Here is a 113,479-nt window from a genome sequence, read left to right on the forward strand (position 1 = left end):
ACGATTTTAACCCAAAACTCATTCCTCTTAAGTCAAACAGCTACCTGGGTCAGTTTCTTCTCTCTTGAATACTGGTTAATGGTCAAGCAAATGTTAAAATTAAGATATAAATTTTAGTGGTGTCAATGGATAAAACTCTTACAAAGTGAAACATTACAGTGAAACAGCATCATCCTGTACTATCCAGGATTCTCCATTGACTCTGGAATGGCCCTCATCAGGAAGGGCGAGCTGACAATCGTATCAGGAGCACCCAGAGGAGGTTACAGCGGACAGGTGGCATTTCTGAAGGCAGACCCTATGGCACAGAGAAATCTGTCTGTGGAGCTGGTCCTCTCTGGACCAGGCCTGGCCTCCTCCTTTGGCTATGATTTGGCAGTGGTGGATCTCAACAGTGATGGGTAGGTTGAAGATTATGTCCATTAAACCACAGCCAGTGAAACAGGAAATATAACAGGTATGCACAGACACAAGCTTAACACCAAGACATCAGACATGGCAACAAGGAGGGAACACAAAGCTGTAGGACCAGGGCAGGCACAGAGATGCAGAACAGAAGGAACTCAAAATACTAAACCTGAGAACTAGAAATACTAGAACAGAAACCAAAATATTAATAGTGACAACCCTGAATAACAAATAATCAAGAAACACAAATAAAAAGGCTACAAAACACTGGGTCACCGACCCAGGACCATGACAATATTTTTATTGGTTGGTTCGTCCAACCCATCTATCTTCAAATTTCATGATGATAATCACCCATGTCCATGGTTCCTCTCATTGATTTATCACTAGAGTTCATTTCAGATTTAAAAATAAAGGGTTCCTGGGTGAGGTGTTCTGGGCATGTCCTACCGAGAGGAGGCCCCAGGGCAGACCCAGGACACGCTGGAGACATTATATCTCTCGGCTGGCCTGGGAACGCCTTGGTGTTCCCCCGGACAAGCTGGAGAAGGTGGCTGGGGAGAGGGAGGTCTGGGCTTCTCTGCTTGGGCTGCTGCCCCCGTGACCCGGCCCCAGATAAATGAAAGAAGATGGATGGCTGGATGGAAATAAAGGGTTCAGTCTGAGTATCTAATAGCAAAGATGCATTTCATGAAAAAGATTATAGATTTCTCTTTCTCTAAATTCAGAGAGCTGTCAAGCTAACATCGTGAATTTTACACTCAAACACACATTATTCATCACAGATTAGGAGGTACACAGTCAATATAACTTTCTGTTTCTATTGCTATTCAGTAGTATTCATAGTAATTGGTTTTATATTGTGTTCTTTTGCTGCATGCAGGTGGGATGACCTCGCTGTGGGAGCACCGCAGTTCTTTGTCAAAGATGGCGAGGTTGGAGGAGCAGTCTATATCTATATCAATAACAAAGGAAGAAACTGGGAGAATATTGTTCCAGTCAAACTTCTCGGACATAAAGACTCCATGTTTGGCCTCGCAGTAGAAAATATTGGAGACATCAATCAAGATCATTATGGAGGTTGTAACATTTTAACTATGTTTACAGAATATGAAAAAGTCACTAAATAACAATAGATAATATTACATACCCCAACCGCATTCACTACTGGGTAAACCACATCGAGTTATGTCATAAAATACACAAATGTAATAAACCACACTCATCCTCAGCACACAGCAGGAGTGTTTTATTGCTTATGAATTGGACTTTAAATTTGTAACAAATAGGACGTCTCATATCTTCTCAAAGTAACTATCAGGGTTTCAATTTAAGCCCTAAAAACAACAGGAATTAAAAGACACAAAAGACAAGTGATACATGGAGTATACTGTCATTTCTGAAGATTTGTTATGTTAATTTCCAGTTTGGACTCTTCTAACTTGCCTTTGCATGATTAACAAATACTACACAGTATCTTAGCCTTCCTAGATGCTATTTACCAACAAATTACTTAGGGATAGGCCCTCTCTTTGACATCATACAGACCCAAGAGTAGAAAAAAAAAGAAGCATGAAACAGAGTGGCTAAAGCAGTCTGACACTTCAGTCTTGGCTCACAGAGATGACTTTAGCCATGTTAAAAAGAGGATGTTAAAAAAAAAGAGGATCTACTATTGTAGGTGCTCTTTAAATGCATTTTTGGATAAACCCCCAACTTTGTTGTCTCTGTGTTGTCACCATGATTTGTATTAGTGTTTGCCTGTGTTGACAGATATTGCAGTGGGAGCACCGTATGAGGGCTCTGGACTTGTATACCTTTACTATGGCTCTCCAGATGGTGTCAACAGAGAGCCTGGACAGGTGAATTTGCTGAGCTTCCTCAACATCAGCGATTAAATTCAATAATATATGAATATTTACAATACAAAAAAACTTAATATCTTATCTTTATATCTTTTCTTGTTTAGATAATTTCATCACAATCAAAGAAAGTGAAACTGTTTGGATATTCTCTGACTGGTAACCTGGACGTGGATGATAATCAGTATCCTGACTTGGCTGTTGGATCTCTCTCTGATTCCATTTTTGTTTACAGGTGTGTATATATAGAGAGAGAGTTACTGCATAAGCACAAGATAAAAAGTAACCAATGATAAATGCATCCCAGCACTTAATTTTCTTTTTTTTATTTATACTTGAAGCTCAGTTTAATTTTATGTTAAAACAATTTCTCTATTCTGGATAGAAGCTAACCCCGAGCTCAGTTTTATTTTAATAGACACATTTTATCATTCTGATCATTTTATTCTAATCATATTGATTTACTTTTTTAAAACAAATATGCTGTATAAATACTTTTAAACATGCACAATAATTTATTAATGGTTCACTTTCTGACAGAACAACTTCAATTCCACAAACCACTACATGTAGTTTCAGTGTTTTAAATTCCTCTCTGGTTTTGATTCTATAAATATGAAGGTACAGAAAGTCTCATTAGTGATTTTCTTTCTCATATATGTTGCAGAGCAAGGCCAGTGGTCACCGTCAGCACCGCTCTTAAGATTGCACCAAATGAAATAGACATCGCAAAGAAACGATGTGATGAGCAAATATGGTAAGATGTTCAAAAACACTAATTATAACATGCTCTATCTGCAACGCTGTTGGGTTTTAATCGAACATGTCTGCACAAACTTCAAGTTTTTTTGCAGTCGAAGCATGTTTTACCTACACAGCACATCCTGAGTCGTTCAACCCTAAACTGAGTAAGTTTTCTTCGTTTAGTATTCCTTAAATCCATGGTTTGGAGGAATAGTAAAGGCTTATTATACGACCTTGATATGTGTACAATTTTGAGGACTAGAAAAATACATATATGTTCCCAGGCTATAAAAGGTACATATTTGTAGCATTTATTGTAGATTTTATGGTAAAATCTCAGGAGTTTGATCAAATACAAAACAATATCTTTGATGGTTTATTGTTCATTGACAATTTAAGTTAACTGAAAAAAGTAATGCATTCTGATACATTTGTTCTCTTTTTGACATGTTTATTGGTGCTAATGTGATGCAAAGGATAACAATGGTGCCAAGAAAGTTCTGGGATAAAACCTTCCTGTACCTGCTCTAGTTTGCATTTAGCATTTAAAGAATAATAGCTGGTCAATTTAAGTTGTACTGTGTAATTGTGTAACATTAGGTACATGTTGCTGTACATATATATGGGTGTGCTATAATCAGTTATTTACAGTAGTACTAATACTATGTTAACTGGAGTCAGTTGTTTCTAATCTGTTGAATGTACTTATCTATATTACAGTGCTCAACTTTACTTCTGATGCTGATTATGAGATGAAAAAATCAAGAGTCAGGGTCAACTTTATGGATTCATCTCAAGGAAAGCTGGAGCTGTCTGGTCAAGGGAGACAGGCCTGTCACAAAACTACGCTCCGGCTTTTGGTACTGTTTCATTTCGTTAGAAGACATACAGTCTCATAATGCTGCTTGATTTTCAACACTTTCACTTCACTTAGTCATATTGGACTTTGCAGAAAGTTACTTTAAAATGAAAATGTTTAAAATGTAGTACAATTTACAGAGACTAATAACATTTGTCATTAGGTGTTATACAAAACCTTGTGGGTAAAAAAACAAAATCACATTAAATCACAGCAAAGCTTTTTCGTTCCAGAGAAATATCAAGGACAAGCTGCAGAATATTCCTATCTCTGTCACTGTGTCTCTGAGCTCCAGTCAGACAACCAGTGCTAGTGCGGATCAGCTCAGTTTTACTCCTGTCCTCAACCGCTACCAGCAGAAGACCACTTCCTCAGAGGTAGAAATGAGTTTATATGCAGTTCTAGTCAAATTTATTCAAATTTTGCTGGGTGTATGAAGACTTGGAGAGTAAAGTTTTTTTGAATGAACTCACGTTTTTGCACACTACACCTGCATGTGCATTTAGTTAAAATATAATCAAAATCAAAGTTGCAGGATGTTTATGTAGCAACATCAGTATCATTAAGAATCAATCTAATACTAATGTGTTTTATTTACTAGTTGTACAGTGTGTAAACTGTACAGTTAACTGGCTTCAGCTGCAATGTCTTTGCAACTGTGGTCAGAAATATACACATATACTCAAGTTAAATTAAAAATGGTTGGTTTCCTGAAGACTGGTGGGTTAGCTTAAGACAAAAAAAATACTGTATTTATTTCAAAGACCCTCAGGGGGACCTGAGCATAGATGTATCAGACAGAAAATAATGAACACAACACAAAAAACAAAACTTAAATGAGCCTGTAGCATACTTGGTGTCAGTTTCACAAGAATAAAACTGTAACAATATCAACCCATAGATAAGGTAAATCTGGTGTATAAAGGGGCCTATATGACATCCCCAATGTTCATGCAAAGGTGGGTCGATTCAGTTGAAGAGATATATTTCCTCTCATCTTCCAAGTATCAACCGGTGATTTGTGTCACATTTATTTTAATCCCACTGACCATTTTCAGTGTTTGAACAAGTTGAATAACCGACTTAAATTCAGAAGGTATCAGAAGTGAAATACAGAATATTACAATTAAAACTAGAATGCTCTTGACTGTATCTTTCTGTTTACTGCAGTTATTGAAATTGTGTGAATTAAAGCCCTTAACTCTGTTGTTGTGACGGATATGAACAGAATCCTGGAACCTAGCTGAAGCTTTATTAGAGAAGAGTTTCTTCTCTTTTTTTAACAGATCGTTCTAATAAATAGAGGCTGTGGCAGTGACAAAATTTGTCAAAGTAACCTGGACTTACAGTACAAGTTCTGTTCCAAAAAAACTCAAGCCGGTCAAGATGTTTTCAAATCACTGGCCAGGTAAACCAAAAGTATCAAAGCTCAAAAATAAAGTCTTTTTTTTTTTTTTTTTTTTTTGGAAACCAAAACATGCGACCCCTCAGCCCAAGCTGCATTAACTTTTACTGTCACTCCTTTAGTGAGGATGGTGTTGCGGTCATCACTCCATCAGATGAAGACATAGCTTTGGAGATCACTGTGACTAACAAAAACGGGGACGATGCACACCAGAGTCGTTTGGCCATTACACTCCCAGACATAGTGCGCTACTCATCCTACTCGACCACTGCAGTGAGTACAGAAAAGCTGGTTTTCCCCTCGTTAGATCGTATGTTTTACTCCATGAATCCATATCCTGTTCCTTATGCTTCACTTTTAGATTCCAACTTTGATTTTCTACTTCCTACTTGTTGTGTTACTCTAAAATGTGATGGACAAAATATATTGTAATATTTTAATGATACTTTTGGTAATTTTGGTACTCCAAAATTTGATGTCATCTCCCAGGACTTTTTTATAATCACTGTATATTTATAGACAATGAGATTGCCTGCTTGTTTCCTCAGGAAAAACAAGTGAGTTGTACAGACAACAGGATGCCAATTGCCTGTGACCTGGGAAATCCACTCCAAAGAGATGCTGAAGTGAGTAGCGTTGCTCAGTTTCTTCCACATCTGCATCACTATTTGCATGTTTGATGGTTACTTTGTTCCTTTCAGGTAACGTTTTATGTCATACTCACAACTTCTGGCCTCACGTTGAGCACAAAATTGATTAACATCACTTTACAGCTGGAGACGTAAGTAGGCTGATCTGAAGGGATTATGTTACTAATCAGTGATCAGTGGAATGTAAATGACATTCAGTAAGCAAAACGAATAATTTACAAATAATCTTGGTTCTTCCTGCGATGTAGGACGAGTGAGCAGACCATAAAGCCAATACAGGCCTTTGCCAAAGTTGTTTTTGAGCTGCAGTTGCAAGTGAACGGGTGAGTTCTCCTTTAAATTAAAATTAACATTGCTTGTTCCATTTGTCATCTTAAAAATGACTGATTTGGCTTGAAGGATTTAAAAATGACTAATGTAATATCATAACGTGTTTCCTCATCAGGATCGCTAGACCTTCTCAGGTGTCAATTGGTGATATTGTAAAGGGCGAAAGTGCGATAAAATCTGTGGATCAAATAGGAAACTCAGTTCAGTATGAATTTAGGGTAAGGTGATATTTGGTACTAAACTTTAAATGAATCCTGCTGGTTATTTTTTCTCATGGGTCCAAGAAAACATGCACTGTTTCTCTAATAGATAACGAATTTGGGCAGACCTCTGAAGCATTTTGCAAATGCATCACTGAGCATCTACTGGCCAAAGGAGAACTCTGTAGGAAAGTGGCTTCTCTACTTGACTCACATCACCAATGATGGTGTGCATTCTGTCCCCTGCTCACCTGTAGATGAAGTCAGTCCACTTAAACATGTAAAGGTAAGGAAATCCTGTCATTGTTGAAATGTAAGCAATGCTTTAATGGCAAATTAACATCTAACCGGATCATGTCTGATACCAAGGGCTGGCATGACACAGCAAGAAAAAGACGTGAGGCTGAACATAAAGCCCTCTCAACTGATGGATTCACATTTCTTCCAACAAAAAGAAAATATAAAACACTGGTAGGAGAATAATATTTTAATTAAAATTAAACATTAATTATAATAAATTAAAATGTTGCAGCAGTTTCCTTTTACTACTGAACTGATACTTTATGCAAACTGAGACTGATGAACATGCACACCTGAGGCCTGCTGTCTTCCCTTTAGACCTGCTCAGATGGATTGAATTGTGTGGAGATACGCTGCCCTCTGCTGGGCCTGGACAGTACTGCACGGATTGTTCTGCATTCTCGCCTTTGGAATGCCACTTTGGCAGAGGTGCTCCATTTCTGAAAAGTGCTATTGTAGTGTGTATAGCCACAGCAGGTAGCTGTTCTCAGGGAACAAGCCACATCATTCTATATCCCCCCCTCTAATCGGAATACTATCAAAATTAGACACTAGCTGGTGTACATAGTAGCTCATATAGAAACCTCTATTTCCAGAGGTGACACAGTGTTGTAGTGTTTAGTGTAGTACTGGACTCATGGTAGAAAATTCTAGGCTCAGATTTCATGGTCTTTGGCGTTTCTGTGTGAAGTTTCCTCTGGGTTCTTTGTCTTCAGCTTACGTCTTAGTTTAATTGGTGATTCTAAATCTACCTGAGGTATAAAAGCAAAGTAGATACATTTTGCATGAATATATATGAAAAGGTAAAATGCTGATTGTAGTGTAAAAGCGCTTTGAGTGGTCATTAATGCTATAATGCCAGTTCATCCTGTAAATTACCATTAAACACTAAAAATCACCAACAAAGTGAGCAAGGACAGACAGGAATAAAGCCTACTTAAGAAATTTTTTTGAAAGCCTTTTACTATGAGGGAAGTGAATGCAACGCCTCTGATTATTTTACACAGTTGTGGTCCTGTGAATAGGGATGGGTACCGGTATCCGGTGCCATTGGTTCTGACATAAACGGTAGTAACCAGACCGAAAAGCAGCGCACATTTCGGTGCCTTTTTCCCTGAGATGTCACACACCTTGGATTCTAGTCAATCGTTTTACGTTTGCGAGCGTAGTAGGCGGGACCAGGTACGTACGTCCTTTTAGAGCAGAGCTACAGATTAAAAATGCCCAAGGCGAAGCGGTCAAAAGTCTGGCTGTACTTCACAGCAAAAGATGCAAACTCAGCAGCAACAAGTGCTTTAAGCGGATACTGTGCAAAGGAGGTAACACCTCGAATCTGATGAAACAACTGGCGACGTATAGCATTTTTTTTTTTTTTTTTTTTTTTTTTTTTTTTTGGACCTGGAGTTAGCAACATCCCCCAAAAACACGAAGAGGAGAGTCCTGGCCCCTAGCCCTGCCAGTGTAGCAGAAATGATGAGGATGATGATGCAGCAGCAGCCGTTCTTCTCTGCGTGAGGAGCTTAATGTTGTTCATGTGTAATTTACGTTGAGTAGGCTAACCACGTTATTACATTAATGCATGTAAGGCGAACTAGCAAACATCATCATAGCTACATGCAGCTGTCTTCTTGTTTGATGGCAGATACTCCCTTCACCCTGGCCAAAAAGGCTAAAATGACCAAAGAAAAAAATGTGTTTTTTTTCCATTATTTAAGCACTGCTTCCAGCCAAGAGTGATGCCATAAATCCCCTATAGCTGCAGAAAAGGCTAACATTGTTATCTTTTTACAAAAAACCAGCTGAACATGAGAGGTTTTTGGACAAAGTGTGTGTTCTCCATTCTTTAAGCACCGGTTCGAGCACCGTTTAAGCACCGGCACCGTTTCAAAAGTACCGGTTTGGCACCGGTATCGGATAAAACCTAAACGATACCCATCCCTACCTGTGAGTAGGCTAATACTTAGGAACAAATTAAAACCATTAGAAACCTTCATGGCAATTAAACAATAATTTAGTGTAGATTCTTATTTCTACAAAACACTCACATGGACTTGTTTCTCACTCTGTTACCCATTTCCAGCCTTACTTAGCAGCATGTCACCAGTATCTTATTCAGTTTTTCTCTTCCATTTAGGATTACAGCTCTTTAAACTATCTTCTCATTGTTGTTGATGCAACTCTGACTCTAACCAACGCTCCAGAGAACATTGGACTTAAACCAGAAAAACTCAGGACAAAGGTAAAAAAAAAAAAAAAAAAAAAAATAGGTTTGTTTGTTTGTTTGTTTGTTAAGACCAATTTTGTTAAATTACTCACATGAGCAGTTGCTCTTTAATAGAGCTACCTTTGAGTTCAGTGTACTATAACAATTACATTAAAATAATGTTTGTAACAGTCTAAGATGGACAGAAAGTCACAGCCTTCTAGGATTTGTGCATCTGAAGACATACTGTACTGTTGTTTTGGGTCTGATTATTATTATTATTATTAGGTGGCGCCAGTGTCCGGCAGCCTCGCCTCTGTCAGTGCGCCCCAGGGTGGCTGTGGTTACAATGTAGCTTGCCATCACCAGTGTGCGAATGTGTGTGTGAATGGGTGGATGACTGGATATGTAAAGCGCTTTGGGGTCCTTAGGGACTAGAAAAGCGCTATATAAATACAGGCCATTTACCAGGCCATTTATTATTATTATTATTATTATTATTATTATCTAAATGTCCACAGGCAAAACTGACAGTGTTCCTTGAGAGAAAGACTGAATTCCTGGTCAAAGTTGCGTGGTGGATAATCCTCCTGACAGTCATGTCTTTGCTGCTGCTGTTGGCCTTTTTAGGCTTCCTACTGTGGAAGGTAACAAGAAATACAGAATACCTGTAAAATGTTGTTTTAAAAGTTCACTGAGCTGATAGCTATACAGTTCATAGCATCAGTAGTGTCAAATCAGTCTCTCGGTAATCTTCCAACAAAGCAGTAAAAGCAGTTTGTTTTTTCCAGCAGTTGTAAGCATTACTCTTAGCATTCTTCCTAAATTGTGAATACTTTAAATAGAAAAAGCAAATTTCTGCAGTCTGAAAGCACTTAAATGTGGCATAGATGAGGATTTTTGAATGTACAATGAACAGTTGAAACAGTTAATATTTTTCATGAATTCTTTACTTTTTACAAACTTGTCTGTGAACTGTCATACTGACCCTTGTCCTTATTTCTTTTTGTAAGCGTGGGTGCATCCACTGCATTGATCATAAGAAGAAGTTCTCAGATAATGGAACTCCAAACACAGAGACAGCGCCCCTTAAAGGCTAAAGGGCAAACCTTAAGGACACCTTGAAGGTTTAAGAACAACACTGAGGCTTCCATGGCAAGCTGTTGTTTTATATTTTCTACTATCAGCACAGAATTATCTGATCATTTTATGATGTGTTAGGATTTATTTTTTTATTGTTTTGGTTTTTGTTTGTTTTGTCACCCAATTTATTTGCATGTTTACACTTTTCCAGCATTTTCCCCTTTTCATTTCTGTCTCCCTCTTTTTCCTTTGTTGTTTATTTCCCGACTTAACACTTTCTGTTGTATGTGTGCAAGTGCACTTACCAACATGGTGTGGAAAGTTGATTATGTCTCACCTCAAATGCTCAGCATCTTGCCTACATAACAAAAAAAGGAGAGACTACCAAACATTTTTTTATTTCTAGCCAGTAGAAGGAAGATACAATGTTTTGAATGCCCAGCTAATTAATTAAGAGTGGTCATTTTTCATGCATTTCAAGTAAATGCAAATTTACATATTTTGTGGCAGTGTTAATTTTTCATTCTGTTAAATTGTCATAATCAGCATGGAAGAGTTTTATATTACTGTAGTCATACGCACAGTAATTTGCAGATGTTCACTACATGCATAACAATCACAGTCAAACCTTATAAACATACTCCTTTTTTTTTAATCACACACAAAACAGTGAAAGGCAGAAAATCTGATCATCTTAAATAACTGAAAAAAATGGATAAAGAGGACAAGCCTGTTTGGATATTCAGCTCCCATAAATGACACACCTGTGCGCTCTCAATTGTAGCTCCTGCACTTCAGTGTTTTGCTTCTGTTTCATTTTGTCCTCTTTTAAATTAAATGGCAATTTCAGGCTCTAAATTAAACTTCACAGCATAAACTGTAAACCATCTCACTAGCTGCTAATCTTTGTTCATACTTAATCCAGTTTGTTTTCTTGTGTTTCACTGAGGTAAGTTTTACCCTCTCACACAGAAAGAAAAGATGCTACCTAATCTTTCAAAGAGGAGTGGTGAAGGTCACATGCAAAGGAAAAAAAGCTTTCTTCTCTTCCGTGCCCTCCAGATGCAGTTTAGGAAGTGAGATATCCTTTACTATGGTAAACTGATACTGATTTCCAGATCGCAGCAGGAGGATAGAGGAGACAATGAGGCACAAATCAGAGAAATAGGAAAGGTCTCTACCATGTATTTATAGGAGCTGAGACAGAAGTAAACATTTGCTTTAGTATTATTAAATGATGTAGTTCTCTTTCCATTTGTCAGTTGTCAGTCTGTCCTGTTCTACTTCTTGTTTGCCTTCCAGTTTACTGTCCTGTATCTGTTCTTGTCTTCATGTTTACCTCAGTGACTTTGTTTCTTGTTTTGGATTTGTTTTTTCGTAGTCCACTTTGGATCACTTGCTTGTTCTCTGCAGTCTTCTTATGTCTTCTTTGTTCTTTGTTCTTTTTGTTGAGCTGGTGACTTGTGCATATGATCTAAGCCTGAACATGGAAATATTCTGTAACTAAAGCATGTGTTGTTTAGTTTTTGTATTTTGGCTGTTATTAAATATAATTACCTTAAAAAAATTAAAGAATCAACATCTTTTTCTTCAGTTTTTTAATGAAGCAAAAAAAAATGTCACTTGTTTGATACCAAAAAACTGTCACAACAACATGAAGAAAAAAAAGTTGTGCTATACTTTCACCATGAAGGAATGTGAGTTGCAGGAATGGATGTGAGTTCGGACTCAAAAACAACTTTCCTAAAATTGAATGGAAATACTGCAGCCATCACAGACTTGTCTGACTGCTGAGCACTGAAAGCACATGATTAAAACACTGTTGCTTTTAAAATACTGTGAAACACTTTGTCATTTTTTTTTGTGCAATATAATGCTGTGTGTGGTGAAGTCTTAGCCGCGGTTCCTACTGTTGCTGAAGGCTTTCATTTCAAATTAACATATCCACCTTCACATGCTGGCATTTTGTTTGCGTTTTGTTCAACAAAGTGCTGGAAACAGTCCTCAGAGAATTTGGTCCATACTAATATGTTAGCATTACACAGTTCCTGTTATCCACTGAGCATTTTCAAAGCAGTTGGAAACAGTTGGTAATTGGTGTAAAATGGATATGTTATGAAAGGAAATCCTTCTCTAGATCATACTTCTATTTTACAGGCATATTTCCACCTCAGTAGATTTAATTCTGTTACAAGCAAATGGGATTTTACAATTTCTCTTCAATTTAAGTGTCCTTTTGCAGCATCTATACATTCTCTTATATTCTCTTGTCTCCCCAGCTGTTCTATTCAGTCACTTTCATCATCTCCTGGAAATAGTTGAGCATTTTGGAAACTGTGCTTATTTGCTTTTTTTTAAGGTGGACCTAAAGCAAGCAGCTTAGCATAAAAGCTAGAAAGTGAGAAACATTGTCAATGTTCACTTTACAAAACACATAATGTTTAAGAAAATGTTACTTTAAAGATGCTGAAAAGTAAAGTGTACAAATTGATACCGAGGTTATACACTCACTGGCCACTTCATAGGTTACAACTTCAGGGAACCTTGAGAACTACCTTAATTATTTGCAACATAGTTTAAGGAAGGTTTTGGATAAATTCTTAATACAGCATCACACCGTTGCTGCAGATTAGTCAGCTGCACACACATGATGCTAATCGCCTGTTCCACCACATCCCAAAGGTGCTCTATGTTCTTGTTTTCACCAAATTCTGACCAAACCATCTTCATCTGATCATCAAACCAGGCAATCTTTCTATTATCCAATTTTGGTCAGTCCACATGAATCATAGTTTCAGTTCCCCATTTTTAGCTGAGAGGAGTGGCACTCAGTGTGGTCTACTGCTACTATAGACCATCTGATTCAAGATTGAATGCATCTGGTCATTCTCCTCTGACCTCAGGCCATCAAAAACGTATTTTGTCCCAGGGAACTGCCACTCACTGCATATTTTCTCTTTGCCAAACCATTCTCTGTAAACCCTAGAGATGGTTGTGTGGGGAAAATCCCCAGTGAATCAGCAGTTTCTGAAATACTCAGACCAGCCCATCTAACATAAATAACCATGCCATGTTCAAAGTCACTTAAAACACTAATTCTTACCCAGTCTGCTGCAGGTGGAAATTAACCAGGTCATCTTTAACATGTCTACATGCCTGCCGTGACTAGCTAGGCAGATATTTCCATCAACAACTGAACTGATATACTTTATGAAGTGGCTGGTAAGTGTGTGTTGGTCTATTTCTTGGCAAAGATTGCATTTTTATTAGCAGATCTGTCAATTTCTTCATGCCAATAAACAATCAGTATGTAACCCGTGTAAAATGATCAATTATTTTTGCACAAGGGTGGCTGTAGCTCAGGTGGTAGAGCAGGTCATCTACTGATCGGGAGGTTGGTGGTTCGATTCCCGGCTTCCCCTAGTCTGCATGCCAAATATCCTTGGGCAAGATACTAACCCGAAATTGCTCTCCGATGCATTCATCGGAGTATGAATTTGTGTGAATGTCAGTTGTGCTCGTGCGAATGGGTGAATGCACAAGTTGTGTAAAGCGCTTTGAGTGCTCAGAAGAGTGGAAAAGCGCTATATAAGAACCAGTCCATTTACCATTTACCACAAATTAAAAAAGTTAAAATATGTTAGTTTGCAAATTCAACCATTCCTTGTATATAGATTTTCTCATCCAAGCTAGTTACTTTGTTTTAAACTAATCAGCTGCTGAATCCGTCTTTTTGTTGTTTTCTAAATCTTAAACTTATCATTTTACACTTTGCAAGCTAAGCACACTTCCCAGAATGTTAAACTAATCTTTTCTTCTCCTCTTTCCTGATGACAACTCCTCACAAGCTTTGTCTAGAAAACTCTTTGATTTTATCTTCATTAAAACAGCACATGAAAATTAAGAACCATCATCTAAGTTCTGACATCATTTTTCTCTCTGAAACCATTCAGTCCAACGTTACAATACGTAGCGTGCTCACCGACTGTTTTCAACAACTTTTGTTGCTTTTAGGAAAAATAAGTACAAAAGCATACTATTAAAAAAGGTCCCAGCATCCTCTCAACAAGACCGGCACATATAACAAACATTATAAAACGATCACGCAAACGCACACATACGCACACACTCACACATGATGCTCTTTACCCCTCTCTGTTTAGAAGTAAAGAAGCCAGAAAACTACAGCTGATAATAAGTGTTCTGATGTATAGGATAATATTTTAAAATGACTGGTTTACAAAAAAGTATTAATACAACTTGATTTTTCCCTTTTTTCACCACCAGAGAACTTGAAAGACAAACTTACATTAGAAGAAAACACACAGCCATTGTCTTGAAATAATAATAAAACAAAATATGATATTACAAATAAATTAAAAACAGCAATACATTACACTGATATAAGCAACCCAACTTGGTTTGAGCTTTTACATTCAAAATCAGCCCATTGTTTGGTTTCAAGAGTCACACTTTTGCCTTTTTCAAATGTTTCCAAGCCAAAGTATGGCGCTTTAATTTAAAAAACTTTATCTTACTGCTTTAAAAAGATGGAAAAATTAATTAAACGAACCACAGCTAAACTGAACTCCAATGTACTGAAACTTAATTTAAAGAGAGAAGCAGCAAACAAATGTACGTTAAATCAGCTGCTCACTGAAACTACATAGTAATTATGGGCACGGCTAATCTCTACCTCACAGACCACCAAGTGGTCACCGCCATCACCCACACATCCTGCCAATTCATTTGATGTTGAAAAGTTTATTCCTTTGTTCCCCTTAAGACTCCCAGCACTGCACACCGTTCAGCATCTAAAGCCAATCAGTCAAACATGACACTAAAAAAATAAAAGATGATATTTTTAAGTTGTGTTTTTAATTATCAGTGTGTTTTATTTCTCATTAGTTGCTTGGGGAGTAGGAAAAATATTCAGTGCTGTAAACAGGTTTTTGATTATTGCTGAATTAGTCTGTTTTTACTGTTGTTTAATGCTGGTGTAACCGAATGGAATGGCAATTATTTTCTTAATAATGTGCTTTAGACTCCAGCATGACAGAAATTTTCCCCTCACTTCCACACTTTAATAACCAGCTATCTCCACATGGTGGCAGCAGTGACCACAAAAGGCAGAGGCAACAAAGAAAACGGGGAGAAAGAGAGCAGACCAGCTGCAGATCGAACCCGTCCCTGCCCGTTGTTTCTGTTCCACTTGGACCCGTTTCTGTCTCGGCCTCGAGGCGGCTTTGCAGGGTTGGAGGCGGGGTTATTTGAGGGTTTGGTGTAGGGTGGAGAGTAAGGCCCATAACCTGGCCAGTCATGATTGTACCTTTCGCCATGATCTCCACCTCCTGAGCCACTGCCTTCCTCACCTGAAACAGGAAAAGCACATTTTCATCTGAAATATGGAGCAGATATAAGAATATCAAGTCAAAATTTTAGGAACACTCACTGTCCATGAAGTCCATGTCCTGTCCACTCATAGCATGCCTCAGTTTATTGGTCACCACCCTCAGCTCCATGATCAGCTGCCTGGTCCTCACATCTGGACGTGCAATATCCACTTCCACCTCAGGGTTATTGATCTGGCTCACCAAACCGTCACCTGTCACATCTGGCAGGTACCTGAGCATACGCACAAAGAGGCATTCACATACATAGTAGCTTATTCTCTGCTATTTAATTTCCTTAAGAACACTAAAGGTTTATGTGCAGTGATACCCGTTGTAATCAAATCTTTAATGGCTAGGCTCTAGAGATGGTTATGGCCAATCAGTCCCTTTGCTTTAGTCCAGACAGAAACATCTCAGCAGTCATCATCTGATGGATTGCTGTGACATTTTGTACAGACACTAACAGTCCCCAGAGGATTAATCCCACTGACTCTGGTTTCATGTGGCTGCCTGGACCACTGGGCTGACATTTTCGGTACAGAGCACAATGTTTCAGCAGCTATTGGTTTGTTTTATGTCAAGCTTTATTGAATTTTTAATAATGCATGTATCACTTTTTGCTTATAAGACAGTTAGCTGCACCATATATATTTTTAAAGTTACAATCTGGAATGCCCAAAGGACATTTCACAGTTATTATCACTTATTGTATATGTGATAATACAAGATAATTATAGCACAGCCAGCACATCTGGTTTGTGACTGAAGATGGATGTGCTTTTATATAAAATGCTGACTGATGACGGTGGACAATCAGTTCCCCTCTTTCTGTGTAACACACTCACTAGTGTTTCTTCTCAAATGAGCTTGATTCATTGGTATGTACACAGAACAAGCAGACCCAGGTAGAGAACATGTGGGTGAGTGGCGGTGGCATAATTAAATAAACTCAGTTCCATCTGTTGCATCCTTCCACCTCTGCACCATCACTCACTCACTCCTCCTCCTCCGCCTGTACAGACCCTCCCCTCAGCAGCCTTTTGCTCTGATCTCGCTCACCTCCCCCGGGTCTGCCCGTTCCAGCAGCGGTCCTCATTAGTGACGTCGGCAGCCATCTTCTCATCGTTGCAGATGGTGTGTGGGAGGGACACCCAGAAGCCCCGCATGGGCCGCAGTCGCTCTTTCAGCTCGGTAACCTGTGTGGAGGTGGAAGGAAACTGGCTATGACTCAGACATGGTTTTAAAGTATCTTTGTATGAAAGCTGCAGGGCTGATGCTGGGTAAAGGTAAAAACCTAATACAGCTTTGCTTCTGGGTCAGCTCTTAAACGACATTTCTTTTCAGTCTTATAAACAGATATAAATATCTAATACCCCCTTCGTCTGTGCTCTGATCTGAAGCTCTTTTTATTTAGGCATTTCTATCTTGCAAGACCACACTATTCACAGAAATTCTGTCTGGGTTCTAACCACAGGACTCTCTGTTATTAGTCGCTCTGACTTATTTTAGTGTTTTGGGGTTTTTTTTTCCCTTTTTTTCCCCCTCTTGATCTGAATCAGATTCATGTGCAGAGCAAACATGTGCGACATTCTTACAGTTTTTTCCTGATATATTTAAAGAATGCTCAACACAAAAGGGTAAATTGTGCACCATTAAAACAAGTAGTATCTATTTCTGTATCAACAATGTTCCAAATTGCTCACTGTAACATGTGAAAAGTGGCACTTATCATGAACCCACCAAAAACAGTCATTCATCAGCATCTCGAACCACTTCAAAGGGTTTTATCTGGTTTCAATGTAAGCACTTTGTCTCTCTTAGTGAAAAAGCACTAAATGGCCAATGGATGGTACTTAGCAAGCACCAAATGGCAAATACAGCAGAAATACAATAATTTTAGGCCTTAGCTGATTTCTTTTCTTTTTTTTTACCTTTATTGACAGGTAAGTGCAACCCAAGATTAAGAATTCCTACTGGTACCACGTCACCGTGCTGTTTGCTCCTTACCAATCGATCCAGGTTGGTGCCTGCAGCAGTGGTGGGTTTCTCTTCAGGAGTGTAGGTGCGGAAAGGCCTCCTGTTGCCCCCGGACTCTTTGGGCGAGCGTTTGGACCTTGCTGGAGCTGGCCTGGGGTTTCCACAGCCTTGGAACACCTGAGGTACACAGCAAGAGCAGTTTTAAGATTAAGATTAAGATGATTCTTCTATGTTGTGTCAAGAAAACTGTATATTCTCGAACTAATATGTGATTTCGTAGAATTTCTTCTAACAACACCTAAAGAATAAGTGCAAAAGGCTCAGTGCTTTCTTCTAAGAGAAAAAAGGTAGCTTTGATGTAAGTTTTGAATTAAAGCTTAAAAAAACACCAGGGACCTTTGATTTCTGGGGAAAAGAGTCAATGACGTCTACAGACAAAAATGTTGTAACTGAACAATGTTGAAAAAGCTCCCCCTAACCTCAACAGTCACGCTCTATTAGAGTGCAGTCGCACAAAGCTGGATTGTAAAGCAGAGAGCTGTCTGTTCCTTAAAGCACTACCAACACAAACCAGGAGCTTCTCTGTTTCTAACAAGACGTGGGTGTCTCTCTGGAGGATTCACTCCTGGGATGTCTGCCATGTTTTAATCATACTCCGAGGCTATCATGTTCTCATCTTTACTGCATGCTGTCTCATTAGAAAGATTAAAAATGAAATTAAACAATAATTAAGATTACAGCTTTTGCTTGAATATCGAAGAAGATCATTTGCATGTCCTCTCAAAGGTTCAGTTAACATTTCACTCGATTGATTCACAATTGCCAAACTCTCGGAAAGCAATAAAAAAATATAACAATGCTCATTTGGTTTTCATTTTTATGTACTGATCGTCTGCTGTGCTTTCTTACTTTGCTGGAGATGCTGACACTGTTTTCCTGCATGTGCATAATGGCCTCTGACACTTTTACAGAGATAGAGTCGGCTGCAAGCTCCATGTTGAAAGGCCCCTCCAGCTTCTCTGAAACCTGGTACAGAGCATCTGAAAAACATAGAGATGGTAGGGTGATAAAGTTTGCTTTGACTTTAGTTCTCACTTTCAGGTAATATACAGAAGAAGAAAAAAACTGTGTGTAGGTGGGCTTCTGTAGAGCCTGATGAATGTCAAGACAGTGGTGTGTCTGGAATCTCCCCCCTGGCCAACCAGCTAAAAGAGTGTGATTTACATCTCTTTAAGGGGTGTTCAGTAAAATAAAGAAGCAAGCTGTCACAATATAAAGCGTGAAAAAGAGAGGAGAATGGTGGTCAGACAAAAGGCTGCATGAGGGTAAAATGGTTTTGAGTTCAGCAGGCATGGATGGAGCGATGAAAGGTAAGAGGAAGCACTCCAGATGAAAAGAAAAAATAGAGGGAATGTATGGGTTTGATGAAAGGAGAAAGGAAACACAGGAAGACAGATCAATTGTGAAGGAGCAGAGAGGCATGAATGATTAATGGAGGAGGAACTCATTAGGGAAAAGGACGTGAAAGTAAATGAGTGACAGGGGCACAAGAAAGGATGCTACTTTTTGGGATGTCTGGTTTAATTATGATGAGAATAATTCAAAGTGCTTAGACGCTGACTCTCCTATGCTTAAAGATCTAAAAATGATGCTGAAAATCAGGTTCTTCAAAAGCTTTAGCTTTTTAAAATGTGCCATCCACTACCTATGAAATCACATATAAAGATACTCCATCACCCACCAATGAAATTGTTCCATTCGGTGTCCAAGTCAGCCTGATTGGCTAAGCAGCCCTTCATCACGTTAAGGCACAATGAGCGGCAGGGGCGCACGGAGGGCATACCTCGACACAGTGGGCAGTACCACTGACGCATCAGGCCACGCACACACTCTGAATCTGCAGTTAACTGAAAGCAAAGGACAGAATAAAATGGATTAAATACATAAACACACAATGACCATTACTTAACAAAGCGGTTTTATATATTTGCAGCTCCAAAAGTCAACCACAGCTGAAGAACTTCAAAGTTATGTTTAGAAAAACTAATTTACTCAGTTACCAGTTCACACTACAGGGCCAGCAGTTTAGTGTGGACTTGTCTGGATAATGATTCACTTCCTGCTGGTAACAAGATGATTTTGTTTTTGCTTCAAAGTTTAGATTAAATGTCTGATAATCTAATAAACAGGATTACTCTATAAAGTCTAGACTAACTATTGTGTTTTTGAGTGACTAGCCGTTTAAACAAGAACATAATGAAAGGATCGCAGGGGCGATCGTGGCTCAAGAGTTGGGAGTTCGCCTTGTAATCGGAAGGTTGCTGGTTTGAGCCCCGGCTCCGACGGTCTCAGTCGTTGTGTCCTTGGGCAAGACACTTCACCCGTTGCCTACTGGTGGTGGTCAGAGGGCCCGGTGGCGCCAGTGTCCGGCAGCCTCGCCTCTGTCGGTGCGCCCCAGGGTGGCTGTGGCTACAATGTAGCTGTCATCACCAGTGTGTGAATGTATGGGTGGATGACTGGATATGTAAAGGGCCTTGGGGTCCTTAGGGACTAGTAAAAGCGCTATATAAATACATCCATTTACCATATAATTGCTTGCCAGTATGCTTTAGACAGCAGAATATCATCAATGCCATCTTGGTATTAAATATTCCACTCAAGATAAGCATGAAGAGATGCTGAATAAGAGCCACTCACCTTTGTTGCTTTGTTGACAATGTCCCGACCAGTGGCAAGCCCTTGAGATAACGCTCTGGCTGCTATGAAAGCCCTCGACACCTGAATGTCAAACCAAAGATAACAGATTAGGGTCCCCCTTTGCCATCCTGCTATATAAGTACAGTATATATGAGCTCTGTAGATTTTACTATATACACACTTGTACACGAAGTTTGCGAGGGACATCCCCAAATGGTTGCAGCTGTTCGGCGTGCTTGCTGACACACTCTAGGTAGTCCTCACTGAACTGATACTGGGGGTTTACCAGAGAGAAGACCCGCTCCACAAGTCTGGACCAGAAATCTGACAGAACTTCTGCCAGACTCACACTTCCCCCTGTGAACAATAGAGTAACAGTTATACTATATAAGAATATGGTTTTTTTTCTTATCTGATAAATGCTTCGAAAAAGAGTCACTGCAGTTAGAATGGATCTCACCACGACAATGCTGTTGGAGAGTATTTAAAGACAGATTTCTCTCATCTTCTTCCAATAAAAGCTATGTTAAGCTATAAAAACCATCAGATAAATTAGTTTGGTAAGTGCGGCCATATTTGAACAGCTAGAAGGACAAAAAAACATTCTCAATATTTATATGCGCTGTTTATTTTGCATTCAGCATACAAATGACTAACTGCTGAAGTGTGTGCATTAAAATTCCAAGGTTTTTGAAGGAAAGTACAGAAAAATACTTTTATAAATACCTGATTGTTTTACTAAAGTGTTTTTCTCCTTGGCTAAACACACAGTACAAGCTATGGAGAAGTCTGATTGACATTGCTTTAAATATCTCACTTAATAATTTTTGATGCATTTGAGAAACAACAGTTTTGGGGGAAAGATGGAGATTTTAGAGCAAACTCTGTCCTTGCTTCTTTAAATAACACTCTAGCGAAGTCGCATGTCTCACTTTGGTTAAAAATATTGTAATCAAAAAAATTTATAAAACTACATAAAATTTATAAAATTTAATAAAACTTAATCCAGTTGATAAATGAACACTTTTTTTTTTAATGATAACATAAATCTGAACACTAAATGTTTTCTGCTTTAGAACATGATAGTATCCATAATGTTTTGTCTGCTTGAGTGTTTCTACAGAATGAGCATGTGAATCTCCAATCTGTAGTCTACTATACTGCCTTAAATTAGCCATACATGCTGTTTGGCAGAGAAGGACAGGCTGACTTAGCAGCCTGCAGATGGAGGAGTCAGTGAGCGGCTGTGAAGCCAAAAACAGAACGATCCGGAACAAAAATAGAAATGGTCTGGCATCTGTGGGAATCCAATTCTCGCTCTCCTTTTTTCCTCCAGTTTTTCCTGGCATGTCGGTTCCCCTCAAAAGACAATGATGCTTTTTTTATTGCTGTCTATAACTGCTGATTTACCACAACATGGACGTGGACTGTCTGAACTATACATAAATGTCAGTGTCGGAAGGAATTATTGTACCTCTTTAAACAGAGATCAGTCTTTTTAAACATTTCCCTGCAGTCATTCTTTCCTCGTGGTGGTACTGGAGCCCACTGTAGACTACATATGCCAGGCAGGTTACTTAAATTACTGTTTTAACACTGTGGAATAGAACGTGGATTTTTCCCTCTATGTTGTTTGGATTGGAAGCTAGTGATTGCCATTTGTGTTTTGGATCAGTAAACCATCATTATATCCCTAATCTCCTTCTTTTATATGGCAGAGCCAACCAAAGTCCACTCAGCAGCAAGCCTGACAACCCTGTGCACTTGGTCACTTACTGTGCACTTATTAGGGAAGTTATTTTCAAGGATTATCTGAATTTAATTTAAAACTGCATGTGTAGAACTTGCTAAAAACCATGTACAAAGTTGATTTGTGATATTCTCCTTCTCTCAGTTTGTTCTCTCTTTGATTATGTATCACTTCCTGTTCCTGTTGTTTTTCTGTCAATTTAATTAAAAACGTATACGTAACAACTTTTTTCATAGAGTAATCTTCACATGCTTTATCCAAAGCATACTCTCTGTTGATTCACTCACTAATTACATTCACAGTATTCACTGTCTCTTTAGGGATTTGCTAGCTCAACTTGTAGCCAGCTAGCTAGTAGCATGGCATTTTCACCTGTCCCTCCTGCACTTTCCTGCTCCCAGGGAAAGTGTTACTCCACAGACTCCTTTAGTAATAACGATACTTGTAATGAATGGCAGCAATCTTCCACTCCAGCTTGTTAATCAACCAAAGACTCAGACAGAGTTTTAATTCATTTCAAAGCCTGATGCTTCACCTTGCCCACCCGTGCTGGAAAACTCATAAACCAGTCATATTTGTTATCATTTATAATTTCTGTCTGAATTCTCAGACTTTTTATCTGATTTAGTGCTCAGCTCAGATAAAATAAATATTGTGGGTGATTTTAACATCCATATTAAATGTATTATTAGACTCAGTTGGCTTCTTTCACAATGTAAAAGATCCCACCCACCACCTTAATCCCACTCTAGAGCTTTTTCTGATATATAGCGTTATACTGAACATTTATCAGCATTTCCTTCAAACCCTCTTTTGTCTGATTATTTCCTAATAGCATTTAAATTTACAATGGATTACACAGCAGTAGTATATAGATTTTATCACAATAAATGTATTTATGAAAGTACTGTAACTAGGTTAAAGGATATAATTCATCCACTGTCATCTTCTCCTATGCCTTGTGCCAACACAGAGCAGAGCAGCTACCAGAACACTACTCCCACAGAGGTCGATTATCTTGTTAATTATTTTACTTCTTCACTGCATACGACTCTGGATAATGTAGCTCCTGTGAAAAAGACAGACACCTGCTATAACTCTCAAATGTGCACCTTAAAGCAGACAACTCATAAGCTGAAGAGGAAATGATGTCTCACTAATTTAGATAATCATTTATCCTGGAAACTTAGTTTGCTGCTTTATGAAAAACCCTCTTTCAAGCTAGAACATTTTATCACTGATTTATTAGGGATTAATTAGTGATTAGAGAAAATAAGAACAACTCTAGGTTTCTCTTTCAGCACTGAAAGAGTACTACAGAGCTCTGTTGTTGCAAGCATCACAAATAAAATTTTAACCATTAAAGAAAAAATTTGTCATAACCATCACACAGAAGTAGCATTATGTGCAGCTACTTTCAGTACCATTGATATTTATTTAGACTCTTTTTCTTTCTTTCCTACCATTAATCTTAAATGTGATCAACCTATTTCTATTAATCAGGTATTTACCACAGGCCTTTAATCTGGCAGTTCTTACACTGTTACTTAAAAAGCCACGATTTGACCATTTAAATTTATTCATGTAAATGGAGAGTCCTCTTCATTCACTGAGGTTAATTATGAAGTTCCACAGAGTTCTATGCCAGGACTAATTCTGTTTGCATTATACATGCTTCCCTTAGGAAGTATCATCAGAAGGCATAGCATACATTTACACTGCTATGCAGATGACACCCAACTTTATCTATTCATGAAACCAGATAATACACACTAATTAGTTAAACTGTAGGAATGTCTTAAAGAAATAAAGACCTGGATTACCTCTAATTTTCTACTTTTAAATTCAATAAAAACTGAGGCCATTGTACTCGGCCCTAAAAGCATTACAAATACGGTATCTAACCAGATAATCTGGATGGCATTAACTTGACCTCTAGTAAGACTGTGAGGGATCTTTGAGTAGTTCTTGACCAGGATATGCCCTTCAATGGGCATATTCATGCCTCTCTTCCTTGGAACCAGCTTTCAGTTTGGAGTCATGAGAGTAAACTTTTAAGATTAGGCTTAAAATTTTCATTTTTGATAGAGCATATAGTTAGGGTTGGATAAGGTGACCCTAAATTCTCCTTTAGTTATGTTCCAATAAGTATATGCTCCTGGGGGATTTACACGATGCATTAAGTGTTTCTTCTTCAGTTGCCTTTTTCACTCGCTTTTTTTTTGTTAGCATGTGTTTATACACCTCTCTGCGTTAAATTTTTAGTGATTCATAATGTTTCGGTCTCTTCCACAGCATGTCTCTGTCCTGTCTTCCTCCCCTTACCCCAACCGGTCGCAGCAGATGGCCCCGCCCCTCCCTGAGCCTGGTTCTGCTGAAGGTATCTTCCTGTTAAAAGGGAGTTTTTCCTTCCCACTGTCACCAAAGCATTTTCTCATAGGGGGTCATATGACTGCTGGGGCTTTCTCTTTTTTCTTTATTGTAGGATCTTTGCCTTACAGTATAAAGTAATTTAAAGCTACTGTTGTTGTGATTTAATGCTATATAAATAAAACTGAATTGAACTGAACTGAATTGAATTATTTTACAATGTCTCTGATCCAACCTAGCTGACATATCTTTGCCAAAATCATTAATTATCTCTATGACTGTCAAGGTGGACAAAGGAGTGTTAAAACCAACCAGAATAATATCTGCGAAGCTCCAGGAAAAGCTCTTGGAAGACGTGTGCGTTCTGGGTGAAGAGCAGGCCATAGGTCTTGGTAAACATCTGGTTCATAGACTTCTCTGAAAGGTCTATAAGTTCTTTGAAGAACTCTGTGCAGAGACAGAAAAAGCAGCGATTAGCTACAAACTGGTCACCCACCCTCTTTTTCTCTAATATCTCGGCCAGGTTTCTATGTAGGCGCTCCCTCACCCTCCTCCCTTCCCTGAAAGATTAACAGCTCAGATCCTGCACACTGGTAAATGGGTTTAACAAAATGTACTCTATTTAAAATCCATCTTTAAGACTCATATGCAGTCTCCCACTCCTTAAGCGTCTTTACATGACTCATCATTATATATTATATAAAAAAGTGTGAGGAAGGGTGATAGCAGTCTACTGCAGGTAGGAGGAGAAAGTGTAAATTCAGCTCTGTACTGTGGCTGCTACAAACCTGCAGCTGTAGACGCATTATTTGAAACAATGACTGATAAAATCTCCCAGATACAGAGCACTATAAAAATATTTGGGTTTTCCAAAAACTTTATACAAGTTTATAGATTATAAGTCATTATAAACTAGTCTTACAATTCCAGTGAAACCTTTTTTCATAAAGACTTCTATGTCTGTATAACCCTGGCAAAATCATAGCAGCATAATCATAGTTAATTCAGCTTAGACAAGCAGGTTATATATTTTTAATGGGAGGCCTCAACTGGGATTTTCTCCAGTTAAATATGGTGTTTAGCTGCATTATGGAAAATGTTATTTAGAGCAAAAAAAAAAAAAGTTACAGACTAAAATGCAGGATAGCTTGGCCCTGGTTGCTTGATTTGTATCTAGTTTTATAATCAGTCTCTTGTGAGTCGCCACTTGTATGAAAATGCCTCACAGTTGCTGAAATTACATAAGTAACAAGCATTTTAATATATTTGCTTTGCTGTGCTTCAAGCATTTAGCTGTAATTTTAATAGCGCAGAAGTATCATCTGAATTAAATTAGGAAGGTCATTTTATAATTAAAACTCACTGGTTTAATTTTGGGGAGGGTCATTTTTTCACAAACTATGGTATCAAAAGTAATAACTAGCTTTTAATCAGCTTCAAATCAAATAATGTTCCCATTACAAACACAAGAACTACTAAGGTGTCAGCCTCTCACCGTCAAACCTGCGGTGTCTCTGGGTAAAGGTGGTCAAGAGAAACTGGCTGTTGTCTGAAACTGCTTTGAGGAAGTCCCTTTCACTCTGCTGGGCCAGAGTCTCCTCCATCTGACTGGAGCAGCAAGTGTAGTCCTGAGGACAGAGCCGCAGGTGCTCACCTGGAACAAACATAAAAGAAAGGCCATAAGAGAAAGCAAGGTTTGATCCCACAGTTAAACCTATGGTGAGAAATCTGATTCCCTTGGGGGTTTTTTAACTATATGTAATTATATGCTTCTACTTTATATATGCACTTGGTTTTGTGAAGCACTTTGTGCTGTTTTTATGACTAAAATGTATTATTAAGTGCAAGGCCAATTTCCATTATGGAGGTCAAAGCTGATTTTTTTTTAGTTTGAAAGTCAATTCCTCTACTTGTCAGTCCATTCAGTGGGGAAATCTTATTAAAGATAACGCCGTGGTAGAAAAAATTTAATTTCCATGCATGAATTATTCAACTTCAATCTGTCTTTCTTTGTCAGCCCAGGTTGGGTCTTTGATATGTCTGAGGTAATGATATATGCAAACCACACACAGGAGGGGGAGATGGGGGGGGGGGGGGGGGGGGATAACACAGGAGTACTCAAAATATGCAAAAGCCTTGAATTCTTTGTTTCTATCATATTGCATCCGACATGAATATTGCGCCTGTTAATAGAGCCGAAAGTCTGATTCCTAACTCCACCCTGGCCGATGTTCCTCTCTGCCTCTTTTGTTCTCCCTGTGTCTCTCACTATTAGCCCTCTCTCATCCCTCTATTTCCATTGCTAAACTGCCTCCCTTCATCCTTCACTCTCCCAGCCATCTGCTCCCCTGGCCCACGGGACAGTGAGCCAAGACTCAGGCAGTGATAGCCCAACATACACACACACATGCACACACACACACCAAATAAAATCTATTCTGCAGTTGCCTCACACACTAAGCTAAATTGCTGTGAAAGAAAAGGAGGGGGGAAAAAACACTTCAAACATACATTTTATTCACAATCACTTTTAAAAGCAGCTCTATGTGTGTCTGAGAGGAGCAGACACATCCGCTCACTGATTTACATGCAAAGCTAAACCTCCAAGAAGTAAGCTACATCTTCACTCTGTCATTTGCACCCTCACATGATCAGACATTTTTATTTTGAACAATTTAACATCTAAAATCCACTTTCTTGTACCCCCCTCCTCTGTTCTACCCCATCACCAACTTCAAATTATTCAAAATCTAAGTGTTTGTAATCCGCATCCAATCTTCTCATTCTCAAAATAAGATTATCAGCGGTGAACAGAGCCTATGGGTGTATATGCAGGGATTTAACAGTGAGCCAGTAGGCAAAGACTAATTAGGGGCGAGGTTCTTTGTTGCACCGGTGTTGGCAATTTGCTCATCCCCTTAATCATCCAATTTAAACCGCACAGAGAGGAGGAGGGGGCGGGTGTAATTTGTTTTAAACCATACTGCATTGTTTCTCTTGGGGGGTAAAAACTCACCGTGGTGATCCTACAACGGCTCTCTGGGGCGTTTAGTGAGTTTGGAGCCACCTTGTACTTCTTTATCACTTTTCTACAGAGATTTGTTGCGTTTGTGTTTATAGGGCATTTCCTGCTACAATATTCCCTTAAAGATGCTTGCAGTGCGGAGCAGTGAGTTTACACTGACCTTAATGTGCATTATGTTATTTTTATCCCATGCTGATGCGCCTACATTTCTGCTGCGACATAACTGCACCCTACCCTGAAATTTACAATTAAACCTTCCCTATATATATATATATACATATAACATTTTTTTTTTTATATATATTTATATCATATCATTACAGACTGCCCTATGTGGGTCCCGAGAACTGTATGCTTTAATTTATTCCCGCTTTGCGGTATAGGAACCGTCTTACCAGAAATTTGAGTCAGCGGAGCGGTGCTTGTGCTGTACCCCTTCTCCAAGTACACCTGCCTGGTGTCCGAGCAGCTTCTCCCCGCTGCAGCCAAAGGGCTCCGGGTCCCTAAAAGGGCAGCAGCCGTGCAAAGAAGTACCAGCAGCCGACGACTGGGAAAAGACACCCTGGTATCCATCCTCACTGCAGGACTTGGTGGGGGGAAAAAAGCAGACTCCAGTAAAGGATAAAGCCAGACTGTGGTTGCAGCAGCTTATAAATGAATGAATGTCTGGCCGGTTTGGATGCACGCAAAAGTGTAAGGAGTAACGGGATCCCAAATCGTCAGTCGTTTGAAACAGTCATAGTTTTTCCCCAATAAGTGCAATAAACATCCGGGCCGGGCTTTTACATCACAGACCGGCCTGCGTCTCCATCGGCCGTGTTCATTTAATTTGTCCTTCCTGGGAGACCCGCTGTTGTACGTAAATACATGGGAGTGTGAAAGAGGCGCTCCCGGCCCACAGCATCATCTGACAGGCAAACTGCGTCAAACACTCGGGACGTAACCAGGGTGATACCGGAAGGAGGGCTGCTGTCAAAATAAAAGGGGATGCTTGTAGTTGATGGGACAGCCAGAAAGACTACGTAAGGACATAACAAAAACAACAACCGTATAATCATGTTTTTATTACAATTTTTGAGCATTTGAAAGAAAGAGTCCCAATTTTGATTCATACTTTCATTCATTTCACAAGGGAAACTGTTTTACAGCAGCAGCGAAAATAGTAGTCTACAATAGATAAAGAGTATAACTAAAGTAGAAGTGCCACAATAGTGCAAAAACTGATGTATGCATGAGTGATTTTTTAAAAAATTACCTCAAGTTAAACAAGAGTAAATGAATGAGCAGGAGACAGGTGTAACAGTGGAGCTGCAAGGAGCAGAGATGGTGGATGAGTTTAAATACCTGGGGCAAGCCATCCAAGCAACGGACAGTGAAAAGGGGGTGGAGTAGGTGGAGAGGAGTCAGGGATGATTTGCGACAGAAGGGCAGCACCAAGGGTCCAAGAAATTTTTTTATAAGACATTAGTGAGTCCTGCTATGATTTATGGTTTGGAAATGGTAATGCTGACAAAAAGATAGGAGGGAGCAGCTTTAAGATCCTAAGATTTTCAGTCGAAGTGATGAGAATGGACAAGGTTAAACTAAGTACATGAGAGGGACAGCTCAGGTTGGACAGTTTGAAGACAAAGTTAGAGAGGCAAGGCTACATGTGCAAAGGAGGGATATTGGACAAAGGATATTGAAGATTGAGCTGCCAGGCAGGAGGAAGGCCACAGAGAAGATTCATGGATTTAGTGGAAGAGGACATGAAGATGATTGATGTGATGGAGAAGGATCCTAGGAATAAGGTGAGACAGATGAAGGCAGATGATCCACTGTGGTGACCCCTAAAGGGAGCAGCTGAAAGAGGATTTATCAGCATACATGGAAGCTAAAGTTTGTCTTTATACTTTCCTGCTTTTACATTTTCTATTGCAATAACTGCTATTAACTAACTGTTATTTCACTGGCTGTTCTGTCGATCATCTTTGAATTCCACTATGAATGCATCTATAAGTCACCGTTCATGTGGGATATTGCCCTAATATGTTGGACAAGAGGATCCCTTTTCCCAGAGAAACAGTACACATGGTCTAATATTAGTTATATGACAGTCTGCATTATTGTTTTGTAATCATTGGCTGTGTCAGTTCAGCGAGAGAGTTATTTGTAAAGAAAACTAATGTGTACACTTGTCTCCATTTTTATTTTGTTAAATGCGAACAAAATATAGCAGTACATGTCTGGCCAGAAAGAGAGCACCAATTTGTTTATTTGGTAGTTCGATAAAAGGCTTCAGTTAGTTAAGAGTAAGAAAAAGAAAATTCCGTTCACATTTGCAGTTTTGTCTGGTTATACAATATTTGACATTTTAAAAAACAAACAAAACACAAGTTTTTGCAAATATTTGTAGGTGTTTTCTTGTTTTTCGGGTTTTTTGTACTACTTGTACACTAAAGTGGCCCTCCAATGAAATGACCGTACCAGCAGTGGCCCACAGCTCATTTAAGTTTGAGATCCCTGCTTTAGATTAATCTCATGTGATTTACATGAGAACATCAATATTTTATTTTGAAGGTGAAGACCAGAAGTTGTGTTTCACCCAGGCTGTTTTGACGCTGGTCACAGCCTTTCAAACACAGAACAATGGACCAACTGGGAACTGAGGGGTGAGGATCCTGCGGTGGCGGGGCAGGGACCAGTCAACCACCTCAGGGTGCTACAAGCTATGGATGCAACCATGAAACCTATGAACACAATATACATAATGAAAACTATCTATATGAACACAAGAGTAAATTAGCTGCAAGGTGAAAGGGTTGCGAGTCACGGAGATATGTTTAACTGGTACCATTTATTGCCAATACTACTAGACAACCATGCAGAAGAATTGACCAATGAACATCGAGTTATTTTCTGCCAGGACCAATCACCTTCTAGTAACAATCCACAGCGGCGCGCTTTCGGCAGTTCGCAGTTTAGGAGGAAGAAAAGTTAGCCAAGGCAGAAAATTACTCAACACTAACTATATTATCAAGTGGTAAACTGATATCCTTAATCTGCTAGTGGTGGTTATTGAGTAGTTTCATTTGAAATACTTTAAGTGCGTCTTAAGAGCTTCATAAGTTGAGTTTATCAAACAGGCTAATGAAGTTTAGCTTGTCATCTTGCTAATTTTATTTTATACTGTATCTTTCTTCACAGCCTCCACTCCTGAATATAGTGAGTCTGGTACATTCCTTCAGCCAAAATGGCAAGTGGGAGTTCAGCTTTGGACAGGTAATGCTGATACTTTGTGTTAAAATGTCAAAAGGTTAAGAGAAAATAAAATAATAATTCTAATTTGACAGCGTTCATATTAAAAAGCATTGTGAAAGTTGCTACTAATGCTCTGGGTGCTCTGGCTGAAGCTAATAGCTTAAGGGTTGTATAATAATTCTACTTTTTCATAATGATACCTGCCTGTTTTCTTATCACCCTTCATTTAAATTCATCACAGTAAAGCTGGTTTTTTTTTTTTGTCTAACTTGTCAATTATTTCCCTTGTCTTTTAGTCTTGAGGAGTTAGATTCCCCCACTGACTCAGGCAGTGACTATGAGGCCACCATGAAAGGAACAAAGCGAAGAAAACCAGCAGTATCTAAGCAGGTGGATTTTTGTTTTCTCTTTAAAATAACTTTCTGCTTTTTTATTAGTGATTGTAAAAGATAAATCTGCCATCACAATAGCTGCAAATGTTGTATTTATAGACCTTTCAGAAATTCCATTTGTGTCACTTGGTGACTGTCAGACGAATACAACTACAACAGAAAAGACATTACATGCACAGCTATTCGCTTTCTTCTCTTGGCTACTCCCCTCAGGGTTTGCCACAGCAGATCATCTGCCTCCATCTCACCTTGTCCCTAGCATCCTCCTCTGTCACACCTGCCCTCTGCATGTCCTCCTTCATTACATCCATGAACCTTCTCTGTGGTCTTCCTCTTTCCTCCTGTCTGGCAGGTCCATATTCAACATCCTTTGTCCAGTATATCCATTATCTCTCCTCTACACATGTCAAAACCATTTCAAGCTTGCCTCTCAAACTTTGTCTCCACATTCTTAATGATCCTCATTTGGTGGCCATATGCCCTACCTTGATGCAATCCTCCCCATTCATCCAGGCTTTGAACTGATGTTAAAAGTATACTAGTTTGTCATATTGTCACTGGGTTTTTCACCAAGATTAAAGACATTAGCAGAAGCATCAGCAAAAATCAAATGCAGCTATCTGCAAGTAACATCCACATCATATCATGTCACCTAGACTTGTTCATCAGAAATATGCGATTAGGTATAAAAGACCTCTGAGCTTTAGATGTCCATGCTGATGGTGTATTCACCATGAAGAGCCTGTAACTCATCACTGATGGTTTCTCACCCCTTTTACACCACTCTTCCCAAAGTTGCTGACTTGTTGACTGTATTGTTGCTGACGTGCCTCCCATGTAAGGGAGGTGAGATTGCAGTAAAACAAAAAGTTAGAGTGCTCTCAGCAAATTACCAATAAAAAAAAGAACAATATATATCTGCCCACATCAAACTGACTCCACTTTCTCATCAAGTATAAATGTTATAATCCTTTTTTTTTTAATGACACTTATGCTTGATTCCCATGATAGTTTTTCATCAATCACTATCCCTATGTATTTGTATTCATTTACAAATTCAGTACAGTTACCACTTACCACTACCTGTTGTTGTCCCTGCCTGATAGCAATAAAATAAAATAAAAAATATTTTGTTTTCTTGGTGTTTAACTGAAGTAAAACATCAAAGTCATCCAGATATCCACAATACTTTGCTCCAGGTTCTGTGGCCAAACTGGTAATCACTGTGTCATCAGCAAAAAGACAACAACACTATAATAGATGTCTAATATACTTTATTTTGGCATGTTGCTTGTTCAGATCACAAGCAAAATGCATTCTAAATCCTTAAATAAATCTCTTTCATCTCAAGCCACCCAAGAGAACCAGGCATAATGCTGCACTGAAGGGGATGTCCAGCCCCAGTGGCAGCTCAGTTCCCACCCCTCCAGGTCCTTCCCCACAATCCGTCTCCCAGGGGACATCCATGCAGCTCTCTGCTAGATCTGTTAGGAGCATGAACGAGGAGAGCCAGATTATCAGCGCAAAGGATATCTATGATGCTGTCTGCTCTGGAAAGAGTGCCATGGTGGTGAGCAAACCCCAAGCAGAGGAGTGTGGAAGGAAGGGGGAAGGTAGCTTAGAGATAAACACATGAAGGGAGGGGGTACTGAATGAAGCATGTGTAATTATAAGAGAAAGAAGCTGACAATGAGGGGTTATCATGTGCTGTCAGTGGCTGACTGATGTGATCCTACACAAGTGACTCTGATACATTAAGAGAGACGGGTGTTCTCACTGGACCATGTAGTCAATGATTGACAGCACTTGTCTATCCCAAGTATTGTTCTTGCTATAGCTGCTTTTGGGTAAAGACTACAAAAGAAAGGCAGCATAACAAAAGAAATACAGTAATAAATTGTCTGTCACTACAGTGTAGAACTGCAAGACAATGCAGACGGGGACTCTGGGGGGAGGCTCATTATGCACATTCAGAAATTCTGGCAAATGGAAGTTAAAGAAATCTCTTCTGAAAAGGTTTCACAGTTCTCAGCTAAAGTTGACTGCTTTACAATAGGTTACACTTCCAGTATCAAGAGAATGGCTTCTGTGAATGGGTGTCTGCCATACTGCAATTTAGATTTAACCAGGAAATAAAAAGCTCCCGCCTTATAGTGCAGAGCATATAAAAAGCCAGTTTTTAAGCTGAAATCAGTAATGTTGTTTGACTGATATATTCTTAACGTGTGTATCTGCTCTTTGATCTGAATGAAGCATTTTCACTGGCTGCTTTCTCCCTGTCAATCTTAAGACGGTGGTAGACGAGTGGCTGGACAGCTATAAGCGGAGCCAAGAGGCGGGACTGCTGGTGCTCATCAACTTCATTGTTCAGTCCTGCGGATGCAAAGGTCAGAGGTTAAAAGACAGGCCAGAAGATGGGTAGTAGAGGGGGTGGGGGTGAAAGTTTTAGAGATTGAAATTTTGACTCAGTCATCAATAGCGTTTCTGCTAGTAACCCAATGATGCAATGTTGAGACGAGAAAACTGATATTTTGCAAGAGTGGAATGAAAATGAGAGGAAATCGTGTAGATGAAATTATTACTAGGTGAAGTATTCTAATTATTGTAATATTAGGTTCATCTGAGGGGGGGTTACTTAATTTCCAAATCTGGAACGTTTCTTTATCCTTTAACTTTTTTCATGTCCAGGTGTTGTTACCAGAAAGATGTTTGACAGCATGCAAAATGCTGAGATCATCAGCACCCTAACCAAAGAGTTCAATGAGGTGAGGGAAAGGGGAAGAAAGCAGTTCAGCTGTAGTTTGGTTAAAATGTATTTAAAATATAAAGCTTGTTCCTACAGGAATGAAAGTTTGAATGTAGTTTGTAGTCTTTGTCTGTCTTCTGCCTACAAATCATCCTTCTGGAATTAGTTCAGAAACTTTAATAGCCTTCATGTCTCAAGAGATTGTGATCTGAAGGTTGGAGCACAGCATGATGGAAAACTCTCATTAAAATTTAATGCTGATAAATGGACACATTAATGAGTTAATCACTTTGGTTTTCCACTGATGTAATTGTCATTAGCGGAACAAACCAGAAGTTTGTGCTTCAGATAACTACATGAAGCATAGAATAGGAAGCTTAAAGCTCTTTGTCTCTCTGCTTCCCCCCCTTTTCTTCCAGGATTCAGTGAACTACCCTCTGTGCACTCCAGGGCCCCAGCTGAAGCGTTTCAAAGCAGGCCTGTGTGAGTTTGCTAGGGTTCTTGTGCGCTCCTGTCGGAATAGCCTTGTTTATGATGAATACCTCTTCCCTTCCCTGCTGGCTCTACTCACCGGCCTCTCAGACTCCCAGGTCCGAGCCTTCAGACACACCAGTACCCTGCTTGGTGAGCGATCTGATTCATGTGTATAAAAAAAGAAAGGCATACAAACACTTATAACAGCATAGTTTTTGATTAAGGTAGTTCAGTGCAATTTACTTTTGTACTTGATACATAGAGTGCCTTTAATCTGCTAATGCAGTGTGTTAATTAATAGGTTTTATTAATAATAGGTCAAATAAAGCTTAGCAGCATATCAAAAATTAGGTTAGTCTGGGCAGGTTTGATTTTTGGTAAGAATATACTTGCGCTTTTGTACTTGTCAATAAAAAGTACATACACCTTCTGCAATAATATGTTGTTTGAGAGTACTTTATAGACTTTTCTATCTCCATGTTTTCCTCTGCTAGCCATAAAGTTGATGACGGGGTTGGTGGAAGTAGCTGTAGTAGTTTCTGTTCAGCTGCAGACCACCCAGCAGCAATACAACACGGAAAACAGCAAGAGGGCGCACGACAGAGCCTCTGACAGACTGGAGGAACTGCAGGCCACCGTTAAAGAGGTGACACATGTAGACACACAAAGAAAAACAAAAGTTTAGAGACACAGCCACTTTTTCGTTAACACATAGGTCACAACATTAAAGCTGTGACATCTGCTTTAGGAAAAAAGTAATTGAAGAACATTTTTTGCAAATATCCCTTAACATAATTAAAATTATTGGCATCACTACACCAACATTTTCTTCTCTTGTTGCCCAGGTTGTTTAATGGCTGTCATGTTTGAAATAGTTTGTATTTTACTAACAAAATATCCATTCTCTTCTGCTTATCTGATTTAAGTGCTTGCTGACGTTTCCTATTTTGCTCATGTTAATTTTTGAGTTGTGCAAGTACAGGGACAACAGGAAGTGCACGCTCTGTGAGGAATAGTAAAATATGTAAAGTAGCATTTATACAGTTTTTTGTGCCTATGTTAATCTGATAATCATCAGAGTTATCACCTTTTGTTCTATAAGGAATGGTCGTTGCTATTTATTCTGCCCACTTCAGCAAAAGATGGTTACCACAGCAGATCAATATACCGACAGTGTTGGAGTCCTGGTGGACTCATTTATTTAGTCTTTCTGTACAGTATGTGTGTGTCTGAGTGGCTCTATTTGATATTTGTGTGTTGTAGTTGCGAGAAAACAGAGAGGAGCTGTCCTCCATGATGAATGCCACTTTCCGTGGTGTGTTTGTGCATCGTTATCGGGACCAATTGCCTGAGATCCGGGGAGTGTGTATTGAAGAGTTGGGCCTTTGGTTGAAAATGGACCCTGAGGACTTCCTTAATGACGGATGTCTTAAATATCTGGGATGGACCATGCATGACAAGGTACACACACATAGAGAGGACAAAAAGTGTATGTCCACTGACTTTTGGAAGGGTGACTGCATGTAAGCACTGTTTGTCTGCAAATAGTTATAGCAAAGTCTCGGTGTTGTCTTGTCCTTTTTGACCATTCTATAAACAAATATGTATTTTAAGCTTAATTTCCGCCTAAAAAGTAGATTGTTTTTTTTCTCTGGTGAAGGGTGGAATATTAAAAACCCTGACAACTTCCTGTAATGTCATCCCTTTATTCACATTAAACAGCATCATTTGTCACTGAGTGCAACCAACAGTAGAGATGGAAGTAATTTTATGTGAAATTCCTTTTTCCCTCAATGAGAACCTTCAATTTTGGTATTCATGCTCTTGTAGACTTCCTACAGACGACACTATGGCAGAATATGTACAGACAAAGGAAGACTCACATTTTCACAAAGAGAAATTCCACTATGTACAGGCTTGAGCACAAGTCTGTATTCAGGTTATAGAAAGAGTGTTACCATACTCTGTTTTTTCCTCGCCCTCAGCAAAGTCCGGTGCGTCTGCAGTGTGTGCGTGCCCTGCAGGGTCTGTACCAGGAGAAGGAATTCATTGGGCGCCTGGAGCTTTTCACCAGCAGATTTAAAGTGAGGCATCCCTCTGGATTGGACTCGGCCCATTTAATTCTTCTTGTCTCCCTCTTTTCTTTCTCCCTCTTGACTGTCTGCCTGTCTCAGCATCTGCTTTTAATCTATTGTTTCAGCTTTTTCTATTGTTTCTATTTTGTTGTCTGCCTATGTCTTCCCTCCCAGTATTTTGTGCCTCCTCCCTGTATTTTCTTCCCTTTTGAGGTTTTTTTTTTCCACCATTCCTGTTTGTTGTTATGGTTTTATCCTTTGTCTGGGCATATGTCTGGGTGCATTAATTGCTGCCAATTACTGATGGTTAATAAGCTCTTTTCAAACATATAAAAACCCTCCTAAGCCACATGTGCTGCAGCAGATAAATGGTATTTATGCCATGGCTTAGTGCCTAATGATGGGGCTCGTGTGTGTGAATGTATGTCTGTTGATGTGGGTGCATTATGCATAGCTACTGAATGTCTGTTGGCATGATTGAACAGTATTCTGTTTATGTGCCACTGCATATCTAAATGTCTGTGTGTGTTTAGGAGAGAATTCTCAGCATGGTGATGGACAAGGACCCAGACGTGGCAGTGGAAGTGGTCAATCTGCTGCTGCTGATCCAACAGTAAAGGGCTTTTTCTCTCTCGTCCCCATGCTTTGTTCTCATTATCTGAGGAAAAGTTGGAGCTCAAAGTATACCAAATATAGCACATTTTAATGCCGGAAGTGTATACTTTTGAGTTGCATCACAGAAAAGTCATATCCAATTCTGTGATTCAGTCTTGTTTTCACACATTTAGCATTCGTTTAGAAGTCAGAATAAGAAACTTTAACACCCAGTTTCTTATTTTAAATATAAAGATGCTTACTCAACCAACATATGTGATGGTTCCACATAACTCCTGCACTCTGCTTGGTCATGATTGCTGATGATTCATAGCATCAGTCGTGATCTAATGCTTGCCAACATCTCACACCTCTGACTGCAGTGAAATTAGATGTTTTTAGGGGAAATCAAAAAGATGAACAAAAATGAACTGAAACTGCTGGTTTTTGAAATGTTTGTCATCTTCTTTATCTAGTGTATGTACCTCAGTTGATCAGTACATTTTTATGTGTGTACTTGCAGGAGAACAGATGAAGGACTGGACGAAGAGGAGTGTGGCCACATTTATCCACTGGTTTACGCTTCACACCGAGGTCTGGCATCTGCAGCTGGTGGCTTCCTATACAGCAAGTATGCTTTAACCACACTTGGTCGCAGAAGTGGTTACAGAAGTGTAAATGTTGCTGTTTATTTATTTATTTATTTATTTATTTATTTATTGCATATTTCTTTTACAAAAATGTTCTAATTTTTGTTGGATTTACTAATTCATTACTGACCCTCAAAAATAAAGTGGAAATTCTATGCAAACATGTAGTTTGTATAGAATTTTTTTTTTCTATTTTTTTGTATTTTATTTTTTTGAATTTTTGTATTTTTAGTTAATATTATGTAAAATGTTCTTGTTTTTTATTTTATGTGTTTATGTTAGGCTGAAAAGTGTGATTACCAGTCACAGCCAGGAGAATGACAAAGCCAACAATGCAGCCTTTTTTCAAATCCTCATCTCCTTGTTCATCCAGAGTGAGGTAGTATTTCTTTCTCTCTATGCCCCCTCTCTTTCATTCTCCTCTGTTTGGAATTTAAGGCGATATGAAAGTACAAAAATGCAGAGCGGAGCCAAGAAGATGTTACTCAAGTTGGTCAAACCTGTTAACCTTTCTGTGAACGCATCAGCTTTCTGGCAAGAGTTCATCATAGATTGACAAATGGTGACCCTAAACATCTGTGTAACATCAGGGAAACTAGTCTTGACCAGCGCAGACGCAGGAGGACATGCTTTAACTCTGACTTAATTTCAAATATAGAGACTATATAATACTTATTAACACACTGTAAAATTTTCTTATGAAAAAATTAATCCAACCATATTCTGCTGCTAGTCTGGGGGCAGCAGTCTCGGGGAGACGCCCAGAGCTTGCTGTCCACAGCCACCTCCTCCAGCTCCTCTGGGGTGACACTGAGGCACTGAGACAGCCAAGAGATGTAATTGCTCCAGCTTGCCCTGGGTCTTGTATGGGGCTTCCTCCCAGTATAATGTCAAAAACACCTTTGCCAAATTGGCACCCAGGAGGCATCCTTATCAGATATCCAGACCACCTCACTTGGCTCCTTTGATGTGGAGACACATGCTAAAAAATCCATTCTCCTAACAGTTCCATGAGCATGGGGCATATCTGGTGGACAGCCTTTGGCATGTGGCAGGATCTGAGCTGAGAGACTGGGAGACAATGACCACTTTCCTGCTACAAGATGATGGTGAGGAACAAGATAAAACTGTAAACATGACAAGAGTATGAGCCTAAGCACGTAGCCATTTTTCCCCAGCACCAATAAAAATGGCAAGTTAGTGTTAGCTGCTCCTTTTTGTTGCTACTCTGTTTCTTCAACTGTCTGTTTTTGTGTTGTCAGAACTGATGTATGAGGAGGAGGGTGTGCTCATAGAGCTGATGATGTGTGCGATCAGACAGGCAGCACAGGCAACCCCACCTGTTGGGAGAACTCAGGGCAAAAAGGTGGTGACACATTCAAATGCAAGAATAATGCTGTGTGGCTTGTGTTTGATGGAACAGTGGAGGCTGTAAATGAAATATTTTATGACACATTTTGCACATTTTCTCCACTAAACTTGCCTGTGATTGATTGCTGAATGGTCATGTGGGATTAGAACCTCAGTATGAAGGATAAGAAAATCCAGGAACAAGACAAGAGACGCATCACAACACACTTCATCCCTTTACTGCCACAGCTGCTTGCCAAGGTTCATTTAAATACAAATATTCAGCTTTTTTTATTGTTGCTTTAAATTTTAAAAGAAGAGTTTATGTTTATACTGACCTGCAGTACTCAGCGGATGCAAAGAACGTGAAACTGCTCCTCAAAGCTCCCCTGTACTTTGACCTGGAGATGTACAGCAGTGCTCAGTGGCTGGAAAAGGTAGGAGGACCAGAAATGTGTTTATTGTCGTCAATATGTAATGAAATATATTTAGAAAGTATTTGTGCTTCTATATTTTTTTTCTCTTATTCAGTATCCAAGTTAGTTCACGCTCAATGTGAATTATATGGTAATAATTAAGCTTAATGGCTTAAAGAGAAAAAGAGGCTACCAATGCTCAAAGACAATTTTATTTCTTTTATTTTGGAGCTATTATTTTATGATTTAGCATCTTAATATTAATGCAAATATAATATTCCAATATTAGAGGAAAATGAACTGAAGCCTGTCAGGTCCACAGTTAAACAGTGGCTGACTTTCAGGTCATGCCAGCTGTGAGTTTTAAGCTTGCCTGCAGTTAGAGATTTCCTCAGCCAGATGCTGAACCAGTGGTTCAGTTCAGTGTCTTTGAGTGGGAGGGCAAGCGATTTACCTTTAAATAATTACTATCCTAAGCGTTACATTCATATTCTACTTCTTCTGTTCAGCATTTGGACCTGCTGCTGTCCCAGGTATGTGGCATTGTGGAGAAGCACACAGAGGTCGCCGTACTGGAGGCTTGCGCCCACCTGGTCAGCGCTCTCAGCTCCGACTGCTACACCTTCTCCTCCCGCGCACAAATGGCATTCAGCCAGCTGTTTGATGTCCTTACCGAATGTTTCAGCACCTACGTAAATGACCTGCTCCAGGTTGGAGAGTGTGTCAGTGATGCTTGCATACCAGCAGATACATTTTATATTGTGCATGTGCATACTGTATACTTAAATGCAAGTTTTGTTGAAATGTAATACATTATGTTTTCTTGTTTTTAATCCTCTGTTTTGGGTTTTTTTTGTTGTGAAACACTTTGTTATCCTGGTTTTGAAAGGTGCTAAATAAATACAAATTTAGTTATGTATATAAGACATACATACAGAAAATACATATAATAATGTATGTAAGTATGTATTATCTTACAAGGACAGATTCCTCAAGAAAGGGGATGTACTATGCTTATTTTATGTCCATATTTTCATGTCTTGGACTAGAGTAGCTTTGCTTGATTCACTGTAAAATAATCTTAATTAAAAGGTTGTATTGGGCCTCGTTGCTGCCCCTCAGTTCATCCTCTGTCAAGCCAATATAGCTAATTTGTCTCTCTTCCCTTTAAGCTGGCTTTGTTATGATTGGCTGCCCTTTGTAAACAGAAGGCTTGCAAAGCATGCGGGTGGGGGGTGGCATTTAAAGCAGTCTGAAAGCTGTGCTGTTTTAGAGGAATTATGTCAGTATGACTCATATGAAACATGTTTAATATCAGTTGTATTTATGAAAGAAAATAGATCAGAAACTTTACAAGAATTTAGTTTGGGTTTTTTTTGTTGGATTGGTGTAGTATTGCATGAGTTTTATTTAGTTTTACTGAGATACTAATAATGTATGATGAAAACTGGAAACAAAAACTGAAATAATATCGATGTGGAACTATTATCTGTATCATTTTGTGTTTGTGACCTAGGGTATTGCAGATGATGATGACACATACAGTGGAGCCACTGCCTTAAAAAGGATTGCTGCCCTTAGCAGGTATGCTGTTATAATGCATGCGACAATAGTATTAAATAATTCTTACACAGAAGTATGCAACTGTATTGCGTGTGTGTGCATTATCTCCAGTGCTAAGGACCCGACTGCCTGGAAGCTGTTTGATTCCTGTCTTGAGCTGCTGAAGAGCCGGATGGAATCCAGAGAGCTTGATAAGGAGGTTTCTGCCAATGTTTCATATTTGAGGGGGAGGATTGTGAATGTCATGACTATTGCAGTGCCATTTTATGAAAATAATAAGTAAAATGGGCAGCACGGTGGCACAGTGGTTAGCACTGTTGCCTCACAGCAAGAAGGTCCTGAGTTCAATTCCACCATCAGGCCGGGGTCTTTCTGTGTGGAGTTTGCATGTTCTCCCCGTGTTTGCGTGGGTTCTCTCCGGGTACTCCGGCTTCCTCCCACCGTCCAAAGACATGCAGCTTGTGGGGATAGGTTAATTGGATAATCCAAATTGCCACTAGGTGTGAATGTGCGAGTGAATGGTTGTCTGTCCCTGTGTGTTGGCCCTGCGACAGACTGGCGACCTGTCCAGGGTGTACCCTGCCTCTCGCCCTATGACAGCTGGGATAGGCTCCAGCGCCCCCCGCGACCCTGAAAAGGATAAGCGGAAGCGAATGGATGGATGGATGGAATAAGTAAAATGGGGAATGTAATGAATTTCTAGTTAACAAAACATGAATGTCATATGAATTGCAAGGCTAAAAATGTGATCCCTTAATTCTCATGTCATGTTTTTAGGTTTTTGTACAGGAGTAGTTTAAGGAAAACATTTTATTCTAATTGAAGGTCAATTTTAACTCTCTTTTGTGTCATTTCAGCTGATGGTGCCAGCTATGAAGTGTGTAGCTTTTCACCTGATGTGGGCCAAAGTGAATGTGGTGAACTCCAAGCCAACTGAGGTGCTGGTCTCATGTTATAAAACCGCTGTTTGTCCTCCAACAAGGTTTCAAATGATCTGAATCTTTATTCTCAGATAAACTTTCGGTTATGGGTCCCGGTAGTGTCAGTCTACCTGCATGAAATAAGCTAAGCTGCATGATTAATACTTTCATAATGGCTATCACATCACAGGCAGCCCTAGGCGACCGTGCTGGTGGCCTTCTTGTGTGATTGTTAAGCTTTTCTTGTCTGTGTTGTCGAACAATTCACCAGCTGCGCAGACAGCAGGCAATTAACGCAACAGTCTGTTAGAGTGCATCTGAGCCCACAGCGACACTCGGATATTTATTTCCCACCGCTTCACACTTTTTCTTATTGATTGTCTTCACGTGTTTCCTGTCTCATTCTTGCTTCTCTTTAGTTTCTATTCTGTCTTTCTGAGCTCGTTTTCACTTTTTCTGCTGTTTTTCTCTCACTCATTTTTTACACACACTGAGCATGTCATTATTACTCATGCAGCCATTTGTGTGTTTTTCTCAACACTGTTCCAGAGAGAACACATCCAGATCCATTCCTCTTGATCAGTCATTTTCATTCCTTGTCTGTTCATGTTTTGATTGATGACTCGCACAGCTTTTTCTCTTCCTGTGTGCACTTAAATTGTGTTTTCCCATTGGTATCACATTATTACTGTTACAGTGGTGGATGCTCATTCTAAACAAAGTTTCAAATAATGAGTTCAGCCAAAAGGATCATAACGGGAGAGGAGATGAAATGGCTTGTTGATTAACTGAGAAGAAGAAAGAAGAAAGTGTGTACATTATTGTACACACTTTCTTCAACTGAGGGGCTGTAACAAGGCCTAGATAAAGATAAACGGGGATTTGTGTGTGTGTGTGTGTGTGTGTGTGTGTGTGTGTGTGTGTGTGTCACAGACTGCTTTGACATAGTTAACAAAGACAGGAGACTGGGAGCGTCAGATTCTACCTTTAAAACTCTGAAGATGTATCTTGAAGATTGTGTCACCAACAATTCAAAATGTACAGATGCTACTTCTAACAGGTGGTTCCATGCTTGCCAAAAGCAAAAGTTTCCTGGGCCAAGTCTGGAAGGAGACACGAATCTCTTGTGAGTAGAGCTGGGCGATAGAACGATAACGATATGTATCGCGATATAACTTTTACTCGATAGAGAAATTAAGCTATCGCGATAGACCTCGCCGCTCTTGTCCTCTTAAAAAAAAAAAAAAGGTCAGCCAATCCAAATTAAGTAGCGCAGAGCCGAACCAATCACAGCCGCAGCGTCACGTCGCGTGACTTGTTACGTACCGCACAAGTGCCAAGCTGCACGTGTGTTTGTTTGGGAAGCAGCCAGCGGGTAATGGAGCCAGCGCGTAATGGAGGAAATGAGTGCGCCGACTAGAAAAATCAACCGAGCGTGACCGAAGAGAAAACAGATGATGGTTCCAATGCCGGAGAGATTGTCGAACGGAAGAGCCATAGAAGTTCCGTAGTGTGAAGGTATTTCGGCTATTTCAAGTCTGACAAAAAACAGCAGCGTGCACTGTAAATTGTGCCGAAAGCAAGTCTGGAAATACAATAAACTGGTGCATGCGTCACACTGTGCGCCACGTTATTGTTTCGGTGAAATGAATTTCTACAATACTGTTAATTCTACTCTCTGCAGTGTTTAAATGCTTACATATACACACAGTTACTGTCCCTCCACACATACGACTCGGTTCTGCTTCTATGCCCCAGCTTTGTTTACTTTTTCCCACCGAGGCTTCTAGACTTCTGATTGGCCAATATTTCTGCACGGTTAGGAATCTAGCGCCACCTGCTGCTTTGGCATGTTCATAGCAGCGTTTTCCTTCATTTCTGCCTTTATGTGTGGACGGGATTATTTTTTTAAAACGAAAACGGAAAATCTCCGTTTTCAAAAATACCCGTGTACGTGTGGACGTAGCCTCAGTCTCTGACTGGAAGCGCTAATTCGTCATTCGGCTTTTGTCAGACTAAAGTAACTGTTAAAACTGTTTGAAAAGCTCAGCTATACAACAAGGAGAGATTGAGAATTTCCTTTTAGTTCTCAGTTTATTTGATATTGACAAAAGTTAGTCAGTTTTGTCTGTTCTTCTGTAAAACAAACTAAGATTTATTTTTAGAATTAATATTTTGTTTCTAAGTGGAATTGACAATTTAGTCTGTTTCGTTTGTTCTATTTTGAAACTTAAACGCTTTAGCGGCTGCCTTTTGTGTAGTTTGCAATATTTGCCTTTATTTATCTGAAAAAGTCTCATGTTCCTTAAGTACATCTACCCTGTTGAACTTATTATGGGAAATAAATATTTAAATAAAAACAAGCTGCTGATTATTTCACATTTTACTTGTGAGCAACGACACATTTAAATCTTACAAATATAGTTATTTGGCTGATATCGTGATAGATATCGTTATCGCCTGAAATGAAAAAAACATATCGTGATATGAAAAAATCTCATATCGCCCAGCTCTACTTGTGAGCTATAGCAGAAAGGGGCTACCCGAGCTACCTGCTGTGGCAACGCTGTGTGAATAAGGGAGCAGCCAAAATAATCTTATCACTTGAAGTGGTTTAATTAGGATTTCTGTTGTTGGTGTGTAGAAGGAGCTGAATTTCTAGGTTAGAAAACTAACTGCCCCAACCCTGCCAACATACACACACACACACACACACACACACACACACACACACACACACACACACACGCTTTAGTAAGAAGATAAGAAAATATTTAATCTGTCTTCCTCTGTTATTGTGTGCCTCTCTCACTCCAGGCAGAACTGAAGCGCCTGAAGAAGGAGGTGCGGTCGTTCTGCAGAGTCTGTCAGGATTGTTTGTCTTTGAATCAGATAGATATCAGAGATCAAGTAAGAGCTCTTTTTTGTCTTTCTTCTTCTTCTTTTTACAGTGCGCACCAATCCCATATGTGAAGTACTAGTGAAGCCATATCATTTTTTAACTAAAGGCAACTTTACACTTGGCTATCTGAGACAAAAGTCCATCTTAGGATATCGGTCCAAAACAACAGACCTAGATCACCCTGTGGGACATGACAAAACATAACTTGAAATGAAAGTGTTTGAAAATTACTGCGACTGATCAGTTATGGCAAAAAATCACAATAATTTTTTGGTAATTACTCAGATTACAATTCTTCAAAACAGTACGATCGTGAGTGCTATTAAACCTTTTCGTTTGCTGCTGCTGCTGGACTCCTTGAAGCCAAACTGTTTCCAAAGAGATGGACGGTAATTTTTTTATCTTGATTATTGTGGTTCCTTAATCATTGTAATTGATTTTAATCTTTGAATATTTACACCACCCTACTTATACCAAAGTCTCAGTGAGATGTCCAGTGTCTGTAAACAAACCATGGAGAACACGGTATACAGTGATGCACAATATATTGGCCTGTGTGAAATTGTCAGGAAAAACACCTGCCCTGGTGGTATGGAGGTGAAAGGATTAAAAAGATTTGTGAGGCTTTGTTTGCAGTGATTTTTTTTCAAAACCCATGAGCTGATAAAATTCATTTATTTACTTAAACCTCATTTTAGCAGATGATTGCAATGGTGTCTTATATTTAAAAACAAAAACAAAAACCTTAGACCAGTTAGACTGTGATGTATAATAAATTTGGGCTTTTAAAAACAATCAAACTTTAGTGAAGAGTACAAAACACACTAAATAAGTTTTACTCAAACATGTTGGGGCTGTGTGTAATGATGGATGCAGCCACCATTGCATCACACTCAGGCTAGTAAAGTCCTGTGATGATGCCTTTGATGTTTTCAAACCAGAGACGATCTGTGACAGTTGATGAGACTAAGGAACAAGAGTGCCACCCAAAAGTGCCACCTTTTGACTCTAGTTTGGCTCACCATTTACAAAATTAGTCGTGCTTGGCACATTTTTGTTACGTTTTTGTATTAAAACACAGATATATATGTTAATTTATCATGTTATTCTTTTTGTTGTCATCATATAAACAAACATAATCAGATTTATAGTCTATAATTTTCTTTACAAACTAAATAGTTACTCATCAGTTTAATTTCGGAGTCATATAGAGCTGGGTCTTGATATTTGGATAACATAAATTCTGTCCTTACAGGCATTTGAGCTGTTATGTGACTTGCTGTTGCTGTACAGTGTGGGTTCAGTCCGCTCCAAGCCTGCCCTCCAGGCACTGGCCCACCTGCCATCTGATTCTCTGCGGTCTGAGTTGGCCGCTTTCCTTCTGGACTACATCTTCACTGACACCGAAGACGTCGAGCTCCATGGCATCTTGACACCAACTGAAAAATGTACGCCTACTCTCAATAAATGTTTGCATGAACTGTGATACTTTCCAGAAGCAATTTGTCGCTTTGTCAGCCAGTGTTGACAAAGCGACAGCACTGTTAGCAGATGTCAGAATGAACTGAATAATGAAAGGGATGTAGTTTTTATTAGCTTGCACCATATTTTGGAAACTGCTTAGTTGTATCACTGCCTGTGGGTACAGTTTTTGATGTCTTGTTTTAAGTCTTCTTCTGTATCCACTTTCTGTTCCATATTTTATAATGTTCTGCCAAATATCCCTTTCATTCATGCTCTTATAGACCCCACAGCATGCTTTCCCTCTATCTCTGCATTTCTAAACTGTTAACTCCTCATTTCTGCCAACCTGGCTCTCCTCTTTAGCTGAGGATGAGGAGGAGATGAAGATACGTCTTCTTCAGAAGAAGCGCAACCAACTTGCTGGCTACTGTAAGCTGGTCATCTACGGGGTGCTGGACCTAACTGCTGCCACAGATGTCTTCAAGCACTACAACAAGGTGGAGGGATTGTTGGGTTTTATCAGCCCAGCCTATCACATATGACCACAAACACATTATATTTACACATATTACAATTCTTACTGTTTCTGTATCACAGTTGTGCGTGAATGTAGGCAAAATGTGTTAAAAGGTTAAGTCGTGACTTTAGTAATCTAGTTGGAGATCAGTCGTTGGACCGACATTCTTTGGGGGAATTAATTGGGATAGAAAGACGGGAAGCAGATTCATAAAAAAAGTAATAATGGAGAGGATGTGTAAGAGCGTGGAGGAGGGTGAGAAAATCTGTTTTAGAACCACCGAGGTGCTGGGAATGAGTCAGAGAGTACGGTTGCTAAAAGAGGCACAGGTGACTAGAACAGAGTGGGTCCGATTAATTTTTTTCAGACATTTATCAGAGCTGTTAATTAAATAGATTTGATGTTTTTCTGGTTTTTGGTTTGTTTGTTTGTTTTTCCGCTAGTACTTTAAGGACTTTGGTGACATCATCAAAGAGACTCTGAGCAAGAGCAAGCTCATCAACCCCGTGCAGAGCGCCAAGACTGTCTGTCTGAGTCTGCAGCAGGTGTGCACTTGCATGTCACTGTAATCTTTTGTATTTAGTGTAGAGGTTATCAAACTGTGCAGTGCGCCTCCCTGGCACAGTGTAGGAGGCTCACAGCGGGGGCACAGAAGGTGAGATGAAAAGTGCATGCTGGTCTTCTAAAAACAACACAGTTATTAGTGTTTCAGTCAGCGGTAGGTACGTGATAGGGAGATGCTTTCAAACTCTTAAACTTGGGAGTCATAAATCAAACAATATTTAAGATTTGCTGTGACTTATCCAATCGAAGCATAACAGAGTTAGTTTTCTTCACTATAAAAATAGCCAGTTAACTGGTTTTGTATATTCGTGGGTACACTGCTGACAGGAACAGATATCACCTAATGGTTTTAATGGTTAAAAATTCCCACAGTTTGTATTACTGTTTATCATTTCATTTGTTACTTAAGCACATTACAGTAGTCTGATGAGGATTTTCCCTCAGTTTTCACATTAAAAAATTTTTTTTGTTGTTTTTTTATAAAACACCTACCTAAAGTATACAGGGCTCCATATCAGTGACCTTTTTGTATGCAAGGACGAGTGTCACATACACAATAAACTTTGTGTGTTAGCTGAAGTACATTCTGAGTTGTTTTTCCAATTTAAATAACCAGCTGCACATATTTACTGTCTCTTAATTTGAAATTAAAACACATGTTCTTCATTTTCGTGGGTTATGTGGGAGTTCTCTTCTATAATTACAACCAGTACTTGAATTACTTAAAAGTTTGCAGCCTTAACTAACCAACACAGAATATTTGTTTGTGCATATCCAGATATATATCGTGCCTTTTATGCAACATGTCTGTGTGTGCTCAGCTGTTTTCAGAGATGCTCACGGAGCACCACAGCAGGCAGGATCTCACTGAGATTAGAGACTTGGCCAAGAGGCTTGCCATGAGCTTTGGCATTGATCTTCATCGTGTCCGCAAACCACTGGTGGCCCTGCACATGTCAGTAACACACGTTTCTCTTGACAAATGCACACAGGCCAACCTTACCATGACCTAGTTTACCTATTTATTTATTTTTCTGTTACTTCTATGGTAGCATTTTTAGAAGCAGCTACAGTTTCACATAGAAAAACGCTACTTTATGGCAGAAATCATCCGTAATAATTAACTCAGAGCTAGTAAGAAATCATCAGATTTGAGGACTGTAAAGAGAAATTACAGTATTCTTCACACTGTGGTTGTTCATTTTGTGTTTCTCCTTATGTCAAGAGATTGTTTGTGTTGTCTTTCTTTTTTATCAGGGACGGCATACGTTTCGCATTTCGGGACCCACAGGAGGGAGAGGAGCCAAATCCAAATGTGGCCTTCTTGGAGATCCTCAGCGAGTTCAGTTTTAAGTTACTGCAGCCGGACCGCGCCCAGCTGTGAGAAGCAAAAACACACAGACACGCTCACTCGTAACACTGCACATGTATTTCTGTATGTTATACATATGTAGGAAAAAAAATCTCACTTAGCAACAGTTTGAGAGAGAATACTTGTGATGTCATGAATCCACATGAATTATTATATTACAGGTAAAACAAAATAAAACAGTGTCTTCATTCTTGTTACATATTCGTTGCGTTGATCATATTATTCATTTAACTTAGATTCACAATTATTTGCTCAATTCCAGTGAAACTGAAAATGAAATGCAAACAAAGGTTTCCTCAGTCTTTGTCCCATCCTGATTCTCTGTCATCTCCTCCCAGAGCTGAGTTTCTGAAATCGGCATGTCCCAGCGCTGCCCTCTCCTGGCCGCCAGTCAAACTGTATCAGCGTTCTTTGGAAGCTCGCGCCACCTCTAAAGCCACTGAACAGGAGGGAGATGACGAAGTCCCTTCTCATGACATGCCTGTAGTGAAACGCAGGAGGACCACAGCTCAGGGTGATGCACATGCTACACCAAACACTCTGCATGGATATACTCTACGTCATAGCAGAGATAATTAGTTTTTTAAAAAATGCTTAGAAGTGGGAAGTCAATTTAATTTAACTTAATTTAATGGAAAATTCAGTCTTACCCCTGTCTTATGGTCAGAGGGCGAGGATGAGGAGAGGTATATGATTGTTGGACATGATATATGCCAACGAAGTGCTCTTTAATCCTAAGAAGTGTCTCATTGTTATTTTCAGTATTAGCTACTATTTGCCAATGAGGCTATGTACAAATTGATGGAAAAAAATGACACTGGTGCACTGGTTTGCACTACCACCTTGCAGCAAGAAGGTTTGAATCCACCTTTCTGTGTGGAGTTTGCATGTTGTCCCCATGCCCTCTGTTTGTCTCTCTGGGGCAGCCCTGAGATGAACTAGCTAGCTGTCCAGGGTGGACAGTAGGGCTGGGTATCGTCACTGATTTCTAGAATCAATTCAATTCCGATTCACAAGGTCCCGAATCGATTCGATCCACGATTCGATTCAATTTGATTTGAATCTGGGAAATTTTGACAGTCAGAAATATTATAATTCAGATCAGTACATTTACATATTTTTGTATCAATAAAAAGGAAGCTGACACATGCAAGACTTTATCAAAGGTGTGAGCGTCACAGCAGATGTCTTTGTGTCAAAGTAGCTGAGGATAAAACACGGAAAAACATGAAGGAGATTTTCCTGTTCTGGATTTTATAAAAATATTCTGCAGTACATCAAAAACGAAAGAAAACCATTAATCAACACATGAACATCACCTCTGAAGTTACAGCGGTTTTATTACAGACACAGCGTTTTGCATTTTGCATAATTTAAAAAAGTTTAAATTTGTTCAGTATTGAACGGCAGAAATTAGGTTTTCTTTTCGGAAGTATATAAAACGAAAAAAAAAAAAACATCGGCCGACAGCGCTGTAAACAACGGTAGACTTGTGCGTAACAAGCAAGCGAATAATGCAGAAAACAGATTTTTAGACGGGAAACTGTTCTTGAAGAGAGAGAGAGAGCTGTGCATCGTGGTCGAAGCAAAACAGTAAAAGTCAGAGTGAATTCATGACGATGTTTATGTGAAGCGTAGTTTGGATCTTCTTTTGCTGCTGGTTCGGTCAATATTGTTTGGAGAGAGATCAAACTAACAGCTTTAGAATCAGCGCAAAAAGGGCGTGAACACAAAGCGCCGAAACATCAGAATCAGCGAGCTGTCGGCTTTCAGCCCCGACTGTGAGAAAGGCGACATCTCACTGATTCTGATCCGCGGGTTGCGCTGTGTGTTTAAGGCTTTGTGCAGAATCCGTGTTCCTGCTCTCATTTACTGTCTTAGCTGTTGTTGAAATTTTGTGAGATGTCACCAGAGATTCTGGCATTTCGGGCAAAATAAATTTATATCAAAAAATCGATTCAGAATTTTAATGAATCGATTTTACATTATCCAAGCCAGAATCGATTTTAATCGATAAATCGATTATAAAAACCCACCCCTAGTGGACAGCTATCTAGTTCGCCCCATGTAACTGGATATGTGGAAGAAAATGGATTGATTAATATTTGGGGCCATTCAGAGGAGGAGTGACCCAAATGTCAGGACAAAGCAGTTATTTCAACCCAAATTGTGAAATCGTTTATCGTAATCAGTTATAATAACAAGAATATTATTCTTTTTCTTTTTAGCACATGATCCATGTGTCCATTATTTTCTTTCTGTTGTTGGTTTGGGTTGGGTGGTAACTTATGGAGTTGATCTGAATTTGAGTCCAGGAATTGCTGTAATGACTCGGTACCATTAAGAGAACAGTGCAAAACTGTCATAGTTGTTCAAAATACAGTGATGTAAAATTAATAGCATTCTTCACATTTCGAAAGCCTTAAAAACATTTATTCTTTGGTATTTTTACTTCACATGTACATGTGTGTTTGGGAATCTGCTGAATTCTGCAGGAAGCAAATTTGCTACTTTACCTTGTCAATTAAAGCGTCATCATCTTTGTGTGGTGACTTGTCTCTCCTGCAGGTTCAGCGTCCACCACCAGAGGCTCCTGGTTGGACAACAGCAGCATCCAGAGCAGCCTGCACACCCCAGCCCTCACCTCCACTGTCCAGAAGCAACCCGCCAAGCGGATTGCATCCAGGAAACCAAGACCCGTGGAGTCGGATATCAGCAGCACCTTAAATGAGCCGGAGTCAGAGGATGAGTTCTCCCCAGGGTAAGTAAAATTTTATGATCAGCATGTCTGCAGTATCTGCTGCCTCTGATTCGAGCATTTGTAAATTACTGCCATGGGTCAGATGATTTCATGTCAGTACCTTTCTTTTCTGTGTGCTGTGTTACTGGTCAAAAGGGCAATCAGCAAAAGAAGGAAGATTAAAGCTCCTGCAGAGTTTTGCTTATGATGAAACAAATTTAATTTCCCCTGTGTATTAAGGCATAATCATAGACACAGAATACAGCAGGTAGACAGTGAAGTTGGAAAATTGTCTTCTGCTGCTCTCCAGGTTACAAATGCGAAAAGTGAAACTCAATAAAAGACGGCTGGCTTCCTCCAGCAAGAACACCCCCTCTCCAAGGCAGCAAGACCTGAACTCCCACCTCAACTTGTAAGACTGATTTTTAGACTGTTTAATACTTACTATTAAATTGTGAATATGTTCCATTTTACAAAAGCTATTTTCAACCAGAAATAATCACAGAATGGATCTGTGTGTGTGCTTCGCAGGCTTTCCCTGATTGAAGATGACATCTCAGAAAGAGATGAGGACGAGATTGAAGATTATCACAGTGACTCTGACACTGGATACACACTGGTAAGAACAAAAAAAACCCAAATACATCATATTTACTTTCTCTCATGACTGTGCAATCTGTTTTAACAGCACCTGTTAAGGTACAAATGAATTAATTCTTTAAAAGGAACATATACATGTCACCACAAATTCATTTTGGTCCTTCAGTGACCACAGTTGTAGGATCTGTGCAGAGAAAAAAATATGTACAAAGCTATTTATGATGAGAGGAAAAGAAGCACATGTGTGATGTTTTGAACTTTGCTCCTAGTGCTATATTTATACCCTTTGAATACAAATATGTTACATAAATCTAAATCAAGTACAACATACCTTGAAAACTAAAACTTGTTTGCTTGCAGCCTTCCACACGTCACACCTCACTGAGTGTCCTTGACGAGCTCTTTGACTGAGGTTAGCGGGGGATCATCTGTTCAGGACTTCTACAGTTTCAGTGTGATGAATATTAAGTCATCTGTTCTTCTGTTCACCTGTCAGACCTGTTTTTGTCTCTTAATTTTGTTGTTGATTGGGAAGTCTGGAATTAGAAGCTGTTCTGATGTATTAATAGGAATGTTTTGAAAATAACGATGTTCAGAATAAATGTTTCACTAAAGTTGGACTTGGTTCCTCTGTCTTTCATCAGCTCTTACGAGTTTCACATTTTTCAAAATAGCCTTCACTGTTGACATCACAGTTTGTTTTTGTTTTTTGTTGAACACCTTAATGTATATTAAAGATGCCTGATTTTACAAAGCAATACTAAAAGTAAGGCATTATAATGTATTGTTTTAAAAATGAACAAACTCAAAATGTTATTTAGATACACTGAAGCACTACTAGTTATTCCTGTTTGTAATGTGTGATTTGTTTGCTTTATTTCTAGGTCAAAAAAATCACTAATAAACAAGATCAAAATGAATTCCGAGGGTATCCTTTGTAAAAGATTAATAAAAGTAACAACATGCACAAAGTAACACATATTGCTTTGTAGTGAATTACACCATGAAGCAGAAGGAGCTTAGAAAAACAAGTGGAAGGAGTCAAGATTTTATTCAGCGGAAGACCTCAGTGCGAACTGTGAGGAGGCGCTATCTAACCTCTGAAGTGGCTGCAAATTTTACCAAGGTTTTAGTCAAATGCGCCCCTGTGATTTTACCTGCATCCTGCGATTTGATTTTTAGTTATTTTAACAGCAAACTGAAGAAAAGCCTTGACTCCGTTGCTCCACTCACCACCAAAAAGATTAACGTAAAACATGCATCACCCTGGAGAAACGAAGAAGTCAAAAAACTCAAAAGAAATTGCAGGGCAGCAGAAAGGAGATGGAGGAAAAATAAAAATAATATCAACCATCAAATATTTTCCGAGCAACTTAAAATGTACAATAATACATTAAGGAAGTCAAGAAATTCATACTTCGCCAAAATAATCAGTATTAACAAAAATAATCCCAAGGTCCTCTTTTCCACCATAGATCATTTATTTAACCCTGATTTTAAAAGCTCCAAAAGAACCCCCACAGACTCGCTCTGTGAGCAGTTTGCAGACCACTTCAGGGGAAAGATCAGCGCCATCAGATCTGATATTTTATCTAATCGCGATATGATTGTAAACACATCTGAGGGCTCGATTGTACCTGAGGAGACACTGGACAGCTTTGTCCTGGTTAATGCTGAGAACTTTCAGAAGGTTTTCTCCACAGTGAGACCCACCACATGTCTTTTAGATCCAATTCCTTCTTCACTCTTTAAAACACTTTATGGATTTTTTGAGGCTGAGCTTTTATACATGATGAATTGCTCTCTTCAGTTGGGTGTCTTCCCTGCTGCCTTTAAAACGGCGGTGGTGAGGCCCCTTCTGAAGAAGAGCAATTTGGATTGTAATGATTTTAATAACTACAGACCTGTATCCAACTTACCATTTTTAAGTAAAGTCTTAGAAAAACTTGTTTTTACTCAGATTACTGATTTTCTCAATGATAGACAGATCCTGGAGATATTCCAGTCTGGATTTAGGGTGAACCACAGCACAGAGACGGCTCTCCTAAAGGTTTTAAATGATCTTAGATGTAACTGGGACGCCCAAAAGCTCTCAGTCCTGGTGCTACTGGATCTAAGCGCAGCCTTTGATACAGTAGACCACGCTATTCTTTTAAACAGACTAAAACACATGGTGGGCCTCTCTGGTGCTGTACACAACTGGTTCACTTCCTATCTCTCTGACAGAACTTTTATGGTGAGTATGGATACATGCTCCTCTAAGATCCATAAAATGACATGTGGTGTGCCTCAAGGGTCGGTTCTAGGCCCTGTACTTTTTAATTTGTATATGTTGCCTCTCGGCGGTGTCATCAGGAGGCATGGAGTGAACTTCCACAGTTACGCTGATGACACGCAGCTGTACATCTCCGTGTCTCCTGATGACACCAGACCAATGGATGCCCTTTTTAACTGTATCTTGGATATAAGATCTTGGATGGCAGAAAACTTTTTACAGCTTAACCAGGACAAAACTGAAGTTTTAATCGTCGGTCCCAAGGCTCAGAGAGAGAAACTCTTGTCTAAATTAGAGGCATTTTCACTATGTCCTTCGCTACAAGTGAAAAACCTGGGTGTTATTTTTGACTCTGAGCTTGGTTTTATCCCACATGTTAAACATGTAACTAAAATTGGATTTTATCATCTAAAGAATATAGCCAGAGTCCGCCCTATTCTCTCTCGGGCCAACACGGAGATGCTGATGCATGCTTTTATTACCAGTCGCATTGATTACTGTAATGCCCTGCTCTCTGGTCTTCCTAAGAAGAATATTTCAACTTTACAACTTTTGCAAAACTCGGCAGCTCGTGTGCTGACGAAGACCAGAGGGCGGGCCCACATTACACCGGTTTTAGAATCGCTGCACTGGCTCCCCGTGTGTTTCAGGATCGATTTTAAAGTTCTTTTATTGGTTTTTAAATGTCTTAATGGTCTTGGGCCTTCTTATCTCTCAGATCTGCTTTTACCATACGAACCCTCGCGGACCCTGAGGTCCTCTGGTACTGGCCTTTTGATTGTCCCTAAAGTCAGGACACATACTCACGGAGAGGCAGCTTTTCAGTGGTATGGTCCTCGTCTGTGGAACAGCCTGCCGGAGGAGCTCAGGGCCGCAGAGAACGTACATGTTTTTAAGAACAGGCTCAAGACCCACCTTTTTAATTTAGCTTTTACTTAGCGTTTATTTATTTTTTATGCTTATTTATTCTATCCTGTTATTCTATTATTAATTTAGGATTTACCTAATATTTTTTGATTTTATTCTTATTCATTTTTTAATCTTCTTACTCTATTTATATTTATATTTATATTGTATCCTGTTCTTATTTATTTTATCATTTTACCCTGTATATATCGTATTGCGTCATATCTCCAGTGTTTCCTCGGAGGGCGCTCTCTGCACCGGGGCTGTTATTGACCGTGGCTGCTGGGTCTCTGGGGTCCTCTCAGCCTAGTTGGGGGGCTCCTTGGCTTCCCTCCTGCTGTGTGCCCAGCCCGGAGGCTGCGGTCTGTGACCGGCTCCCGGTGCAGACGGCTCTCTGTTATAATGTTTCCTCACTTGGCTCATGCGAGCCCAGCCCAATTTTTACTCTTTAAGTGTGCGCGTGTGTGTATGTGTGTGTGGGTGGGGGTGGGGGTGGGGGGATATATGTGTATTGAGAGTGTGGGGAGTGAGTTGGAGGGTGGGGTGGGCTGCTTTTAACTATGTAAAGCACTTTGTGCTACATTTTTTCTGTATGAAAAGTGCTTTATAAATAAAGATTGATTGATTGATTGAAGATATACGGTGGTATTTTACAGTGATCAAAAACCTTAAGAATCAGCTTTAGGTTTTCTCTATTTAATTAATCAAAACTTGAGGTTATTTATCTAGAAATTTTGACTTTCTCTGAAATGGCTTTAAAGTACTTGTCTGTCTTCCTCCCCTCACCCTCAACTGTTGTGATAAATGGCTAATTTATATAACTACTGTTGTGATTCAGCACTGTATACAGAAAATTAATTGGGAGGGGGGGTGATTATTAGGCGTCTCAAAATTTATTCCTAGTTGTAAGTAACTTAAAGTTGAGCTGCTCAATAAGTCAAAGTTTTAAGACTCATCAAAATGTTGACTTGGCTATGACAGGCACTTTTAAGCCACAAACAAGCTTCCATACAACCTAATGACAATTAAAATGTGCGACATTTTCATTATATTTCCATATGTGAGAAAATGTCAGAAAAACATTTGCTATATAACATGTATGTTATAAAATGGGGAAATACTACTGAAGCGTAGCGTAGAGCTGCCACCCAGGCAAAAGAAAAATACAAGTGTATCACGTTATAACGTGAAAGGTTTATTGTTCTAACAAGATACTTTTCCTGTTTGTACAATATACTTTTCACGTTTGAACAACATAATATCACGTTATTACAATATACATAATTATCACGTTCGTACAATATAAATATTATATTGTACGAACGTGATGATTATGTTCGTACAATATAATAGGAGATAAGATGTACCACAATGTAAGGAGTGCTCTGACACGTTGATAAATATGTTTTTTTCCTTTCTCGCAGTCGATTAGATGAGATGATAAGGCTGTATGAAAAAATGTTCCTATTAAGTTTTGAACTGAACTGCCAGTAGCTTTTGGTGTACAATTCAAACACTGCAGATGTATTTGCTAAAAACAAACACAAATAATCTGTCACTAGAACAAACAAACAAAAAAGAATGACCATTCATATAAGGAAGGAATCAATTATCACGTTCGTACAATATAATATTGTACGAACGTGATGATTATGTATATTGTAATAACGTGATATTATGTTGTTCAAACGTGAAAAGTATATTGTACAAACAGGAAAAGTATCTTGTTAGAACAATAAACCTTTCACGTTATAACGTGATACACTTGTATTTTTCTTTTGCCTGGGTGGCAGCTCTACGCTTCCGTAAAATACAGCTGTAAATCATGACATTATGTTGGGTTCATTCGTTCCACGCTCACCCTGTTGACACAGGGTTGCGCATGAATCCAATCATCGCATTTCGCGCCATTCCTGACAAACGGGGCGGAAGTTCGCACAGTCAGGTGACACCAGACTGCCCGCAGTTTTCGCGCCACCACCGAATCCCGCCTCTCCCCGCCGAAAGAAGCGACTCTATTGGCTGAGGGAGACGTCAGACTCGCGCCACTTCTTGTACAGAGATAGGGGAGAAGCGCTGGCTGCTAGTGAATAAGTGTCCGGTGTTAGTGAAATTTTTTTTTTAAAAAGACCGAGCTTTGAGATAAATTGCGTTTCTCCCCTCGCGTTTTTGGAAGTAAGTTATCTTAACTGAAGCGCAATACCTGCAATCATGGCTCGCAAGGATTACGAAGCAGAGAAAGGTAATGTTTCATCTTTAACGTCATGGCAGCAACAGGTTGGCCGTTTTAGTCAACTTTTTACCAAATGACTTCTAAAATCCCACACGAAACCTTGGTGAACGTATATCACGGGGTGTACTGGCTATGAAGTTGGATATAATATAAAATTTGATTTCATGTGCGAAAGCGCAACATTACCGCTTCGTTTCATTACTAACTCAACTTGAAAGAAAACAATGATAGAAAATAAATGAGTGCTTGCACATGGTGTCAAGAAACGCGCGACACACGGGAGCAGTGTTAAGAATAAGTTGCACAAACTTGTGTGAACATTAGCTATCCTCTTGATAACGACTTCGGTACTGTGTGTGTGTGTGTGCGTGCGCGCGCGACCGACAGAGGCTGTTGGCTCCACGGTGACCCGGATGGATCCTTAAACAAAGGAGCAGGCGCCACTGTGCAGCAGCAAGCACATGTCTCAACAGTTACACGAGCTGTTCGACTAAAGATAATCATTAATGTCGCGAAGTTTTTCATTTTTAATGTGTAACATTTAAAGTCAAAGATAAAGCACTAGGCTGAAAAGTTGATCATCGTTTCAGATAACTTTATAAAGGCCACTCAAATGCTAGCTAAGTTCATATCAAACGCGAGCGCAACCTTAACATTTAATGGTACACAATGGCAGTAAGTTAACCCCTACTTCGCTTTTTAATAACTGAATTTTATAATGTCCACATTTAGAGTTTAGTTGAGGTGTTTAAACGTCTTCAAATCGGGTTAACTAGTAACCGCGAGCTAGCTGCTGTCAGTTAACCTGTTAACGTGCTGTTCTGTGGTTAGCACGTTTACGCTGAGGGTCACAATATGTATATATATTTCTAAAAACGTAAGAAGACTCTAAATGATTGTTTACTTTGGGTAAACAAACTTTATTTCTGTTACACAAACATCTAAAAGGGCAGGGTTTTACTAAAAATCGACCATTATAACAACACCATCAACGTTACGTTACGGTAAGTTTAAATTTGCAGCGGTGCTTGAGGCACTCTAAAGGTCCGAATAAACTTCACAAACACCCGAGTCATCATTCGTGAATCTAACCGACCGCTTAAAGGCTGAAGTTTGTGGTGCATGAACCATCGATAGCATTAAGAAAGCTACTTCCACCGCCAAGAGATTAAGAGCAATAAGCTCGCAGTGATGGGGCTGCCTGCGCCTTGTGTTCAGTACACCCCGGCTAACCCTAGGCTAACATTAGAAGATGGCTGGCTGTGGTTTGAAAACAACAGCCGGGACTGTTTTTAAGAGCGGAGGGATGGCGGAGGGATACCGCGAGTGACTGGGCACAAAAAGCCATGTGCTGCTTTGTTTACAATAACATCCTCGAAGAGAGAAATAAAAAAAGCAGAGGTGCGGATTTGCTGCTACCGCGTCAAAGTAAGTGGAGTATTTTATTTATCACGGCCAAGAGTAGTTTCGTTTCTCGAAGCGCTGAATTAAATATTGTTAACAGTTGTGGCTCTTTCGAGAAGTGGGGGATATTTTCAAAAAAAAAAAAATGGACCCTGAACTGAGCGCGCCTGTTGTTGTATTTACATTATTGCCCAGAAGCTATCTGCTGCGTGTCGCCAGTTATTTCGCTCTAAAACTATTATGTGGAAACGTCAGAGCGGAGTTGGCATCATGTAACACATCAGTGGCAGTTTGTGCTTTACTGTAAGGCAGTAGTGACTCATCGAGATTACAGGATGCCATGTTACTCAACAAAGGGGGTCGTCGCAGGACAACAAATTAGCTCACAGTGTGTAGGCCCATTGCCGGTGGTGTTAATCAACAATTTAAACAGATTTTAAGCTCAGAAATAAGATTTATTGTTTAAAGGGAACTAAAGTAAACAGCCTTTTCTTTGTGTGTGTGTGTGTGTGTGTGTGTGTGTGTGGGGCTAACAATCAATCTCCACCTAGTGTTTGCTGCATGTGGCCTGTCTGGGTTTTTTTGTTTGTTTGTTTTCTCGTCTCCCTCCTGTTAAATTGTACTGAAGGTATTTTTTGGTTGTTTTGCAGAAAAATGCAAAAGGTTCCTGCAGGAATTTTACACAGAGGATGACAACGGGAAGAAGCTGTTCAAGTATGGAGCCCAACTTGTGAGTATACTACAGAAATAATGAGTATAGATTTAGTTTTCAGAGTTGGTTCATTGCAGATTTTTGATATTATTGCACTTAAAAGAAAAAGTACAAATCTGGTGTGCTAATGAGCGCTGATGCTTCACTGGTCAGTGAATAAAACATTTTAGCTACACTGTTCTTTGACACCATTTGTTGTCTTTACAAGCAGACATTTATGATTTGACAAAATCATAAATGTAAATGTTTATTTGAACTAGTTGTTTTTGTTATAAGTAGAATAGTTTTGGGTGGATTGCATTAAAATGTAAAAGTGAAAGCAAAACTAAATGGCTCTTAATCAAGCTTCCATGTGAAAGATGGAAAAAGGCTCTTACCTATTTACGAAATGCATAATTCCCTTTTTGCTTCTAAATGTAGATGAAGGTGTGTTTGGCGTTAGTAGTAGCTGCAAAGATGGTTGTGTAATTGTTGGGTGATCATCTAATTAATTGCAGGTGGCGCTGGCCCACAGGGAGCGGGTGGCTCTTTTTGTGGATCTGGATGATGTGGCTGAAGAAGACCCCGAGCTGGTCGAGAGCATCTGTGAGAATGCTAAACGTTACACAGCGCTGTTTGCTGATGCTGTCCACGAGCTGCTGCCAGAGTACAAGGAAAGAGATGTATGTTGATCAGTTTAAGAAGGGCCAAAAATGAATTGCTATTGTGATTTTTGCCCAGGATTAATGCGTCTATTTTTTATTTGATTTTTTTTTAAATACATAGATTATTGCCAAAGATTCTCTGGATGTGTACATTGAGCACAGGCTGATGATGGAACAAAGGGGTCGTGACCCTGCAGATACAAGAGACCCTCGTAATCAATACCCGCCTGAACTCATGAGGAGATTGTAAGTTGAATCGGATTCAGAGCTGAGCTTTTACTGCATGTCTTTATTTGTCCTTTGATTATACAACTGTGAACTTCTTCCCACAGCGAGCTTTACTTTAAAGCTCCAAGCACCTCTAAACCCAAAGTGGTGCGTGATATTCGAGCCGACAGCATCGGTCACCTGGTTGCAGTTCGGGGTATTGTGACTCGAGCGACTGAGGTCAAACCGATGATGGCTGTGGCTACATACACATGTGACCAGTGTGGCGCTGAGACCTACCAACCAGTAAGACGGTTTTTAATCATCTATACCATAGGTGTCGAGTCCATACCAAATTACTATTAGAGCTGGCCTACTGGTATTACACAGCTAATATATATATATTGTTTAGTATTAAGCTTTGCTTGTTCCATATTCAGTTTTTCAGCAAAACGTGTTTTAGTCCATAAGAAAAGATTCATTCTTATATCTGGAGGAATAAATATATTTCAATAAATATTAACGTTAGCCCGCGACTTGGTTCCAGTTTTGAATTTTGGCCCACTGTGTGTTTGAGTTTGACACCCCTGATCTATACATCTATATGCTTTCACAGGAACAAAGTTTTTCATCGTATCCTCTCGTTTTCCTTCAGATCCAGTCTCCTTCCTTCATGCCGCTTGTTATGTGTCCCAGCCAAGAGTGTGTCACCAACAAATCTGGAGGGCGACTGTATTTGCAGACGAGAGGCTCCAAATTCATCAAGTTCCAGGAACTGCGTATTCAGGAACACGTAAGAAACTCCCAAACTTGTTATGTTTGTATTCAGTTGTTTTGGTTAACATTAGCTCACAAGTTTTGTCTGGTATTACACAGAGTGACCAAGTACCCGTTGGAAACATCCCAAGGAGCATGACGGTGTACGTGCGTGGCGAAAACACACGTCTTGCCCAGCCAGGAGACCACGTAGCCATCACAGGAATCTTCCTCCCTCTGCTGCGCACAGGCTTCAGTCAGGCTGTTCAGGTATAATCTGCTTGTCAAAGTACACATGGGCTACTGCAATAATCTCATCTCCAGAAAGAAACTGAAATGTATTGTGGTTTTGCTCTTTTCAGGGTCTCCTATCAGAAACCTATCTGGAGTGTCACAGCATTACACTCATGAACAAGACTGAGGATGATGAACTAGGTAACGAGGAGCTGACCGATGAGGAGTTGCGAAGCATCACAGGTCTGTTTGTTGGACATCACTACAATAGGAACACATAAACTGAGACCTTGGTCTTTAGTGTCTGAGGTGAATTTTTTTTCTTTATAGATGAAGGATTTTATGAGAAGCTAGCTGGCTCCATAGCGCCAGAGATCTATGGACACGAAGATGTGAAGAAGGCTTTGCTGCTGTTGCTGGTTGGAGGAGTGGAACAGGCTCCCAAAGGCATGAAAATCAGAGGTGAGGACAAACAAGATTATAACGGCAGAATCCTTTTCTTCTGTTTCATCATATTGTAACATAGCTTTCTAATACTAATTTGAATGTATAATTTATGCTCCTTTATCACGCTGGCACAAGACCAAACTTTTTTATTCCATAGGTACATTTCTTTGAAGTTGTTTTTCCTCATTAAATGTTGTAATCACTGCAGTGCTCTTACTCCGTTGTCTCTTCTTCCTCAAGGCAACATTAATATCTGCCTGATGGGAGATCCAGGAGTCGCCAAGTCCCAGCTGCTGTCCTACATTGATCGTCTGGCTCCTCGAAGTGAGTCCTGTTTGTTGTCCCCTATCTGGTTTAATGCTTTATCTAGTATGGCGTTTACTTTCCATTAGGTCCTACACTGTGACGGCTTAACTTCTGGTGGGATAGTTTGATTAGAGCACTCACTTTTTGTTTTAATGCAAAGTTTTGAATGCCAACAGCCTGTCATATAATTGGAAGTTTTATTCTGAGTGAAGCTTGAAGTATTAACCGTTTGATCAACAGCTAATTGTAGCTTTTTCTTGTTCCCTGTCTGCTGTTCAGGCCAGTACACAACAGGTCGTGGTTCATCTGGGGTCGGTCTGACTGCGGCAGTGATGCGTGACCCCCTAACCGGTGAGATGACTCTAGAAGGAGGAGCCTTAGTTCTGGCTGACCTGGGCATCTGCTGCATTGATGAGTTTGATAAGATGGCGGATGCAGATCGAACCGCCATCCATGAAGTCATGGAACAACAGACCATCTCCATTGCTAAGGTATCCTTAATTACTGCCAGTACTGGGGGGGGGGGGGGAGAGTGTATTAGGGGAAGTATCTGGAAACATTCAATGCCTGTTTAACATCCACACTCAAGTTGATTTAATCTCCCTTCCAGGCTGGCATCATGACCTCCCTCAACGCCCGTTGCTCTATTCTAGCAGCAGCTAACCCCGCCTATGGCCGCTACAATCCCCGGAAGAGCATCGAGCAGAACATTCAGCTGCCAGCTGCTCTGCTCTCCCGTTTCGACTTGCTGTGGCTCATCCAGGACAAACCAGATGCTGATGCTGACCTGCGTCTGGCCCAGCACATCACCTACGTGCACCAGCACTCCCGCCAACCGCCCTCACACTTCACCCCTATTGACATGAAACTGATGAGGTGAGAATTTGCATGTTTAAAAATGAACACATGAAGGTTATTGTTGTAGCTCAGAATTTACTTCAAATAGGTCTGCGTAATAGGCAATATTAACTAATGACAAATGTAATTTCCATCAGGCGTTATATATCTCTGTGCAAGAAGCGGCAGCCTGTGGTGCCCGAGTCACTGGCTGATTACATCACTGCTGCTTACGTGGAAATGAGAAAAGAGGCTCGGGTCAGCAAAGACACCACCTTCACCTCTGCTCGTACGCTCCTCTCCATCCTGCGCCTCTCCACTGCACTGGTAAGAATTCCACATCCACTTGAGTAGTAGTGGGTGGCTGGAAACATTTAGAGGCCAATCTCACTGATTGAACTCCTGCAGGAGGGTTATAATTTTGTCAGACATTTGTTTTAAGAAGTGAAACAGGGTTACAATTGTTTTTCATCAAACTTCAGTGGAACTTACATTTGCAGACAAGTGTCGTATGGGGTTCGGTTGCACAACTTTTGTGGAGCTTTGAATGGAATTAAATTGTCTTGATCGATCGTCCAGTGTGGGATAAAGTGCTTACAGTGCAGGTAGTGATGATAATCTGGCCTACTGCATTGTGAGCACTTCTTTCCCACGCTGGACAAAAATCTCTGACTGCCAAAACCAGTCCCAATAGCAAAAACGCTACACCCACTCACAACATGAATATTATTAAAAAAGCTTGAATTAAGTCTGTCTTGTATCATCTCTGCCTCTGGTTGTCAAAAGTGCTGTTTGTGCAGGTAGCAGTCATCCACCTACTGCAAAACCAGCACTTCAGGTTAACAGGTAGGCAATATGCTGCACACAGATGTCCACAAGGGGGCAAAACACAGCCACAAGCAGTATTGGTGCCACAGCTGCACATCAGCTTATTTGTGTGTTTTCAGATGACTCATTTGGTATTTTCCTCTTCATGACCACGAGGGAGCTGCTTTAATGTCTTTGCTGATCCTGGCCAGCTTTGCAGGGTGGGCAGTCAGCCTGTGTGCATAAGGACCAGCTGTGCAAACCCATGCAAAACTGACCATGGCCAGGACTGTCATCAGTGTATTCTACAAAAATCCCAAATTGATCATAACAGTATTCAGATGGGATCTTTTGTGTGCTGTTTTGATTTCATGCTATAGAGAGACTAGCTGGTGTTGAGAGGCGGAGACTTGGGCAATTGCCGGGCATCCCAGAGGGCATTGCACTTGTCTCGGTCTGACAGTGCCGGCACAGCGCAGCCTAAGTTGAGATGGATATTGTAGGATTATTTTTAACTCTTATTCGTGCATTCACTCAAACTACAGTCTTAGCATTATCTTCACCTTTAACTCCCTACTTCAGGCTCGACTTCGCATGATGGACACCGTAGAGAAGGAAGATGTAAACGAGGCCATGAGGCTGATGGAGATGTCCAAGGATTCATTACAGGCTGACAAATCCAGCACCACAAGGTTAGAGCTAAAAACCAGGCCTGTTTTTTAAATATGGCTTTCAGTGAGCTCAGACTAACATGACTGGATGTCATCTGATTCAGAGCTGTTTTATGAGTTTCTTGCATGTCCTGAAGGAAGCTGTAAAACTTGCTTGATTTTTATGGAGCTCTGTTCACACGACAGCATGTTCAAAACGAGCAGGAAATGTAGTTTGTGCATTCGTACGTGTACATGTAGTATGTTTACATGCCTTACTTTGTGCCATTTCTGAGTAGGTTTATTCAAAATTCCTTGAGGCTTTAAAGTTAACTTTTTTTTTTTAATATCTGCTTTCTCATCTGCAGGACGCAGCGACCGGCCGACGTCATCTTCTCTCTGGTGCGCGAGCTCGCCGCAGAGGGCCGTGGAGCCGGTGGGTTGGTTCGCATGGCTGAAGCAGAGCAACGTTGCGTCTCTCGTGGCTTCACGCCCGCCCAGTTCCAGGAGGCCTTGGAGGAGTACGAAGAGCTGAACGTGTGGCAGGTCAACCAGGCCCGCACGCGCATCACTTTCGTCTGAACAACCCGGGACACGCCTTCATGCACATTTTGTTTCAGTCACCTGAGGGAGGGTGGGGGACTCTTTGTTGTGGGTTTTCTACAGACTTGTAATGAGGTTAAGCATTTTGTAAGTCCAGCAGATGGAAGATTCTTTTTAAATATGACTCTTATTGCGAGAATTCCAGCTAATGGAAACCCAGAACTCCCGAAGAATCCTGTTAACAGTACCTTGCTTGTAAATATGTACGTCAGAAGTTAGTATTGTGAAGTATTTCCTGTGGTTTGGCTGCAAGCATCCGTTTAACATTGAGCATTTCTGTACATTTTATACTTGATGATGCAAATCAGACAAATTTATATTGAGCCTTGTATTGTGAGAGTTAAAATAAAATGATGGTTCAATACTCTGCCTGGTGCCGAGTCTTCTGTGCACATAATGTGGGATGAAGAAATGTGTATGAACACCTGGTTTCACAGTGGGGACGCCTCGCTAATCCTTTGAGTAACGCCTGCCCACAAAACATACAGGTCTGCAAGTCACAATTTTCATGTTGAAAGACAAAACCCGCACGACTTTGGGTTTGTGAGTCACTGAACCAAAGATTTCAAAAGGCTTGGATATTCAGAAAAGGCAACAAATGTTTAATGCTGCCAAATCTAGCTTTCAAAACCGCAAGCTTCCAGCTGTATGATGAATGATCCTGTAACCCACTAACACATTGTATGCACTGTCTCGGTAGAGTAACTAGTAATCATGTGTCACCTAAATGTTTTGGTCTACTGATGACATGTATCTAAATAATTGCATCTAATACAGCAAGAAGCTAAAACAATGTAAACTTGGAAATTATATTTTCATCATGGACATTATTCACAATCTATTTATCACATTTGACATCGTTATGATTGGGGAATGTGGGAGAATAACATTAAACTGACCAGTGTGTGTTATTGCATGTATGTTTAGTATGACGGCCTTCAGTAAGAATGCAGTCTGAGTATTGAACATGCCGAGACAAAGGCGGCTTTTTCTGTAGATAGCTGTCCTGTGTTCAAAAAGCAGGTGTTCACTGGGTAAAAATAACCTTTAGAAACCGGTGGTGTTTCAGAAATCTGTGAAGTCTCATTATGAATGTATGTTTAAGGCAACATGGGTTGTCATCTATGTTTTTTGTAAGCTTTTCTGGCATGGATATTGTGTTAGTAGGCAGCATTTTCACTACGGTTGCAGTTGCCCCAGCAGGTGATGCTTCACTTCCACACTTAATGGGGAGTTTCCATTTGAAGTCTGTTTTGTTTTATGGCTTTGCTGCAAAGGTCCTGAGGCTTTCTGTTCTTAATTGGCGCCAAAGGCCCCACATTAAAGTGTATTAAAAGGAAGGTGGAGACAAGATTTCGGTCTCAAAGTCGGTAGAGTCCGATTGGATAGAAGATAATGTTACAGGGTAACCGACACTGAGATGTGTATTTAACCCACTCAGCCTTGTTCAGACCAGTGAAGACTGCCTCCCGAGTCAGGTGAGTAAAACGGGCAGATGTGTTTTCTTTACAATATTGGGTCGTGCAATAAGAAGCAAAAATATAATTTGAATTAATAAAGTTATTAATTGCAAGCCACATTTATATTCTACAGTCTATATTAATCTTTGCATTTAGAGCATCAGATTGCAGAACAGTTTTACCTGAAGACATATTTTTATGTCTTACAATTGAATTTTGGTATTAGACACATACCTTTGTTAAATGTGTAGATGTGAAATGTAATTGATTCAGAGTTATTTTGTACGAACTAACAGTTTTCCTCAAAATGATCATTTCCTTTTCTTCATGATCACAGAGGTTCAAGATGATTTCTTCATCGTGCTTGGTGGGGGCACTCTTCTGTCTTGTGTTTCTCCCAGGTCTGCTCTGCTTCTTTTACTTCACAATGTCACAGGTTCACCTCTCAAAAACAATCAAAATCAACATCCACAAATTATTTTTCATCCTCTTTCAGGCCTGCTGGAGGCCAAATCTTTGTTGAATGTCATAAAGCAGGAACGTAAGTTAAAAAAAGAACAATTTTCTGAGGCTTTATGCAGCGGTGCTGTTTTTCCAACTGTTTTTGAAAGACTCAGCTTCATCTCCTCTTTTTACAGAGATGGTCCCTGTAGGCGATGTTAGCATTGATGCAGAGAAAGCAAATGATTTTCTGACTCACTCCAGACCAAAGCGTAATGCGGACCCTCGGTGGTACAGAGGAAACCCAGACTTCCAGGCTTACTACAAATACTACAGCAGCATCGGACACACTGAGGGGGTAAGAAACACTTTGGGCTTCCTGGGGTAGCCCAAATATTCACCGTCTATATAAGCACCTCAGAATGTGTCACTGTAGGTGTTCTTTATTTTAAACATTCTTTGTAGTAACAGAAAACTGTGACAAGTCACCTTTGCAGACCAGCAAATGTAAGATTTTAGCTAATAAGGATGTTAAATTTTGAATTCAGTCCAGGTTCTGGTTGTTTAAAATCAGCACCAACATGTTGTATCTGGATGTGGAAGATTTTAAATCTAAACCTTCATAGTTTAAAAAAAAGCAGGAAGAAAAAAGATTTTTCATTTTGATCTCAGAGGGTCGGGATTTTGGGATTCAAAACACATCACCTCTCGGCTTAGTCGAGAAGTGCGATTACAACTGAGCTTTTTAATTTAAAAACACATATAATCATGAACGATTTCAGATTTTAAATGTGTCTCAGGGTTTCTTTCTTAACCAACTGAAGATTATAAATCTACTTGTGGCAGCTTTTTTTTTTTTTTTGCAGTTTGATGCTACATAAATAAACCTGAGTTTGTCTTTCCTTTACTCTTTTTCCGCCTCTCAGCTCTATGAGATCGACAAGCTGCGAATGCTCTACCAGCAGATGAGGTACCTGGAGCACACCTACGGCCCTGATGCTTCCTATTTCCAGAGCAAACTGGGAGTGCCTATGATCATGTGTGACCCAGCCACAGACAAGAAGTGCAAAGTTGTTGCTCCTCCTCCTCCTCCACCGCCAATGAAAGGGGTCCCAAGACCCACAGAGCCTCCTGCTCTTCCTATTGCTCCAGCCATTTCACAGGCCGATGTGCTCTACCTGTGTAACCAAAAGGACCCCCTCTGCAAGCCTCACATTGTCTACATGCCCACAGGTGCAGTACCTGTGCTCTGTGACCCTCGGTACCACCCCCACTGCACTCCCCAGAAGGTTGCACCAGCTCCCGTGGCAGTGCCTCAACCACCTCCTCCTAAGAAATCTGGCCCACCTCCACCTCCCCCAGTCTTTGTCAAGAAGTCTCCCCCAGCTCACATCCGCACCTTTAAGGGCATGGAGTACGATTGTGACCCCTACTGGGATCCCGACTGCCTGATTGACAACCCACCCAGGCCCATCAAAGGAAAGGTTGTGGTCCCGCCACCCCCTCCGGTCGAGGAGGAAGAAGAGGAGGAACATGTGGAGGAGCCAGCACCTCCTGCACCCATTAAGAAAGTAACCTACTACCCTCACCCTTACTACTACCAGCACCCTCTACCCTACAACCCCAGGGATGATCTGTACGATCCAGCCCGCTTCCAGTACCCACGGCCTGCTGATGCTGCTGATGAGCCTGCAGAGGAGAGCCAGTAAAACATCCAGAGGGAGCAAAACAGACTATGAAAACATCCAAGTTGCACACTTTCACATCTTTTATATGTAATGTCAATAAAACCAATGTCTTAGCGCATTTTTAGATGCAGTGTAATTACATCGATGACTCAATGTGTAACTGCCAGTATGTGAAAAACCAATTTTCTTTTTGACAAGAATAAATTGTAACAAATCAGTTTTTCACCAGCGAGTAGCATTTTGAGTTGGAATATCCTTTTTGAAAGGTGCAAAGTAGCCTCAAAGGGAAAGCTTTGCTCCACCCATCGCCACATGGCAGGTAAAAATCACTTGTGAAGTACCAGCATGCATGCTGGGAGGCCATTATGTCTGTTCTGCTGTACATTTAATAGCCAAATAAATGCTGACTCCTGTTATTTTCCATACACTCTGGAGCAATAAGTCACCCTGCAGTCTTTTTCCTGCCTCTCTGTCCAAAACCTATAAGGGCAATCAAACAGCAGGAACACAACTTCAGTGGGTGATCTGCAAACGTGCTGCTACTGCCAATAAACCTCCAGCTAGGCGAGCTCCACGTAGCAGACTTTCATGTGCTCATTTAAAAGTGCAGCTCTGACTTTTTTTAATGTGCTTCGTTGACAGAAGATTCAAAGTCTCATGGGGAAAAAAACGAAAAATCAGCAGATCATTTATTACATACAGGAACATGAAACAGTAAAACAAACTGGGTAAAATAACAGAACGTTCATGTACAGTGGACTCATTGTTGTGCAGACCCACCAAACAGATGAGTGACTTTGTACATAGCTTTTAATGATCGGTGCTTTTAGATACACTTGTGGTTGGAATTTTTTAACTGCTCTGAAAAGCTACGGTTGGTTTAAGAACTGCTTTTTAGCTAATCAAAGTAGAAACAGACAAAAAAAAACAAAGAAAAGAAAAAGACAGAACAGAGAATAATAAACTGCGGTGCTCGTTTTGATTCTCTGCTTTGCTCAAAAGAAGAGTCCTCTCATCCTCCGGCCGATGCCCTGTCTGTCGTACAGGACGTTGAACTTGTTGATGAACTGATTCATACTGTTGCAAGTCTTGGTGATAGTGCCTAAGTAGGCCATGAGGCCGACGTCATTACATTGCTGCAGGGTAAACAGAAGAACGGCGTCAGGGAGTTCTCACTTTTACAGCACAATGAACAGTAACATCATCACAACAAGAGATATTTAATCATAAATTAATTTTTCCTTGTGACTCAGACTTCTTATCTTATCTAACTGACCATCTTTTATTGCTGCTTTCATTTTATTATTGTAGTATTCGATGTCGATGACAGCAAAACGTGCAGCAAAAAGGGTGCAGCTACACTTTGATAAAATGAGATGTGAGCTTTGATTTTAGGATTGTGTTTGTCTTCTGTTTTTGGACCCAGTACTTGGGAACACTGGGAAAGATTTATGTAATGTGGGTAAAAGTAAAGAAATAGAGAGTGGAGTACACTGTGTAAAAGTGACTAAATAATCACCAGCTGTAAAAATACATCCCACTGCTCGTTAATTTCTTGTACACTGGCAGATTATTAAAAAAAAACAATGGAAAAATACCTAAAATGACTTCACGTGTCTTGCATAGAACTTATCAAACTGAAGATTGGTGACTTTTTGCAATACAGTTGCACGATTTAGGAGCTGCTTTTCATTTATTTTCTATCTCATCAAAAATGATCCACATGCTTTATGTGGCCGGTGCAGCAATGGGGTCAGTTTATAAACTGACGCATTTGTCTTTACATCTTTACCAACTACAGCAAATGCTTGAAAAGTACTTTGAGCATTTTATGTGTCTCGATACGCAACGAAAATTTATTTGGCTCTAAACTGTCCACTGAAACACTGTAGTTCCATCTTTATAATTACATGTAAACACATCACATTTGAATACACTGATCCCTGAATCGCGTGTTTCCCTGCCTGTTAACTGTTACAATGCTGCTAAATATTAGCTATATTTAAAAACTGTTACCAAAGAGAGGCAAGTTAGATTATTCCTTTTCTCATTTTTCCCGGGATTTTGACCTGCCTTGGTCCATCTGTGTGTGTGTGAAGGAGCAACAAAGATTACTTACATCATAGAAGTCAGTTTTGAATTTTATGGTGCTGAGGACTGGCAGTCTGTGGCACAGGGCGTTTGCTTCTCGAAGGATCTCATGATTAAATGGCACCTCGCCTGTGAGAAACAAATAAACAGCACGCTGGAAAATGTTGAGTTTGTCAAGAAACTGTCAAACAGAAGCTTGTAATTACAGAGGGGCATGTTTGAGGGGCCTCCTTTAAAAAAAAATGAAGGAGAGGAAACATCTCATTTAAAAACATCTGCTTTTCAGATTTATTTTCACATTCTTCGCTCTCACTCAGTCATTAAACGACCCCCTCATCCTCTCACCTGCTTCCACGGCTTTGACGTACTCTAGAATGATCTTCACTCGGCTGTGGAGCATCTTTATCGCACTGTGCTGGGCTATAAGGTGTTCAGCAACTAACACAGAAGAAAGACACCAAACAACACAGTTAAACCCAGATTCATTTTGATGGTGACCAATAAGACGCAGGTCACAGGACAGCTGACTGATGGAGGAGACACCATGTGACACCATGCCCTAACTGACAGCTTGTTACGCCTCATTTAAATAATTTATTTCTGGGTTTACATGGTTGTACAATGTAAAAATTTCCCCCCAGTGTGAGGCAGAAAGTTTGGAGAGCTACTGTAAAACCCTGAGGGAGAAAATTCAGCTGAAAGCATCTAATCCGTGGATCCTGCCACCATGCATGTGGCAGCCCATGGCCTAGGTTCACCTCTTTTTTGACTTTGCCCCCTTCCTAACATGACTTTAACACTTGAGAAGCTCTAGTATGCATCACAGAGGCATGAGTGCAGAAAGACAAAACTAGAGAAAGGCCAAACTGAAATTGTAGAAGGTGTTTTTGCTGTTGTTGTATTTTTTTTAGTCATACCTCGTATCACAAATCATTTGTATATTGCATTTTTTAAAGGAAACACATTTTCATAAAAAGTAGTCAAGTCTGCCTTTAATCTTTGACAACAGCGCCTCTAACCGTTTCTAAGCCTAGAAACTCAACAAAGCTACAAAAGCCATTTCCTTTGGATTTGAAGCTGGAGAAAAGCTCTGATTTACCACCTTTTGTGGCTTATTGTTAAATAAAGAATGCTTAATTGGCAACAATTCATGACTATGATCAGTGTGTAGCTAGTAGAACATGTACAAGTAATTCTTGAGGCAACAGCTTGTCTTGCCTGTTGAGTTTTCTCCAGTGCCGGTGGCCGTCATACGAGCTACGTGGTCAACGCCAATTCTCTCCGCTTCCTCTGTGGCCAGAGTGTACGTCAGCTCAGCAAATAACATGGTGGCCTGAAAACAAACAAACAAACAAAAACAATACATATCAGATGAAACTGAAGCATCTGTGGCAATCAAGATTAGACGTGCACTAGATAAAAGTGGAAGTAAACTATACCTCGCCACTGATGATGTCAATGACAGATTCATAAACGCTAACAGGAAGCTGTGGGACAAAAGAACACTGTTTAGAGCAGAGGCGTTTGTGTTTGTACCAGTGACATCGTTGCTGAAACAATGCAAATGAACTCACGTCCGTGTGTTTGGTCATTGGGTTAAGCTTCAGGAAAAGAGGGCTCTCAATGATCTCGCACACCTGCCAGGAAGTAGAGAAATGAGGGTAAAAGCAAACGATCTGAAATATCCAGCATCATGTACTTGTGTGTAGACTCTATAGCAGTATAAAGGCATGTGTTAACGTACAACACAAGTGGAGCAGGTGTGTATGGGGTTTTAAGATATTTAAAAGCTTAAAAGTGATACATTTTGCTTCTGAAACATTCATGGTCACAGTACACGTGTCAAAACATCGACATCCTGCCACCTGTCAGTGGGCTTCAGTGTCTGCCTACCTGCTTGTGAATGTGGATATCTGACTGGTCTGGAGGACCACCTGTGGTGTACCAGCCCAGAAACTCCATGTCTTTGAAGACCTGTTTGACTGAGAGACCAGAGGACAAATGTAAAAACAAAATGATCTGATGACTTGACTTACTGATAAATAAATATCTGAGAGGGGCTTGGAGAACATAGTCATCAACGAACTCTCTCACAGTGACATGAAAACTGAAGAGATTTTTTTTTCTCATGCTCCACTTTTTTCAAGGTTACAGCAGTTAACTAAACAATATAGTGAACTTACGAAACAAACTACAGGTTTAAGTCTTTGTCATTTTAATAAAATGTGTTAAAAAATACAAATTAAAAAAAAAACCCTGCTTGATGAGGCTTTGTTGCAAATGCTTACAGAGGCTCGGGATGTCTCCACGACTGTGAGTCAACTGCCTTCATAAAGAGTTGTGTTTTTGTTATAATCACTGTTCTGATTTTCTGGAAATTAACAGGAACTGACTTGAAAAAAAAAATTACAAAATCCAAAGCAAGAGGCAGAGATCGAGAGTTTTGGTAGTTTTTATGTCATTTTGACCAAAAGACTTGTGTGTAAATCATTTACTTATGGCTCAACAACTGGATCCAATGCTGCCATCTTTTGGTCAAGTGTCAGGAATCTCCCTTCACGTGTTTTACTCCTTGCACATCCAAACATATTAACAATGTATCTGTACTCTTTGGGAACTGAAACTCCAAAACTACAGAGTCCCATTCTGGCGTTCAAGACTTATCAATTGTTGTACTGTTTATTGTTCTTCGTGTGGGAAGGTCAGAACACAGATAGAAAATGTCTCAATTTAATAAAGGAGGCAAGGACAAAACTAGAGTCTAAGTCTAGAAAAACAAATCACGACAAACTGACGTGTGAACTGATTTTCCTGAATGATGATTACGCCAGTGTTACTAATTTTAGCACAACTCCAGCTACCGAACAACTGAGTCATCAAAGAAGATGCACACACAAATATGTGCATTATTGTCCTTAACACTTGAACAAAGCTTACACTGTTCCTCCTTGGTGTAGTAGTACTCCTTGTCAATGTGCACTTTGTCGTCTATGGTGTGAGACAGCAGCTCAAAGGAGTTCATCACCTCGATGTTTCGACCCTCCTGTTTCCCAATCAGAGCTCCTATCACTGAGCAGAGACAAACACAACAGCATATGTTTATCTTTAACTTAGACTTTTATTCCATAAGCCCAATATATATGTGATAGGATAATGTGTTGTTTTTTCACACATACCCTGCATCGGTCGGCCCTCCTGCGAGCGGATGCGTATCCAGTGATCGGATATGTTTAGGATAACCAGAGGGTGTAAGGCCACAGAAACACTCCCAGTGACCCCTGAGGCCATAACACTGGGGCTGGCTACAATCACACAAAGACACAAACATGATTGGGATTAACAGTATGTCAATGACAATATATAAAAAAAGTCAAAAAACTTGTTAACTGGAAGCACTTTGTCAAATTCAAACAATTACCGGAAAGCCAGACAAAGAGTTTCCATCTCAAATCAACCATCACAGAATTTTATCGTCACAAACTGTAAAATTTTACCTTCGTATGATATCAATGAAAATGTGTCGATGGACCATTTTTGAAAAGAATACATCTTGAAAAATGTTTGATATATGAAGCTACAAATTCACAGCAACCAATATATATGTATCCAATCTGTGGACCATAGCCTTTTTAGGCAAATCTGAGATAGTTGTGCAAAAGGGCAACAGTGACCCAGGTACAAACGGAAATACTTCTTCAAATCCAAATAATTACTGGAAAATTAGGAAAAAAGCAACAGTGATGAACCAAAAGTGATTAATATGGTCCAATCACATTAACTGGAAAGTTAATCAACAATGGATCAGCCCTGTTTCGGTATACGTCTAATCAAACTGCATGTATATGTGGAACACAAGAAAATAAGCAGAGACACATCAATAGCGGTAAATCAGTATGGACCCAAAACAATCAATAACGTTTGACCAATGCATAACAGACAAAATAATAAGAGAGATTATTTACACTCGGATTGTAGCTGATGACAATAATCACTGAGCTCCAGAGCCAAGCAACAGTACACAGTTTTCTTTCCATTCAAAATAAGTGACTGGATATATCCTTTTGGCATTAATCATCTGTTTAGTTTGGCACAAACGATCATTCTCAGGATCGTTCCTAAAAGGTTAAATAGCATATACAATCATAAAACGAGTTCCACAGTTTCCCAACAGGACACCTGGACAGGTAGATGAGTCAGCGAGGTGCCCAATGACAGTTTATAAAGTTAATAAAACGCGACTCTGAGCGGTCGCCCTATGCTCGCTACATACAGTCATTTTAATGTATATGTAACTATTCACACAGATATAGGCCTGCATGTCGGTTTCTCTCATGTATAGCTAATGTTGACGTGTTTGGTGTTGCAGCACTGCCACAGCATTTTAATCAACTGCACATGATGTTAGCTTTTACTTCAAATTTCTGATGCAAACTCCTGTGGCAAAGCAGAGGGAACTGCCTGAAATATCCACACAGTGATGAATGTACTGACAGCTTCACAGAGCTGAGTACGTTAACCTGCTATGTCAGCGAGCAAGCTCCTTACGACCCTTTAACACCACGGAGTCGCCACTTCCGCTCACTTATAACACACAAAACAACATATACGGCAACCTGCGCGCAGGTTTTGGTTGGTGTGGACAGAAACGATGAGATGAGGGATAAATACTCGCCTGCCCCATCCACTTCCATTCCTCCACCATTGCTGGTCGCCATCTTGTCCGGTAATCCGCGCAGGCGCAGTGGACTGTTGATGCAAAGGACGTTAAGTGGCTCTTCGCGGGGCTCTTTTTTAAAACAAACCATGCCGCATATTCACGGTCATAAACCTGATGGGAGTTTATAGAAACATAGGCTCTTTGGGTCGGGGAACGTTGTGTTGAGCTTAAAGCCGCTGATTTGATTTAACTGCCCAGCGGCCGCTCGGTCACACAGTCAGTGGACCGGTGTTTCCGGGGGATTTCTGATTCGGGCGCAACCCGTGTGCGTTCATGTACCATTCCGTGTGTGAGGTTTGAGAGTTTTGTTTACAAAATGGAAGAATTTAGGGGCTGCAATCTGGACTACTTTCCCGAAAACATTTTAATCGATGTGTTGTCCTACCTGAACGTACGAGAGGTCGTCAAAGCCGGGAGGTAAGGGGATTTCAACTTTGCTCTCAATGATTTACTAGTTAATCGTCGTTTAAAACAAAACTCAGGTTTTCGTTTGTTTTTTCTTTTGTTATGTGATTTGTGCATATGTTTATATATTTTAAATTGTGGTTTTAGGGTATGTAAGAGGTGGAAACGCCTTGTTAAAGACCAAAGACTGTGGAGAAATGTCGACCTGACTTCATGGAAAGGGGTAAGGATGCTGTTGCCAGTGTGGCTTCATCATTTTTCGTTTCTTCTGTTAATGCAGGCCAGGCATTTTAGTAATCTAGTCTGTTACTTGGGGATAATAATAGAAACAAACCCATAGCGATAACTTTTTTTTTTGTGATAAAGATGAACGACTGGGAGCTGTTGACTCATGTTTTAATTTATCCTCTCACATTAAAGCACTGGTTTTAACTGTATCATCAAATAAAAATACAACACCGTGATTTTCCTGTCTCAAAACTGGCCCACTTATACAGTTGTCCTGAGATATTTATAGATGCATCATGGGCATGAATGCCACAGGAATTTGGGTCTGTGTAGGTTCTCAGTCATCCAGGTCATGGTAATCCAAGGCGCTTGGAAAGAAAAACGACTGGACTGCTTTAAGTTTCTTGAAGACATTTCACCTCTCAGTTCTAAGACCAAACGACCCTCTTAAGGGACAACTCCCACTAGAGCTGAAATACCTGGGGCTTTCCACCATTTGGTCTTAGAACTGAAGAAGCTTCTGGGGTGAGAGGTGAAATGTCTTGAAGAAACTTAAAGAAGTCCAGCCATTTTTCTTTCTAAGCTCTTTACATAGGAATTTGGGGCTTTTCATAATTTTTTTGAACTGTTCTTTGTCCAGGGTGGAATAGAATAGTACAGAACACAGCTTTAATGGCTTTAAAGAGGAAAAAGTAGATGCACAAGTTTGAATCAAATCCACACATACAACCCCAACTAATATTTGGTTAATATAAATATTGGTTGCACTTCAGTTAAACACTTTCGGTAGCCATCAACAAGCTTTTGGTGCAACAGTAGCTGGGTATTTAACCACTCTTCTTTGCAGAATTGGTTGAGTTTAGTTAAATTGGTTGGTTTCCACATGGAGCCAGCTTTTAAACATAGTCTACAAGTTTTCAGTACAATTGACGTTGGAGCTTTGGGAAAGCCATTCCAGGAGCTTAGCCTGGTTTATCCATCCCAAAGCCAGTTTTGACATATCTTTGTTTCAACAACCTAGTTGCTGATTTGAGTCTTAGGCCATCTATTGGCAGTTTCTGAGCTGTTACTAGTCATTCTTAACAGCCATCCACTAATATTTTCTCTTGGCTGGTATGTGTTTTTCTATTGTATGTGTATTTTAGTTTCTTTGATAGTGAATAAAATTGTGTATTGCTTTTTAAAGCCCCTTGTAAAGCATTTTGAAATGCTTTTGTGTGTAAAATATGCTCTAAAAATAAACAATGAGCATCATTTAATAACACATGGGTTGTGTGTTTGTGCAGTTATTGACTGTTATTGTTTCTCTCTCTCAACACACACATATTCATGGACTGTCCACTGTGTGTTAGGTGACATCCCGCATCCTTTGGGTCCTGCTGCGTCAGTACCTGGGTTGCGGACTAAGGTGCCTTCGCTTGCGTGGTTTGCTGCTGTCCGCACGTGGCGGAACCTTTCTCTCTGAGTCTTGGCTTAAAGCTTTGTCCACAAAATGCCCTCGACTGAGTAAGCTCTATCTTCTGCATGCAGACCTGAGAAGCCTGCCCAGTTGCCAGATCCTACCTCCATCTTTGCAGGTGCTGGAGCTGCGGGGTTGTGAGCTGCCTCGTGGCTTCTTCAATCAGACCCTGCCATCAGCTAGTCCCCAAGAAAGAGCAGAACCCACATCCAGTGTTGGTGCTCAACTGAAAGGAAGGAACCAGAAAGGAAAAGGGGCTGGCTCTCCTTCAGGGATTGGTATTGAGAGGTTAGTCCTTAACAATGTGCCCTCTTTTACAGACCAGCACCTGCAGGGTCTGACATCATGGGAGAGGCTCTGTCATCTAGAGCTACGTGACACCTTTCGTGTAACAGCTAATGGGCTTAGAAGCTGTGCTGCCAAAGATGGTGTCTGTGGTGTAGAAGGGCTTTCCAGGCTCAAGTTTCTGGAAATAGGCATTACAGGGCGGCAGGGCTACCAGTTACATATGGCCTCCCTTGGCTTGGGGGCTGGCTGGCTTGGGCTGGAGGAGCTAAGTCTTGGTGGAAAAGAGGTGGGTCCAGGTTTGCTCTGCGCCAGCCGCTTGAAAGACCTGAAACGTCTGCGCCTGTGGGACTGCACACTCAGCGAGCTGCAGATAGCCCGGAGCTGCAGGATGCTCCGTGGACTTCGCCAGCTGGAATTTGTGGACGTCAGGTTCCAGCCTCGTCAGAATCCACCAGCAGAAGAGGGGGAGGGCGGTGAGGAAGAAGAGCAGGACAGAGAAGAAGCTGCAGGTGCAGATGGCAGCAGCGACGAGAACAAGATGGCAGATATGAATGATCCTATTCCAGGTCTGCGTCGCACACTGGCTGTCCTGCTGCCATCCTGCACACTGGTGCTTACCAACTGCTCTGTTCAGAATAATGAAGATTGAATGAAGCTATATGCTGCTATATACAAGCAACCCACATGGGATTAAAAATAAATAAATAAAACAATAACAACAAAAAACTGTTACATAGGCTTTTAGATCATGTTGATATAAGTAGAACCCGATTCAGAATGCTCTGTCAACTTTTTCTGACAATGCCACAATAAGTCCATAAATAAATAAATAAATAATTTTAAAAGTCTGCTCACAATGATCCATGTTTATAGTATTTTTAGGCTTTTAGAATGAAGTAACAAAAACTGAATAGCTGTACACAGTAATGTATTCAAATGTATTAAGGGTTTATTGAGCGATTAAATTAAAAAAAAAATAGTATGTATAAAAATAAATGACTTCCTCGACAGAATTACCTTTGAGTGCTTTAGAGGAGGATTGCAGTTTTCAGCAGTGCAAGAACAACAATAAATGTTTTGGCCCTTTATTTAGCTTTTTACAGTATTATGTTCAAAATGTTACTTGTCTTGATTAAAGCTGACTTAGAAGTAAGAGATATATTGTGATATGGTGTTTTCTGAAAAATCTGATTGGTAACAGTTGCATAAAACTTCCAAACTGAATTGTCTGTCGTTGACAAATCAGATTACTTCATCACATTGATGCAAACATCATGAAAAACATCTTTCTCGTCAGTTTGCAAGGTTGCCTCATAAGCTGAGGTTACTACATTATGAAAGTTAAGAAAAAACATCTGTCGTCAAAGACACAAATTATATTGTCTTAAGGGATATGTCATGATCTCCTACAATACTCAGTTTCTTTGAGGTAAGTCAGTGGGAAGTCTCTCCTTTTTAGTGCTTAGAAACTCTAACGGTATGAAATAAAATGCAGAACAGTTGCTGTTGGACTGTAAACAGATAAGCAGGTGTAAGCTACAAAGACAAATAAGTCATGATCCACCTGTTTCCTGTTCTTTACCACTTATCAACAGCGTATACTGTCAGAAAACATATATTTTACTCTGTTTGGTTGGGTGATGCACAGGATATTGTTGGGTGTTGCATATGTGTTTTGTAGAAACTGAGAACAAAAAGCAACCGCTTATCCTGAATGTGTGTATATTGTCTCAGTTTTAGGAAAAAACATGGAAGATTTGTGTCATCATACCGAAGTGTGTTGCATTTAAAGCAACCATTCAATGAAGGTTCATCTTGTGAAGAACAAATTGTTCTGAATAAAGCTATTTTGATGAAGTAAACCCAGAATTTGTTCTTGAATACAAATACGGTATGTCGACTGCACCTTTAAAGATGACTGATCAGTTTGTCATGAAACTGCATGTATCATTTTTCAAGGTCAAATACTACATTTTATCTTCTTTTACATAGGTGATTTCTTGTCAGCTTCAGAAAATTGTCACGGGTCATTTCTCTTGTTTTGAGTGTTGGAGTGGCCAGTAACGGTTTTTGAAAAGTGGAAAGACAAGAATTTAAATGAGTAAGTATTAATCCTACACAAGTAGCTTAATGGTACACAAACCGTATAATCAAAATTAAAAGCATCTTAATTAAAAGTAATTATGGGATTAAAAGTTTGGATTCATGAATTTATATATGATATGCAGTATATTTTGCAGCTGGAAATTGTTTTAATTTTTTATATTCTACACAACAAAGAATTTAACACCTACATACCGTTGAGTTCAAATTTGTCCAGTGTGAACATTTCACATTGAAAGTGACCCAATATACACATAGATTAAAATGGTTAAAAATGTTATACTCTTGTAAGGGTGCTATGAATTTTTGTACATTACGGCTCTTACTGGTCAAATTTGAGCCGCAGCTATTTGGATACATTTTAGATCCACCATAGGTCAATAGGTCAAATCAAGGAAGACATTGGTTTTAGAGACTCTTGAAACTAAACATGTACTGTTAGTAAAACAGCATAGATGTGATCATATATGGTGCACCTGTTTTACCCATTTCAGAACAGGTGAGTGGGAAAAACATTCAAGTCCTACATACAAAGTTTCCTACCACTGCCCTGAATGCACAAACTATTTGCAATTAGCTTTTTATGTGCTCCAAGTGTCGATTAATGTTGAAGTAATGTTGCTAATTATATATAATAGTTATGAGGGATTGTCTGCAATAGCAGTGAGGACACTATTAAACAACTGAAATTTCTTGCCATTTTCACTTTCAGTAAATTAATAAGTATAGCTAAATCAAAATAGCTTTTATGGCTGTTGTGTTACTGTATGATGATTTTCTGCAAAATAAATGTTGTAAATTTGAAAATACACTTCCCATACTCTTTATTAAGGACTAATCAACCATTTATTATTATTGTCAGGTAGGCTATTTACCGCATACATTTTAATTGAGAGAGCCAGAGAAAAATGTTTTTTAAAATGTAATTGTTACTTATAACATGTATGTAACTTTGTAATTTTAACATGTTGTCGCCTCTTGGCCAGGACTCCCTTGAAAAAGAGGTTTTTAATCTCAATGGGACTTTTCCTGGTTAAATAAAGGTTAATAATAATAATAATTAGATCAGTGGTTTAAAAAATGGTTAAAATGTATGGAGTTATTTATGAGGGAATTTTTGGGCCAATATAGACTAGAACCATACCGTGAAGGCATTAAATCTTCAGTATGAAATAATAAGTATAAAGTAAATGACGTATAAAGTAAAATATTTGCATTTGTGAAGTAAGATTTGAAAGTAGCATAACATAGAAATGAAGTAAAATACATTCAAACCGTACCAGGTGTATCAGGTACTGTTGGTTTTCTGTCACGTGCTTGAATTTTGTAGATTTTAGCCAATGAAAAATTAGGCCTTTATGGACGCAGACAAAGGATATAAATGCTGTATACAGCCTACATACATCACATACCGTGGACGTTACTCCTGCTTTTTAAAAATAATGTACAGCATGTGGGCGGGACCACATCCACCGCTCACCAATGACACGCTGCCCCTTGCAGCGCTTTTATCCAATGACTGTTCTCTAAGTGTGCGAAGCTCACCAATCACGTTCGTGAAGATTAGCTTTTTGAAAACGCTGGCGGCCGAGGAAGTTCTGGGTTACAAGATTGAGGTTTTCACGCTGTAAATTTAATACTGTTTTTCCTTCACTACGATGCAGGTAATTCGATATTTATACATTTATGTCCAAGCGTTACCGAGTAACAGTTGATAACAATTTAAACTCCGTATATAATGTTTACGTAGACGTAAATTTTAGCTTAATTTACCTAACCTTGTGCTTGCAAGCTAGCTTAGCAGACTAACGTGTAACGTTAACTCGAGGTAAAAAGATCACAGGTAGTATATTCTATGAACGAGGCAGTGTTTTCTACTTCGAGTTAAGTTAATGTTTTCCTTAAAGGTGATCAGTACAGTGACTTGTACTGCAATTGTTTGAACGCTGACTTTAAATGACAGAGGCCCGGTAAACCTTTTTCTTTGTTTAACGATTAATTTAAATGTTTAACTCGTTGATCTTCAATCCAGTAAGTGTAATTTATGAACACTATATAAAGCATTGAACCAGCATATCTAAGGTCAGTGTGGCGATCAAGTCATGATAAAACAAGGCGTCTTTACCTCTCAAACCGGGTAAAGAGTTGTGGTGGGTAATTCAGCCACCCACAGACAGTGTTTCCTTCTCGGTTTTGTATATGATAATGAAAACCAGCTGAAATCAAATATATTACTGTCTCTGGCACTAGAAAACGCTTTAGATGTGTGCACAATTTAAAAAAAACGAGAGGGGATGGAATCTAGAAATAATCTAACCATCGGTTAGGTCGCAGTAATAGCCGTGTGTGCTCGCCATTATATTACTTTATTTTACACACTAAGTATTAACTTGAAGTGGAGGGTGGCTCTCCAACTTTAGGAACGTGTTACACCCTGTGCTATTTTGGCGTAAAACAGGAAGTGACAGTGATTGTAGAGGTGGCCCTTCCAGTAAGTAAAAGCATACAAATTCTGTTTTGCCTCTAGAAAGATTATTGGCGACCTGAACCTAGTTTAGATGCTGTTGCATTAAGTGAAGAGAGCTGTTAAATAAAGATCTCCAAGAAATACTGATGAACTGAAACAGTTTGGTAAGGAGAAATACTCCACCATTCATGTTTGTCATTGTGCATGCATCATAAGTTATACATGAGGAAAGTTTCTACAATTTACATAAATTCACTACAGCTCAGTGTGTGTGTGTGCACGCTAAGAAATGAAAAGAACATCTGGTTGTGCTTAATGATTGAAATCAGAATGTAATTGTGACTTGGATGAACTTCAGACCATATTTTATAAGTAATCTATTCAGACATTGAGTTAATTCCAAACTCTTGGTTAAAGTCACCATTAATGATAAACAGGGAAAGCACTGAGCCTTGACACAACATCCTAGGTTATGAGTTACAAAGTGTGCCTTAATCTCTTGCTTGCTTCCCTTTGTTGGTTGTCTAAAATAAGTATAAAGCTAAAAGCAAGGGGGGCACAAAATAGCTCAAATGTACTGTTTTAGTGAGTTGTATTTATTTCTTTACAGAATAAGGAAAATTACGAGCCCAGAGGTCTTCAAAGACCAGTAAGTATGGAAATTGTAAAAGATTATGTTGCTTGGCCCATTACTGTTAACTGTGCTTAAATCTAGCAAGCACATCTGATTCAGCTTGGACTGAGGTGTTATTAAAATACCGAAAGTCACTTTGAGCAAATCAAAGAATATATGTAGGTAAAATTTTGTAGTAGTAGTTGTAATATTAATAAATGAGTGATTTAGCCATAGTGCAATGAATAAATCACTTATAGCTGTGTTTTTGTGTTTGCTCTTGATGTCAGTTTGCCACACCGAACCTGTCAGGCCCTCAGCGAGTTGTGGTGAAGCAACGAGCAGACACAATGAAAAATACTGTCACAGGTAAGTCTTTCCTTCTGTGCAGATGCTGATAAGACCAAGGTTATTGTAGTTAACTAAACTAAAACTGGATATTGGGGGGGAAACTGATTAAAATAGAAATGAAAACTAAAGTTTAAAAAAATCCATATACCTGGAAAACTACATTTAGAGAAAAAACGAAAACATAACTAAATTAAAATTAAAAGACAGAAAATTAAAAGGTAAACTGAAGTGTTCATATCCACTCTGGAAACTGACTGAAATTGAATTTGAAACAAAGTAAAAATGAAATTTAAAAACTAATCGCAAAACACAAACCTATGATAACTGATTGAGACCCCTCAGGAAATTTTTAATTGCTAAGTTTTAATTGTGGTGTTATTTTTAGGTCCTGCGAGAGAATGCATTGGCTCGTCCTCCAGCTCAGCTTCAAAGTAAGTGTACTACCTAAGGCTAGTTCTATATTCCTGATATGTTGTCTTTGTCCTGAATATTTAAAAGAACTTTTATTTGTTTTTATTTCAGGAAAATTTCCATTGATGACTTTGACATTGGTCGGCCACTTGGAAAGGGAAAATTTGGAAATGTCTATCTTGCGAGAGTGAAGAAACTCCAAGCAATTGTGGCACTGAAGGTGTTGTTCAAGTCTCAGATGGAGAAAGAAGGTGTGGAGCATCAACTCAGGAGAGAGATTGAGATTCAGGCCCATCTCAAGTTAGTATCCTGCTTCTTTGTTTTTTGTTTTTTTTTTGGCTCTACTCCCTTTTGTCATCTTAGGCACACTGAGTTTACAAACACAAGTTTAATTTGTTACACAATATGTGTTCAAATAATAAGTGTGGTGATACATTCATTGAAAAGTACAAAATAACCTTTTGTAGGACTGTCCCGTTTTAGGGCGATTATAACAACCGTCCTATAATTCACACACGTTTGGCAGGCTATGTGCTACCCTCCACTGTCTCCTGCAGGGACATTCAAATGGTCGAACAATGCTGAGAGCTGTGTACTTCTATATCTAAACATTTCAATAATTTGGGTAATTTCAAAAAAAATCTTTAACTGTGCCATTGCTATACACTGAGAAATGTAGTTAATGTCTGTTAACCAATAATTTACATGTATAATGCCTCTGGGGACAAGATATACAAAGAAATGGTGTGTTCTCAGTGGTTTATTTGTCTCTTATAGATTAGGCTGATATTGTATAAATGCATACTATATAATGGCTGCTTATATTTGGTGCATTTAGCATGCTGATTTAAATCTCTTCTGCTTCATTTCCTCAGGCATCCAAACATCCTGCGCTTCTACAATTACTTCCATGACCGTAAGAGGGTGTTTTTAGTGCTTGAGTACGCCCCACGTGGTGAAATGTACAAAGAGCTTCAGAGATGTGGCAGATTTGATGATCGGCGTACTGCCACGGTAAGAACTCAACCAGAATTGTAGTGACAAAAAATTCTTTACTCTGAACTGCAAAAATAGTGAAGTTATAACCTAATGCCAACCTCTTTAAAATTCTAGTACATGGAGGAGATATCTGATGCACTAATGTATTGCCATGAGAAGAAAGTAATTCATCGTGACATCAAGCCTGAGAATCTTCTTCTCGGTTATCGTGGAGAGCTGAAAATTGCTGATTTTGGTTGGTCAGTCCATGCACCTTCTCTAAGGTGAGGAACCACACTGTCACTACTTCACTTTCTTTACGATGCCTGTTCACCCTGCCCTGCTCACCTTTTTTTAAACCTTCTCAGACGTCGCACAATGTGCGGGACACTGGACTACCTTCCTCCTGAGATGATTGAGGGACACACCCATAGTGAGAAGGTGGACTTGTGGTGCATTGGCGTCCTCTGCTACGAGTGTTTAGTTGGCAACCCACCGTTTGAAACAGCAAGCCACTCAGAAACGTACAAAAGGATTATGAAGGTTGGTGTTTATCTGCATGTGTAATGCACTTGGTCAGTCAAATCTCATGATTAAGTTACAAGTTTCAGTCATAGAGAAGAAGCTGATTTTACTGTAGTGAGAGAAGCCATTTAGGTATCACTCTAGTCGAGCACTTGTTTCCCTTTAGCTCTTACTTTATACTAAAAAAGGAAAATTCTTGTAGGTTTTTCATTATTTCTTCTGGGAATGTAATGTAGTACACAAGATAATTTACCTTCTGTAGCATTATGCTTACCAGATTTAGTACACACATTTTGAGTTTTAGCTCCGATTAAAGTGTTACGCTGAGCGGACTTTCTTGACACTCAAATGTTCCCAGATCTTAACAATTATTATGAACAAAATAAGTCACAAGCAAAGGTTTAATTTAAGCTCTGCTTGTTTTGAACTTATGCATTTTCTGAAATGTGCATAAGAACAGTAGCTGACTGGCAGATGTGGATGACTCTGAAGGGCACAACATTTGACTGCTTATTCCTTTCACAAGTTTTAGAAAATGCATAAAAATACTTTTATCTATATGTTTAATTTTCTGGTTATAAATTCTTAAAATGACACATCTTGCATCGTTTTTTCAAACTTGACATTACATCTCATGTATCAGGAAATGATTATCAAACTCGACTGTACCTGGCAGTTTGTGAGTTGGCTAAGACTTTAAGAATCCCAGCATTCCCCTTTGCTGATAAATGCATGAATCAAATCTTCCATTTGCAGGTGGACTTGAAGTTCCCTAAAGTTGTCTCTGATGGTGCCCGAGACTTGATCTCCAAGCTGCTTCGCCACAACCCCATCGATCGCCTCCCACTACAGAGTGTCATCGACCACCAGTGGGTGCGTGCCAACTCTCACAGGCTCTTGCCTCCAACCTGCCCTGTCAAGAAATCCTGAGCCTGCCCTATGATGGGTCTTTTTCCTTCCGCAAGAGACTGTGGCCCAATATTTTTTTGGTTTCACTGCCATGGGCTTCAAACTGCCATTATACTGGCAACTTTATACATGAAAAGGGTTCAGAGTATTATGTCATGCATGACAAAGATGAACAACAAATTCTGAGAACCTGCAAATGCAGAAAATCTTTCACTTCTTTTGCTTTAAAATGACTTCGGTTAATCAGTTTTTGCTGTTTGTCTATTCTCGCATACCCTTTTTTTTTTTTCCCCCCCAAATGTACAGTCCTTATGTATGTCCTTATCTATGTATAGTGCCTTCTCTAGAAGTGTGTTTTGTTTTTGGTAATTGTGATTTCTTTACTTCTCAAAATTGACACAGCTTTGTTTTGGATTGCTGCCTCAGATGGTGTTGACATCAAAATACTACTGTTAGACTGCCTCATTTATATTCTTGAATAGTTTGTGCCGAGGGGTTTGGGGCTTGTGCAGGAAAGCATGTTTTAATTTCCTTCAAGATGTACTTTAACTTTCTAATAAATATTGTAAAAGGATTTGTTTGCATCAAATGAGTAATTGATCACAGAGTTTATATCTAGCTGCTTGGCAAACCTGGTTAGTGTAATGCAACTATAAGTCCTACCTTTGCTAAGGGTTATATTAAGTTGCTTATACAACATTTAAAAAAAATATATATTGATTTGTAGTCACAGACTTCTATCAAGTAAGGGTAAGTAATTTGGGTTTTTTTGTTGGTTTTTTTTTTTTGGTTTTTTTTTGTGTAAACCGCAAGAGCAAAAGTGTATATATACACCCTCTAATATTTGGTTGAAGGTGCACCCTGAAAGGGGCTATTGGTAGTTATCATCAAGCTTCTGGCATAATTCTGGCTGGATATTTGAACAGTCTTGGCAGGATTATGAGTAGAGTTCATTTAACCCTGGAGAACCCATGGGGTCAGAGCCGACCCCATGGGTTCTCCAGGGTTAAATGTGTTGGTGTCCTGGTACAGACCTGTGTGGGTTGTTTTTTTTTTTTTTTGTTTTTGTTTTTTAAAAAGCGTAATCCACAAATTTTCAATAGGGTTGAGGTGGGGAAGGCTATTCCAGGAGCTTCAAGTTGACTTGTTTTATATGTTCAAAACCAGCTTTGATATGTGTTTGGGTTCACTGTTCTGTTGGAACACTTAATCGTGTCCAAGATTCAGCTTCACTGGAAAGTTTACAGTTCATGGCAGGGTAGCTGATCCTTGATGCAACACACTCCGAAAATGTTGGGACAGGGGGAACTTTACCACTGGGTCGCATCACATTTTCTTTTAATTACACACCAATCTTCTGGAACTGAAGAAATTGTTGCAATTTTACACACAGAATCTTTGCAATTCCTGCTGTAAGTAAGTAACAGCCTGTGATCGGCTATCTGATTTTCTTTAATGATGCACCAGACAATTTCAGTGGGAGACGGCTCTGGACTGCAGACAGGCCAGTCAAGCACACAGACTGTTTATGAAGTCAGACTGATATTCTCCTGGAATACACATGGAGTTCCTGGGAAGAGATTGTCTTAATGGAAGCATATGTCCCTCTAGAAGTCCTATGAAGTCTGCATCAATTACGCCTTCAACCCCCCCCCCCCCCATGCCATGGGCAGTGTTGCACAAACCATACCATCCAACCTTTCTTTTTCATCTTTGGAATGTAGAATTCGACGCTAATCCTCTCCCCAGCGTGGAGTTATTTGACCACAAAACACATTTCTATTGTCACTCGTTCCATCTCAGATGAGCTTGATATAGCAGCAGATTGTGTTCAGTGACACTGATTTTCTGAAGTACTTCTGAGCCCACTTGGCTATGTCAGTCAGAGTAGCATGATGATTTTGAATGCAATACCTTCAAACCTTTTGAAAATCACACACATTCAGCAGGAGTTTCTTCCCTTGGCCTTTACGCCCAATGATTTCTCAGGTCTCCCACACAATGTTACCTTGCACTAAGAAACATTGTTTTTATGGTGAAAGATTGATTTATTTTCTCACAATATCACAGTGGTGAAACACAACCCATCTTTTCTTATAAAGGCTGAACTTCTGGTGCATACCCATTTAATACCCAATCTTGATACCCACACCTGTTCTAGATTAACTTGCTAATTGAGAATGTTACAGATTGTTACTTGTTACTACATTTAAAGCAGGGGTCCCCAATCCAAGTCCACGAGGGCCGATGTCCCTGCAGGTTTTAAATGTGTCCTTGATCCATCACAGCTGATTTAAATGGATAAATTACCTTAACATCTCTTGAAGTTCTCCAGAGGCCTGGTAATAAACTAATTATGTGATTCAGGTGTGTTGACCCAGGGTGAGATCTAAAACCAGCAGGGACACCGGACCTCATGGACTGGTATTGGGGACCCCTGGTTTAAAGGGTTATTTTGCCTCTGCCCCAGCTCCTTTTGAATGTTTTGCAGGCATCAACTTATGTTTAAAAAATGAAATGAGTTGGAGAAAACACTTAACATATCTGATTTGTCCTTTTCCCTGTAAAATGTTCAAGTGCATTACCAAATTGCAGAAAATGAGGTAGCTATCAGTACCAATATAATATACAAAAATGGTTAAAATCCTAAAAGGAGTATTCCAGCCTGTCCTAAGAAGAATGAAACGGCAGAAGAAAAAATGGTTAAAAAATAGTTAATTTCAGTAGTATTGTCGTAGGTATATGCTAATTTCAAAACCTAAATTCACACGGTAGCGTGGCCGAGCGGTCTAAGGCGCTGGATTAAGGCTCCAGTCTCTTCGGGGGCGTGGGTTCGAATCCCACCGCTGCCATTACTTTTGCTCTCACACAATTCTCTCACTTCGAAAGAACAGTCCGCAATAACAGCTGGACTTTAATTTTTTTTTCTCTCGTGTGTCAAATTTTGTAAAATGAGCGCTCTAACTTAAACTGCAAATGTTAATTAAAAGTAACACAAAATAATCTCACTGATAGTTAACCGTTACCGCAGAAATTATTATGTTTGGAAACCATCAGTTTCGTTGCTATATTTGTCACTCGGAATCACAAATTACACATATAACCTGCAAAACGTCTGGGTTTGAATACACCTTGCAGTTTCAAACCGCTAGACAGTGCCACACAAAGTGTTCAGTGCCTAGTTATATCGGCAGAGATGCACAAAACATGTCAGATAACCAAGAGTTAGCTCAATACATTTCAGTAGCTGTATGCCCCGCTAAATATTACAAGGTTCATGAAAAACTGAGAACTCGAGATTTTAAACCTGGCTAAAATAATAACTAATTCGCCTAATGTCTATTTTTTTTAACCGTGGCGCTTTTATTTTGATATAGAAGAATGCTTTCATAACTCTTCCGGTTCAACTGAAGCGGCTAAGGTTTTCTTTTGACAGGACAGGCGGTGTTTCCGGGTCACCCTTGCTTCGAACTTCACAAACCATAAACAGAAGGCTGGTGCTCTGTGATCGGAATTTACCTGATGTATTGACAGCCTTATCGCTTTTAGTCACCAAATTCTAAGCCAACTAAATTGAGACATGGCTGGTTTACCACCGGGAGATCCGCAGCTGGTCTCAATGATCGTAAATCATTTAAAAACCCAGGGACTCTTTGACCAGTTCCGGAGGGACTGTTTGGCAGACGTTGACACAAAGGTAAGCACTAAAAGCATGCTCATAACACATTATTTGACGGTGTTTTACTTAATGAGTGTAAAATTCAGTTTAGGGGACTATCTGTTGTGCGTTATCTGTATTTTTGTTGAAGCTGTTTTGACACTGGGGTCTCAGCTTGGCTACAGAAGCTACCTTTTAATTGAGGCTACTAAATGTGTGTACTACTGTATGTCCACTTTCGCTACATCCATTAAACTTCTCTGTGGTTTCTCCTTTCCCCCCCTGCCTGGCAGTTAAAAATTCAACATCCTTTGTCCAGTGTATCCACTATCCCTCTGTGCATGTCCAAACCATCTCTGTAACTTTCTCTCCAATACACTCAACCTGAAATATCTCTCTAATATACTCATTTCTGCTTGTCCGTCCTTGTCACTCCCATCTACGGTTCTGCCACCTCCAGCTCAGGACTCCTGCTTTTTTTGTTCATCTCCAAGCCATTCCTAAAAACCTATCAATTTCAACTGTTTTTAGTCAGGTCTGAAGTCTCATTTCAGCATGTAATGTCCATTTGCAGTGATGTTCTCCTTTGTGTGCCTGGGAGTGATATTTGTAATGGCAACATTCAAATCTTTTACAGCCAGCCTACTTGAATCTGAAACAACGAGTGGACAACTTTGTCTCCAATCACCTCTCCAATCACACATGGAGCCCTCATTTGAACAAAAACCAACTGAGAAACAACATCAGACAGCTTGTCCTGCAGTAAGTGAGACATAGTATTCCTTCTCGTTCTGGCTTGTCGACATTAACTAAACTTACCGCAATCTGTGTCTCTTAGATCTGGGATGCTGGAGCAGGGAGTGGACAGGATTGTGGCCCAGGTGGTGGATCCTAAAATCAACCATATCTTTAGGCCGCAGGTGGAGAGGGTTGTCCGTGAATTTCTGTCCCCTGGCAGCTGCTCTGAGGAGCCACCAGCCCCTCTGCTTTCAACAGAGGTCAAACCAGACAGCAGCATTCCTGAGCAGGGTACACAACATTTTATGATTTTTATCAGCTTGCAAATGTCACGTGTGGATTTATATCTTTGATTACTCTCAAATATTTTAATATTTGAACAAGTGTCATTTCATGTTTACAGCCTCAACATCGACTCCAACTACCACTGCCAGCGACGCCATGTCCATCCTGGACACTATAACTTCTCTAAACCAAGAAGCTAGCGTCAGAGCCAGCTCGGCACCCGAAAAAGCACGTAAAAGTCAATCGGCAGATGACTTCATGCAGGTGATGGTGGAGGATAGCGAGCAGGACATGAGTATTGTTGAGGAAGGTGACAGTCACCAAGTGGTAAAGCCACTGGAAGAAGAAGAGGAAGCAAAACTGTCAGCTGAGGTTCAGGCATTAGAGGTAAAGACAGAGGAAACACAGGAAGAGGTGGAACTGGGAAAAGAGCCGTTAAAGGAGGATGTGAAAATGGAAGATGAGGAGTCTGTGGCTCAGGAGCAGACAGAGGATGAGAAGGATAAAACAGCAAGCAAAGTCAGTGGAAAACCCTCAGAAGAAAAACAGGATGATGATCTATTGAAATCTACAAGCAAGGCTAAACAGAAGGCCAGAGAGAGGATAAAAGAAGGTGAGCTGCAGCATCCTTTGTTTGTTTTTATATTTATTTAGCATTAGAATAGAATAGAATTGAATAGAACAGAATAGAATTCAACTTTATTGTCATTGCACACGTCACAAGTACAAGGCAACAAAATGCAGTTTGCATCCATCCAGAAAGTGCTTTAGCAATAATATGATGTGTTATGAATATACTATAACTATAAATGGTAAATGGCCTGTATTTGTATAGCGCTTTTACTAGTCCCTAAGGACCCCAAAGCGCTTTACACATCCAGTCATCCACCCATACATTCACACATTGGTGATGGCAGCTACATTGTAGCCACAGCCACCCTGGGGCGCACTGACAGAGGACTATAAGTATGTACAGGCTATAACTGAAGTGAATGTACAAGCTATGAACAGGTTATATGTATGGTTATAAATATGAAAATCTATAGCAGATTATAGATATACAGTTGTGAGTATTAATAAACAGTTTTAAGACCATAATTATTGTATTGTATGATTGTCTATACAGCATTTACATTCCCTACTTCACATTACTTTGTACATTTGTCACAGGGAAGGGATTTATATGCATTTTCTTATGGTGGACATGGCTTTAATGCAAATTTACTTTACACAACAAAAATGTGATGATGCCATGATTCTGTGCTTATTTGGACAAGTGAAGAATTTAAAAGATATTCAGGTTTTCACTTCGTTACCTTATCTTATCTTACACTTACACTTAAAAGAAGTTTAAAATCTCTAAGTACCTTTTTCCTGCAGAGTATTCTTTGGAGGACTCTGACCTGGAAGGCCTGAGTGACATCACAGTGAGCTCTGTCCACACCAGCGACCTGTCCTCATTCGAGGGGGAAAGTGAAGATGAGCAGCAGCTGTCTGATTCTTCTGAAGAGGGCGAGCTTCCACCTGATGGTCTCTGCCGGCAGCAGGCTTTCTATTTTTGAATAACATCACCATTAGTTGGAGCACTTTGAAAATATTTTAAAATATTTTTTCTGTATGTACTTGCTTCTTTTTCTCCCAGATGAAGGTGAGAGGGAAGAAAAAAAACACAGCACTGGAGACACAGGAGATGAAGACAAAGAGCGTAAACCTCGCCGCAAGGCCTATGTTCACAAGCCCTTCCTCTACTCCCGTTACTATAGCGACTCAGATGATGAGATCACTGTGGAGGAACGCCGTCGTTCTGCGGTGAGCTATTTAAATGTTAACATGTTACGTGCAGAGATTTAAAACTTTTTCTAGTTAAATGAAAAGCTTAGATCAATGGACGGTTATAGACTGAACACATTATGTCTTATGGTGTCATCTGCTGTCTTTTAAGTACATTTATTTAACAAACTGGGGTCCTTCCAGGCGAAGGACAAAGAAGAACGGCTGCTCAAGAGACAACAGAACAGAGAGCGAATGGAAGAGAAGCGCAAACAGAAAGCAGCACAGGCTGAAGAGCAAGGTTTTTATGTCATACACACTTGTGGCCTTCAGTGTTTCTTCATTTTCCTCATCTTGTGTATTCCACTGTTTTAGTTTAGTTATATACTCCCTGCCCCATGCTTTCACGGGACTGCAAAGAGTCCACCCACATATAAAATAGCAGAGGACTTACCAAATTGCTGGCCTGGAGGATTCAATGCCAGTGCCAGAATTTCACCCTGCGGTCAAAGTTCAGAGGAAATGCAAAAACTAGACTCTTCGGGCCTCAATTAGCATGTTAAACATTAAAATTAATGACAGTGCATTTAGAAAAAGGCTGCACAAGTTTGGCTCTTGTGGAGGAACGGTTTTCAAGAGAAAGCCTCTTGCCCCTAAACCACAAGACTGAGGTGGAGGTGTTCAGCCCTAATGCATTGTGCCATTCCTGCAAAAACTAAATGCATCATATTAGCTGTCAAACAAGGCGATGGAGAGGTGACGATTTGGGCTGCCTTGCAGTCATTGAGTTCAGCATGAACTCCTCTGTATACCAAAGTGTTCAAGATTTAAAATGTTAGGCCATCTGTCCGACAGCTGAAACTTAGCTGACACTATTTCATGCAACAGGACAATGATCCTAATCACCGCAGCAAATCTAAAAAAGAATGACTGGAAAAGAATCAAGGTTGCAATGTCAAAGTGCAAACTTGAGCCTCACTGGAAGACTGTGGCGGGATCTGAATGAATGCCTGCAAACCGCAATGAACTGAAGCAATGCTGCAGAGAACAGTGAGACAGCATTCCTCTAGAATAATACAGTAGGGTTTCTACCGTACAGTATAAAGTGCTATATAAATAAAATTGATAAATGTGAGACTGATAAAGTCTTCCAAAAATTAGAATATCAACTTATTGCTGCTAAAGGTGGTTCTACAAGCTACTGAATGACAGGGTCTACTTAACTATTTATAGGACAGCATGGAGTCCTGAGAAAACCATTTTGTGTGTACATAACACTTGGGATGTGCTACATTTTTACAGCACAACCCCCCCCCCCCTAAAAGATTAGTTTAATAAAGAGTTGTTTGTGCCTACAAATTTTGTGTTTTCCTTTGATCTATTTGGGATGATCACATGTTTTTTTTTTTTTTTCTTTTTTTTTCTTTTTTTTTTTTCTTTCAGTCGAGTTGTCTGGATGTTGTCCAAAAATAGAAAATTTATACTCATATTTAGTTCAAACTTCACATCACAAACTCCTTAAATTGTATTCCCTTGGCCAGGTTGCATATTTGTCCTTTATTTTCTCCTGGAAATAACTTTGTGTACTTGTAACATCTGCATGACGTAAAAGGCTCAATGTCTTCCACAGATAACAAAAAACAAAAGAGCAGCGACTCCGCTGCCCTCGAAGGCCCCGGAGCCAAAGAAGCCCGCAAAGAGAGGAAAGTTCTGGAGAAAAAAATGGCTCTCAACAGGAAGAGAAAACTAGACTCAAGGTGTGTAAAGGCTTGGACACAATTTGTACAGTAGATGCTTTTTTTTTCTTTTCTTAATATACACCGTAAAAATGAACATATTAATTTTACTTTTTAAGGAAAGAGGGAGATGTTTCAGGCAAAAAGAAAGGAGACACGAGAGACGCTGTAAAGAAAACGGTATGTAAAAGCTAACGTTGATGAAACAGATTTCAGGCATCAGGTTTTCATCATGAGTTGTAACTCTGTGTTTTTCATTTATTTTTGAAAATAGGAAGTGAAATCTACCACCTCAAAGACACCACAACATAAGCTGATGAAAAATCTGTCCGAACCTTCATATTCTGATGAGCGATACAGAGGGACAAGCGGCAGCATCTCAGAAGATTCCAGCGATGCAAAGAAGATAGCTGACAAAGGAAGGACACACTCCTTCATCTTGGAGCTGGAGCTAGGCTCCCAAGAGGCTCTCAGACAACGATCGGTTGGAAAATTTGACCGTCTGTCTCACAAAGAGCTTCACTCCAAAGAACGCAAAGAGAAAGAACGCAGCTTGTCCGATGAACGTGCCAAGCTCAAACAGAAGCAGGAGAAAAAATCTGAACATCAGGCGGATGAATCTCAGCAGAAGGAAGGCAGTGCTGTTAAAGTATCCTCTGAAGAGAAAGCTGAGAAGAAGCCCAAGATCAAAAGTGAGAAGAAGATCACAGGAAGTACAAAAGAAGGCAAGGTGTCTGAAAATGTTTCTGAAGACGGAGGTTCTAAAGATCCAAAGAAGGTGAAGACTTCATCTGTGGAGGCTATCAAAACGGAGAAGGACAAGAATAAGGACAAAGATAAGATCAAAGAAAAGGAAAAGGCCAAAGGGGAGAGAACCTCGGTTAAAAGTGATTTCAAGCAGCTGCTTCGCCCTGATTCTGCAGGTTCCTCTGAGGATCGATCCGACATGGAGCCTGAGTCAAACAGCAGCAAGAAGAAAGATAAACACTCCAAGGACGTCATGAAAAAGCCAAAGAGCCACAGTGAGGACAGGCCTGGAGATAAACTCAAATCTAAAACTGACAGTAAAGACAGCGAGAAGGAAAAAACAAAAGCAGATCAAGATGGACAGAAATTACACAGGTCAAGCTCGGAAAGTGACAAAGATCCAAAAAGGGTCAAATCATCGGAAAAAGGAAGAATTTTAGAAAAATCAAAATCAAAATCCAAAGAGGAGGCGAAGACTCCAGTGCTGCCAAAGACGGAGAAGAGAGTTCACAGTCCGGATGTCAAAAGTGCAGGAATTTCATGCGTCAGCAAACCTGAAGCAACAAAAGAGAAGAAGAAAGAGGGAAATGCAAAAGACCAGAGCAAAGTCTCTGAAGAATCTTCACAGGAGAGATCTGACAGTAAAAGTGCAAAGAAAAAGCTGGAGAAGAAGGATAAAGTTTCAGAAAAGAAAGATGAGAGTCAAGAAGAGAAAGCACCAAGAGAGGAGAAACTGGAAAAGTTGGATAAATCCCCTTCGGTTTCCTCTCTGAGTCTTGAGACGGATGATCTGCCAAAGAAACGACCTCTTCTCCAAGACACAAGCACAGACTCCGATCCCGTCACCACCACCGTCACCACGTTGTTCTCAGACGATACCTGTGACGCCTTGAGCGACATCACCCCCGAGCCGCCCGAGGGAGAGACGGAGTCACGCCTGTGCGAGATGCCAGCTGTGCCTGCAGAGGCCGACGCCCTGCTGACTCTTATGGACGTCTGCACGTCAGCAGAGGCGAGACTTCCACCTGAGAACACCCGAGAGGATGTGACATCCGAGATGGAGCTTCAGGATGCTGATATGAAGATGAAAGAGGCAGCTCTGACTCTGCTCTCCATGGATCCCGACAGCACAGTGTCCACCAGCTTACTGTGCCAAGAAGCAAGAGAAGAGTCGGCGGTCAATCCGCCCGCCCCACAACCAATGGAGACAACTACAGCTGAAGAGGAGCAGCTTCCTCCTATGGAAGTGCACACGGCTGCTGAAACTGAGTCCCCGGCTGCTGAAACTGAGTCCCCGGCTGCTGAAACTGAGTCCCCGGCTGCTGAAACTGAGTCCCCGGCTGCTGAAACTGAGTCCCCGGCTGCTGAAACTGAGTCCCCGGCTGCTGAAACTGAGTCCCCGGCTGCTGAAACTGAGTCCCCGGCTGCTGAAACTGAGTCCCCGGCTGCTGAAACTGAGTCCCCGGCTGCTGAAACTGAGTCCCCGGCTGCTGAAACTGAGTCCCCGGCTGCTGAAACTGAGTCCCCGGCTGCTGAAACTGAGTCCCCGGCTGCTGAAACTGAGTCCCCGGCTGCTGAAACTGAGTCCCCGGCTGCTGAAACTGAGTCCCCGGCTGCTGAAACTGAGTCCCCGGCTGCTGAAACTGAGTCCCCGGCTGCTGAAACTGAGTCCCCGGCTGCTGAAACTGAGTCCCCGGCTGCTGAAACTGAGTCCCCGGCTGCTGAAACTGAGTCCCCGGCTGCTGAAACTGAGTCCCCGGCTGCTGAAACTGAGTCCCCGGCTGCTGAAACTGAGTCCCCGGCTGCTGAAACTGAGTCCCCGGCTGCTGAAACTGAGTCCCCGGCTGCTGAAACTGAGTCCCCGGCTGCTGAAACTGAGTCCCCGGCTGCTGAAACTGAGTCCCCGGCTGCTGAAACTGAGTCCCCGGCTGCTGAAACTGAGTCCCCGGCTGCTGAAACTGAGTCCCCGGCTGCTGAGCCATCACCAGTTGCATCTCAAGAACCCGATGAGCTTGCTGATGTAAAATCAGACATTGCAGGTTTGTGCCATTGTGTATTATTGGCTGTAAAACAAGTAAGAATAAACCAGAGCTAAACAGGTGTCTCTTTACAGATGAGTCAGAAAGCACAGAGGTAAACATGGTCATTTCAGATGTTGAAACCTCTAAGACTTTGGCTCTAAAGGTAAATGTCACAGCTCCAACAAATCAAAAATATGTAGTTTAACTATACTTATACTTAATCTGAATATTTTGTCAGTGGTATTTTCTGAGTTTCTATTGTCTGATGTTTTCTCTATCATAGGAGGATGAAGCTACTGCAGATGAAATTCCTTCAAAAGAAGCTGAAAATACTGAAATATTTCCTGAAATGCAGTCGGATGAGAAACCAGCAGTACCACCTGAAGAGGGTATACTTTCTGATCTGTCATGTTCATTAAATCCAGATCTGCATAGCTGAGTTCCAGCTGTTGAATCGCTCACTCTGTAGTGCACAGTGTAGCGGGGAGCCATTTGTAGTGCACTGAGTACGTCAGAGGTGATGTATGTGTATGGTCAGAAAATAAATCCATTAGAGATAGACTTAATGTATAGATGTCTCCCCGAAATCCAAACCAGAAGCATATTTAATAATTTAGCTGCTTGTTTAGCAATTCATTAAGTTTTAATGGTTTTGAATGACTTGAAAGATTAGTGATTAGTCTCCTGGCAGCTCAGCAGGTCAGAGACTGTTTGATGATTTCCGAATAGCATCAATAGTGTCCCCGAACATGATTTTTCACATTTCTTTTCTCATGTGTATTGATTGGCATTCATATACACAAAATCAATATTTTCCACGAAATCTGCATTTTGGGAGTTAGAGGAGTTGGTGGTTTGGAAAAAAAATTCAAAAAAGTTCCAGTGACACATGTTACAGATTTTTCCACATCATTTGTTTTTAATATTTTATTTTTAAAGGAGTTATTCATTGTAAATACATTAGTTGTTTAAGTTAAGGCTTTAAAAATCATATGGCTATGGTTAGAAAAAGATCATGTTTGGGTTCAAATGTAATGGTTACTGCTGTTGGTACTAGTAGTGACAGTCCCATTCATCCTCGTGTAGGTGGATAGAGTTCAGCTGAAGTATTTGCAATTGCACGTGTTTGCATATGTGTTTATCCAAATGCACTGGCCAGGGTTCTGTTATTTGTTCATGTAAAATTAGTAACATTACATCCAAACGTTGTGCAAAATACCTCAGTAGCTACTGAGTCCATTATTTTGCAAATACCCACTGTCTCAGTGGGAGAGAGAGTGAACAGTTTGAACACAGACCTCACATCTTTTTCTTTTCTCGTGATAATACAGCGGTAACTTATTTCCTTTTACATCAGTGTCATAGCTTTATATTAACATAATACATTTTCCAGCTGCTGTTGCTGGGTGTGAAACCGAACAGCCCACAGGAAGCACAGAGGAAAACACGGTGGCTGGTGTTCCCAACACCACTGAAGAATTTACTGAAACTCCTGGTGAACAAGGTGAGCGCTGAAATAAGTTACTGCAGAGAAAAATACAATGGTGTGTTTGACTGACAAATAACTACATCTCATCATAAAGAACAACCAGAGCCAGATGATGTCGTCACAAAGGAAAACCTCGAGGTGAGTAGTGATCCACAATACCCTGAAACAAATTAGAACTGTTTATTTTCATACATTTGTTTGTATTTGTATGTTTTTTACAACTCAAACTCAGTCATCTTATTTCAACAACAGGCAGAGGAGGCGGCAGGTGACGAGGATGGGACCAAGACGGACACAATTAACAGTAAGTTTGTCTGCAGATGGTGAATATTTCAGATAAATTCATAAAAACACTTTCAAAGGCCGCCGTTTTAACCTCCTTGTTTTCACCACTAGGTGAAGCTGAGAGTAAGTCAGTGGAGGAAGGAAATGTCTCAGCAGAGAAAAGCGATCCACAGACTGTAAGTGTTTAGCTTTTACCCCTGCTCACTTACATGTTACTCATCCTTAACTGTTTAATCTGATCAGTTTCTCCTGTTTGGTTTAGATGGAAACCAGTGTCCCAGACAAGACTGAGGAGGCCAGAGAATCTGAGTCTAAGCTAGTCAAACAAATCAGTGAGTCAAGTGGCTCCTTTGGAAAATTACTCACACTTGTTGAGTTTACACTGCTGTATCTGGTTTGAAACATGTTGCCAGAGTAATGCTTTTAAGAGGATTACATTTTGTTTCTACATGCTCGGTACTTGTCAGCTGGTCCTTTTACAGTTAGTCTCAGCTGGTCCTGCTTGTTTGAAATTTCCAGGTAATGTCTCCAGCGCAGATAGCCAAGATGATGAGAAAGGCTCAGATTTCTCAGAAAAGGTAACTCTCAGAAGTTTTTTTTTTTTTTTTTAAATTCATTCAAATGGATGTGCAGAAATATAGAACAATAGTCTGCATGCAAACACTTTTCTGTTCTGTAGGAGGAGAAAACGGAGGGAAGAGGAAGGCGGAAACGAAAGCTGTCCAATCAGAAAGCTGCAGCAGAGAAAGAGTCTGGTATGGCAGCTGAGATTTATTTCTTCACCTAATTTCAAAATACAAAGAAATTAAAAGACAAAAGGGTGATTGGTAAAAAATGATTTTTATTAATTGGTTAGCTGAAGACAATGGCTTCATCACAACCCTTCCAATAAAGTCAGTAAACAACATGTTAACCAGTTATGACCACTGAAAAGTGTCCTTCACCAGGTAGAGTCTAGTTAACTAATGCATTGACTCTGTTTCTTTAACACATCAGGTGAGGAGGCGAATGAGCAGCTGCCTGCTGAGGTAAATAACGCTTCATTCACTTCACCTTTATCACAAATACTGTTAAGAATACAAAAACAATCTCTGCTTGTGTTTAAAAATACACGTTTGCTGTTATTTTTATCTCCGGGACGCTGAGCAGGACAAGCCAGTGGAGGTAAAAACCCCTCGCAGGGGACGATCGTCCAAACCCACAGAGGAGGAGACGAAAGACGAACCAACACAAGTGGAGAAGTTGGAGGAGACTCCGAGCCGCAGGCGGAGACGATCAGCACCCAAAGAAGCCGCAGCTGGTAAGCTGCTCACTTTAAATTAGTGTTCACTGTTAATGTGCGAAAAGGAAATGACCTGAAAATAAGAAGAACAGTTGTATTATGTAGAAATGGATTTGGCTTTGGACACACAAACTGAACACAGGCGAAAAAGCTGATGCACTTTATGGAGGGCTATATCTGCTTCTTTAAATGAATATATTATTTGTGTTATTAGATAATTAATGCTTCTTTAGCTTCTTGGGTACTGGGATCTGTTATTCTTTTTCCTGCTGAGAAGAAGAAAACAGGCTTAAAAGCGAGCGGCAGGAGAAGTGAAATGACTTGATTCAGGCAAATGAACCGAGCGCCTGCTCCTAGTATAAGAGAAATAATGTTTATTCAGTACTGTGATTTGTGCCAATCTAACTTAGAAGAGTTCAGTGATAAAAAAATGTGCAGCCTAATAGGAAATGAGCGTAGTAGGTTCCCTTTAACAACATGTTGAATAAGTATAAGATTTGTTTTTTCTCTAGATTGTAGTTTTTTGCACTATAAAGTGGTTGCTGAGTATAAAATAATGTACAACACAAGCTGTTAGTTTTTTTTTTCTTTGAGTTTTGCTCTTTTTTTTTTTATAAAATACATCTTTTTTTTTGAACCTCAGATAAGCAGAAAGAAGACGAAAATAAAGTTGTTGAAAGTCCCGAACAAACCTCATCGGAGAAAGTTGCAGAGACGGAAGCAGTGGAAGAGGTGTGTTAAGAAAATCTCAGCATGTCCGTAATATTTAATAACACGTGTCGTTACAGCTTCTTTGCCTTTGTTTCTCATGTGACATTGTTGGTTTACTTTGATGTTTTATCCTTGTAAGAGTGAGTACATTAAGTGTTTCTTTTGTTGTTGTTTTTTCCTATTCTTAGAGAACTGAAGAGAAAAATGAACCAATCAAAAGTGAGGTCAGTCTGCTGCCGTCTGTTCCAGAGGACGGCGAAGGAGCAGCAAGTGCCAAATGCAGCGATCCTGCTGACACCAGTGAGTCTGGTTCTTAAATGTTATATCGATAACAAGTGGGCCAAACCTCAACAGCTTCTCATATTAAGAATTTTCAAATTATGCAAGTGTGTCGATGAATATGAGCTTGTTTGGTTTTTTTGACAAGGGAAAAACAAACAGGAACTTTAAGTAATTTAAATGTAACTTGACTTTGTACTGTGAATGATTGATAGTAAATGTTTGGTGTGAACTTATCTGGTTTCTGAATTGGGCCATGAAGGAAAGGTTTGAAAACTAGCGGCTTAAAGAAAGTCTGGAAATAAGTGATCTTTAAGATACTTAAAAAAAATTAAATGTTTTGATTAATCATCATTGCAGGTGAACAAACAGTGGAGACCAAAGAATCGGAGGAAATGGAGGTGTGTGAATGTGTGGAGGTGAGATTTCTTTATCTGTAACTGCTCTCCTTCCAGTACGCATTCAGCACCCTCCATCTGAATTTCTTCTTGTTTTGTCCTGCAGGAAGCTCGAGCTCCGGAGGAGGTGGTGCAGGACAACAGTGGACAGGAACAAAATGAGCGACAGCCTGATAAAGACAGTGGTGAGACAGCACTCAGGCTAGCTGTGTAATTACCACAGTGGTTCATGTGTTTTAAAAACATCTTCAGTTGTGAGTTTGCAGTCTTTGTATCTCAGGTTTATTTATTTTTTTCAGACTGTTCCCCTTCTGCGAGTCAGTCAGAGGCTCACGAGGATGTAAAAGAGCAGAGCTGCAGCGAGAAGAAGACACAAGACGTATGTTTAAAAATGATGTATCTGCATACTTTACTTTTTATAATGAGGCTGATGTTTGTGTAAGGACTTTTTACCTCAGTCACAGTTCCCAGTGTATGTTCACTGACCTTTTTAAACTCTTCCAAGGGCGGGGAAGCGCAACAGCAAGAGGACCAAGAGACGACTCCAAAGCGGACTGGTCGGAGGGGACGGCCATCAAAGGCAGCAGCTACAGAGGATTCAGGTAAAATGTGATTAAAATGGAGTCAACAGGCTGTAGCAGTCAATGTGAAGCTAACACGATGGTAGGATATAAGATTATTTGCTGTGGATGAGTGCTTCAGTGATTCTATAGCTCCATCTGACAGACCTTTTATATATTTAACCAATAACTCCTGCAACACTTTGTCATCTTTCCCTCAGATAAAAAGGTCAAAAAAGCAGAGGAGAAGGACAGTGAGCAGAATGAGGAGGAAGAGGAGGAAGATGAAGGTGAGAAAGAAGGAGAGGAAGAAAAAGAAACTGCAACTAGAGCCACAACACGGTTGGCTTCTCGCCGGGAAGCTGAAAGGTAATTTAAACGTTATCTGATGGTTCAAATTTCAGATTTCCAGTAACACCAAAACAGAGAAATTGCCAAAAACCTGCAGATGGGTTAAAACAACATATTTTTTTATTGAATGCTGAGCAATAAAATTCACCTGAACTGTGAAACTGCAAAGTTTCTCCAGTGTTAACGAATGAGTGTTTGATTGTTTTGGAGCTGAATATTTGCACCTCGAAGGCATCGTCGCTGTCAAATCATATTAAATAAAATCAAGGGCGATTTAGTACTAAAGCAACAACTGTTGTTTTGTATTTTTCTTTTTACTGTTCCCCAGAAACAAGCCAAGTAAACCATCCACCCGGGCAAGCAGACAGAACGGTAAAGAGGAGACCGCAGCTGGCACACGGTGAGCTTCAGCAGCACGAGCGAGCTCAGTCGCTGCTCTGTGAAAGAAAACATTTTGCCAAAAGATTTCCTGGAATTTCAAGATGTTTTTCACTTATTAGCTCCTAAAATAAAAATAAGTCTTCTGTAGAACCTGAGCTGTGTTTAAGAAAGGTAAATCAAACAGCGGCAATAGGACTTCAGTATGTAATTGATTAATATGATGATGATGATACTAATTTGGGTCATTTGGCCTCTTCATGTAAATAGTGTAACGGTTGCGCTGAAATCTTTTGTTTAAATTTGCAAATGAGCCATTATTTATGTAAACGTGTGCTTTTCCAGAATAGAAATCTGAAACTGCATAAAACCAGATGCAAATTCTTCTTCTTTTTTTTTGTAAATTGTCGTTGATGGTTTTTAAGGCAGGGATTTTGAATCTCTTCTTAATCTAAACGTAGGATCAGCAGCCACAAAAAGTCTGATTTATTTTTTTTTTCTTGTTTTGCGGAATAAAATGTTCCAAGATGACCTTTGTGTAAAAAATAAATAAATAAATAAATAAATAAATAAAAATCCAGATTATAAATTGGAAAATTCGGTAAATGTGTTTGTATCGTAGTCGTCGCTTATTTAATGGAAAGTAGTATTTACTTGAAAGCGTTAGATATTTTGGCAACTAGTTAAAAATAGTCACCAAATTATAAGTATGACTCATTTTTAATGACATATGCTTAGATTTGTAGAAATGGCAAACAGACACAACAGAATCTGTATTTTGACCGTTAACTTCCAAGGAAACAACATAGCGAAAAATATCAAAAACTGACCAGAGATTCAAAGAAAAACACATTTTTGCTTGCAGTGCTTCACCTTGTGTGATTTCTATTTATTTATTTTTTAATTTATAAATCAAAGGTGTCCCAATACCACTAACATAAACAAACAAGAAGAAGGGCAAATAATCATTTAACTAAATTAGCTACATTAGGAGTAAGAAATGTGGGTTTTTGGTGGAAAAAGAAAATTATTTAAATTTTTTTTTAATCACTAAATTTTTAGATCAGCTAATTATTTTATCTCTAGATTATGAATTTAAAATAAAACTTAAACTTTGTACAACTAAAATCGCTCATTGGTGGAAAAAAACAGTTGAATATATATTTTTTATTTTTCTTTATTACAAAGTAGTACATTTAATACTTTATCAAAATTTAGTTTTAAGACAATAATTTAAAAACTGTTTCTCAGCATCTATGGTGTCTAAACCAGCCTGCGTTTAACTTTAGCTTGTACACTTTTTTGATTCCTTCAAAATAAAATTAATCTAGTAGGCCCCAAAATAAGGACTTCAAGTCTTGTTTCTATTTTAAACTTCTAGACTCTAGAGTTTATGGATACAGAACGAAGACCCCCCTCTCTCTCTCTACTTATTCTCCATACTTATTTTTTTTAAGGAAACAATACTTTCCTCTTTGTTAAATTCTAGCTGGCTTTTTTTTCCCCTTCTATTTTCAACTCTGTCTCCAGCACCGTTTTTCAAATCCAGAGATTATGTGAACAAGCTCCACTGTTTCTACACGTATTAGTTATTGCATTACTTTCCCCAAATAACCGTATATTTAACATGAACACGACTCTTGAACAAATGGATTGACACTTGCTCCTTGTTTCCCTCCCGCAGCGGGACGAGGGGCCAGGCGGCAGCAACTGCAGCGAAAGGGGGCCGTAAGCGGGAGACCAGCCCTCCTGCTGTGCGAACGCGGGGAGGACAGAAATCAGAGGAGCCCCCTTCCAAAAGAGCCAAACGCTAGGATGCCTGACAGCGGCACAACGGTTTGCCCCAGCGGTGTTGTTTTTACACTCCATATTTGAAGAGCCTCTGCAGTCAGGCACGTAAAGCTGTTTCTGCTTCGCTGGCTGCAGATATCGAAGAGCTCTGGATAGTATTATACACTCTCCTCTGATGGTTGAGTGTAAACCTGAGGATCTGTGTAAGAATCCCCCAGAATACCTTCTGCAGCTCTGCACACATATGGTTTGGATCAGACTTCATATTTCACCATTTATTCAGTAATGCCCAGTGAGTATTTCAGCCCAATCAGAAGCCTAATGTGCAGCCAAGTTGTGCTTTGTGATAAAGAGGGTGAAGTCTGCAGATTGTGTCTCATATACACACTTGTACGTAGAAATCAGCAATTTGTGAATTTTATAAGTGCATTTTCATTCTGTGAATGAAACAAGATGTTTTACTCCTAGTTTTTTTTTTTATGTAATAGTCAGAAGTTAAAGAAAGGATTTTGGTTTGGTTTTTTTGTTTTTTTATTCCACATTTTAAATTGATTTAAGACCTCAAAGACGGGGCAAAACTTGAAGAGTCTTTCATTACATAGTTTACTCCTGGTTTTTACTCACTAAATGAAGACCATCTAGTTATTTTTATTGTTACACAGTTAGCCATCAGTATGTATTAATGTAAAGCCGGAATTTCAACAAGTTTCTTTTTTAAATATATATTAAAAAACCCACAAATAACATATTTGTTGTTCCCTTGCTACATTAAAAGCACCACAAATCAATGTTATATGATCTAATCTTTTTCTTCTCAAGCTTGCAACTGATCCACACCGGAGCTGATTAAAACCAAAAATGCTCACCTGATTGTTTCACTGAAGCTTAGTGAAGAAATATCCGCAAAAGGAAACTCAACCACGCCGCTGCAGTCTGTGTTTATGAAAAGATTACACACGGCAGAATATACAGATTTTTATTGATTCACCCATATTATGTCTCGGACGTTATCTCTGCTGTTTCCTAAATAGATGTGCTGTCTGTGATGTGTAAATAGCCGAAGACGAGAACCAATCGCCTCAGAGCGGAGAAGAGGAGAGGACATTCCTGCCTGCTAATGGGGGATAAAACTGACAAACTCGGAGTGAAATATTCCACCATCATTAACATGTTAGGGGGCTCTATTTGCCGCACCTGAACCTTTGTGATCCACAAAGCACAGACACAGAGAAGAAGAAGGTTACAGAAAGTCGGAGCTCTCAGGTTGAAGTTTTCCACCCATTCCTGTGGATGGCCAAAGGTGTACCTCTCTCAGGTATTTCCTGGTGCTGCAATCCAAGCATTAACATATTAGCCCAACGACTCTGCTTTAAAGGTTTGGATCAGCTTTCATTTAGCCACCAGGTCTGGCAGACAAACAGCGCTCCTTTCACTTTCCGATGCCGCTGGAGCAACTTGAGATGTCATTTTATTATAGTCGTTTGCATTGTAGTCCAAAGTAATTTTTGCATTTGCTTTGCAGTTGCTGACTATCAGCTAAATATTTGAGGCAGATTTATTAGCATCAGGTTTTATGGATGAGAGGGGAGGAATACTTTCAGCTGACCTCGATTTTATTTTTTTTATAGAAAATAATCGTCTAGATCTACTCACTGAGCTCCTGCTGCATAAATCTGAGCCGATGTTGACCTGCTTTTAGATGTTTTCAGTGTGCTGTACCTGCAGTACTTTTCCACATCCTGGGTGAACAGGGGTCTCAGTTCATAATCGCAAGTAATGTTTTCCAAAATGAATCCATAACTGCAGCAGATGGTTGGCGCCTGTTACGGGTCCACTGTGAGGTGGCAGCCAGTGTGATATCTGAAATAATTAAACATTTAAGATGTTGCTGTCATCAGGAAAGTGTGACATGTTTCCACTTTTCTTATATGCAATCCACTGACATGATGTGTTACCGTACATCAAAAGTAAGAACGGATATTCCCATTTTTCTAATAGTCGCTTTTGCAAAAGATTGTATAATTAGTCAGTTTTAGTTTCATCATTTATTGTCCAGGACCATGCACAAAATATTGATCACATAGAAGAAAAGCTCCCCTTTATATGTACCAGATTAAGCGACTTAGTTAGGACAGGTACACACAATATTAAACAAACCATAAAATAAAAATGAACCTGAAAACAAATAGTTCAATAATGTATATTTGTTCTCTTTTTTTCTTTACTATAGAGGGTAGTTAAATGAATTTATTTTAAAAAGTTTTTTTTTTATCTTAAATTTATCACTGGATAAAAAAGACAAACGCACACAAACCAGTTTTTAACATCCAGCTGTTAAAAAAACAGAAATTAATTATATTAATTAGTTATAACAGAGGGTTAAAAAACAAAGTATTGTATTAATTAAGATTTAACGTGAATCTCCATTTTATTTCTACTATATACACTCACTGGCCATTCCTCAGATTTTGATCCATGCTGACTTGATAGCATCACACAGTTTGTGCAGATTTGTCGGCTGCACATCCGTGATGTGAATCTCTCGTTCCACCACATCCCAAAGGTGCTCCGTTTGATTGAGATCTGGTTACTTGGGAGGCCGACTAAGTCCAGTGAAGAAACTAGTTTGAGCTTTGTGACATGACTCATTGTCCTGCTGGAAGCAGACATCAGACCATGTGGACACGGTCAGCAACAATGCTCAGGTAGTCTTTGGGCTTTAAACAATGCCCACTGGGTACTAAAACTGTGTTCTAAGGTCAGTGAATCCCAGGAAGGCGGCAGGTCCTGATGGAATACATGGAAAGGTTCTCAGAGCATGTGCTGACGAACTGACCGGAGTCTTCACTAAAATCTTCAACCTTTCCTTGTCATCAAACACCGTCCCGCCCTGCCTCAAAACCTCCACCATCATCCCCATCGCCAAGAAGACAGCTGTGGCCAGCCCAAATGACTACAGGCCTGTTGCACTTACGCCTGTAGTGATGAAGTGCTTTGAGAGACTGGTCTGTCAGCACATCAGGGCCGGTCTGCCTCCCACTCTGGACCCCCACCAATTTGCCTACAGGACAAATCGTTCCACCGAGGACGCTATCACCATAGCGCTCCACACTGCGCTGAGTCACCTGGAGCACCGAGGAAGCTATGTGAGAATGCTCTTTCTGGACTTCAGCTCAGCATTCAATCATATCATCCCGGAGATCCTGGTCCAGAAACTGTCTCACTGTTTACGCTCTACACATCCGACTGCTCCCCTACCCATCTCTCAAACACCATCATAAAGTTCGCGGATGACACCACAGTGGTTGGACTCATCTCAAGGGGGGATGAGTCGGACTACAGAGATGAGGTCAACAGACTGACTGAGTGGTGTTCAGTTAACAACCTCCAACTGAACACCACGAAAACTAAAGAACTTATCTTGGACTTCAGGAAGGGCAGAGCGGACCCGGCCCCACTTTACATTCACAGGAGCTGTGTGGAGAGGGTACACTCCATGAGGTTTCTGGGCGTGCAGATATCTGATGACCTCTCCTGGACTGCAAATACCACGGCGGTGGTTAAAAAGGCCCAGCAGCGTCTCCACTTTCTGAGAGTGCTCAGGAGGAACAACCTGGAGGAGAGGCTGCTGGTGACATTTTACAGAGCCACCATAGAGAGCATCCTAACGTACGGCATAACAACATGGTATGCAGGGTGCTCAGCTGCAGACAGGAAAGTACTGCAGAGGGTCATCAACACAGCCCAGAAGATCACTGGCTGCTCTCTGCCCAGCCTGGAGGTCACTGCAAACTCTCGGTACCTCAGCAGAGCTGGCAATATCATCAAGGACCACTCTCACCCCAGCAACCAACTGTTTGAACTATTACCGTCAGGCCGACGGTACAGGTCACATAAAACCAGGACAAACAGATTCAGGGATAGCTTCTTTCCCAGAGCTATCACCGTAGTAAATAAGCACAAAAACAACTGAACCTATTCCATACAGTCACTGTCATTATATTATGCTGCTATTCATACTGTCATTATATTAATGCTGCTATCCTGTATATATTGTACTTACTATTGTTTGAGTACTTACGATTGTTTTTTTTGTACTTTTTATATTTTACATTTATATTTATTATTGAAACTTGCACCAAGGGAGTGGCACTCCAATTTCGTTGTACTCTGTACAATGACAATAAAGGCTATTCTATTCTATTCTATTCTATTCTATTCTATTCTATTCTATTCTAAAACTCTGACTATAAAATATCTTCCACAGCATTACACTGGCAGCCTGAACAGGACAGGATGGATCCATGGAAAACTCTGACTCTACCACCTGAATGTCCCATCAGAAATTGAACAAAAAAAAAAAAAAAAAATCAACATTTTTCCAATTACTGTTGTCCAATTTTGGTGAGCCCGTGTGAACTGTAGCCTCGGTTTCCTGTTCTTAGCTGACAGCACCTGGTGTGGTTTCCTGCTGCTGTAGCCCATCTGCTTTAAGGTTTGACATGCTGTGCATTCATGCTCTTCTGCACCTTGGCTGTAAAGAGTGGTTATTTGAGTCAGTATTGTTTTCCTATCAGCTCAAAACAGCCTAGCCATTCACCTCTGACCTCTGCCATCAGTGAGACTTTTTCAGCCAGAGAACTGCTGCTCACCAGATTCTCTTTTTTGGACCATTCTCTAAAAACCCTAAAGATGGTTGTGATGGAAAAAAATGCCTTTCTTTCTCATTTAACTTCACCAGGTCATCTTGACCATGTCTACCTGGCTAAATGCACTGAGTCGCTGCCACATGATTGGCTAATGAGATATTTGCAGCAATAAAAAGCTTAACACATGTACCCAATAAAGTGGCCATGACTGTATAGTTTTTGAAAAGGGTGATGTTAGAACTGGTGCTGATCTGTACTCATCTTTTACTATAACAGTAAAAACAAAGCAGAAATCCCAAGTAGTAAATCTTGCATTAAAACTTAATTTAAAAATTATGAGAGACGGTGTGTAAAATTAGCAGTGGACACAATTATTGTTTCCAATATTAATCGTATATGAGGCGTCCAAAGCTGTGGATAAAGGTGGAGGAGTAAGGTGTAGATTTACTCCAAAATGTAGAGTAAAGCATGAGGAAGTACAACAAAAAGGGATTTACCTACTTTAGTGATGCACAGAGAAGACTGACCCTGCAAAAGGTTAAAAAGCCAAAACAGTTTTCTGGTTTTGTGAATGAAGCTCGGTGTGCTGGAAAAAGGTTGCACAATGTGTTTTTGACTTTCTTTAAAGCAGTTTGGGATTTTTCACACTGGGTGGTACAGGACCTCTGGGCTCTGGCAGGACACGCTGCACCACCTTGACCTCAGCGCTGGCATCTGAATCTGACAGGTAGAACAGAAAACTCGATCCAGGACAACAACAACAACGTAAACTGCCTCACGTCTCCCTTCGTTCCCCCCTACGCGTGCCTGCTGGTGGGTAGCTGTTCAGTTTGTGGAGCAGAGAGCTGTGGAAAGATGGCGGTTTCACACAGCTGTCAAATGGAATAGAAGTAACTACTGGGTTTGAGCAGAGGGGATCCTCTCAGGCTGTGGCAGAGGTAAGGGGGCTCACTCACTCCCACTGCTGCCTCTCCGCACTGGGAGTGGTCTTTCCTCTACTGGGGATTAGGCCAGGCCGACTGGCACTGAATATAATGCTCTCCCATTCAGCCACTCCTCTCACAAGACATAAAAGTTAACAGGTGTTTAATGTCAGAAGTGTTTCATACAAGAGTCATAGAAATAGTCTGTGACAGACAGCAGGGAGGGGTGGTGGCTTACAGTCTTTATGGGTTTTTTTTTAATGCTTTTGCAGTATTTAAATTGCCCCTGTGGCTGAGCAGAAATTTGGATCAGTTTTGGCATCTGAAGCTGCAACAAATACACACTGGAGTGCAGAAATGTTACTAATATTTTGTTTTCTTTCCTACATTTTGGGGTCCAAAGGATTGTTTGCAGTATGTCAGCACTGTGTGAAGTTTAAAAAAACACCACATGTTTTTACTAAACTAACTGACGCTTAGCTTTACTGTGACAAGTAGATAGATTGTAGGTCTTTTTTTCTGTAGTGCTGTGATGACTGGGGTTTGCTTCCAGAGTACATTAAGAAAGGAAAACAAGAAGGTCACTCAGGCACTCGGGAGCTTGTCCTACTCTGAGGTTTATGCCCTATCAGTATCTGGATCTACACTATAATTTAATAGGTTCTTAATTTGCCCATTCTCCATCTCTCTTTTTGGTTTCCTGAAATCCAGTCCTTGCATTTTTTTTTTCTTCTTGCTGGCAGCTGAAAACATACTGCTCCTGTGCGCTGGCAGAAGAAAACAAAAACTCTGCTACAAGCTGAAAAACCTCAGAGAAGATGCTACATTGTTACACTGTGTATGTTAAAGCATTACAATTCCCCCAAATAACATAGAACAAGCACATTATATTTGTTTATAAGATGTTAGCAGGCAAAGCTGTGCCTCACCTGGACCATGTGCAGAGTAGGTGTGCGAGTACGGATGGGAGGAAATTAACTAGTTACTAACTTGTGTTTATTTTTCCTGATTCCAGCTGCTCAGGTTTTTGAACCGCTGGGTAAGCCGCTACACTATATTGTCAGAAGTATTCACTCGTCTTCCTGCGCACAAATATGAACTTGAGTGACATCCCATTCTGAATCCATAGAGTTTAATATGATGTCGGCCCACCCTTTGCAGCTATGACAGCTTCAGCTCGTCTGGGAAGGCTTTACAGAAGTTTTAGGAGTGTGTTTATGGGAATTGTTGACCATTCTTCCAGAAGCACATTTGTGAGGTCAGACACTGATGTTGGACGAGAAGGCCTCGCAGTCGCTGCTTTAATTTATCCCAGAGGTGTTCTGTCGGGTTGAGGTAGTAGTGAGGAAATTTCAGGACTGGACTTGTTGCACAGGTATCAACCTATCACGGTACTGTGCTGGAATTCACGGCGCTTCTGTGAGCAATCCATTCTTTCACAAATGTTTGTAGAGGCAGTCGGCATGCCTAGGTGGCCATGGAAGTGATTGGAACACCTGAATTCAATGGTTTTGATGGGTGAGTGAATACTTTTGGCAATACAGTGTATGTCAAGCAACATGAAAAGCCACTATGCATTGTATGAAAGAATATTCAGCAGATTAATTAATAATGACGGGGGATGTGTTGTAGCCTACTTTATTTATCAGATTGTAGCTGATACCTGTTTCCAGTATGTAAATGCTTTACCGGACTTATCAGGGGCACTGTTTATTCAAACTGTTTCTACTAATCTCGGTCTTACAAATAAAGTGTCAGCAAAAAATAAATCATCAGTATGTGAATTCACACCTTTAATAAAACGTTAGCTTCTCCTCCCGTGCTTTGTCTTTGACGTCAACAAGTTGGCAAGTCCTGAACGAGCATTTTATCTAATATTCACGGGAATTTCCTCCAGTGAAAACTGTTTTTCTGACTATTTTCCCCCTACCACAGTTACTGCAGTTCCATCCCTCACTGTGTGGGTTTGGTTTAATCAGATTAGAAATTACATTTCTGCTGATGCTACGAAGCAGAACTTTTAAACTATGATCTTGTTGATATTCTACATTTGTTTGACCACCAAGAAAGCTCATAAAAAAGCCGCACAATTAACTGAGCTTGATTCCAACATATTTTCTGCACATTCAGAACTTTGCATTGCACCTCTCATTCCTGTAATGTATTTGCATTCATATCACCCCAAAGCCCTTTAGACTGCAAGTCTCAATTTAGCAGTGTTATACACACACTTTACCTTTCTGCACGGACAATATGGAATTACCTGTTAACCTAACATGCATGCCTTTGGACTGGAAACCCATGCAGTGCCAGGGAGAACAGGCCACACACAACAGTTCAGACAGTTTCAGGTCATCTCTTTCAGAGCTGCGCGTGATGAAACAAGTGGTTTCATTACTGGACTCTTGCACCCCTTTATAACATCCAGGTCACTGATTTCTTCTGACCAAAACCTGTAGCTCAAGACTTATTTAGCCTTTAACTAGTAGATATTATTTTTGTGTCTTTTTATTTGTTCGTTGTTGTCGTGAAAAATAATAAATAAATTGTACTTATTTGATTAGAAAGGCTCCAGGCCAGGCTTACACTAGGGAGCCTTTTTGCTGTGAAGCGACAGTGCTAACCACACCACCACCGTGCTTGTGCTGTCATCCAAAAACTATTATGACGAGCTGCATAATGAGTGGATAAAAAAAGAATTACCAACAATGGTTTGATTTAATGATTCAATGATTTCTAAAGCAACAAGGCTAATGCTTTCACGTGCACACAGTCACCATATAATTGAGAAAACTATTGTAATCGGTTTAAATTCAATCTCAAATAGAGCAAATTTCTTTTTGCTTTCACACATTGGTGCTATTTGCTTCCCACACTAAAGGTCTGTGTGTGATTAACTATTTCCTCTGTGGATCTGAAGTTAAAGAAAAATAGATTCAGTTTTTGTCATGCGAAAATCAGTCAGTGCCTCCAACCTTGCTCTCTCAGGATCAGCTCGGCTTTTTGTACAATAACCCTCTAAGTACATATAGGTTGGCTCTGGCTGTTTATACCTGTGATCCCCTTATAACCTTTTTATTTCAGAAGCTACCATGTGACATTTTCAAGGCAGAAAACACATTTAAGCATCAATATCAGAGAACATTTTATGATTCCAGCAGCAAAACTGCATCAATTTAGTTACTTAAATTAGTGGAAATAACTAATGCTACCTTGGATTATACTTGTGCTAAAAGGTAAGTAAAACTAGACCTTTTATATAGTGTTACCCCAAATTATGAGAAAACAGAAAAAAAAATCCAGTGTACCAGGGTTCCTGCTGCTCTAAATTATAGACATTAACCTGTCGCAGTTTTCTGCTGTGAGATATGCCATGATTTTGGCTTTTACATGGTAACAAGTAAAGTGGGTCTAATGTTTTTTGTCTTCTTTAGCCAG

General features: G+C 40.0%; 9 protein-coding genes and 1 non-coding gene across 20 annotated transcripts; 8 read left to right on the forward strand and 2 right to left on the reverse strand.

The window, feature by feature from the left end:
* Window positions 1-6: 6 nt before the first annotated feature.
* Window positions 7-11,875, forward strand: itga6l (integrin, alpha 6, like). Its single transcript, XM_086300274.1, has 21 exons — window positions 7-48; window positions 188-401; window positions 1,292-1,488; window positions 2,182-2,270; window positions 2,378-2,505; window positions 2,938-3,027; window positions 3,114-3,178; window positions 3,735-3,874; window positions 4,107-4,250; window positions 5,160-5,281; window positions 5,401-5,551; window positions 5,827-5,904; window positions 5,980-6,059; window positions 6,177-6,251; window positions 6,374-6,476; window positions 6,568-6,744; window positions 6,828-6,929; window positions 7,077-7,187; window positions 8,893-8,997; window positions 9,483-9,608; window positions 9,975-11,875. Exons 2-21 carry the CDS (start codon window positions 208-210, stop codon window positions 10,059-10,061), a joined length of 2,364 nt encoding a protein of 787 aa, XP_086156400.1. The 5' UTR covers window positions 7-48; window positions 188-207; the 3' UTR covers window positions 10,062-11,875.
* On the reverse strand, window positions 10,329-28,180 carry gpc2 (glypican 2). The gene is made up of 11 exons (XM_086300287.1): window positions 27,652-28,180; window positions 25,727-25,885; window positions 24,544-24,678; window positions 20,293-20,468; window positions 20,112-20,192; window positions 19,156-19,321; window positions 18,324-18,454; window positions 17,445-17,591; window positions 16,497-16,633; window positions 15,497-15,669; window positions 10,329-15,416 (listed from the first exon to the last, which is right to left on the reverse strand). The coding sequence occupies exons 1-11, from the start codon at window positions 27,827-27,829 to the stop codon at window positions 15,139-15,141; spliced, it is 1,761 nt and encodes a 586-aa protein (XP_086156413.1). The 5' UTR covers window positions 27,830-28,180; the 3' UTR covers window positions 10,329-15,138.
* A 1,672-nt stretch (window positions 28,181-29,852) lies between these two features.
* Window positions 29,853-52,455, forward strand: stag3 (STAG3 cohesin complex component). 8 transcript variants are annotated; one of them, XM_086300352.1, is made up of 33 exons: window positions 30,125-30,278; window positions 30,443-30,517; window positions 30,793-30,886; window positions 32,240-32,458; window positions 33,179-33,275; window positions 33,577-33,653; window positions 34,054-34,117; window positions 34,217-34,258; window positions 34,603-34,754; window positions 35,372-35,569; window positions 36,094-36,192; window positions 36,717-36,796; window positions 37,301-37,408; window positions 37,710-37,806; window positions 38,434-38,536; window positions 38,690-38,793; window positions 38,946-39,038; window positions 39,122-39,214; window positions 39,703-39,915; window positions 40,710-40,777; window positions 40,868-40,955; window positions 41,614-41,694; window positions 44,494-44,586; window positions 45,834-46,026; window positions 46,406-46,539; window positions 47,003-47,104; window positions 47,945-48,078; window positions 48,381-48,503; window positions 48,834-49,009; window positions 51,064-51,256; window positions 51,546-51,647; window positions 51,767-51,854; window positions 52,196-52,455. In XM_086300352.1, the coding sequence occupies exons 2-33, from the start codon at window positions 30,489-30,491 to the stop codon at window positions 52,244-52,246; spliced, it is 3,588 nt and encodes a 1,195-aa protein (XP_086156478.1). In that variant the 5' UTR covers window positions 30,125-30,278; window positions 30,443-30,488; the 3' UTR covers window positions 52,247-52,455. The 8 variants fall into 8 exon arrangements, with proteins under 8 accessions (XP_086156443.1, XP_086156451.1, XP_086156478.1 ...); XM_086300317.1 differs by lacking the exon at window positions 30,125-30,278 and adding an exon at window positions 29,853-29,907 and having other exon boundaries at window positions 34,054-34,258; XM_086300325.1 differs by lacking the exon at window positions 30,125-30,278 and adding an exon at window positions 29,936-29,954 and having other exon boundaries at window positions 34,054-34,258.
* A 4,572-nt stretch (window positions 52,456-57,027) lies between these two features.
* mcm7 (minichromosome maintenance complex component 7) lies at window positions 57,028-65,220 on the forward strand. 3 transcript variants are annotated; one of them, XM_086300380.1, is made up of 15 exons: window positions 57,028-57,258; window positions 59,304-59,383; window positions 59,863-60,027; window positions 60,131-60,255; window positions 60,342-60,522; window positions 60,872-61,009; window positions 61,093-61,242; window positions 61,335-61,449; window positions 61,537-61,668; window positions 61,894-61,977; window positions 62,239-62,450; window positions 62,570-62,835; window positions 62,955-63,123; window positions 64,186-64,295; window positions 64,622-65,220. In XM_086300380.1, exons 1-15 carry the CDS (start codon window positions 57,228-57,230, stop codon window positions 64,833-64,835), a joined length of 2,172 nt encoding a protein of 723 aa, XP_086156506.1. In that variant the 5' UTR covers window positions 57,028-57,227; the 3' UTR covers window positions 64,836-65,220. The 3 variants fall into 3 exon arrangements, with proteins under 3 accessions (XP_086156506.1, XP_086156515.1, XP_086156496.1); XM_086300389.1 differs by lacking the exon at window positions 57,028-57,258 and adding an exon at window positions 57,730-57,924; XM_086300370.1 differs by lacking the exon at window positions 57,028-57,258 and adding an exon at window positions 58,538-58,677.
* A 1,084-nt stretch (window positions 65,221-66,304) lies between these two features.
* On the forward strand, window positions 66,305-68,869 carry and4 (actinodin4). The gene is made up of 5 exons (XM_086300451.1): window positions 66,305-66,334; window positions 66,654-66,717; window positions 66,813-66,857; window positions 66,955-67,115; window positions 67,684-68,869. Exons 2-5 carry the CDS (start codon window positions 66,663-66,665, stop codon window positions 68,464-68,466), a joined length of 1,044 nt encoding a protein of 347 aa, XP_086156577.1. The 5' UTR covers window positions 66,305-66,334; window positions 66,654-66,662; the 3' UTR covers window positions 68,467-68,869.
* A 231-nt stretch (window positions 68,870-69,100) lies between these two features.
* cops6 (COP9 signalosome subunit 6) lies at window positions 69,101-75,401 on the reverse strand. Its single transcript, XM_086300416.1, has 10 exons — window positions 75,209-75,401; window positions 73,713-73,838; window positions 73,474-73,605; window positions 72,430-72,518; window positions 72,111-72,173; window positions 71,976-72,023; window positions 71,755-71,869; window positions 70,882-70,974; window positions 70,565-70,665; window positions 69,101-69,581 (listed from the first exon to the last, which is right to left on the reverse strand). Exons 1-10 carry the CDS (start codon window positions 75,339-75,341, stop codon window positions 69,441-69,443), a joined length of 1,041 nt encoding a protein of 346 aa, XP_086156542.1. The 5' UTR covers window positions 75,342-75,401; the 3' UTR covers window positions 69,101-69,440.
* LOC147337135 (uncharacterized) lies at window positions 75,202-80,611 on the forward strand. Its single transcript, XM_086300403.1, has 3 exons — window positions 75,202-75,670; window positions 75,806-75,881; window positions 77,239-80,611. The coding sequence occupies exons 1-3, from the start codon at window positions 75,570-75,572 to the stop codon at window positions 78,280-78,282; spliced, it is 1,221 nt and encodes a 406-aa protein (XP_086156529.1). The 5' UTR covers window positions 75,202-75,569; the 3' UTR covers window positions 78,283-80,611.
* A 635-nt stretch (window positions 80,612-81,246) lies between these two features.
* On the forward strand, window positions 81,247-86,564 carry aurkb (aurora kinase B). Of its 2 annotated transcripts, XM_086300437.1 has the most exons (10): window positions 81,297-81,400; window positions 82,264-82,367; window positions 82,814-82,852; window positions 83,107-83,185; window positions 83,553-83,598; window positions 83,690-83,878; window positions 84,454-84,592; window positions 84,692-84,840; window positions 84,925-85,099; window positions 85,838-86,564. In XM_086300437.1, exons 4-10 carry the CDS (start codon window positions 83,167-83,169, stop codon window positions 86,009-86,011), a joined length of 891 nt encoding a protein of 296 aa, XP_086156563.1. In that variant the 5' UTR covers window positions 81,297-81,400; window positions 82,264-82,367; window positions 82,814-82,852; window positions 83,107-83,166; the 3' UTR covers window positions 86,012-86,564. The 2 variants fall into 2 exon arrangements, with proteins under 2 accessions (XP_086156555.1, XP_086156563.1); XM_086300429.1 differs by lacking the exon at window positions 82,264-82,367 and having other exon boundaries at window positions 81,247-81,400.
* A 2,196-nt stretch (window positions 86,565-88,760) lies between these two features.
* On the forward strand, window positions 88,761-88,842 carry trnal-aag (transfer RNA leucine (anticodon AAG)). Its single transcript has one exon. It is a non-coding gene; the product is annotated as a tRNA-Leu (tRNA).
* Window positions 88,843-89,454: 612 nt separating this feature from the next.
* On the forward strand, window positions 89,455-105,257 carry bod1l1 (biorientation of chromosomes in cell division 1-like 1). Its single transcript, XM_086300465.1, has 31 exons — window positions 89,455-89,687; window positions 90,286-90,410; window positions 90,487-90,677; window positions 90,790-91,284; window positions 92,052-92,201; window positions 92,314-92,480; window positions 92,646-92,742; window positions 94,072-94,198; window positions 94,297-94,357; window positions 94,452-96,179; window positions 96,657-96,963; window positions 97,038-97,108; window positions 97,229-97,334; window positions 98,339-98,449; window positions 98,529-98,572; window positions 98,687-98,738; window positions 98,831-98,895; window positions 98,982-99,051; window positions 99,239-99,297; window positions 99,399-99,474; window positions 99,716-99,747; window positions 99,869-100,019; window positions 100,645-100,733; window positions 100,901-101,012; window positions 101,352-101,410; window positions 101,496-101,574; window positions 101,689-101,768; window positions 101,895-101,991; window positions 102,171-102,318; window positions 102,629-102,700; window positions 104,363-105,257. The coding sequence occupies exons 1-31, from the start codon at window positions 89,571-89,573 to the stop codon at window positions 104,490-104,492; spliced, it is 5,268 nt and encodes a 1,755-aa protein (XP_086156591.1). The 5' UTR covers window positions 89,455-89,570; the 3' UTR covers window positions 104,493-105,257.
* Window positions 105,258-113,479: the final 8,222 nt, after the last annotated feature.

Source organism: Aulonocara sp. 'chitande type north' Nkhata Bay, linkage group LG2, assembly GCF_057382095.1.
Source record: "Aulonocara sp. 'chitande type north' Nkhata Bay isolate Kocher_YH1m ecotype deep benthic linkage group LG2, A_spYH_male_GT1.1, whole genome shotgun sequence".
NCBI lineage: Eukaryota > Metazoa > Chordata > Actinopteri > Cichliformes > Cichlidae > Aulonocara > Aulonocara sp. 'chitande type north' Nkhata Bay.

Coding starts and splice junctions, on each gene's coding strand:
- itga6l (XM_086300274.1), top strand. CDS start 208: ATGGCCCTCATCAGGAAGGGCGAGCTGACAATCGTATCAGGAGCACCC. Junction 4,251..5,159: donor AGAAGACCACTTCCTCAGAG/GTAGAAATGAGT, acceptor TTTTTTTAACAG/ATCGTTCTAATAAATAGAGG. Junction 6,060..6,176: donor ATCACTTTACAGCTGGAGAC/GTAAGTAGGCTG, acceptor CCTGCGATGTAG/GACGAGTGAGCAGACCATAA.
- gpc2 (XM_086300287.1), bottom strand. CDS start 27,829: ATGGATACCAGGGTGTCTTTTCCCAGTCGTCGGCTGCTGGTACTTCTT. Junction 19,322..20,111: donor TTGTCAACAAAGCAACAAAG/GTGAGTGGCTCT, acceptor CTTTGCTTTCAG/TTAACTGCAGATTCAGAGTG. Junction 16,634..17,444: donor GCACCAACCTGGATCGATTG/GTAAGGAGCAAA, acceptor ACCTCCACACAG/GTTACCGAGCTGAAAGAGCG.
- stag3 (XM_086300317.1), top strand. CDS start 30,489: ATGGCAAGTGGGAGTTCAGCTTTGGACAG. Junction 32,459..33,178: donor CTGGAAAGAGTGCCATGGTG/GTGAGCAAACCC, acceptor GTCAATCTTAAG/ACGGTGGTAGACGAGTGGCT. Junction 36,797..37,300: donor CTGCTGCTGCTGATCCAACA/GTAAAGGGCTTT, acceptor GTGTACTTGCAG/GAGAACAGATGAAGGACTGG.
- mcm7 (XM_086300370.1), top strand. CDS start 58,596: ATGTGCTGCTTTGTTTACAATAACATCCTCGAAGAGAGAAATAAAAAA. Junction 60,523..60,871: donor GCGCTGAGACCTACCAACCA/GTAAGACGGTTT, acceptor GTTTTCCTTCAG/ATCCAGTCTCCTTCCTTCAT. Junction 64,296..64,621: donor GACAAATCCAGCACCACAAG/GTTAGAGCTAAA, acceptor TCTCATCTGCAG/GACGCAGCGACCGGCCGACG.
- and4 (XM_086300451.1), top strand. CDS start 66,663: ATGATTTCTTCATCGTGCTTGGTGGGGGCACTCTTCTGTCTTGTGTTT. Junction 66,858..66,954: donor GAATGTCATAAAGCAGGAAC/GTAAGTTAAAAA, acceptor CTCTTTTTACAG/AGATGGTCCCTGTAGGCGAT. Junction 67,116..67,683: donor GCATCGGACACACTGAGGGG/GTAAGAAACACT, acceptor TCCGCCTCTCAG/CTCTATGAGATCGACAAGCT.
- cops6 (XM_086300416.1), bottom strand. CDS start 75,341: ATGGTTTGTTTTAAAAAAGAGCCCCGCGAAGAGCCACTTAACGTCCTT. Junction 73,606..73,712: donor GGAGGGCCGACCGATGCAGG/GTATGTGTGAAA, acceptor GTCTCTGCTCAG/TGATAGGAGCTCTGATTGGG. Junction 69,582..70,564: donor TCAAAACTGACTTCTATGAT/GTAAGTAATCTT, acceptor TTTACCCTGCAG/CAATGTAATGACGTCGGCCT.
- LOC147337135 (XM_086300403.1), top strand. CDS start 75,570: ATGGAAGAATTTAGGGGCTGCAATCTGGACTACTTTCCCGAAAACATT. Junction 75,671..75,805: donor GAGGTCGTCAAAGCCGGGAG/GTAAGGGGATTT, acceptor TTGTGGTTTTAG/GGTATGTAAGAGGTGGAAAC. Junction 75,882..77,238: donor ACCTGACTTCATGGAAAGGG/GTAAGGATGCTG, acceptor ACTGTGTGTTAG/GTGACATCCCGCATCCTTTG.
- aurkb (XM_086300429.1), top strand. Junction 82,853..83,106: donor CCAGAGGTCTTCAAAGACCA/GTAAGTATGGAA, acceptor TCTTGATGTCAG/TTTGCCACACCGAACCTGTC. Junction 85,100..85,837: donor CGTACAAAAGGATTATGAAG/GTTGGTGTTTAT, acceptor TTCCATTTGCAG/GTGGACTTGAAGTTCCCTAA.
- bod1l1 (XM_086300465.1), top strand. CDS start 89,571: ATGGCTGGTTTACCACCGGGAGATCCGCAGCTGGTCTCAATGATCGTA. Junction 97,109..97,228: donor CTAAGACTTTGGCTCTAAAG/GTAAATGTCACA, acceptor TCTCTATCATAG/GAGGATGAAGCTACTGCAGA. Junction 102,701..104,362: donor GAGACCGCAGCTGGCACACG/GTGAGCTTCAGC, acceptor TCCCTCCCGCAG/CGGGACGAGGGGCCAGGCGG.